At 41.9% G+C, this 144,179-nt stretch overlaps 1 pseudogene; it reads right to left on the bottom strand.

The window, feature by feature from the left end:
• Nucleotides 1-27,062: 27,062 nt before the first annotated feature.
• Nucleotides 27,063-141,042, bottom strand: LOC141128570 (legumain-like; annotated as a pseudogene).
• Between the last annotated feature and the right edge of the window lie 3,137 nt (nucleotides 141,043-144,179).

Raw genomic sequence — 144,179 nt, 5'->3', positions numbered from 1 at the left:
GGAAAAAAGCATATAAGGAACAAGGCAAATATCGATATCGCTTGTAATTCTTTGCATATTTCTTATCAGTGTCAGATATAATACATTGGTGTCAGGAATTCCTCCATCACCGATCATCTTTGGTGTGGAATGATACAGACACTGGAAGTTTAGTCTCCCCGACTCACTCCAGATGTTTCACCGCCATGTTTAATGACCTCGGCCAACAATATATTAATGTTTAATACTTTGTACCATCAGACACTCTACACATGTCCAGGTTCTGATATATTAAAGGTACATAGGATTTTATTATAACTATTATGGGCCTTCATCATACTACACAAAAATCTTCATCTAAATAGAGTATTAGTTTGCCCTGTTAATGTGAAAGGGCTCTTAACTAGGACAATATTCTTCTAGTCTCTAAAACTGATATAGGAAATTAAATGGTAAGGAATGCAGCATTATATTCTCCAGATTTTTTTTCCCCCCAAATATCAATGTACAGCCCAGGGTGTATGGAATATACCTAGGACATACAGGAAACGTCTGTGTTATTCAGTACAAACCAGGGCACAGTGTATACACAATAAAGAATAGTGGAAGGAAGACTTTTCTATTCATATACTGTATATAACACCCAAAAAGGTCATCACAATCTGTAAAGCTAAACATATTCTAAGAAAATCCCTTACAGAAACAATGGTTATCCTACACCCAGAGCAGGTGAGGGGAAACATTTAGGCTTGGATGGTAGGAACCAATAAAGGTCCCCATCACAGATGTGGAATTTATGCCATGTATCTCTTTCCATTGAGTGTTTCTGGAAATCCACCAGAATTCTGGCAAATTAACAAAGGAGCCTCAAATTCTCCAATACAGACCCAGGTAACAACCACAAAACACGCACACTCTAATCTCCCACCTCCGCCACCAGATGTCAAGGATGCACACCCATGGTAACCTAATACCTGGAGCAAGATCCTTGATATGGTGGAGGTGGAAAGCTTATTAAAGGGAATACAAAACCAGCTCCCAAAGTTATCACAGCCTGCAATACCACTGGTCAAAGATAGAGGCCCTCACCTGAATCTATCTGGCTTTACCCACACAGGCTGATATATATCTTGCATACAATCTGAGGAATCTCAGACGTGAACTGGATTTACTTGGCTGCTCCACAGCCCTTAGAATTCACCGAAATGTTCTGTGATATAGAATGCTTACATTATTACTTCTCTCACTGTCAACACACACAGATCCCTGTCTGAGCATACAGACACTGCCTGGTATTACACACCACTTGTACATTAAAGAAGTGGTACTGCTTGCGGTTCTGAAAGTCATCTTCTCTATGCCTGGGTGGCCCTGATTGCAGCATGGGTGCAATCAATGGCCTTCCAGGATCAGAGGACATTTAGCCAATGGGTAGAAAGCCATCTTCACATCATTCCACTTATCTTCTGTTTGTGGAAAGTGAATAAACTGATTTATTATAGCCCCAACTTATATTAACTATAGCATAAATAAGGACTACAAGGCATGTCAGTTTTTTATTGCCATCTGTGTCCTAATTGGTGAGATAGGTCAAAGATGGAAGTTTGTGGACAATGCAAGACATGAGCTGCTTCCCATCATTACTAATGTGTGTGTATATGTATGTACATGTAAAGTACTGGGCTATCAACTTATTTCGGATGGCACATCCAACCTGTTACATGACTTCTGGGGATGAGCAGCTAATGGACCTCTGGCTCCCTCTCCTCAGTCAGCTCCCAATAATCCATTCCTCACAAGGTAGATGATCCCGGCAGCCTCACCCCTGGGCAAGCAGAGAAACCATATCTTGAGACCAAATATGGTCTCCACAATTTCCCCGCTTCTCTGCAAGGCCTTGTTGTACCTGAGCTCTTGCTTGCCCTGGAGGGGCCTGATTGCAGCCATCAGCCACGTCAGCTGTGGGAAACCTGTATCCCCTAGAAAAGAAAACATAACAGATAATTGTCATGAATTACTGGGACCTTAGAGCCCACCAAACAAAATGGTCTTTAGCTAGGTGTGGACCTAAGGGATAGCCCTTTTAAATCTTTGGATACATATCTCAATTTTCATTCTACCAAGTCACCATTAACTGTCTGGTAATATGTTATTTCCACTTCATTGTTAGCACATGTTCAGGGGGGGCCTGATTGCACCTATGCCACAATTAATGTCCCCCAGGATATTAAGGAATTAAGTCTGCCGATAGCCACCATCAAGTCCATTCACTCGTCTGCAGTTTGTGGGACGTGGATATATTTTGGTTCAAGAATGGCTTCAAACACCCTGGACACAGTGGGTTGACATAGGCCATAGCTAATGCCAGAGGAGGTTTGGAAAGAGCCAAGTTCCAAGATGTAGAAGGTATCTAGCAACTCCCCGTCCCTGGAACTGCATGGCTCGGGGCAGTAGATGGTGCAATCTTGTCCTCTGAGGCTTCAGACAAAGTCTACGATGGATATCAGAATCCTGCATTCTTTCTAAATGAGCACAATGTGAAAAGTGCTGTGGTTGATGAAAGTGGAGCAGAGGTGCAACAATGTGAACCTCTTCTTCTACCTCAACTGATCGGGCTCCTACCAGTACAACATCCTCATAGCTGTAAGGATCCAGCTCATGGTGAATGCAGCTGCACACACATGCAATAAGCACAGCAATTTATGTATCCTATTCTGTAAAATGGGTGTTTTTTTTTTTTTTTTATTGCTTCCTCTTGCTTGACTTATCTATTGGAGCAATGTTTTGTGGTACAGTCTTGCACATTGAATGCCAAGGAATTATTACCTCTCCCTGTAGAACACCCTATATTATATCAAACAAGGATTCTGATTGGACTGTGCAAGTGACCAATGAAACCACCATTCTTTCCTATCCTGGCTATATAAAAGGGCATGATGTGGTTCCTTAGTCGAGGTGTCACGGTGATCACTGTTTACCGATATCTGAACTTTTGTTATTATCCAATTCAGATAGTTGTATTCTACCAACCCTGCCATCACCTGAGATATCAACTCTTGGGTCAGCATTTTAAAGTACTGCTGCTGTAAATTTCAAGCTCACCTGTATGACAGAAGTGGGAGATGTTTTAGATCCCACAAGGTCTTGGATCAGGCATGATGACTTTAGTCAGTTAAAGAGTAATGTTCCATCTTACAACCATTTCTTCGTCTTTTCTTTAGTGAGCAGCAGGTGGCTTCATATGTTGTCATAGGTTGCATGTTGGTGTATACTGAGTACATGGAAACCAAATAATTCCATTTATCTACAAGAATATCCAAATTTTATTGACCTGTACACCTGTGTCTGTCTCCTAAATTAATAGGTGATAAGGGGTCTGTCATTACCACCTCAGCTGCAATAGTTAAGTGAGGTTGTGATGTGATCTGTAAGAAGACACAAGGCAGCACTTGATGAAGCTCCCATAATGGACATCATTTGCTCTTTATGCCATATGTATTACCGTACTCCTAGTAAGTTTTCTGAAAGCATTTCTGCTTTTTATGGCAAATGAACATATTTCACAATGTCTATGGCAGATCACTTATTGGGGGCATTGAGGGGTTACATGTCCCAGAACATTTGCCTGGCTTCAAGAGAGAACTTCCTTCCATTTTCCTTGAGCTAAGATAAGATCCTTTTTGACTTGCCGCCAAGCAAAGTCCCTATACATTGGGTCACGACATTCTGCTTTATGTTAAGGAAATTGTAAATTCAGTATAAAATTGTATTCCATTTTGTATGCTTTGCCTATGTATTGCACACACAGCACTAATAATGTTTTCATTACATGTTTGCATTCTTTCGAGTCCTGATTAGAATTAGCCTGCCTGTTGTTACCATAAAAGAAGAATTGTAATATTAATGTGATACCTACGTAATTATGTGTAAAAAACCTTCAATTGCATCAAATAAAACATCTGAAAGAAGACACAAGGCAGCTCTTGATGAAGCTCGAGGAATGGACATCATTTGCTCTTGTATGCCATATGTATTACTCTACTCCTAGTTAGGTTTTCTGAAAGCATTTCTGCTTTCTTTGGCAAATGAACAAGCAAAGTCTCCTATACATTGGGTCACAACCCTCTGCTTTACAAGGCAAGGACCCAATACTAGCGCAGTGTACACCATGACGCCAAAGGCCCACACATCAATGCTTGGGTGCCGCAGCAATTGTTCCCCTTTGGTTTAGGCTGTGCAGTTCAGGAGATGTGTATGGAATGAACCATGACTAAAGGATTTGTCAACCTTGGGTCCTTACCATTAGATTAAAGACACAGACCGCGTGACATGGGTTTTAAACGGCCACAGCAGCCCAATTTATTAACAAAATAATAAATAACATAACGTGAAAAAACACGTAACACATGCCCGTAAGAACAAAAATAATATCCAACAGCAAGAGGTCTTTGGGTGTATTAAAAAGGCACACTTTATGACTTTAATGGTCTATATCCTCAGCTGTACCCCAACTGGCTCGAGGACGCTCGGACATCACACCAACTTCCATATTCCCCTCCCCCAGGGGACTTATCTCCTGGGAGAACCACCGCTAACCAAAGGTAAGCAACCATCCTTAGATGGGCCCCACTAATCCTGTGACCATGCAAAATTTTCACTGACCCCCCAAAGACCCCTTGAACCGCCGACTGCTGTGACAAAATTGAACAGTACACCTTAACATGAAATTATTTTTATTAATTATTATTATATTATTGTTTTTTTTTTGTTTTGTTTTTGAAAAGCAAAACGTGGAACAACAAAAAACATTTACCCACCATCCCTAAATACCAACACTCCCCCAACCTGTCCAGCATGCTAACCCCTAACACCAGGGCGGGAGGATGTCTCCTCTCCAACTTCTCTGAGTGATGAAGAATCCACCCCCTACACCGGGCCCCAAACCTCTGGACCCTGCCCCTTCTGCCTTCTACCTCCAATCAGGTAAGAGATGACTTTGTGCCCCCACCACTGACCTGACTGACCGTTACCTGACCCCTGTTCCTCCCATAGTCATGCAGCCCCTGCGTCCATTCTCTCCTATGGGTCTCACTAGACATAGATGGTGATTGTGTACATTGGAGCCTGGTGAGTCCAAAATCTGCCACTTTGATCGCATTACATTCTCAAAGTCCATCAGCAGAAGATTGTCCCAATAAACCATGGGACTGCAGGCCACAAAACCCCCACCACCCATAAACACCATTAATAGTAATAATAAAGAAGACATTGTACACAGGAAATGGCATGGAATAGGCACAGTACCTTTATTGATTTACCAATTACAACAAATAATTACAAGAAGATTTTAATTCAAATAACAGAACAAACAGATTCACCAATTTCTTTGCTCAGTTATTGGAACTCGAGCATATATAGAGAAAAACAAAGCCACCCCCTGGATCCGGGGTGGCAGAAAAAAAAACATAGAAATTATTGCTACAAACAGGAGGGCAGGACCTCCTTTTTGCTTGAAGGTCCAAAGAGGTACATTCGTGAAAGCCCATCTATCTCGTTCAAATTTTTTGTCCTTCTTGATTAAAATTTTGTTTATTGAATGTTTCCAGACTCTGAATGTGGTTTCACATTCCGAATATTTCTAATGCGTCCAGGGCAGGACTTAAGTTGGTGGGGGCCCCTGGGCTTGAGTCACTTTCGGGCCCTACCTTCTACACATTACTTTAAATAGAACAAAATTGCATTACATCAACAACAGAATCCAGAGGCTGATCATTTAAAACAACAACAGGCAAGGTAGAGAAAGCAAGAGAAAGGTGATCAGGTTATGACTTCATGCATGTCATCTCATTTTAAAGATATTAACATAGTGCTATTTAGAAGTGGCATCTTCTGGATTTCTTTGCAGCAAAGTCTTTGATCAAATCAGTAAAATCCAGTTTACGTAGAAGGTCACTCTCAATTGACAAGGTGACTCTCAATTGGTCATTATAGGACTGAAAACGGTGATCAAGTTCAGCCAGCAGCCTATCCATCATAACTAGAAACACACCAGATGAGAACCGTTCTCTGCCTGATAAGTGAACCTCAGGTGTTGCAAACTCATCCACATGAGTCTTGCGTTTTCTTTGTCTTTGTGTGTCTTGTTTGTATGTTGCTGACACGGTGGGAGACATCGCTTTTGCTTGGTCTTCAAACACATCAAATTCATCTCTCAAACCAACAATATATTCCCGCAGTGACCTCACCAAATCAACAGCATTGCACAGGTGCAGGTCCACAGCTTGAAGTGCAACACAAAGCTTTGTAGAACATAATTCCACATGCAAAGAAAAGCAATCTCAAGCCTGTTCATTTTTTTTATGCAGTGACCAAGCATCATTTTGTGTTTTTGGGTTCTGTTTGCTGTCTTCTGCAATGTTCATCAGTGACTCTTGAATATTGTCATAATTCCTGCACCGTGCCGTGGTGGCCTGTGCATGGGCAGCCCACCTGGTGTCAGAGAGAGATTTTAGTGTCTCAATGCGGCGGTTTTCATAAGGCTGCAAACCTACAGTTACCACCTTCCATCTAGCTGTGGAGCAGGAGTTGAACAAAGTCTGAATGAAGTTAAAAAAATCATCCGTCTTTGTGCAGCAGTTTACACTATTAACTCCAGCCTGATTAAGCGCGCGCACGGCACCCACTCTACTAGTGGATTAATGTCTGTGATGTGAGCTTGCAGCCCGTTGAACACTCCTGACATGTTTGCGGCATTATCATAGCACTGTCCACGGCAGTTACTGATATCTATGTCCATCTCATGTAAAACTGTGAACATTGCATCACAGAGTGCCTTCCCTGAGCGGCTAGATATAGGGAGAAATTTTAAGAATCGCTCTTCTACGAGGCCCTCTGGTGAAACATACCTTATGATAAATGTAAGCTGATCAATGTGCGTCATATCGGGAGTTGAATCAATGCAAATGGAAAAGTACTTTGTGACTTTCACTTCAGCAATGATTTCAGAAAGCACTCTATTGCTCATTAGCTCGATAAATTTGTTGCATGTTTTTGATGGAAGATATGAGGGGGTTCCTACCCCAGCATTGCCATATATCTGTATGTGTGATTTTCAAGAATGGGTCGAATTCACTGATCAGTTCCAGGATTCCCATGTAATTCCCATTGTCGGCTCGACCAAATATTTCACTGGAGCCTCGGAAAGCCGATCCCCGCTCTGACAGAAATTTTACAACTGCAACCACTCTTTGCAAAACTTCACTCCAATAATTGCATTGCGACTCGAACTGCTTTTTAAGCTGAGAATCTATAACTCCGTCAGCTGCTGCTCTGTTGATGTAATTAAACAGAGCCTTTCTATGACTGTCATTATTCTGGTGCTTGGCAATGCGTCTGGTAGCATGTTTCCAGTCATTATAGCCAGACTCAAAAAGGGATTGACCATCACTATCGCCAAAAAGGCGGCAAGCAAAACAAAACACACAACCGGTGGATGGTGAGTGGAGCAAACCATTCTCTGGGCAAGTACTCATCAATCAAATGCTTGCGTTTTGAAATGAGTTTTAGAAAATAGTCTCTTCTGATGTTTGTAGTGGCGTTCAGAAGCCTTGACGTTAGCATCCTTATTTTAAATTGACTCCGGACCTTTTAGCGCCCAATAAGCACGCACAATTTCACCAATTTTACTCCAGCGAGCAGGATCAGTGGATAAAGAATCTGTAGTTGGACATTGTTCGGTCGCTGTTTCTGACTGAAGAGATGATTCATTGATGGGCTGCCCTGCTCGTGAATTCAAATCGTCTCCAACCGTTTCTTCCAGCGGGTTCGGGTTGTTGTTCTCTGGATTCTCCGCTTGCACATCAGGCTGTGGTGTCATGGGTGTAAAAAATCCAGCAATCCTTTTCATTTTACTGAGAACTTCCTTTTTGCGTTGCTGCCTTTCATTCTTTAGTTTTCTTTTAAGCGCGCCACTCTGATACCATTTGTCCGCCATTACATCACTGTCTAATGCAGACAGGTTTTCCCAATGGCAGTAACTACGTGTCTGACAATAACCAATCAGCAAACCTCAAGATAAGAGAAAAGGATAGATGGCGCAAGGAACAATTCTATATAGTCCTTAAATAGTCCCAAATATTATGTATAAGAACAGTCATTGATGGCTGCAACCTGGAGAGCGAAGCACAGCTCTATAAAACAGAAATAGAAAAGGACAAGGTGCGCCAGACTCAGTATTAAAGAAATTCTGTTTAATTGGACAAGACAAAACCGCTACTCACAGAAGTAGATAATATATAATCGGGGGATACTACTGCTGTGCTGGTATTCGTCCTGGGTCCATGATGTAAGCGATCATTCTCAGAGGCACCACAGGAGGATGATGAGAAGCGGTGGTGGTGGTAACTCTTCACGCTCTGTATGTCTCCAGGGTGGGCAGTGTAGGCGCTGCATACCGTGCAGTATCGATAGCGTCCATGAACCGGAAGACAGAGGCCCGAAGTGCGTTCCAAGGTGGAACACAAACACCGCGGAGCGGAAGTGACGTTGTGGCCAACGAGATGACGCATTTCACAGCATCCGCTGTTTCATCCGATATAGCTGACCATTCACAAGGACAGATATATATATATATATATATATATATATATATATATATATATATATATATATACATATATATATATATATATACATATACACACATGCTTAAGGGAAGTGGCCGGAAAGTGGAAACAACCATATACACAATAAACAATGTAATAAATAAAAACGAACCAGGAGATTAATAAAAGCAATAAAAATGGATAAGATAATTAAATTCTAACGAATATGAAGATATTTAAAACGTAAACGGGCGGGGCCCCCGGGCTTGAGCCCAGTCCAGCCCTATGGTAAGTCCGGCCCTGCATGCTTCCTAACCAAATTCAGGAAGGATAATACTTGTTGGATTTCTAGATCTAATTTCTCAATTTGCAATTTATAGTCAGCAATGAGTAGTAACAGCATTTTTTGGTACAGCTGTTTAAATTATCCTTACATTTTTTCTTGAACTCACTAGAGATATTTGAAATGTTGGGAAAAATCTGTATCCTTAATCCCTTAGGGTTATAACCCCCCTAATGTATCTATCAAAGTGATTAGTTAAACCAGAAAGGAAAAAAAAACAACCCAATAAAACTAGGACGAGACAATGAGACCCAATACTTAACTGTAGCGGTTGGTTACCACTAGTTACTAACATCCACCAAATCGCCCTGCTGCCAGACCCCAATATATCACCTCTGAGACAATGAGCAGTCATTTGCATAGTTTTGTTGCATTTATTGTGGGATACAACTTGGTTGGGGTAAAGGAAGGTATGGGATGCCCATAGCACGTATTGAATTGTCATGCACTTCTAACATTCACAGTCTATTTCCTCTGCATATCTCCACTGCAGACTATCGCTCCTCTAACTCCTGCAGAGTACCGCTCCACTCTTCTTGTACAAATCCTCTACTGCAAAACTGTTATGCCCCGTACACACGGTGTGATAGGACCTTGTTGTCGGAAATTCCGACCGTGTGTGGGCTCCATCACACATTTTCCATCGGATTTTCCGACACACACAGTTTGAGAGCAGGCTATAAAATTTTCCGACAACAAAATCCGTTGTCGGAATTTCCGATCGTGTGTACACAAATCCGACGCACAAAGTGCCACGCATGCTCAGAATAAATAAAGAGATGACAGCTATTGGCTACTGCCCCGTTTATAGTCCCGACGTACGTGTTTTACGTCACCGCGTTCAGAATGATCGGATTTTCCGACAACTATGTGTGACCGTGTGTATGCAAGACAAGTTTGAGCCAACATCCGTCGGAAAAAATCCTAGGATTTTGTTGTCGGAATGTCCGACCTTGTGTACGGGGCATTAGACTCCTGTTGCTTCACTTCCAGTAAGACAAGAAAGGATCACTCTGAATAACCCCAGTTTGCTGGCTGTACTTTATTACTGTAATAAAGTCTCTGAATGGTGTTTGAGCAAATCAATAAGCCAGAGGCATACAATACCTCTCTCCGGTGGCTCAGTGAATTTGGTAGCTACACAGTCTCTTGGATGATATTACCAGAGTGCTTTACCAGGCCAGAGATACTCGGTACCTCTCCCCGACGGCCTAGCACACTGTAATAAGCGGACTACTGTTCCCAGCCAGTCCATAAACTGCAAATGCTGAGTTCCCCGGCCACAGCATTCTGCACTCTTCTCAACAATCCTCTTTTGGCTTCTTCCACACTGACCATCTCCAAAGTGCAAGTCCTGTGTTCCCTGGTCACAGGACTCTGTTCTATTCTCAACAGTCCTTCTTTGATTTCTTCCTCACTGACCTTCTCCAAAGTGCAAGTCGTGTGTTCCCCAATCACAGCAGACTGACACTAACTCCATGGCAAAAGGTCTTCATTCAGGAATCCATCCTAGCGACTCCTTCGCGCTCGGTGCGCCCCCCCCCCCATGTGGGGACGTCCTGCGGCAGCTACATAATACTCCATTCTCCTTTTCCTGCATCATCAGAACTCCCTTAGGAGCATGTGACCTCAGCTTATATGGGAGGCCTTCCCCCTGCCAACACGAAATGGGAATTGGTCAGAGCTCCTCACATGAGCTGCCTGCCACTCAAACCTCAGGTCCAACCTCTGTTCCAGAACAATCTTCCTAAAAGCAGGGGAGGCGCCTCTGAGTCAGAGCACAGGTGATCACACCCACTACTATATTAAACACTCCCAGCCTCAAATCAAAACAAACAGGCCTAACCTAAAGTACAGGCCTGTTTAAATTTTCCTACACTGATATCTTAAACCCAGAAATATCCTATTCTAGCACCTACCTAAAGGTAGAGGGTGCTACATAACATTGACAGAACGTCACACAGCTACAAAGGGACACTGAATCCCCACATGAGTATTTGTCCCCCTAAATACAGAACAAAATGTATCTATCCCAAATACAGCTATCTGCCCTATAATTGTACAAAACAAAATCCACAAAGGAAGTGTTGAATGGAGAGTGCCAGGGATTTATGATACCAAAGAGAGAGTACCAAATAAGTAGCATAAAAACAAGTATTTTATTGGAAGTACAAACAACAAAAAGATGAAAAAAATATGATACAGCATTAAAAAATGTATCTGTGCAATTCCAAGAAGCCCTGACGTGTTTCGAACTTGATGGTCTCCCTCAGGGGTTTGCCCTTGGATTACAGATCAGGAAGTTTTCTGGAGTATAAAGATATAATGGGTATAGGCAACTGGAAATACAAACATGCTCAGAAAAACCTCCTACATACAAAATAGGTCATATTCTAATAGACTTCCATGACTTGTGAAATATAACATACAATGCGGGTTGTATGATGTAGAAGATCCCCAGGGAAGGAGGGACTGAAGGAACAAGGAAGGGGGGGTCTGAGTCCAGGCTGCCAGGCACATGTCTCCCAAGGGGGGAAAAAAGACAAAATTAGTCACTAGGCATAAATATGGCAAAATGTTACCCAACATATGAAACTTATCTTATCTCTTGCACAGGGAAACAGAACATACATTAGCTGAATACACAAGGCATATACTTAAATGATACCTGAATGCAAAATGGGAGCTTGAGCTTCTAGTGCAAGATCCATCTTAACCCTTCTTACTCCATCTCAACTTTTACTTCACAACCAAAAGAGTCACATACCTAAAATAACAAGCATATGCTTATTATACGTCCCACCAACTCACTGCACTGGGAGATGATTCCTTAAACCTCAAATTATTTAAAGTATCTGAAAATCATAACTTTTTAAAGATCATAACATTTTTGGTACAAAATTACATCTGGCATTGACGGAAGATTTCCAGCTGGTGCCACCTCCTGTACATAGACCTAGTCGCTGCTGGTATGGAAAGCGATCTTGTGGATTGCGATGATGTTTTGGATGGCTGTTGAGACTAAGAGGCATTCCGTATTCCATTAGGAAGTTGTTTCATAGCCAGCAACTCATCTGTTGGAAAGAGAGAGAAAAATGATAATGAGTATCTTAGACCCAAAAATGATGAAGCTAAAAACCTCCTCAAGTTAAAAGCTTGTGTAAATCTAAAACACTGAGTTTTTTGGATTAATAATCATCACTCAAAAACTGGAAGTTAGGTGTGCTTAGAGAACTTCAAAGAATTCTGCTCAATGTTTTGAAAAATGTTCTGCAGCTAAGCGATGGTGTTTATTCTTGGATATCACACTTCTATCTCAGTTTAGAAGTAGAGATCCTTTAGACATCTGCTCTCTTTCATGATGTTTAACTCTAAACTAAATCTGCAGAGGGTCCCTGGAGCATTGACTATAACCTGTAAAAATGCCTGCAGGTAGCCAGTTTAGTACACTTTATAGTTTGCCCTCCTCCAGCCGTGCAAGGTTTAAGTTCCCCCTTGTTTCACTGTGTCACCACAGAAACTTGACCTGCTACTTATTTTTATTAAGATTAGCTCCACTAATTTAGAAGCACACCTCATTATGTAAAAGTATTCATTTACATGAATTAAGCTGCAAAATTTACCTGAACCCCGATGTTTGGCCAGGAGAACCTTTCCATACGCTTCTGTCCTGAGCTCTTTAATGGGGTTGAAGTTGCCAGTCATTTCCATCAAGCTTAGGTTTTCATAGGTTTTAGAGATCAACTCAAGAAGATTTGCTGTGTTCATGGTCACCTCCTGGATGCTAGAAGCCATTCTGAAATTTACAATAACAGGAAATACAAATTAATTTCAGCTTAGTGGTGTTTCCCACTTTCTTCAATTTAAGCCTGCATTTTGCCATAAGAAGCTCATGGTCTGAGCCACAGTCAGCACCAGGTCTTGTTTTGAAGACTGTATAGAGCTTCTCAATCTTTGGCTCCAGAGAATATAATCGATCCGATTTCTGTATTGACCATCCAGTGATGTCCATGTGTAGAGTCACCTCTCTGGTTATTGGAACCGAGTGTTTGTTATTACCAGTATGTTCTCTTGACAAAACTCTATTAACCTTTGTCCTGTTTCATTTTGTACTTCAAGGCCATATTTACCTGTTGTTCCGGATATGCTTTGACTTCCTACTTTAGCATTCCAGTCTTCCATTATGAGAAGGATATCTTTTTTTTGAAGTTAGTTATAAAAGGTGTTGTAGATCTTCATAAAAGTGGTCAGTCGGCTTTTCCAGCAGGTTGGTGCTTAAACTTGGACTACTGTGATGTTGAGTGGTTTGCCTTGGATACGGACTGAGATCATCCTGTCGTTTTTGGGATTGAGCTTTCCTCACTCTTTTGTTGACTATGAGGGCTACACCATTTCCGCTGAGAGATTATTGTCCACAGTAGTAGATATAGTAGTCGTCTGAGTTGAATTCGCCCATTCCAGTCCATTTTAGTTCACTAATTTCCAAGATATTAATGTTCAATCTTGCCATCTCTTTGACCACATCCAGCTTACCTTGATTCATTAATCTTACATTCTAGGTTTTTCTCAGACTTTCCTTTTGCTCCTACCATCCACAGATGATTGTCTTTTGGCCCAGCCATTTCATTAGTTCTGGAGCTACTTGTAATTGCTCTCCGCTCTTCCCCAGTAGCACATTGGAAACCTTTTGGTCTGGAGGACTCATCTTCCAGTGTCATATCTGTTAACCTCATGAACAGAAACAAAAGGCTTTCTTGGCAAGGATACTGGAGTGGGTGGCCATTTTCTTCTTCAGTAGATCACATTTTGTCAGAATTCTCCTCTGCGACCTGTCCGTCTACACAGAAGGTCTGTTTGGGGAGGAATAAATGATTGTTCTCCAGGTTTGCTGAAAGGCATCTTCTTCCATTTCTGTTAATTAGTAAGCTGTAGGGATGGGCGAACGGTTTGGTCCGAGCAGGAGTTCGGGCCAAACATTTCCCTGTTCGTTCGTTCGTCCGAACATCCAAATTTGCAGGGTGTTCGCCACGATTGATCGTTTTTTCAGGAGCAGTGATTTTAATGATGCTTAAAGTGAACAAATAAAAATTGAAAAAAAAAAAATGAAATATAGTCCCTGGAGATTCCCTTAGTCTGCCTGTAAAGTGGCACATCTGTGGGTTGTATAGAACATGCCATAGCAATAATAACATTACTAAAGAAAAAAATTTAATTTGAACTTGCTCGCGGCTGTAATGTATTGCTGGCTCCCAGCAATACAGGTTAAAAAAAACAAAAAAAAACAAAACTGTGCGGTCCCCCCTGCCCAAATCCATGCAGGCCCTTCAGGTCTGGTATGGATTTTAAGGGGAACCCCATGCCAAAAAAAAAAATTGGCGTGCTGTCCTCCCCCAAAATCCATACCAGACTTTTATCCAAGCATGCAGACTGGAGGTCAGGATGGGGACGGACAAGTGAATGCCCCCCTCCTGAACTGTACTAGGCCACATGCCTACATCATACCCCTACCCAATCACCAAAAAAGTATCAAAAAATAAAAACCACGAGACAATTTTTGACAAACCCTTTATTAAAAATAAGTGTCCCGTGATGTAAATCCACCATCAATCACTCTGCCCGACAGACATGAAAAATAGGAAAAAAATAAAAACGCTCCTCCTCCATTGGAGGCTACCCACCGTATGCGTTGTCTTCGCTTTGATTCTTTTTTAGTCAAGGGCGGTGCCACAGGATGACATAATTGAGTGACCCCTCCCCCTTCTGACATGTAATGTCATATGTACATTGCAGGACACTTTTTTTTCTCTTTTAATAAAGGATATGTCAAACTGTCTCTTGGTGTCTCTTGGACACTTTTTTTTTTTTTTGGTGAATGGCACCCGCATACCCTGACAACCATGGGCCAGGGTTGTTGGGAAGAGGTCCTTGTCCCCATCAACATGGGGACAAGGTGCTTTGGGGAGTTGGGTGCAGAGCTCCCTACCTCAAAGCACCCACCCCCCATGTTGAAGGCATGTGGCCTGGTGCGGTTCATAAGGGGGAGGGGGCACTTTCTCATCCCGCCCCCCCCCCCCGTTCTGCCAGGCTGCATGCTCAGAAAAGGGTTTGATATGGATTTTGGGGGGATCCTACGCCAATTTTGGCATGGAGTAACCCTTTAAACCCCTGCAGACCTGAAGGGCCTGGTATGGACTGGGGGGGGGAGACACAACATTTTTTAAATTTATTGTTACCATCTATATTGCCAGGAGTCGGCAATACATTACAGCTGCGAGCAAGCTTAAATGACATTTTTTTTCTTTTATAAGTCATTATTGCTGCGGCATGTTCTATACATTGCACAGATGTGCCACTTTACAGGCAGACTAAGGGGCGCACCCCCCACCCCCGCCCCCCCTCCAGGCATGATGTTTAAAGGCATATTTCATTTTTATTGTTTCACTTTAAGCATCCTTAAAATCACTGCTCCTGAAAAAAAAACAATTGTTTTGAAACCTTTTTTTTTTGCATTGATACATGTCCCCTAGGGCAGTACCTGGGTCCCAATACACTTTTTATGGCAATAACGTGCATATAACCCTTTAAAATTAGGACTTTTGATTTTTCATGTTTGTGTCCCACAAACTTTAACAGCGTTCGCATGTTCGCTAGAATTTTTTGCCTGTTCAAGGTGTTCTGGTATAAACCGAACTGAACTGTACAGCTCATCCCTACTGACTATATACAAATATTTACAATATTATGACAAGGGTAACCAGCTAGGGCATGGAACAGGAGGCAGGCAGATAGGTACAGGGTGCAGGATGGATCAGCATAACAGGACACACAAGCGCAAGGATCTGGCAGCACGAGGCAATCAAAATAGTGACGCACTGGGGAAAGGGAAGAGCAGCCTTAAATAGCCACCTGGCAGCTGAACACAGGTGTGGCTGATCATTAAAGCTTGCTGGTGGACACTGGAACTTCAGCAAACAGCCCAGAGCAGCACAGTGCCACCAGCAGGTGAACTCAATCCTAACACTACTTGGATGGACTTGGCTGTGTAATTGAAGGCTGGGTTTTGTATTGAAGAATTGTGACGTTGAAGGCAAATAAACAGACATAGTGTAGAGATTAGGTTTGAGGCAGCAGCTTCATAGAGGGCATATCACAGAGAAGATTAATAATCACCCATGACCCCTTCTACTGTCCTCTGCTGGAAGACTTGATTTTGCCAGCTGTGTCCGTGCAGATCTTAGCAGACATTATCCATAGGTTCACCAGAGTGTACAACTGTCTCATGGAGTATTCATACAGGGGGATGTGCCAGTTGAAGCACTGGTTCTTGAAGTGTGTGCTGCATGGTAACCTGATACGACAAATATTTTCATCCTGAACAATGAGAATCTCTTCTGCCAACTCATCAGATTATGTCACCACAGAAACAATCATCTTCACTGATTTCTTGATCAAGGCTTTTGCCTCCTGTATGGCCTCTATCCTGGCCAGCTAGGAACTTCCTCTTGAGGATGACCATGGGCACCTCTGGGCTGGGGATCAGGTCTATATTGTGTATTGACTCCAAGGTCATGCGAGGGGCCACTGTTTAGCACAACCCTGGAACTGGCTCACCTTCCTCTTGGAAATAGTCTTGTTCCCATAATGAATCACATGACTGGTATTGGTGTGTTGCGTGACCAGTAAAAACTGTTTGTGTAGTGTCTCCTTGGACAAGATTCTCCATGTTTTGAGTTCTCCATCCAGCTGATGCTGTAAAGATTGTTGTGGTATATGTCTCGAGCTGCCGTCAGGAAGTTGTCAGGAGTGACAAACTCTTTTATGTAGTCCTTCAGCACTCCTGCATACACATCTGTCCTGCTAAGCCGGTTTATAATGATGTCTTTGGTTGGATTCTCTTCATTATTTGCAATATTTTTGTACATCACCACAATCTGCTCATCAAGGATTCCGTTCTTTTTGAGGATCTGATTAGCGTGGCACACGTCAGCCTGATGTCTGTAGTTGTACCAGCCATTGGAACCGGCCACCAGGACCCACCCAGTGCTCCCCCCCCATCTTCTTGTCATTGATGGGCATAGATGTGACCAGGACAGTGAGGTTGAGGATTAGTGTCACTGGTACCATCTTGAATAAAGTAACAGGACCCTGCTCCCCTCCAACCTTCTGCAGTCTGGGTGTTTTCACAAAAAATTAACTAAGCCCTGGTTCACATTGGTGCGTTTTTCAAAATTGTGCATTTTGAGTGCAATTTTTGCATTCTGATTTCATTGCCATTCTCTTGTAATTTCAGTGCAACTTTATGTGATTTCGGTGTGACTTCGGCCAATTAACATGTAGTTTTTGATTTTGTCTTTATCCAATGAAAACAAAGCTGATTTTGACATTCCTTTTGCTGCTAGAGTTCCTTTCACTTTATTTTTCCTTCTGGATAGATTTTTTTTCTAAAGTACTCCACCAACTCGTGTGCGTTGTTTTACCAATAATCTCATTGTCTTCTATTGCTAATTTGCAATAATAAGCATTCACTTATTACATGACTATCTAAAATAAAATAGACTGATAATACCAACTGTAGTTTCAAATGTTTACCTACATATTTTCCTAGTAAACTTTACAAAAACATTTACATTAAAATAAATTGAAGTTTAGCGTTTTTATTTTCTAAAAAATTCTCAAAAAAACATGGGCAATATTGCCTTCATTTTTGAAAATAGTTTTTTCCCCTCCAAATAAATTTAAAACTGGTGATAGGTATTGCTAGTGGACCTTGCACTGGTGCTGGGGGAAGGTCCATTGTATTCCGAGGATGGGCCACGGAATTCGGGACACTGTGTGGTGGCACATAGGGAGTATGTTGAAAACGGGTTAGATAAGGGTGAGTGGAGGTAATTGGGGATGGGATAGGGTACAACCTATGTGTCTGTGGCATGTTGCCATATTCATCATAATAGGGGTGTGGTCTGGGTGGCAAATAAGGTGTAGTTGGAGGGGGTGGAAGCTGGTATGGATAATTAATGTGTTTGGTATGAGGAAGGAGTGGCCACCTGCATACCTTCTGCAGCTTTCTGGGACACGGTTTTAAGAAACAATTGTGCCGCTGACAAGACTGTAATGTGCATAGCAGCTTTATTTTCTGGTTCAATTTGTTTAAATGTGCCATGTAGCAAATTTGCTCAGCCCAAAGCGTTGACATCATCACATCGGCAATTGAATCAGTGATCGAGCCCCTGACGACCTCATCTGTGGTGCTTTTTTTTTTTTTTTTTTTATATGATTTAAAGGGACAGTGCTGCATATGTTGGAGGAATTCTGTTATACCTCATATCTGGGTATAATGTGAGCAGTTTCCTGATTATTTAATTTTGAATGTGAAATCAGATTATAGTGCTTTGATTTTTTAATCTGATAATGTGATTGGAGCACAGGCTGTTACATGTTGATGATAATGTGATAACATCCTCAAACTTTGGAGCCTTAAAGTAGGGATGAGCCGGACACCCCCCTGTTCGGTTTACAGCAGAACTCCCGAACAGGAAAATGTTCTAACCCAAACAACGAACCCCATTGAAGCCTATTGGAGCCGAACAGGAAAAATCAAAAGTGCCCATTTTGAAGGCTTATATGCAAGTAATTTACCATAAAAGGGGTATGTGGGTCCAGGTACTGCCCTGGGGAACATGTATCAATAAAAAAAGATTTTTTTTTCAGGAGCAGTGATTTTAATGATGCTTAAAGGGCAACAATGAAAAATTCCTTTAAATATCGTGCCCCCTTAATGTGCCTGTAAAGTGGTGCATTTGTAGCATTTACAGAACATGCTATAGCAAAACGGACATATCTAAAGAAAAAAATTGATCCCGTGCAGTAGCAAAAGATCTTCAGGACATCGTCCAAGTAATGGAATATTGTTATTCCTCTTGTGGCAATTACCATTACTAGAACATTTGTAAAAGTCCTTGGCGTCAAGCTGAGTCCAAAGGGGAGGCATCTGAACTGAAAGTGGTTGCCCGTGTAGAAAAACCTTAGAAAGCATTGATGAACCTCGGCCACTGGGATATGGAAATACACATTTTTCGAGGTCCACTGAGACCATCCAGTCGCCCCGACTAATTACTGCTGAAATAGTCTTGAGAGACTCCATCTGGAATGGCTGTGGCTTCAGAGAGGAGTTCAGGGTTCTTAAATCTAAGACAGGGCGCCATTTTCCTCATACTTTCTGGATGAGAAAAAAAAAGATGGGAATATACTCCCCGACCCTGCTCTTACTCTGGCACCGGTACAATAGCGTGAAGAGCTGGTAACTCTGATGTATGCCACCAGTGATGCCCGCTTTTCTGCTGAAGTGTGATTTTCCGTCAAAATAAAGAGCCTTCTTGGAGGAGAACTTTGGAACTGAAGACGAAGGCCATTTCGAACTACTTCCAGAACTCAGTAATCTTTTATCCTCTCCACCCGGACACCACTCTAGATGGTCAGTTTTGCGGTCCCTGGGTGGGCCGCCCTTCAAAAAGACTTTGCTGTGGATTTTGGAGCTTGAGGGGCCTTTGAGTTGGAGTTATCGGTAAAGGTGTCACGAGATCGGCATGAAAATCGTGAAAACTCTCTACCTGGCTAATAGGACCTGGCCTCCTTGAACTGATACCAGTGTCCTCTATTCATCCGAAACGACTGCGGACAAAGCTTCCGATCCTGGGGGAGAAGACCAGACTTCCCTCCAGTCATCCGGCGAATTGCCTCTTCTAGCATTTTAACAAAAAGAGTGTTCCCTGAGAAAGGGATGGAACATAAAGCTTGTTTTGAGGCAGAATCTGCAGGCCAATGTTTGAGCCAAAGAGCCTGCCTAGCCATGACTGAGTGGGCCATGATGCGGGAGATGAATCTGACCAAGTCCACCGATGTCTTTGCTATTAATTCAGCTGAAAATTTCAAGCCCTAACGGCCTTGCAGGTGGCCCCACAGTGGTGAAGGTTTTCTTCAGTTCTGAGTCAGCCTTCCACTCCATTGCATCTTTAAAAGACATTGTTCCTTCCAATGGTAAGGTGATATGCCTTGCAAGACGCTGTAAAGATGCATCCACTATCAAATAATGACCAAGGTTGATACCTAATTTCAAAAACTTAAACAGATGCTTGTGTGTATGGATATCTGAAGCGTTTCGCAGACTAGATTGCTGCTTCTTCGGGGCTACTCACCATGCATCAAAATGTCCTGACATTGATCGAGAAAGTACCGCAACATCAAGGAGAGAGGATGGGTCACATCCAGAGACAAAGAGGTGATGTCAGAATCGCTAATATGATCTTGTGGACGTCAGACCATATATACGATTTAGAAAGTTGTACCACTGATAATCTGGTAAATATCCTCCCAAGGGAATAGAGGACAAACCATAGAACGCTATGGTCAGAGTGTCAAAACCCCACGATCCGAGGCCGGTACTGGCTCATCACAATCCTGTGCGTCCTAGCTAGATGCTGGATGGGGCTCCTCTTCCACCTATGGTATGTTTTGTGCGGTCCTCCACTGCTACCGTGATGTGCTAGTCGCAGAAATCTTTGAGGGGAGGCTGCAATTGGGATGTGCAAGTATGCGTCTCTTAAATCGATCAATGCCATGAAGCAATTGGGGGTGAGTAGACTCTTCACCGAAAAAATAATGTCCATCTGGAACCTCTTGTATCTTATGGACCTGTTCAGGATCTTCAGATTTAGGATCAGATGGAATTTTCCTGACGGTTTCTTGACCAAAAATGTGTGGGAATAAAACCCCTCCCCCACGTGTTCCCTTTTGAACCTGGGTGATATCTCCCTGTTGTATCGGCTCTCTCAGAAGGAACGTCATGGCCTTGGGAGATCTTTTATGTAAAAGCGATTCGGGGGGGAGTCTGAAAAAATTCCAGATGTTAGCCCTGTCTGATTAGGTCTAGCACAAAACGGACTTGTTGTTTTTTTCCATCCAGGAAAAAAAGCTTGTAGCCTTCCGCCTACTGGAAGGTGATAGTCATTGTTTCTTTGCAACCTGTTCAGGGGGTCCAAAGAGCACTCTCCCTCTGGGGATACCAGGATCCTTTTTGACCCTGTTCTTTTTCTTTTGGGGCTGCTGAAAAGGATGAAATTTTTTCCTTGGTGGTACAGTCTTTTTTCAGAAAAGCCTTCTTTTTGTCTGCCATTCTGTCCAAGACAGTTTCCAAATCTGGCCCAAACGGTAAATCTCCTGTAAAGGGAATCCCACAAAGCTTCACTTTCGAAGCTGAAACCCCCGGCCCAGGTTTTTTAGCCATAGGGCCCACCTGGCTGAATTGATAAGGGCGGAAGACCTACCCGACCATTCTAATGAACGCCGCTGAGGCGTCGGCCATGTACTTGACCACCTTTAGGAGTGTAGGAAAGGACTCTAGTAAATCTATTCTAGAGAAGCCTGCTACCACGTGCCCCCTAAGCTGTTCTGCCCAGCACTCAAGGTTTCTGGCTACAACAGTACAAGCCATTGCCAGCTTCAGATTGAACAAGGATGAATCCCATGCCTTCCTCAGATTGGGGTCTGCCCTTTTGTCTATGGCATATTTAAGTACTCCCATGTCTTCAAATGCGAGATCAGTGCGCCTTGAAAATTGGGGAAAAGGCCGCGTCAGTTTTTGGTCTTTTATTCCAAACGAAAGTCTCATCTTCTTCGAAAGGAAACCTCCTTTTTACTGACCTGGAGATAAACTGGCCCTTTTCTGGGTCTTTCCAATCTTTCTTCACTGTTTCACTCAGTACCTTTTATGGACCAGGAATACCCTATGTTTGGCCTACTCTAGCCCCTGATACATCTTATCGTGCATTTTTTTCCTCCTGTATGTCCAGGGTGGTATAAACTGCTTTAAGCAAGTCATCCACTTCTTCCAAAGTCACTTCATACCTGGATCCCCTTATCTCTTCTTCTCCCTCCTCCTCATCTGAACCCACTGTTGAGGGGGGTATACTCTCTCTCTTCTCCTGTGACTCACTTTCCCTCGTTCCTTGAAGTAGAGGGAAGAGGATTGGGAAGGGAGCTCTGGTCTTGGCTGGACCCCTGACCCTGCTTCTTCAAGAGGGAACAAACTGTCCCCAAAGTCTCCGCTAGCTCCTTCCTTACGGAAGAGAAGACTCCTCCTTTACTAGTCCTGCAATGCAAGACCTGGGTTTTTACAGGAGGTGCATTTCCACCCTGAAGAAGCGCTCTCTGATTTGACAGTGGCTTTGGCCTACAAGACTAAAGCAAAAAAAAACCCTCTTAGTTAAGGCAAGGTCTGACCTTGTCACTGCCACCACACCAAAAAAGAAAAGGACAGCAAGAGCAATAACCTCCATCGTAATCTGCCCCACAGAGCCTCCCTTTTGCTGAGCTGTTAATAAAACATCCACTTTTAACAGTCAGCTGCAGGTTCCTCCAACAAAAAAACATACCTAGAGTGAAGGAAAAGAAGGCATCACTGTACCTCTTCTGTGAAAGAAAGGTTGAAAGAAAGAAAAACCTGAAGGTACTGCCAAAAACCCTCTCCTTGGAGAGAACACTACCCCTCTAGTTCCCCAGCAGTGTTTCCACAATGGCGAAGGAAACACTAAAACTGATGGCATGGTGGAAGCAGCTGTATTTAAAGGGGTGTTATCAAGGCAGTTTTTCCTGTGAAGAGGTGGAGCTGCGCTCTCTCTCCAAGGTACTGCCCTGAAAGGCAAAGGGAGAAAAATGTATTTTGAAAGTGCTGGCCGTATGTTGTAATAATAATATTCTATCATTCAAAAAGGCAATGAAAGTGTTAAGTGACTCGAGAACGTCATCCCATAGGAGTAGGATGTCATTTATATACCTTTTCCAAAGTATGAGCTCAGACCTCTGCTCATTATAGACAACATCCTCCTCTCATTTGTCCATGAAGGTTTGCCATACTGGTGGTAAGTTTGGCCCCCCATGGTAACACCCCTGCACTGTAGAAAGTATGAACTATTATGCCAAAAGTAATTATGACTCATAGCATAATCTAAAAGGGACATGACAAATTCTTGTTGAGCCACATGTAGGGTGGCATTACTCAAGAAGCAGTCAACTGCCTTCCTCCCATGTCTATGCAAAGTTATTGTATAGAGCGAAGCCACATCAGCTGTGGCTAAAATGTACCCTTCTTTCAACGGTATATATTAATGACCTGGGTTGTATCCTTCAAAAAGGCATGAGTCTTTACCACATAGAAAAGGGGACTGTGAGACTTTAAATGAGGCAATTGACTTGTGGAGGCAGAGTATATAGTAATTATTTTTTATTTGTAATAATAGTAAAAAAGTATTTTCATATGTATACATGCACAATGGCATAAACATAATGGATACATATACATTAGCTTGGCAGCACATAAAAGATAGTAAATGTTAATATATATACTACAAGAGGTTTCATATTAGCAGGCATTAGTACATCATATGCGAAAGGGCTGCTATATAAGATAGGTACACATTGATAATTGCATAGTACTCAATGAATCTTAGATGTATAAAAAGTATATATGGGCCAGTGAATAAGTAATGAGCCAGACTTGTCTGAGCACCCCATGGAAACTCGACGCGTTTCATGGCTATATGCCATTCATCAGGAGTTGGGTACAGAAGTAAACTGTAAATATAAATAAATATGTAATATTAGTAAATATGTTCTACCCCTTTAAAGGGAGAAAAGACCTCATGGGGCGAAAGAGATCTGTACTCACAGGTCGGCTATAGCACTGTGCTTGGCTGGCATTGAGGAGCATGGGACCCCAAATGGTTGTCTGTTCTGGAGCTGAGGCCAGGAACCCCACCCCAGCCAAGAAAACCTCCACATAGCATTCCCGATTGCTGCAACACATTCCACGTGTAGGTATGATTAATATGGTGTTCTGAAAGAAAATGTATGAAAATGAGAAAAATTATGTGTAAAAACAGTGAAAAAGGTGAGAAAATGTGAAAAGTGAAAAAACATGATGAGTTTGAGAGAAAAAAAAAAAAAATTGATATGTGTATATTATGAGTGTTGTGTATGTATAAAAATACACATATACACCATAGTGAGTGGGTATGTTGCATGAGTCAAAAGAAAAGAAGGGAGAAAAAAAGGGGAAAGGGCTGAAAAAAGGAGAAAATGTGCACAAATTACGTGTGTTTGTATCCAGTGAATGGGCTGTGTGTATTACCTCCTGGTGTCAAACACACAGTGAAATGGTAGACAATCAAGCTCACCTGCTTAAGTAATCCAGGTGTGGGGTGGGTCCCCAACCAACGTCATGCACACCATCGAATGAGAGGAGGAGTTGGCAGTGAAATCCACCACCGGCACAGGCGCCAAAGTGGAGCAACGCCAAATCCCCATCTTCAACGTGAGATGGACCAAGGATGTCCCTGTATTGCGGCATCAAAAGATGCCACAAACAGGTCGTAACATGATGCCGATGTGCAGGAGGGCCCCCCCCCCCGCCAATATCTCAAAGGAGACTCAGGAGGGAAGCACTGCTGTGCATCGCAGCTCCGCAATCAAGACAAGAAAAGGGCGCCCCCATCCCTGATCCAAGCCAGACTCAGTGTGAATGGAGTCATATAGAACAACAGATGCCCAATAGAGAAACATTTTGGTATAAATAAATTGTAATTGGAGAAAATGGGCATGGTGTACCACAAGTGGCTGTAAGACGGTATCTATATATCGAACCACCCTGGAAGTCGCTGAGTCTATGCCACTGACAGTCGGCCTTCCAGGGGGGTCGGTCTTAGGCCTCATACACACGATATGAAAATCAGAAGGGAAAATTCGTAAGACAAGCTGTTTGCGAATTTTCGGATCGTTGGTACGGGACTTTCGACAGCCAATTTCACTTTTTTTGTCAGACAAAAGCTGGATGTGCAGGCTATAAAATTTTTGTTGGATGTGAATTTTCGGATGGTCAGTACAGAAATCGTCACATAAAAGTAGAAAGTACAAACACGCATGCTCGTAATCAAGGAACGACTGGGAAGAGTTCGGTCTTGTAAACTACTGTTCGTAATCTAAAATTAATATTCGTGACGCGGCAATTAATGAAATGTCGAAATGCATCGCACATTCTCATCTTCTTGAATGGGATAATAATGAAGCTGCTTTACTGGTGATTCTGATGTAGTTATGCCAAATGTATTTTAAAAGGCATTTGTTTTGTACGATCTGAAAATCACGAATCAACACTCGCCAAAGTTCTACTAACATGAAATTAGCATAAGTGGACCAAAGGGTGGCGCTTGAGAAATGAACTTCCTCTTTATACTCTCATAGTACGTCACTATGTTCGTGTTTGTCAAACAACAATTTGGGGATAGTTCGTATGCTAGACGTACAACAATCAAACCGTGTGTACAGGGCTTAACTCTTGTAAATTTTCAGAAGGTAAAACATGGTAGGTACCCTTGAAGCCACTGGGACTGAAAAGGCCCTGACTTTTTTGGTTAGTAAACCTTTCCTATATCCACCTTCAACAATTAGGGAAAGCTCCTTCTTATACTTGATTGTGGGATTACATCAACTACTCCAAACACCCACAACCAAGCCATCTGGTTATTTTGTACAATTTGGAGCCATGTAAGGTGCCACACTTGCCTCTAATCACTTGACCTTAGCAAATCCGAAGTCTATGACAGGGGTCTTCAAACTTACGGCCCTCCAGTTGTTCAGGAACTACAATCCCCATCATGCATAGTCATGTCTGTGAATGTCAGTGTTTTACAAAGCCTCATGGGATGTGCAGTTCCGCAACATCTGGAGGGCCGTAGTTTGAGGATCCCTGGTCTATGAGCTTGATGGAATGGCAGTCCCGGTCAAAAACTAAAGCCCCATACACACTATCAGATTTTCTGCTTAGCTTTCCCTCAGATTTACCAAAACCTTATAATATGAGGTTGAACCTTAGGAGTTTCAATATGTATGCAATCAGGCAGGCCCTTGCACTACATGGTTTTGGTAAATCTGAAGGAAAACCTCAGCATTAAATCTGATAGTGTGTATTGGGCTTAAAACGCTATCTGGCTTCAAATCTATGTGTACCAGTCCTTTCTCTGTTATGAATTCAAGAGCATTGGAGATCTGCTCAGCACACCTCTTTACTGTGTCTTCTGGTATTCTCACCTAAAAAAATTAAATAAAGGAGAAATTCAGATTGCTTATCCAGAAACAAGAAATTCAGAATATATATTCAGAAATACATTACTGTATATGTATAGCCATAACTTTGTTTTAGACTAGGGATAGATGCTTTATGTATGTACTCAGAAACAAGTACGAGAAGTCAGAAAAAAAAGGCAAATGTATATATTTCAACATAGACACCTCCTACTAATGTCAGCTAAGAGAGTTTCCTTCCACTTCCTGTTGCATCTCTGGGAGAGGAAGTGGAGGAAATTTTTTCCAAAAGGATACAGACAGCATATATTAAATTTTACAGGCGTTTTAACGCTTCTTAACTCTAAACTTAAAAAAAAAAAAAATCTTATTATACTTATATTTGGTATAATCATGGAAAGCAGATCACCAAGAGGTGCCAGTTTTTGGACAAATACAAAGTGGTCAGTGGTGAAGGCGGGGCCACAATATCCGATGATGTTTGGATGAATTGAAAGTAAAAATGAAATACTAAACTCCTGGAGTAAAGCCCGCTGGCTGGTTCCGTTGTTATCCATGACCTTCAATGCCATTCTTTGACCTGTGCAAAAGAATAGAAAATTGTACCATACTTACCGTAATTTTCTTTTCCTGGTGCCTATCCATGGCAGCATACCTGTGACCAGCTCCTCCCTCAGGACCAGTGAATATTATAAAAGGAAACGATTATTGCACTCCCAGCATTCTACGTAATATAGCATACTGAGGGTGGGATTGTATGTTGCCATGGCTAGGCACCAGGAAAAGAATATTTCGGTAAGTATGTTACAATTTTCAGTTTTTTTTAGGAGTCTCCAGAAATGGCGTTCTCCATATGTGCAGCCATCGGGTGGGAAGTTTCACCTGTGGACGGACCGGGAAGAGATGCATTAGTTGTTTCTTCTTGAGGAGGAGAGGCTGGCCATTGCGATGGCATTGTTGCCACTAACTCAGCCAGAGACTCTTTGACTGCTTTCTTAAGTAGGTCCGCCACCTGCAGTCCTTCGGACTTTGTCTGCTGCATAGTCACTGGGACAATTTCGGAAGACCAGTTTGTCTGGTAGTGGGGTGGCCCCCCAGGCCCGACATGGAGTACCAGCCTCAGTGCACTCTTTTTTTTTTTTTTTTTACATGCGTAAACTTACCTCTACGTAGGCCCTTACCTTACTTTAAGATGGCCATGGGCATCTCTGGGCTGGGGATCAGGTCCATATTGAGTACCAGCTCCAGGATCATGCGAGCGGCCACTGTTTTAGCAATATTCAAGAAACTGGCTCACCTTCATCTTGGAAATAGTACGGTTTCCATAATGCATCACATGACTGGTATTGGTGTGTTACTTGACCAGTAAAAACAGTCTGTGTAGTGTCTCCTTGGACAGATCCTCCATGTCCGAGTCCTCCATCCAGCTGAAACTGTAAAGATTGCCTAGGTATGTGTCTTGCTTCTTGTCATTATAACAGGCATAAGACTCGTGAGGGTTTTGGCGGCTGTGGTGGCATAAACGTCAATGTTGCTGGGTAGGTGATTCATCATGGAGCCCAATTCACAGGCCTCGATGTATAGAACCATATTTTCAATATTAATAGACCACAGCAATGCAGACTTTATTTTGCCAGACAACAAAACATTTATATTTTGCATAGTCCAGAATGGTATCCTTCCAACAGAAGCTCCAAACGCCCACACATTAAGACTGCCATCCACAACCAGACCATCTGAAGGGTCAGCTTCGCACATTTTCTGGAGCCATGTAGGACACTGTGCCACACCACCTAATCACTGTCCCTTTCACCTTAGCAAGGCCAAAGTCTGTGAGATTGAGGGAATGGCAGTCCAGTTAAAACACTAAAACAATATCTCGCTTCAAATCCATGTGCACCAGTCCTTTGGTAATGATGTAATAAATTCCATTATTAGGCCATATTTGTTCAAAGCATATACCTGCTATTATTCTTCTTCTTATTAAGAGTGTTGATCAGGGATTTTACTTTACTGCTCCTTTTATTTCAGAGTAAGTTTACAATTCCTGACCTCTTGGAAAAACTCTATCTTGCAGAACAAATTTTCATGGATATACATAAATATTTGTAGAGGAAATTAAAATGGTGGTCAGATTATTTTACTGACCCGTTTTCTTGTCGTTTGCCAAGAATACTTTTCCAAATCCCTTCACAATGAGGAAGTACTCCTGTAAGTCTATCTTCTGTAGTCCTTGTGAATAGTAGTAGACATTCTATCTAGAATATGGTACACATCATGAGCGATGGAGGCCATAGTGTCATGGAGAGCACAAAAAAAAAAAATACATTTGTTAAATGAGGCAGAAAACAAATCTTTGAAGAGAAACTATAGAAATGTGTCAAATATAAATACTATTAAGTAATTGAAGTATCAACACATCGTGGTAATGTGGATACTGGTGGTAGAAAATACTCAGTGCCACGTCCTTACGTTTTATATATAAAGGAAGAAAAACTTGGGCTTTGGACTTTTATGGCAAAATAAACACTATAGTAATATGATTAAAAATCCAATTTATTGAGGATTATTTAAAAATATAAAAAGGACAAAGACAGAAATAAGTTCATACCCATACATTTACAATTTATACACTCCATACAAAGGAAGCTCATAGTATATTACTATAGTGTTTATTGTGCCAAGAAAGTCCAAAGCCCAAGTTTTTCTTCCTTTATATAAAATATGAATACTATTTACCCTCAGTTATTTACATGTAACAATGAAATGCTCAATATACCCCCACATTTACATATATATATATATATGTCTCAGGAATAAGGTTTGTCCACTAAATTTAAAACTTAAAACACAACAGAAATGAAACACATTTAAAGGACCTGAATATGGAAACCCATTTATAAACAAGAAAATTATCATGCAATGGTTTAACTTGATCAATTACAAAAATGAATAAAAAAGCCAATACATAAATAAGTGGCAGTATATATCCGATGGTTACCAGTTCAGTTGTGTGTGGGGGGCCCTCTTTGTAACTTGGAGTCAAAAGACTAATATTTTGCTCAAGAGTTCTTTGGGAAGGGAATTTACGAACCTTTGACCAGTATTGACAGAAAGGTGTATTTGCTGCCAAAAGCATATTGGTGACCCCAATATTTCTGGCAGATACTGCCATGAAAACACTAAACGTACCATAAAGAATAGTCTATAAGAGATACTCTGCTTTCTTTTTGCCAACCAGCTATGCCAACTTTCCAGTTTTGTTACATAAAGTCAGGAGGATGAACGCAGAGCTCAGCCAGGTAGATAATGTATTTTTTTTTTTATATCAGAAGTATCATGTAAAATATGGTAAATAGTTGCCTCACCTTTTGTACCCAGTACAGGACAGTACAGGACAGCAGAGGCCATGATATCGGAAGATATTAGTGACTTTTCCCACACAACACAACTAGAATAATCGCTGATCACTGAAAACTTTATTAAAGAAAGAAACATTGATAGTGACAGAACAAGACTTGCACTGGCTATACAGGAAACTACGAGGACAGAAATGTAGGAATCATCATTTCAGATAGTACAGTGTGTGTCCAAACAAAGCTATTTTCTCTGTTTGAATGAGTGTAACCCGTCAGGTTTTTATTAACCATTTCAGCTCTGGAAAATTTACCCCCCCTTCCTGTCCAGGCCATTTTTTTTGTGATGTGGCAATGCGTTACTTTAACTGACAATTGCGCGATCATGCGGCGCTGTACCCAAATACAATTGATGTCCTCTTTTTTTTTTTTTTTTTTTCCCCCCTCCCACAAATAGAGCTTTCTTTTGGTGGTATTTAATCACCACCAAAAAATGATTAAAGGATAGAGAAAGGGAGGAGAGAAAAAAGAAACACAATACCTTTACAATATACTTAAAAATAATGTAATTTATTAAATTACACCTACTCCTCCACACTGACATCCACCCATCAAGACATTTTGATAGTTGCATAACTCCTCCAGTGTTGTCAGTTCAAATTAGAAATTTAGAAGATCACTGGATTTCTGGCAGAATCAGCAGGTATTTTTCTGCACAGCGAAAATTCAAGAGCCCCACCCAGTGCACAGGAGGAGTAGCTACTTTATATATGTAACAGTTGCATCCCCCATGTACCAGGCAGGGGTCTTCATCAACCCCTGGGGATAGTCCAGACTTCTAAAAAAAAATCTAAATCTAAAAAAAAATATAAAGAAATATTGTTGGATCAAAATAAAGAAAATTATCTGTGAACAGCAAACAAACATGAATATGGAATTTAAATAATGACTGAATATCCTGCAGTAAATAATGATATATGAAATGCTAAACATTTACATAGTAAAAAAGTTACAGACACTGACTACTTTAGTGTTTTGTGTAAATTAGAAAACTGCCATAATAAGACAACAAAGGAATAGAGACCTAAATCATACAAAAATAAACTATCCTTTCCTGGATTTACTCTTCTAGATTGATAAAAACAGAACTCTGGTTCCTACAAGTTACTGCAATAAACAGGTAATAATTGTTTTTGGCAAATGTCATATTCAAATTAATCAGTAAATCATTTAAAATATTTACATCACAAAATGATAAGAACATACCCAACAAGAGTCCCCCTATTACCATTGTAAGCTAGAAGACCTTTTATATCAACCTCCTTGTTTCTAGTTTCGCTTTCATACTCCTAAGGGCCCTTTCACACGGACGTGTCAGTGTACGGGCTCCGCTTTGCTCAGCAGAGGATCGCTACGTTGATCCCCGCTGAGCAGGCAGATGACAGGTCGGTCTCTGCACACTGTGTAGGGACCGACCTGTCAGAGCGCCGCTCTCCTCTATGGGGGATCGGATGAAGACGGACCGTAGAGTCCATCCAGACGGATGGAAAAAAAAAGGGTTTCTATCCGTCACACTTTAGCGGATCGGAGCGGGTCGGATGTCAGTGGACATGTCGCTGCTGACATCCGTCACACCATAGACCTGTATGGAGCGTTTGTTCAGGTCCGCCTAAAAAACTGAGAGGCGGACCTAAACGGTGTGAAAGGGGCCTAACTGCAAGGCTGAGCCCCACCACTCTGGGAATGCATGAAAAAAAACAAAAGTTATACCATTGCCATACCTCCCAACTTTCTGAGATGAAAGTGAAGAACACATGGCACAAAGTATGTAGGCATAGAATGTGCCCGTTCCATGTTTGCAATAGTTTAAAGGCTGGATGAGAGATGTATTCTGCCAGAACATTATTGGTAGAGATCTGTACAGCAGAAGAGGGACAACTGAAGAGGACAGAGGGATTTAGTTCACTGTTAAGGGTTTTCCTCCGTTACGCTTTTCGGATCTGAGCGGGTCGGATGTCAGCGGACATGTCACCGCTGACATCCGACGCTCCGTAGGTATACATGTATGTCCGTTTTTCATCCGAAAACGGAAGGATGAAAAACGGACATACGGATCCTTAGTGTGAAAGAGGCTTTAGTGTGACACGGCCCTCAAAGTTTGGACTGTGGAGATGACTACAAAATACATACAGAATATGATCAAATTATTTCCTCAAAGTCACATACCTCAGAAAAGTTAATCCTATGTGATGTTTGAGACGAGGCATCACTCACCAATTCTTGGTTACCCAATGTCTACCTCTGTACCAATATGTAAGGAAAATGTGTCATCAAACATAAATTGGTGCCTCTGACATGTTGTCCTTCTGTGGCTCTGGAATGATCTCAGACTGAGATCCAGAGGGGTTTGTTATCAGAAGGTAAGACAAGGCGCTGATAAAGAACTCGCTCTAGGCACCTGAATAACACCTTCCTTGCCAAGGGTGCTGGCCCAGTATGTAGAATGCATATGAGCAAAAAAAAGATCCGGATAGCCGCACTCCAAAAATAGTCGTTTCCTTTATTGAGTATACAGTCCGTACAAAAACAGATTAAAATTGCAAACTGCTAACGCGTTTCACACCGCTCTCACTGGTGCTTAATCATAGCTAATGCAAACCTAAAATGACATGAGATAGAGATATATATATATATATATATATATATATATATATATATATATATATATACACACACATATACAAAAAATGAAGATCCAATCGGGGGCAAGCTAACTCATTCACATGCAAAGATCCATCTTCAATTAGGTTGATGAAGCAGATGATGCTACAACTCTGAGTAGTATATTAACCCTTTATGCATGGATATATCAGACCTTCATGTTGAATTTCATGATTAAAAAAAGATTTTTATATTATATTTTTTAATCAATAAAATAGAATAAAGAGGTGACATACTTGTTCAGTTGCAAACATTTTGTCTTTATTAGAGCGATTTTTTTGAGGGAGGTAGCAAGGTCAAATTTCCAGGGTCACGTCCCCGCTCTTTGCCAGCCACGGCTTATTGCACCATGTGCATAGTTGGTAAACATGCAGGACTCTGATATCTGGTGCAGATTCTTTTAGAAATGAGAAAAATGAAGAATTATGTACCCCCATCAGCAGCATACAGGAAAGGTGTGGCCAGGTTGCTGGGCAGTTTCCAAACCACCTCTGATATGTCAGCATATTTATGCATTTTCTAGATGCCAGTTCTTGCCTTGTATCACAAAATATCCACTTTACACGAATGAAGACGAGTGGAGGACATGAAGATGGCTTTTTGCTGTATTGAACCCCAAGCAGGACCACTCCTGTAAAATGTGAGGAAAGGATAAGTGACATTTTCATCCTGACAATCACTTCTCAGTGCAGGCTAGCTTGAGTTTTAGTAAAAAGACGTGAGCAACGCTACAAAAAACAAATGTGGAAAATAAATGAAAAAAAAAAAAAAAAAGGTCCGTGATGGACACAAACATGTATAAAAAAAAAACAGGCACCATAAATATCAAAAAGAATTGAAAGTGATGGAAGAACAAATGAATAGTCCCAATAATAAAAGCTTAATATATGGAAATATTATAAAGCCCGTGAATAAAACATCCAGTGATATTCAGTAGAGGTGAAAATGAGGTATGTCAATCCCACAGATATCACCATGTGAAGAGATCCACCACCGTATAAATTGCACGCTTACCAGAGGGCAAGCTAGCATAAGCTTGTAGAACAACCTGATGCCCAATCGGTGGTACCGTCACAACACGACTTCCCAATATGAAACCAGAGACAGACAGGATGACTCCGTCCAGTAAGGCAGTCAGCAGGAGGGACTGTGTCCTTAGTCTGACCAGTCCTTGGTCATGTAGCAAGAGTCCTTACAAACACAAATACTTGTATCCAAAGTCAGGGTTTTGCAGCCATGTTCCTAGATGCCTCCTCACATGGAGACACAAACTCTCTACCTATTGTATTTGTGCATATCTCACATTATTTGAGCTGCAGCTTTTCTTCACATTATTTACTATTTGATTTTAGTGCAGTCATTTTTTTCTGGTTCATATAAAGCTTGAGTTTTAGTTTTAGTGTTTTGCAGATCAGGGGTGAGGTTAACTATTTTTGGCCTATGACATTTTTTACAAAGGCAGAAGTATTTGTACCTATTTGGCTTCTATGTATGAAGGTACAAAACATTCTCTGGCCAGCAGCCCCCACAGCCACTCGATTACTTACCTGAGCCCCATCATGATCCACTAATGGGCACAAGAGCCTTGGCTGTATTGTGTACTCTTCATCCTGATTTGCTGAGACAGCAGTGGCTGCTTTTGGCTAAAACTGTATAGAGGGGGGAGAGGGGGGCAGGGGCAGAGCTTTCACTGTGTATAGAGGGGGAGAGGGGCAGAGCTTTCACTGTGTATAGAGGGGGGAGGAAGGCAGGGGCAGAGCTTTCACTATGTATGTAGACAGACATGCACAGTAGTGGCTCATGGGCAAGGCTTGGGTGCTCCCAGAACAAGATGCGTGCTCGAAGGGCCCAAAACAAAATGGACTCATTCCTGCATCAAATAACTCATTGTTGATGTGGGAATACTATTGTAATGACTAGTGTGGTCCGCTTGTGTGGAGGGGGTGAAGCCTTTACAGCTTGGTGTACACCATGAATGTTGCTGGCTAGAGACAACCGCTCTAATTTCCCTGGGATGAGCTGATCTAGGCTTGTGTCCAACCAAGGTGGACATCCAATGATTCAAAATCTTTTTCTCCCTGTCGAGCTGAAAATGTATCCAACCATGTATGTCTGTATGTATGAATCAAAGAGTTACAAGAGGCACCAACACAAAATGGAACTGTGGGAGCCTAAAGTAGTGCAGTGCCACGTCCTAATATTAGTAGAATAAATAGAGGAAGTTGAAAAAATTTACTTTTCAGGCACCAATTATAGAAAAATAAACAATATTTTATTAACAATTAATACATCACAATAAAAAACATTTAAAATACTGCAAACTAATTGCAATAACAGCTAAACCTCTCCAATATGGACTATAAATGTCAGAAATCATGCCATGTATGACTTAAATAGATAATATTGCTATAAACTTATGGGCTCTACATGTTTCGCAAAAACTCGCTTCTTCTGGAGCTTGATAAGCGCTCTAAGGAGAGAAAGAGGCAATAAATAATTGTAACGGTTATGTAATCATCTAACTATAGCATAGATATGCAGAAAAAAGGTCTCAACAAATGCATGAAAAACTGCACAAGAGGGGAAAATAAGATCCCAAAATGTATCAACAAAATACATAAATATATAAGGCAACCACACAACACAAGCACACCTACTAGTGTGCAAATGGAAGCACAATCATGTAAACTAGGCATACCTGTGTAAAAATCAGTAGCGGCTGGGATCTCTAGATGTTAACTCATAATGTGCTGAACAGTAAGGGTGGCATCTATAAACATGTATTTACAAATATAGAAGGGAAGTATTAAAAATAACTTCACACAATAAGTGTAATGTTGGTCTCGTCTGATATTTTTTTTTTTAACAATCCGGTTTTCTTTATTGAAGGATAAAACACAGAACACAGAAAATGCAGCTCAACCAGACTAACATGATATGACATAGTATCATCAAACATTTATATATTCATCAAGTAACAGTTTAGGGTTCCAAACGGAGTGAAGATAAACGGTGATAGACATGACCGGTGCATTATTAGGGGGGAATGAGGTAATGGGGGCCTAGAAATTAAATACACAGCCTCCTTTTTATACACTACAAGGGGTGACAGGTGTATATAGGGGAGAATAAACCAGGAGCCGTACCCGAGAGGCAGCATCACTAGGGGCGGGCAGGTCCCCCACCATCTACAGCGAAGTCCACGTATCCCACACCTTTTCAAACTTCCAGTGTCATCCGCGACTGATGTAGGTTAATTTGTACAGTGGCAATGCAGCGTCAATCATAGATAGCCTGGAGGACACTGTAGGGATAGCAGTGGAGGACCATTTACAGATGATCTTTTTTTTGGCGTAATACAGTAAATACGAAATCGGCAGTTTACTGTGATGAGACCTTTGATCATCATCAGGGATTGCCAGGAGGGCCAGCTCTGGTGACATGGGGAGCGACAAGTCTAGTTTAATGTTGATCATGTCAAACACCTCCCGCTAGAAGACCCATATCTTGGGGCAGTCCCAGAGCATATGAAGGAAATTACCCATATGGACTAAACATCACGGGCAATGGGGGTCCCTAGTTGGATAGATTTTGTGGAGCCTGGCTGGCGTATAATATACCTTGTGTAATAGCTTCACTTGAATCAACTTGTCCCGTGACGAGAGAACCAACTTTGGGCACTGCTCAAAAGAGTCCTTCCTGTCCAGGAAAGGAATATCGGCCTTCCAGAGGTCGCACAGCTTGTCAATCTTGGGGGGAATCAGTCCTAAGTAGGGTCCCATATAATACAGAGAGCGGCTTCCGGAGTCCCTCCTGTGATAGGACCTTCTCGACAGGGTCTAGCTGGAGTATAGGCCTATAAGGGAACTGGCCTCTAGCAGCATGCTGCATACCTGGAGATACCTAAAAAAACATCCATCCTCTCGTCTAATATTTATAGTAGTATATTTAGAGGATGTTAGGACCAAACCAATACATTTTAGACCAGCATAAAACCCAGGAAGCTAAACATCATGGGAAGATGACACCTGCTAACACTGCAGCAGCATAGAGAAGCAAACACAGGGCTTCAAATCCACATAGTCTGCAAAAGCGCGACCAGTCAATATAATAAAGAACGTTTATCACCAAGTATTTAGGTGAATAAAAGAAGCGACATACCAAGCCAGATACACTAAAGACATGTGGATGGATCTTGGATGGGAACCGCTCGTGGGGTGGATGCTATAATATAAGGCTGTAGTCAGCAGCCTTATAGACACATCCCAGTCAGGTGTGTGAAAGACTTTCGCATCAACTGACTCGGCCAAATGGGGATGCGCGTGAAACTCTGCCCGGCCGGGCAGAGATCCCCATCCCCATGCGCACACCGTATGGATGGAATCAAAACAAAATCGATCGGTGCGAGCGTCCCAACAAGGACCAAAGGGCAATGGGCTCCCCCCAGAGGAACCGCCAGGAATATCAGTGCACAAATGTGTACAATAGGCATGGATGGAAAAAAAAGAAAAAAAGAAAACTGCGCTAGAAACCTAAACGTGAAGCTGCAGCTATAAGTGAACTACACCAATAATAAAGCAAATGTATAAAAAGCCGCGCATAAAAATGATCAATCAAATATTAAATTGTGAAGTAGTCCTTGCGATTAAATGTCCGACACCAAATAAGGTGAACAAAAATTAAATGGTGAAACAAATTTTCTGAAAATGTTGTTTTCAATAATCAATAGCTGGTGGTAGAAGTTCAGGTAACGCACTTCCTGTTAGATGAAATGCTTACCAGATAGCCACCTGTTTTATTTGGCTTGCTATGAACCCAGCCTGGGCCTTTGGGGAACCTTTCCGGATTCGTCCTGGACAAATTTCGCTCACAGACCGAATCGGATCCACGAAGGTTGTACCCAAAAATTTTTTAGGATAACATAGCGTAATACTGACACAAATACGTAGTATTGAAGAAAAGTTTTTAGGTAAATATAAATGTGACACTCCACCAGTGATAAATCATATAAATCATACACCATCCAGTGCCCATAGGCACAAACGAAATAGTGAAGTGAGTGACATCAATCATGCAAAACAGAAAAAAAATCTCCTATATGGAGAGCTGGTGCAGAAATCCATCCAAAAAAGCCTCTTACCAGAGATAAAACCAAAGAGGCATGTGATTGACCACCAGATGACAGATGGAAAAAAAGGAAGGAATCTGAGGCCGCTTACCAGAGTTAATATAAAAATGGGCATATAACTGATCAGCAGAAGATAAGTGAAAGGAATACCAAGGTGCAGCAAACTGCATGAAAGTCCTGCTTACCAGACAGATGGCAGATTGATTTGTTCACAGAACCGGCTTCCTGGCATAGGGCTGCGGGGGATCCATTAGGCCATCCGTAACTCGAGCTCCGCAGTGCACATTCCCTGGATCTGCCGCGTCTGGCTGTTCTGCCGCATCCCCAGCAGCCTCTACAGGGCAGGTCTCCTCCACCTCCTGCTCAGCCTCAGTAGTTAATGTGGGCGTTGCTGCCTCAGCCTCCTCCTCAGTCTCCTCAGTCTCCCCCTCCGACTGGATGACACTGCACGTTGATGACGTGGAGGACTGCTCCTCCGCCCTCTGCCTTCGGCGGCGCTGGGCCTGGAGACGATCTTGATGAACCAGCAGCTTTCTTATCTCATCCTCCCCTACAGCTGCTAAGAGCTCCTTCTCATGGGGGAGGAGAGGTACCTGCTTTCCTCTGCGCCCCAACTGCCTGCGCTTACGCGCTATGGAACAGCAATCAGCCGCCTTTCCGTACGTCAACTCCAGAGGGCGCTTCGACCACGTTTACGCCGTGCGTGGATGGGAAAAAGCCAGTGCTGCTAGAAAAGCAACTAGCCAGGGGTAACACTGAGGGGAGCACCATGCCCAGGGCCTAATGCTGCAAAGCCGCCACACTAGGGAACACATTAACCCCTTGATCGCCCCCTAGTGTTAACCCCTTCACTGCCAGTGAAATTTTTACAGTAATCAGTGCACTTTTAATCGCACTGATCGCTGTATTAAGGCCACTGGTCCCAAAAATGTGTCAAAATTGTCCGTGTCCACCATAATGCCGCAGTCATGATAAAAATCGCAGATCGCTGCCATTACTAGTAAAAAAAAAAATATCAAAAATGCTATAAATATATCCCCTATTTTGTAGACGCTATAACTTTTGCGCAAACCAATCAATATACACTTATTGCAATTTTTTTTTTTTACCAAAAATATGTAGAAGAATACGTATCGGCCTAAACTGAGGAAAAAAATTGTCTTTTTTATATATTTTTTGGTGATATTTATTATAGCAAAAAGGAAAAAAATATATATATTTTTTTTTTCAAAATTGTCGCTCTTTTTTTGTTTATAGCACAAAAAATAAAAACCGCAGAGGTGATCAAATACCACCAAAAGAAAGCTCTATTTGTGGGAAAAAAAGGATGTCAATTTTGTTTGGGAGCCACATCACACGACCGCGCAATTGTCAGTTAAAGTGACGCAGTGCCGAATCGCAAAAAGTGCTCTGGTCTTTGGCCAGCCAAATGGTCCGGGGCTGAAGTGGTTAAAAGAAAAAAAATAAATCTTCAGTTCGTTCACGTTTTGGTTTTGTAATCGCATTATAGTTTCTAATAAAAACATTTTTGCAAACTTTTATTTCTCAATTGCTATGTCTACGTAAGTTCAATAGTTTGGAATGCCCAAAACTGTGTGTTACAAAGGCCTGAAGTGAACCTCACAAAGTTCAGGAGTTCAGTGCAGTAGTTTGTGAGGCACATTGAAGCCTGAACTAAGCCTATTGGAGGAATACATTTCAAGAATGCAGTTGACCAATACAGCAAATAAAATAGTAGACAACAAGATCGATGGAAACAACAAAACATGTTTATTTTCATTAAGAAAATATAAATTACATTTTTTTTTATATTACTTACTTTTCTGCAGAAGAAAAAAACAATAAATAACAAACAATGGCCAGTAAAGTAGGCCATGATAACTAAGTATAGAAAATAACTGTAAAAACTTGTCTCCAAAACTATGACCTGTAAACATAGGTCAAAAATATTATTTTTTGGTAATGTGCCACAACATCATAAAGTGCAAAATTGGCAAACAAATGGAAAGAGCGTTCTGTAATCTCCGATATCCTGGTACACTGGGTAAGGTGGGCAAGGCTGGCCACTAGAAAAATCTGGGGGGAGCTGGGGGATGTTTCTGGAGGAGTGGGGATAGGCATGGTGGTGGTGGTGGGAAGAAGTAGTGTGGCGTTGAGATGCTGAAGAAAGTTGATATGAAGGAGGGGGACCTGGCATAGGTGAAAAATGTGGAGAAGGTGTAATGAGGGAAGGCAAGGGAAGACCACTTATTTCTGCTGCTTGACACGCTGCAACAAACGCAGAAATCTCGTTATGCACTGCCATCTCATTTTCTTCCCTTTAGAGATTTTAATTGGTACCACAAATGGCGGCAGTACACAGCCCTCCCATCTCTGGGATCAGCAAATGGATTCTGCTCCAATATTGATCTGCTCTGTTGGCGTACTTCCCCCAGGAGTTCCATAAGCCGATTATCAACTCAGGATATAGATTCCACCTCTGCCGCTTGCCTTCTATGGCCTTTCCCCTGATTACTATCTCCTCTTATCTCTTGTGATCCAGAAGCCTAGAGAGAAAAAAAAAAAAAAAACATTTTTGCAACAGACAATGTTTATAAAGAAATAGGATTACTGGTAGTTGGATATAGACAGACATACCTGAGGATATTGCATCTGATAATTTGCTGGCATCTCCGATTCCCCTGACATGGCTGGTGGAGTGGTTAACGGAGTTGTCTGTCACTGTGTAGTCTCTGAGGTGGATGGAATTGAAGCTTCCTCCTCATTGACTTCTTCCTCATTAGACATTGGCTCGGGGTTCATGCTGCCTGTGGTCCTATAGAAAAAATAGAACAACACTCACATGTATCCCAGAACAATCATCAATAATCTATCTATTACATAATAATAACCACTTGAAACCCATGCTATAGCCGAAAGACAGCTACAGCGCAGGGTTAATATGCTGGGAGGGCGTACATGGACATCCTCCCATGCTTGCGCTGTCCGCGTGCCCCCTGCAATGGGCGGGCAGCGTGCTCTGTGATCACAGACACCTTGTAACTCGGCTGATCATAGATCAGAATCGTGACAAGCTGTCAGCCAATGACAGCTGATCACATGATGTAAACAGAAGCCAAAATGTGCTTATTTTTTCACACTGACAGCGTCAGGAGAAAAAACAAGCAGATTACCACCTTGTGTAAAAGTGACATCAGTCCCACACACTGACAGCCCACGCTCTGAAATAAGACCATCCAGAACTGGCTCTATCGGATAGATCCTTTGTAATCAGTTAGATCTCAAAGATGGGTCCAAATGAAGGACCAGTGACAAAAATTGGATTGTTGGCCCTTCCAGGTCTCTGATCGTTGAGGAGTTATGATTCTTTAATAAGTTGTATAAAATATCTTTGTCCGTATTACTCCACCATCCGATCACAAAGTACAGCCTTATCCTCTGTTGTGGGGTTTATTTGGCCCATATTATGTCACACTGTTCATCTGTCAACAGACGCTCTGAAATATGACCATCCAGATCTGGCTCTTTTGGATGGATCCTTTGTATCAGTTCCCACCGATATCTGTCCACAAAGTGCTTCTTTTCCAATTTATTGGTTCCCTTATTTTTACAATTTTGGCCTTTTGGTCCTCTTGCAGTTTGATTGTGGTGTGAAAAAAAACAAACATATTAAATGGTGTTGAGTCCCCCCAAAAGCTATTTCAAACCTTCATCAGAGCACACAGCCTGCCAAGCCACGAAAGGGGGGAGGAGGAGTGAGCACCCCTCAACCATACTAGGACACATGACCACAAAATGGGTGGGGTGCATTGGGTCAGGGGGTGGCTCTACTCCCCCACACACTGTCCCCGTATTGATGGGCTCAAGGGCCTTTTCTCCATAACCCTGGCCAGTGTTTGGGGGGTCTGCAGGCAGAGGGCTTTTCAGCATATTGAAGCCCCCTTTAAAAGGAGGCCCCTATATCTTGTCCCCCCATGTGGAGTATGGGGAACCGCTAATCACTCCCCTTAAAGTTGAAAAACCAACAAATTAAAAACCCATATTTTCCACAAAATGCACTTTTCGTAACGAATTTCCCCAAATCAAACAAAATTACCACCAATGTGTCTCCATCATCAATCCCACCAGCCGCTGGACACCAAAAATTAGATTCCAAAACATAAGCTCCACTTCCAGCAAAGGCTACCCACCAACTGTCTGCTTCTTCATCTGTCATTTGTGAAATAGGTAAGGGGTGGGGCAAACTGGTTATGTCACCAAGGGGCCATGCCGCCCTTGTGACAGCACCAACCGGTGCATGCCTTTCCAGGTCTGCAGTTGCAACAGGCATCGGGATTGACAATGGATCTACAGGGGGTAAAGAGATGTTTGCAAGTTTAAAGTAAATAAAGGACTTAAACTGTGTGTAGCACCCTCTACCTAGGTAGGTGCTAGAGGTTAGGATTTGGTGAGAGAAGTTAAAATTTAGCCAGGCCTAGCTATAAGTTAGCCCTGTTTATTTTGGGTTGAGAGGGCCGGTAGTGGCCCAGAGCAGCAGCTGGTGACTCACAGACAGCATCACCTCACTGTCGCTTCCCTCTTTCTTCTAGAGGATTCTAGAAGGGAGGATGGGCTGTCTGGTGTGTCTAAGGGACCCCTGACCAATCCCCAACTAGGATTGGCAGGCCTCTTCGAAATACCCAGGGTCAGTCCAGCTGGGGAGGAGTTGTCGGGTGGAAAAACTGGAGATGGAGCACTAGGTTGTCGGGGACGCTCTCCAGTCTGGGGGGGGCTGACCTTGGGCCTTGGGTTCGGGTGCAGAACAGAGCCCCTCTGAAAAGACAAGAAGGATCTGGAAAGGAGGCACAGAGACGACAATAGGAGCTAGTGCTGCCGGCACGTCTTCAGGAGGGAACCACCAGTCCCAGCCAAGAGGGCTGGTGAGTGATAGCCACAGTTGAGAGGACTGGGCGCAGAGCCAGCAGTAAGGACTGTGATGTCACGGGCAGTGGAGTTGGGCTGGCAGGGCCTGGAGAGGACTAGCTGGGAGCAGAAGTCTGCTATTAGAACAGCTAGCACACAAGACTTTCTATTTCTGCTACATTTTAGTGGCCCACGGTTGCTGAGGCCTGGCTGAGCCATACCTAACCATGTGCTAGCTATTCCTGAAGTAAAGTTTTGTGCTGGAGAGAGAGAGAGAAACAGTCTGCAAGCAAGAGTTGTTCTGGAGTTGTACAGGGTATAGAGCAGTTCAAATTGATCGCAAATCGATCTGCCAATTTATCTCTAGGCATCCCATATACTCCCTTACTCATCCAAGTTCAAATCACCTCGATAAATTAACAAAAACAATCACATGGACTTTTCATTGTCTCAGGAGTGTCTGAGAGGTGAATACCGGGCCACAACATTCAGCAGCCCCTACGGTGGTCCCGCTACATGTGTGTTTGGTGTTTTTTTTAGATGTGCCCAGTTTTTTAGGCCAAAATGTACCCTATTAACCATTGGCATGGGGGGGTGATCTGGGGGCCCCATTGTTAAAGGAGGTCTCCAGATGTCGGTAAACCTCACAATCACTGTTTGTGGTTCTGGGGAAGTGGCCATTGTCCCCATCAGCATTGGGGATAAGGTGCCTTGGGGGTGCAGAACCCCACCCCCACATGCTGATGGCTGGCTCAGGAGTGGGGGGGCACTCTCTATTCCATGGCCTGCTAGGCTGAGCACTGAGATCAGGATCTGGTAGGGGTTTTGTATGGGGCCCCCCATGCCATTGTTTTATGCTACATTTTATGCTGGGGTTTCCCTTAAAACCCATACAAGCTCCAAAAGGCCTGGTATGCATTGAGGTGGTGGGGGAGGGGTAAGAGCCATGTGGTCTGCTTGTTTTGTGGTTATATTGCCAGAATTGGCTTGCAGCCATGGAAAATTATTCAAATGTCATTATTGCTGCAGCAGGTTCGAGACTCGGGACAAATGCAACACAAGCAGACGAAGGGGACCCCCCCCCAGACAATCTTTTGAATATAAAATTTCACTTTTCTGTTTTCACTTTAAACATCCTTGGCACCGACCCTTGAAGGGGTTTGCCATTCTGAGAGCCGGGGCTGCTGGCAGTATTATATGCATCCACTCTGTGCCAAGGCCCAGCTACCAGGAGGCTGCATATTTGCATGCGCTCTGCGACAACTGGTTTCAATCGCAGCTCCTTTAAAAACGAGCTTAGATCATATGTACTTATGCAGAAAGTCTAATGTGCAGAGAAAGAGTGTGTGTAAAGGATTAGTACACACAACAGCCTCCCCCCCCCAATAAATAAAGCTAACTAGCACATCCCCCCCTGACCCCCCCCCCCCCATGCATTACCTTGCATATCAGCAGTTGCTCTTCTCGTTAAGGGAGAGACCCGGCCATGTTAGAGGCTGAGCAGCAGTACACTTCCTGGGGGCGTGTGCATGCCCTTTCATGAGGCATTTCAAGGTCATAAACCGGTCCGGGCGAATCCGCGAAGGCTAATTCACAGCCGTGAAGTAGCGTTCTTGCGGCGCTATTTTTTTTTTTCAACTATTTATTTCAACATTCGTATAAACATTTGTTACATTAATATACTTGGGCAAAAATATAAAAAGGCATGGAAATGCTCCAGCATTTGACAATATAGTTAGAAGGGCCCTGCTCAAAAGAGCTTACAATCTACAAGGGTAGGTCATTAAAAAAATAGACACATTAAAATTCACATTATAAAAGCAGGGATACCAATCAAGCGAATAACTATAACAAACATTTGAGGATCAGGACTGATCACCCCAAACCCCTAAAAAAAAAAAAAAAAGTGCAGGATTATAAGCAAAAACAGATAAGATTATTACAAACTCAAAAAACGCAGCACACAAGCAAAATCAACACATACTTATGTTTGGAATTAGCATGAAGCTTTTCATCTAAGAATTAGAAGTAACTAGAACAAGATAAAGTCTTCTGAGGCACACAAAAACATGGTCAGAATGGACAAAAGACACAATTTTGGAAACCATACCCACAAACACACTTTTGAGGGCCCGACCCCCCCCCCCCCCCCGTAGTCACGTTACACATCTCTGAGACCATGTAGGATTTGCTTCCACACCTTACTCTAATAGCTGTCGCTCTGATTTTAGTGAGGCCAAATTCCCTTATCTTAACACATTGGCAGTTTTGGTCAAACACAAGAACAATTTCTGGCTTGAGATCCATGTGTACAAGTCCTTTCTCCAATATGAATCCCAAGGCACTGGAGAGCTGCACAGCACACCTCTTTACTGCGTCTTCTGGATTTCCCACCTAGAAAAAAATTCAAAAACATAATAGATGTTAAATACAGGGGGGAATATAAGGCTTCTATGGATTCTATTGTTGAATATGCCCCCCTCCCCTCCAGGGAACTCTGTCTTAATTGCAGTGGTCACCATGACAATTAGAAAAAAAAGTGATGGGAAATTCAAAATATATTCGTTTTAACACTTTTTTTAAGGATTAAAAAAAAATTGCCATACTGACACCTTTAGTGTGCTTACATTTGGAAAAATCATGGAGAACAGATCTCCAACAGGTGCCAAATCCTGTGCAAAGACAAAGTAGTCAATGGTGGAGAAGAAGAAGCCATAACATCCAATGATATTTTGATGAGAAGACAGTAAGAATGAAATACTGAATTCATGGAGGAAAGACAGCTGACTGGTTTTGTCCTTATCTATGATCTTCAATGCCATTCTTTGACCTGTTAAAAAAAATGTATAACTTCGATCAAGAACTAGAAATGTTCAACTGGTAATTTCTGTATGTTTTACTTGAAAATATCCAACATTTTAATAAGATCCGCTCCTCCCAAATTGAGAATGTATCATGCTTCATTTAAAGCTAAACCTCAGCATTACCAACACTCAGCTGTACAGGAACCTCTCCAGATAGAGCCCACCTCATTTCTTGACTAGAGGACATCCAGCATCATATGATCCCCAGTCTGACTGTTCCCAACCCCTTCCTTTTATTCATTGGACTCACATGTGATCAAAATCTAGGGTGGTCTGCATACAAATATAATCTATCTAGGAATGCCCACTATTCCAGACAATTATGTACCCATCAAGACCTTGATATTTGCATAACTCCTCCCAAGAAACAGCCTAATACTTAGGTCTCTAAATCATTTTTCCAACATGAATATTTGAAACATTTTCTGTTCATAGAGATGTAATAAATGTATGTATTGGGCCATAATTGCTCACTGCATTCACCTGGTATTCTTTATTATGAGTGTTGCACAGTGATTCAACTTTACTGCTCTTTTTATTTTAGAGTAACCCTATAATTTGTGACCTCTTGAAGAAAGCCTATATTTTGCAGATCACATTTGCACGCATATACATATTCATAGAGGAAACTGAAATGGGGGCTAGATTAATTCACTCACCTGTATTCTTGTCAGTCACCAAGAATACGTTTCCATATCTGCCTTTTCCAAGCTCCTCCTCCATGAGGAAGTACTCTTCTAAGTCGATCTGCTATAGTCCTTCTGAATAGGAGACCATTCTATCTAGAAGACCTTCCACATCATGGTCAACGAAGGCCATAGTGTCCTGGAGAGCAAAAAATTAAAATTTGTTACATTAATAAGCAAAAATTAAAACCTCTGAAAAGAAACTTTATAAATGTGTCAAATAGGAATATGGTTACCTGCAGTTATAAATCTATAAAAATGAAATGCCTAAAAAACCTTCATATCTCTATGTATATGATTATATGATTTGGGAATACATGTTGGACACAAATTTTGGAGATTGAACACAACAGATATGTATTTAGTACAGCAAAAGGACCTTGAGCAAGTACCAAAAACAAAGGAAAAGCCAAGACATAAAATACATAAATGGCAGGATATATCCAATAGTTTCTATTGTTTCAAGTGTGTGTGTGTGTGTGTGTGTGTGTGTGTGTGTGTGGGGGGGGGGCTCTCGAGAACTCATTTTATCTTGAAGTGTCCTTTAGGAAAGGAACATAACAAACATGTGCTGTATCTGCTGCCAGAAGCAACTTGGTGACCCTCATATTTTTGGCAGATCCTGTCATTAAAAGACTAAACATACCATAAGGATGACCTACAAAAGATACTCTGCTTTCTTGTTGCCAACCAGCTATGCAGAGTTTTGTTACATAAAGTCAGGAGGATGAACACAGAGCTCAGCCACATAAGAAGTGTAATTTTAATCAGAGCTATCATGTAAAATATGGAAATGATTGCCTTACCCTTTGTACTCAGTATAAGACACTTACATAGTTACATAGTAGGTGAGGTTGAAAAAAGTCCATCAACTCCAACCCATGTGTGTGATTATATGTCAGTATTATGTTGTATATCTCTGTATGTTGTGGTCGTTCAGGTGCTTATCTAATAGTTTTTTTAAACGATTGATGCCCCCCGCTGAGACCACCAGCTGTGGAAGGGAATTCCACATCCTTGCCGCTCTTACAGTAAAGAACCCTCTACGTAGTTTAACCACTTAAGGACCGCCTAACGCCGATTTACGTCGGCAAGGCGGCACGGGCAGGCAAAATCACGTACATGTACGTGATTTGCCTCTCGCGGGTGGGGGGTCCGATCGGACCCCCCCCCGGTGCCCGAAGCGGTCCCGTTCTGTTCCCCGGCGATCCGAGATGAGGGGGAGGCCATCCGTTCGTGGCCCCCCCCTCGCGATCGCCGCCGGCCAATGGGAACACTCCTTTGCTGCTGTATGCTAAACAGCAGCAAAGGAAATGATGTCATCTCCCCTCGGCTCGGTAGTTTCCGTTCCAGCGCCGAGGGGAGAAGACATCAATGTGAGTGCACAACACACACACACACAGTAGAACATGCCAGGCATACAAAACACCCCGATCCCCCCCCCGATCGCCCCCCGACCCCCCCCCCGATCGCCCCCCCCCCCTGTCACAAACTGACACCAGCAGGTTTTTTTTTTTTTTTTTTTTTTTTTTTCTGATTACTGCATAGTGTCAGTTTGTGACAGTTACAGTGTTGGGACAGTTAGTATTACCCCCCTTTAGGTCTAGGGTACCCCCCTAACCCCCCCTAATAAAGTTTTAACCCCTTGATCACCCCCTGTCACCAGTGTTGCTAAGCGATCATTTTTCTGATCGCTGTATTAGTGTCGCTGGTGACGCTAGTTAGTGAGGTAAATATTTAGGTTCGCCGTCAGCGTTTTATAGTGACAGGGACCCCCATATACTACCTAATAAATGTTTTAACCCCTTGATTGCCCCCTAGTTAACCCTTTCACCACTGATCACCGTATAACCGTTACGGGTGACGCAGGTTAGTTCGTTTATTTTTTATAGTGTCAGGGCACCCGCCATTTATTACCTAATAAAGGTTTAGCCCCCTGATCGCCCGGCGGTGATATGCGTCGCCCCAGGCAGCGTCAGATTAGCGCCAGTACCGCTAACACCCACGCACGCAGCATGCGCCTCCCTTAGTGGTATAGTATCTGATCGGATCAATATCTGATCTAATCAGATCTATACTAGCGTCCCCAGCAGTTTAGGGTTCCCAAAAACACAGTGTTAGCGGGATCAGCCCAGATACCCGCTAGCACCTGCGTTTTGCCCCTCCGCCCAGCCCACCCAAGTGCAGTATCGATCGATCACTGTCACTTACAAAACACTAAACGCATAACTGCAGCGTTCACAGAGTCAGGCCTGATCCCTGCGATCGCTAACAGTTTTTTTGGTAGCATTTTGGTGAACTGGCAAGCAAGCACCAGGCAGCGTCAGGTTAGCGCCAGTACCGCTAACACCCACGCACGCACCGTACACCTCCCTTAGTGGTATAGTATCTGATCGGATCAATATCTGATCCGATCAGATCTATACTAGCGTCCCCAGCAGTTTAGGGTTCCCAAAAACGCAGTGTTAGCGGGATCAGCCCAGATACCTGCTAGCACCTGCGTTGTGCCCCTCCGCCCGGCCCAGCCCAGCCCACCCAAGTGCAGTATCGATCGATCACTGACACTTACAAGGCACTAAACGCATAACTGCAGCGTTCGCAGAGTCAGGCCTGATCCCTGCGATCGCTAACAGTTTTTTTGGTAGCATTTTGGTGAACTAGCAAGCACCTGCCCCAGGCAGCGTCAGGTTAGCGCCAGTACCACTAACACCCACGCACGCAGCATACGCCTCCTTTAGTGGTATAGTATCTGAACGGATCAATATCTGATCCGATCAGATCAGATCTATACTAGCGTCCCCAGCAGTTTAGGGTTCCCAAAAACGCAGTGTTAGCGGGATCAACCCAGATACCTGCTAGCACCTGCGTTTTGCCCCTCCGCCCGGCCCAGTCCAGCCCACCCAAGTGCAGTATCGATCGATCACTGTCACTTACAAAACACTAAACGCATAACTGCAGCGTTCGCAGAGTCAGGCCTGATCCCTGCGATCGCTAACAGTTTTTTTGGAAGCTTTTTATTGAACTGGCAAGCACCAGCGGCCTAGTACACCCCGGTCGTAGTCAAACCAGCGCTGCAGTAACACTTGGTGACGTGGCGAGTCCCATAAGTGCAGTTCAAGCTGGTGAGGTGACAAGCACAAGTAGTGTCCCGCTGCCACCAAAAAGACAAACACAGGCCCGTCGTGCCCATAGTGCCCTTCCTGCTGCATTCGCCAATCCTAATTGGGAACCCACCACTTCTGCAGCGCCCGTACTTCCCCCATTCACATCCCCCAACGAAATGCAGTCGGCTGCATGAGAGGCATTTTTATGTGCTCCCGAGTACCCCTACCCAACGAACCCCCCCCAAAAAGATGTTGTGTCTGCAGCAAACGCGGATATAGGCGTGACACCCGCTATTATTGTCCCTTCTGTCCTGACAATCCTGGTCTTTGCATTGGTGAATGTTTTGAACGCTACCATACACTAGTTGAGTATTAGCGTAGGGTACAGCATTGCACAGACTAGGCACACTTTCACAGGGTCTCCCAAGATGCCATCGCATTTTGAGAGACCCGAACCTGGAACCGGTTACAGTTATAAAAGTTAGTTACAAAAAAAGTGTAAAAAAAAAAAAAATATATATAAAATAAAAAAAAATAGTTGTCGTTTTATTGTTCTCTCTCTCTATTCTCTCTCTCTATTGTTCTGCTCTTTTTTTACTGTATTCTATTCTGCAGTGTTTTATTGTTATTGTTATTGTTATTATGTTTTATCATGTTTGTTTTTCAGGTATGTAATTATTTATACTTTATTGTTTACTGTGCTTTATTGTTAACCATTTTTTTGTCTTCAGGTATGCCATTCACAACTTTGAGTGGTTATACCAGAATGATGCCTGCAGGTTTAGGTATCATCTTGGTATCATTCTTTTCAGCCAGCGGTCGGCTTTCATGTAAAAGCAATCCTAGCGGCTAATTAGCCTCTAGACTGCCTTTACAAGCCGTGGGAGGGAATGCCCCCCCCCCCCCACCGTCTTCCGTGTTTTTCTCTGGCTCTCCTGTCTCAACAGGGAACCTGAGAATGCAGCCGGTGATTCAGCCAGCTGACCATAGAGCTGATCAGAGACAAGAGTGGCTCCAAACATCTCTATGGCCTAAGAAACCGGAAGCTACGAGCATTTTATGACTTAGATTTCGCCGGATGTAAATAGCGCCATTGGGAAATTGGGGAAGCATTTTATCACACCGATCTTGGTGTGGTCAGATGCTTTGAGGGCAGAGGAGAGATCTAGGGTCTAATAGACCCCAATTTTTTCAAAAAAGAGTACCTGTCACTACCTATTGCTATCATAGGGGATATTTACATTCCCCGAGATAACAATAAAAATGATTAAAAAAAAAAAAAAATGAAAGGAACAGTTTAAAAATAAGATAAAAAAGCAAAAAAATAATAAAGAAAAAAAAAAAAAAAAAAAAAAAGCACCCCTGTCGCCCCCTGCTCTTGCGCTAAGGCGAACGCAAGCGGCGGTCTGTCGTCAAACGTAAACAGCAATTGCACCATGCATGTGAGGTATCGCCGCGAAGGTCAGATCGAGGGCAGTAATTTTTGCAGTAGACCTCCTCTGTAGATCTAAAGTGGTAACCTGTAAAGGCTTTTAAAGGCTTTTAAAAATGTATTTATTTTGTTGCCACTGCACGTTTGTGCGCAATTGTAAAGCATGTCATGTTTGGTATCCATGTACTCGGTCTAAGATCATCTTTTTTATTTCATCAAACATTTGGGCAATATAGTGTGTTTTAGTGCATTAAAATTTAAAAAAGTGTGTTTTTTCCCCAAAAAATGCGTTTGAAAAATCGCTGCGCAAATACTGTGTGAAAAAAAAAAATGAAACACCCACCATTTTAATCTGTAGGGCATTTGCTTTAAAAAAATATATAATGTTTGGGGGTTCAAAGTAATTTTCTTGCAAAAAAAAAAAAACTTTTTCATGTAAAAAATAAGTGTCAGAAAGGGCTTTGACTTCAAGTGGTTAGAAGAGTGGGTGATGTGTGACATAAGCTTCTAAATGTTGTGCATAAAATGCCAGGACAGTTCAAAACCCCCCCAAATGACCCCATTTTGGAAAGTAGACACCCCAAGCTATTTGCTGAGAGGCATGTCGAGTCCATGGAATATTTTATATTGCGACACAAGTTGCGGGAAAGAGACAAATTTTTTTTTTTTTTTTTTTTTTTTTGCACAAAGTTGTCACTAAATGATATATTGCTCAAACATGCCATGGGAATATGTGAAATTACACCCCAAAATACATTCTGCTGCTTCTCCTGAGTACGGGGATACCATATGTGTGAGACTTTTTGGGAGCCTAGCCGTGTACGGGACCCCGAAAACCAAGCACCGCCTTCAGGCTTTCTAAGGGGCGTGAATTTTTGATTTCACTCTTCACTGCCTATCACAGTTTCGGAGGCCATGGAATGCCCAGGTGGCACAAAACCCCCCCAAATGACCCCATTTTGGAAAGTAGACACCCCAAGCTATTTGCTGAGAGGTATAGTGAGTATTTTGCAGACCTCACTTTTTGTCACAAAGTTTTGAAATTTGAAAAAAGAAAAAAAAAAAAAGTTTTTTCTTGTCTTTCTTCATTTTCAAAAACAAATGAGAGCTGCAAAATACTCACCATGCCTCTCAGCAAATAGCTTGGGGTGTCTACTTTCCAAAATGGGGTCATTTGGGGGGGGTTTGTGCCACCTGGGCATTCCATGGCCTCCGAAACGGTGTTAGGCAGTGAAGAGTAAAATCAAAAATTCACGCCCTTAAAAACGCTGAAGGCGGTGATTGGTTTTCGGGGCCCCGTACGCGGCTAGGCTCCCAAAAAGTCCCACACATGTGGTATCCCCATACTCAGGAGAAGCAGCTAAATGTATTTTGGGGTGCAATTCCACATAGGCCCATGGCCTGTGTGAGCAATATATCATTTAGTGACAACTTTGTGCAAAAAAAAAAAAAAAAAAAAAAAAAGTGTCACTTTCCCGCAACTTGTGTCAAAATATAAAATATTCCATGGACTCAATATGCCTCTCAGCAAATAGCTTGGGGTGTCTACTTTCCAAAATGGGGTCATTTGGGGGGGGGTTGTGCCACCTGGGCATTCCATGGCCTCCGAAACTGTGATAGGCAGTGAAGAGTGAAATCAAAAAGTTACACCCTTAGAAATCCTGAAGGCGGTGATTGGTTTTCGGGGTCCCATACGCGGCTAGGCTCCCAAAAAGTCCCACACATGTGGTATCCCCATACTCAGGAGAAGCAGCTGAATGTATTTTGGGGTGCAATTCCACATAGGCCCATGGCCTGTGTGAGCAATATATCATTTAGTGACAACTTTTTGTAAATATTTTTTTTTTTTTTTTTTTTGTCATTATTCAATCACTTGGGACAAAAAAAATAAATATTCAATGGGTTCAACATGCCTATCAGCAATTTCCTTGGGGTGTCTACTTTCCAAAATGGGGTCATTTGGGGGGGTTTTGTACTGCCCTGCCATTTTAGCACCTCAAGAAATGACATAGGCAGTCATAAACTAAAAGCTGTGTAAATTCCAGAAAATGTACCCTAGTTTGTAGACGCTATAACTTTTGCGCAAACCAATAAATATACGCTTATTGACATTTTTTTTACCAAAGACATGTGGCCGAATACATTTTGGCCTAAATGTATGACTAAAATTGAGTTTATTGGATTTTTTTTATAACAAAAAGTAGAAAATATCATTTTTTTTCAAAATTTTCGGTCTTTTTCCGTTTATAGCGCAAAAAATAAAAACTGCAGAAGTGATCAAATACCATCAAAAGAAAGCTCTATTTGTGGGAAGAAAAGGACGCAAATTTCGTTTGGGTACAGCATTGCATAACCGCGCAATTAGCAGTTAAAGCGACGCAGTGCCAAATTGGAAAAAGACCTCTGGTCCTTAGGCAGCATAATGGTCCGGGGCTCAAGTGGTTAAGGTTGAACCTCTTTTCTTCTAATTTTAATGAGTGCCCATGTGTCTTGTTAAACTCCCTTTTGCAAAAAAAGTTTTATCCCTATTGTGGGGTCACCAGTACGGTATTTGTGAATTGAAATCATATCCCCTCTCAAGCGTCTCTTCTCCAGAGAGAATAAGTTCAGTGCTCGCAACCTTTCCTCATAACTAATGTCTTCCAGACCCTTTATTAGCTTTGCTGCCCTTCCTTGTGCTTGCTTTATTTCCAGTACATCCTTCCTGAGGACTGGTGCCCAGAACTGGACAGCATACTCCAGGTGCGGCCGGACCAGAGTCTTGTAGGGCAGGAGAATTATCTTTTTATCTCTGGAGTTAATCCCTTTTTTAATGCATGCCAATACTTTGTTTGCTTTGCTAACAGCAGCTTGGCATTGCATGCCATTGCTGAGCCTATCATCTACTAGGACCCCCAGGTCCTTTTCCATCCTAGATTCCCCCAGAGGTTCTCCCCCCAGTGTATAGATTGCATTCATATTTTTGCCGCCCAAATGCATTATTTTTACATTTTTTTTACTTTAAACGGTTGAATTTATTGCCCTGCTTAGCTTAGTATTGTCTGCAATGTAGAGATTGAACTGTTTATCCCATCCTCCAGGTCGTTTATAAACAAATTAAATAGGATTGGTCCCAGCACAGAACCCTGGGGAACCCCACTACCCAACCCTGACCATTCTGAGTACTCCCCATTTATCACCACCCTCTGAACACGCCCCGTAGCCAGTTTTCAATCCATGTACTCACCCTATGGTCCATGCCAACGCACCTTATTTTGTACAATAAACGTTTATGGGGAACTGTGTCAAATGCTTTTGCAAAAATCAAATACACCACGTCTACGGGCCTTCCTTTATCTAGATGGCAACTCACCTCCTCATAGAAGGTTAATAGATTGGTTTGGCAAGAACGATTCTTCATGAATCCATGCTGATTACTGCTAATGATACTGTTGTCATTACTAAAATCTTGTATATAGTCCCTTATCATCCCCTCCAAGAGCTTCCTTGCAAATACATTTTTGGTAACAAGCACTAACTCACTTTTGAGTTCAATTTTGTAATCCTTAGCAATCTCAGCTAAATCTCAGACAAAAAAGTTTGGCAAAAGTGGACTGCAAGCCTGAGTCCCTCTTATCAGTTCTTTTTTTATGCTAGAAAATCTATGGTCTAGTTCAGATGGCATGCGGTCTACACAAAATATCATCTTGGTTCTGAAGTCATCTTTGGAACTGACATCTTCACGAGAAAAACTAGCTTCAGCCACATAGTCTTCCATGTACTTTTGTTTTTTTCTTTGCAAAAACACTTCCTCACCTTCAGTGTTGACACTAGCCAATAAGATTTCAGTTTTCTGATGCAGCTCTGAGGCTTTTTCAGTTGTGCGCGTGGATTTAAAGTACTACAAACTGCCTCCTTTAAGGTCAACTGCTTTAGCCAAATTTAGATTCTCTTTTCGGATAAAACGTAGTGGATATGGCTAATTGTTCTCTTTGATTTCTTGCCTCATCTGCCATTACTGAATAAAGACCAGAAGCCTTCAATTCCCTGACTATCTTACTAATAACTTCCTCAGAGCAGCACTGAATAATTCCATTCTGAGATGGAGAAGTATAGGTAGTGATTGCAGGTGGTGTATATTTTTGATAAAGGGGTCAAATTTAGAAAGCAAATCTAAACATTCCCTTAAATTTCCCTTATTCTGACAATTTTCCGACTCATCATGACCCCCTAAATGAAATGCCTTGTTTACTAAGGAACGTACAAGTCGTCTAAGATGATCTCTCCTTTCTTGAATTTGAACCTCACTACCTGTTTGGATCTTCTCCGGCACATTACCACGGATTATACTATCTTTGTAAGCAGACCATGCCAGCATACTAGACTTATGAGCTGAAGATTTTTCATGTTCCTTAAATGAATCTAGAGTTCTTTTCCCCACACTCTGCACCCTCCATTTCCCTGCACTCTGCACCCCCTGCACCCTCCATTTCCCTGCACCCTGCACCCTCCATTTCCCTGTACCCTCCATTTTCCCGCACTCTGCACCCTCCATTTCCCTGCCCTCTGCACCCTCCATTTCCCCGCACTCTGCACCCCCGAATCCTTTATTTCCCTGCACTCTACATGCCCTGCATCCTCCTGACACACCACATTTAGCACTTTTCCCATCTCTGGGATTTAGAGTGAATCTTCACCTGGAGGAGAATGTATGTGAACACAGTGGGGAGATTCATGCTGGCTGGCTTTCTTGTGTTAAGAAAAACTATCCAATAGACTTCTCTTCTACAGAGGATTTTAAATGCATCTCCCCTTACTGGCATCAAAATTCTTTCCACCGCTTGGATGCCCAAATCAGATACATCCTTTTGGTGTATGCCATTCCAATGTCTCGCTATGTTCGTATTGTGATTTTTTTTTTTTCAATTTCATAGAAATGGTCATAAAGGCGTGTTGGTTGTCTGACCAACATATTGCATTTGACACGACTTGCAGGTAATGACATACACCAAATATCTTGTATTGCAATTAATGGATGTTGTAATCTTAGATGTTTTACTAACTGCTGTGGCCTGAATGGTATCGCCTTTCAAAATATGAGTGCAACATGGGCATTTATTTGAACCGCACAAAAAGTGCCTTTAAATTGTAGCCAGTGGGTCTGTAATTTACTACTACTAAAAAGACTAGGTGACAAAGTTCCACCCAAAGTGGGTGCCCTACGTGACACTGTCATAACTCCTTTTGAAAGGATTTGTGCAAAAATGGGGTCATTAGACAAAACAAGTAAATATTTAAGAACTATACTTCTTATCTTGTTGAACTCGGGACTAATTGAAGTGGGAAAACCTGGAGTTTGGATGGAAGAACAAGATTTGCTTCTATTTGCATTTTCCTTGTCAAAAGAAGTTTATTGAGTATACAATGTTATAAAGATACATAAAGTAAGTTTACACGGATCTATAAAGTAAGCTCATTGTTTTACAGGAGGGTTTATATAGGTAAATATCATGAAATTTCAAATATTAAACATTGGGTTCACGTAAACCTAAATTAAAGATATATATCATTTCCTTAGTTACTTTTGTAGGTATTTAAATGATTTATACCTACTATACATATTGTTTACAAGTAGAGTGTATATAGGTCAAATAAATTCTGATAATGAGCTTTAATCGTAAGGTGGAGAAAAGGAAAGAGAAAGAAGAAAAAGGGTTGAAAGGTAGAGGTATGGTCCACAAGGTTGTCCCGCTCGTCAGTTTATTATTCTTTTTAGTTCTCTTTGAAGCCTTAGAATGGGTGTCTCTGTAAGTCATTTAATCTGTTACCATGGCAACAGGACAGAGTCATTGAAGTTTGACAGGAACTGTTGTTTTATCCAAGGATGCCAAAGTTTTTCAAATTTTGGAATTTGATTTTGATCGATGGCTACCATCTTAGCATGGGACATTGTATTATTCATTCTGTGAATTGTTTCTGCTAGTACCAATGTAGGAGATTTCCATGCCTTGGCCACTGTTTGTTTTGCAGCCGTTATTAGTTGGATCATAAGTTTGAATTGAGAGAGTGTTAACCATTCCGGTTTTAGATTAAGTAAAGTTAAATATGGATCTGGTTGTATTATTTTTTTAAATATTTTAGATGCAATCACGAAGACTTCCTTCCAGAAGGTTTGGATTACTGGGCACGTCCACCATATGTGTAAATATGTGCCTATTTCTGGGCATCCTCGAAAACAAAGAGCTGAGGTATTAGGTGAATATTTTGCCACTCTAGCGGGTACAAGGTACCAGCGAGTTAGGACTTTATAATTTGTCTCCAGTGCTAAGATGTTGGGTGAAGATGACTTAGATGTGAGCCATATGTTAGACCAGTCCGTGTCTTCTAAAGTTCGTCCCAGGTCCTCCTCCCACCTCTGAACATAAGAGGGTCTATTAAGATTTGCTACTCCATATAATTGATTATAAAGTGATGAAATTGTACCTTTAGCAAATGGATCTTTTGTACAGATTGATTCAAAAATTGATAATTGGGATAATGGTGTATCCCCCTTTAGGAATGGTGTATAGAAATTTTTGATTTGGAGATATCTAAATATCTCAGAGTTTGGTAGATCATATTTTTCTCTAAGCGATGGGAATGAAAGGAATGATTTAGATGCTATGAAGTCATTTAGTGTCTGAATGCCTGATGTTGTCCAAGCCTTAAAAGAATTTGGGTAGATCCATGCCGGATAAAAGGCCGGATTTCTGATAAAAGAAAGGAGAGGATTGTGTGGAGATTGTAACTGATATTTGGTTTTTAGTTTATCCCAGAGAGATAAGAAGTGTTTAGTTATGGGATTATGAATTTTAAAGCGGTCTTTAGGATCAAGCCATAATAAATTTGATATTAATAGAGGGTCATTTTCTGAAGTCTCTATAAATACCCATAATGGGATTTCCTGTTTTGCATGGTATTTGGACAGACTGGCCAAATGTGCCGCTCTGTAGTAGTTAGTAAAATTAGGGTATCCCAGGCCTCCTTTATTTTTGGGAAGATGTAGTGTGTGTATAGGTATACGTGGTTTAGAAGAGCCCCATATAAACGAAGTTGCTCTTTTTTGTACTATTCTCAAAAAATAGGAAGGAATTGGAATAGGGAGGACTCTGAATAGATAAAGCAATTTGGGTACAATAGTCATTTTGATTGCATTAATCTTCCCCATCCAGGATAAAGGAAGTTGCGACCACTGTTTTATTAGATTTGTGATCTGTCTTAATACAGGAGGATAATTGGTTGAGAATAAGTCAGAATGAGAGGCTGTTAAATGAATTCCAAGATATGGGATTGATTTTTCTGCCCATGTGAATGGGAGTGCAGCCCTAGCCGGGATCAATTCCATGTTTGTGAGTGAAATATTAAGCACTAGGCATTTCTTAGGATTAATCATAAGGCCGGATAGGGCTGCAAATCCATCAAGAGCTGGTATTAAGTTAGGACCAGAGACCTGTGGTGATGATAGAAAAAGTAATATATCGTCTGCAAATATACATAATTTGTGTGTAATACCTCCTACTTCAATGCCAGTTATAGTTTGGTTTGTTCTGATATATTGGGCCATGGGTTCGAGTATAAGGGCAAATAATAAGGGAGATAATGGGCAACCCTGTCGGGTACCTCTTTCGATATTAAAGGCTTCAGATTTGTATCCAGCATATTTTATATAGGCTTTGGGTTTATTATATAATGCTTTGATCCATGTTAAAAAGTGGGGTCCAAAACCCCATTTTTGTAATGAATATTGCATATATTGCCAGGATACTGTGTCAAATGCCCTCTTAATATCGAGAGATAGAAAACATAAAGGGATTTTCCGTTTTTTAGCAATATGTGCCAATAACACTGCCCTGCGTATATTATCGCCTGCCTGTCTATTTGGCATGAAGCCTACTTGATCTCTATGTATTAATTTTCCTATAATGCTATTGAGGCGTTTTGCTATTATTTTTGCTAATAATTTAATATCGAGGTTTAACAGAGAGATAGGCCGATAATTCACACAGGAAGTATCATCAGAAAGGGGTTTTGGGATCATACAAACAATTGCCATTAGTGTTTCTTGCCGAAAAGAATGTCCATCTAGAAGTTTGTTAAAAGTTTCAGTGAGAATGGGAGAGAGTATTTCTGAGAATGTTTTATAGTATAAAGCCGAGTAGCCGTCTGGGCCTGGTCTTTTGTTAAGTTTTAGGTCTTTTATGGCGTTAGCAACTTCATCTATAGTTATAGGCTCATCCAAACTGCTTTTTTGATTCTGAGATAACTCAGGTAAGGTTATTTTTGAGAAGAAGGATTCAGCCTCTGTAGGATTAAATTCATTGTTTGTCTTGTATAAAGTTGCGAGATGTGAGTGAAATTTATGGACTATTTTAACTGGATTACAAGTGTAAACATTTTTTGATAATTTCAAACGTATTGGTTTGAAAGATTTGTTAGTTGAATTTAATGCCCGAGCCAAATATGTACTTGGTTTGTTTGTATTCATGTAGAAATTGTGTTTGGAGCGTTTGAGGGATTTATCAACTGACTCAGTGAGAAATAGATCGTATTCCAATCTAGATTTTTCCAGATGAGATTTTGTACTCTGAGATGGATTATCTTGGAATGATATGTAGGCTGCATTAAAATTGAGTTCTAGTTTTTTTGCTAGATTTTTGCGTTCCCGTTTAAATAGTGCCATTTGTCTTTGTATTGTACCACGCAAGACAGGCTTATGAGCTTCCCACAGTGTTATTGGGGAGATGTCTGTTGTATTATTAATTGATATGTATTCCTTTAAAGCTTGTTCAATGGCCATCTGATGTAGTGGGTGTTTGAGCATTATGTCCGGTAAGTACCACGTTGGGTCATGCGCTTTTGGTATGGCTGAGGCTATAGTAGTGTATACTGCATTATGGTCAGACCACGGAATCGGAATTATATCTGATGCAATAATTTCTGGTATCATTCCTATTGTTAGAAAAATATGATCTATTCTGGTGAAGGTTTGATGAGGGTGCGAGAAATAAGTGAATTTCTTTTTCATTGGGTTACTTTCTCTCCATGAATCTACCAGATTGTATTTGGAAAGAAGTTGAGAAAAAGGTAATCTAGAGGTTATTTTGGATGGTGTAAAAGGTGATTTATCTAGAAATGGGAGTAGGACCTGGTTCGAATCCCCACACATTATCACTGTTCCTATTTTGTGTGTATTAATCACTTGTAATATATGTGAGAGGAATGGTGTAGGTTGTTTGTTAGGAGCGTAGTAGGAAATCACCGTGATTGCTGTATCCATTATATAACCCATGAGTATCAGGTATCTACCTTCTGGGTCTTTAATTTCTGATGATAAGGTGAATGGTGTGGATCGGTGAAATGCAATTAGAGTTCCCCTTTGCTTGGTACAGGCAGAAGCCGTGTAAATTTGTTGATAAAAAGGAGAAATATATTTTGGAGTAGAATCTTTGGTGAAGTGTGTTTCTTGGAGGCATACTATGTGAGCCTTCTTGTTATGGAAAGTACGGAAGGCTTTGGTCCTTTTTTGAGGGACATTTATTCCCTGAACATTCAGGGAAAGTATATTCAGTGGTGCCATGGCAACAGATCAAATAGTTTTGACTTCCTTTTTGTTATGCAGAGCTGACTGCGCAGATCAACCTGTGTGGACTGAAGAGATGAATAGATAGAAAAGAAACCAGTGAATTCTGGAGTAAAGAGTAAACAAAAAACATATGAGATTAGATGATACATTGTATAAATTATTTTTTGCAAGTAATCACAATTTACCCGTGAAAGAGAATAAATATCTCTCTCAGGGGAATAAGTGCCTTCGTCACACTCCCACATAATATGGTTGGGAGAATGAGGAGGGCTAATGGGGGTACACGGATCTTCCGCTTACAGGAGAGAAGTGCTATGTCAAAAGACATCAAATTGATGTTTCATTAGTTGGAGTGCAGAATATAGTTTTTGTTGAAATTATTTATTCCAGGGTGGTTGTATATGGTTAGTCTTGCCCTAGGCTAAATAATTCAGTTAGAAAGGTACTGTTAATAACTTTGGTATTGATGAAGATAGTTTGAATTATTTTGGGATTTTAACCCTTTTAGAGTAAACAATTACATATTTTATTCATATGTAACTGTTTAGATATGTTAACTCATAAAATTGAGGTTGTATTGCTTCAGATTAGAATAAACAAAAACATAATTCTAGGAACTAGAGTTAGGTAATAATATATTTGTTTTAAGAAAAAGAAAAAAAAAAAAAAAAAAAAAGCTTCCATTACTTCTGGATTATTGAACATATTTGTCCTAAAAAGTAATAAATCTATTGTTATTACCTGATAATATATAACTGAACAAGAATTTCCTTATTTCACTTATATATTCTAAGGCTATATGAATCAGAAGTAATAAGAAATATAACTGGAATGTAACATGATCCCACACAGTGTGTGACTATCAGAATGCAGTTACATTCAGTTATAAATACAGGTTTTTTATAGAGAACCATCTCTTAGTATAATAAATGAAGAGATATCAGGAATTAGGATGTCAGTCCATTGAATCTTCTTGGTCCATGGATAATGTGGCATAACGGCCTCTTTTGTGAGAATGATGATTCCCATTTTGTTCTGGAATTTTCTGGGTGCTGCCTGAAGGTGAAGATGACGCCATTCTTCTGCGTGTGGGAGTGTTGCTGCTTGTGGGTTCTGTCAGATTTAATTTTAAAAGGGTTTGTTGTAGTTCATCTGCTGATCTGCTTCTGTAAATTGTACCTTGGTAGTTAAATCTGACTGAAAAGGGGAAGCCCCATTGATACATAATGTTGTGGCGTTGCAGTTCCATTAGTTGGGGTTTCATGGATCGTCTTTTAGTAATAGTAAGTTGGGATAGGTCAGCAAAAATTTGATAATTGTGTCCTTGAAAATTAAGTTCCTTTTTTTCTCTTGCAGCAATTAGTATTTGTTCTTTCGTTCTGTAATAATGAAATTTTGTGATTATATCACGTGGGGGTCCATCTTTCTTTTTGGCTGTGAGGGCTCTGTGTACTCTGTCCAGTTCTAAACGTTCAATAGGGATATCTGGCTTTAGTTCTTGTAATAGAGCAGTAATAGTAGATTGCAGGTCTGTCACAGTTTCAGGTATTCCCCTTATGCGCAAGTTTGAACGTCTGGCTCTATTTTCGTAATCTTCGAGCTTAGTTTGAAGTATTAAATTCTCTTTTTTTAATTGTTCCAATTCTGTTATATTTTCTTGGGTTGTAATTTCAATTTCATCCATTTTTATTTCTAAGGCTGCGGTGCGGTTTCCCAGCTCTCTTATTTCTTTGGTTAGGCTTTTTGTTATTTGGTCTGAGGTTTGTTTTAACCACTTGCCGACCGCCTAACGTATATATACGTCGGCAGAATGGCACGGGCAGGCAGAATCACGTACCTGTACGTGATCTGCCTCCCGCGGGCGGGGGGTCCCATCGGACCCCCCCCCGGTGCCATCGGCGGTCGGCATCTGACTGGGAGCGTCGGGAGGCGAGGGGGAGACCATCCGATCGTGGCCCCCCCCTCGCGATCGCTCCCAGCCAATGGGAATCCTCCTCTGCCTGTGTGTAGTTTCACACAGGCAGAGGATGTGATGTCATCTCTCCTCGGTCTGGCAGTTTCCGTCCCAGCGCCGAGGAGAGAAGACATGTAAGTCTACACAACACAAACACACACAGTAGAACATGCCAGGCATACTTTACACCCCCGATCCCCCCCCGATCGCCCCCCGATCCCCCCCCAATCACCCCCCCCCCCTGTCACAAACTGACATTAGCAGTATTTTTTTTTTTTTTTTTTTTTCTGATTACTGCATAGTGTCAGTTTGTGACAGTTACAGTGTTAGGGCAGTGAATATTACCCCCCTTTAGGTCTAGGATACCCCCCTAACCCCCCCTAATAAAGTTTTAACCCCTTGATCACCCCCTGTCACCAGTGTCACTAAGCGATCATTTTTCTGATCGCTGTATTAGTGTCGCTGGTGACGCTAGTTAGTGAGGTAAATATTTAGGTTCGCCGTCAGCGTTTTATAGCGACATGGACCCCCATATACTATCTAATAAAGGTTTTAACCCCTTGATTGCCCTCTAGTTAACCCTTTCACCACTGATCACCGTATAACTGTTACGGGTGACGCTGGTTAGTTTGTTTATTTTTTATAGTGTCAGGGCACCCGCCGTTTATTACCGAATAAAGGTTTAGCCCCCCGATCGCCTGGCGGTGATATGCGTCGCCCCAGGCAGCGTCAGATTAGCGCCAGTACCGCTAACACCCACGCACGCAGCATACGCCTCCCTTAGTGGTATAGTATCTGTACGGATCAATATCTGATCCGATCAGATCTATACTAGCGTCCCCAGCAGTTTAGGGTTCCCGAAAACGCAGTGTTAGCGGGATCAGCCCAGATACCCGCTAGCACCTGCGTTTTGCCCCTCTGCCCGGCCCACCCAAGTGCAGTATCGATCGATCACTGTCACTTACAAAACACTAAACGCATAACTGCAGCGTTCGCAGAGTCAGGCCTGATCCCTGCGATCGCTAACAGTTTTTTTGGTAGCGTTTTGGTGAACTGGCAAGCACCAGCCCCAGGCAGCGTCAGATTAGCGCCAGTACCGCTAACACCCACGCACGCACCGTACACCTCCCTTAGTGGTATAGTATCTGATCGGATCAATATCTGATCCGATCAGATCTATACTAGCGTCCCCAGCAGTTTAGGGTTCCCACAAACGCAGTGTTAGCGGGATCAGCCCAGATACCTGCTAGCACCTGCGTTTTGCCCCTCCGCCCGGCCCAGCCCACCCAAGTGCAGTATCGATCGATCACTGACACTTACAAAACACTAAACGCATAACTGCAACGTTCGCAGAGTCAGGCCTGATTCCTGCGATCGCTAACAGTTTTTCTGGTAGCGTTTTGGTGAACTGGCAAGCACCAGCCCCAGGCAGCGTCAGGTTAGTGCCAGTAGCGCTAACACCCACGCACGCAGCATACGCCTCCCTTAGTGGTATAGTATCTGATCGGATCAATATCTGATCCGATCAGATCTATACTAGCGTCCCCAGCAGTTTAGGGTTCCCACAAACGCAGTGTTAGCTGGATCAGCCCAGATACCTGCTAGCACCTGCGTTTTGCCCCTCCGCCTGGCCCAGCCCAGCCCACCCAAGTGCAGTATCGATCGATCACTGACACTTACAAAACACTAAACGCATAACTGCAGCGTTCGCAGAGTCAGGCCTGATCCCTGCGATCGCTAACAGTTTTTTTGGTAGCGTTTTGGTGAACTGGCAAGCACCAGCGGCCTAGTACACCCCGGTCGTAGTCAAACCAGCACTGCAGTAACACTTGGTGACGTGGCGAGTCCCATAAGTGCAGTTCAAGCTGGTGAGGTGACAAGCACAAGTAGTGTCCCGCTGCCACCAAGAAGACAAACACAGGCCCGTCGTGCCCATAATGCCCTTCCTGCTGCATTCGCCAATCCTAATTGGGAACCCACCGCTTCTGCAGCGCCCGTACTTCCCCCATTCACATCCCCAACCAAATGCAGTCGGCTGCATGAGAGGCATTTTCTTTATGTCCTCCCGAGTACCCCTACCCAACGAACCCCCAAAAAAGATGTTGTGTCTGCAGCAAGCGCGGATATAGACGTGACACCCGCTATTGTTGTCCCTCCTGTCCTGACAATCCTGGTCTTTGCATTGGTGAATATTTTGAACGCTACCATGCACTAGTTGAGTATTAGCGTAGGGTACAGCACTGCACAGACTAGGCACACTTTCACAGGGTCTCCCAAGATGCCATCGCATTTTGAGAGACCCGAACCTGGAACCGGTTACAGTTATAAAAGTTAGTTACAAAAAAAAGTGTAAAAAAAAAAAAAAAAAAAACACATACAAAAATATAAAATAAAAAAAAAATAGTTGTCGTTTTATTGTTCTTTCTCTCTCTATTCTCTCTCTCTATTGTTCTGCTCTTTTTTACTGTATTCTATTCTGCAATGTTTTATTGTTATTATGTTTTATCATGTTTGCTTTTCAGGTATGCAATTTTTTATACTTTACCGTTTACTGTGCTTTATTGTTAACCATTTTTTTGTCTTCAGGTACGCCATTCACGAATTTGAGTGGTTATACCAGAATGATGCCTGCAGGTTTAGGTATCATCTTGGTATCATTCTTTTCAGCCAGCGGTCGGCTTTCATGTAAAAGCAATCCTAGCGGCTAATTAGCCTCTAGACTGCTTTTACAAGCAGTGGGAGGGAATGCCCCTCCCCCCACCAACGTCTTCCGTGTTTTTCTCTGGCTCTCCTGTCTCAACAGGGAACCTGAAAATGCAGCCGGTGATTCAGCCAGCTGACCATAGAGCTGATCAGAGACCAGAGTGGCTCCAAACATCTCTATGGCCTAAGAAACCGGAAGCTACGAGCATTTTATGACTTAGATTTCGCCGGATGTAAACAGCGCCATTGGGAAATTGGGAAAGCATTTTATCACACCGATCTTGGTGTGGTCAGATGCTTTGAGGGCAGAGGAGAAATCTAGGGTCTAATAGACCCCAATTTTTGCAAAAAAGAGTACCTGTCACTACCTATTGCTATGATAGGGGATATTTACATTCCCTGAGATAACAATAAAAATGATTAAAAAAAAAAAAAAATGAAAGGAACAGTTTAAAAATAAGATAAAAAAATAATAATAATAAAGAAAAAAAAAAAAAAAAAAAAAAAAGCACCCCTGTCCCCCCTGCTCTCGCGCTAAGGCGAACGCAAGCGTCGGTCTGGCGTCAAATGTAAACAGCAATTGCACCATGCATGTGAGGTATCGCCGCGAAGGTCAGATCGAGGGCAGTAAGTTTAGCAGTAGACCTCCTCTGTAAATCTAAAGTGGTAACCTGTAAAGGCTTTTAAAGGCTTTTAAAAATGTATTTAGTTTGTCGCCACTGCACGTTTGTGCGCAATTTTAAAGCATGTCATGTTTGGTATCCATGTACTCGGCCTAAGATCATCTTTTTTATTTCATCAAACATTTGGGCAATATAGTGTGTTTTAGTGCATTAAAATGTAAAAAAGTGTGTTTTTTCCCCAAAAAATGCGTTTGAAAAATCGCTGCGCAAATACTGTGTGAAAAAAAAAAATGAAACACCCACCATTTTAATCTGTAGGGCATTTGCTTTAAAAAAAATATATAATGTTTGGGGGTTCAAAGTAATTTTCTTGCAAAAAAAAATTATTTTTTTATGTAAACAATAAGTGTCAGAAAGGGCTTTGTCTTCAAGTGGTTAGAAGTGTGGGTGATGTGTGACATAAGCTTCTAGATGTTGTGCATAAAATGCCAGGACAGTTCAAAACCCCCCCAAATGACCCCATTTTGGAAACTAGACACCCCAAGCTATTTGCTGAGAGTCATGTTGAGTCCATGGAATAATTTATATTGTGACACAAGTTGCGGGAAAGAGACAATTTTTTATTTTTTTTATTTTTTTTTGCACAAAGTTGTCACTAAATGATATATTGCTCAAACATGCCATGGGAATATGTGAAATTACACCCCAAAATACATTCTGCTGCTTCTCCTGAGTATGGGGATACCACATGTGTGGGACTTTTTGGGAGCCTAGCCGCGTACGGGACCCCGAAAACCAAGCACCGCCTTCAGGCTTTCTAAGGCCGTAAATTTTTGATTTCACTCTTCACTGCCTATCACAGTTTCGGAGGCCATGGAATGCCCAGGTGGCAAAAAAACCCCCCAAATGACCCCATTTTGGAAAGTAGACACCCCAAGCTATTTGATGAGAGGTATAGTGAGTATTTTGCAGACCTCACTTTTTGTCACAAAGTTTTGAAAATTGAAAAAAGAAAAAAAAAAATTTTTTTTCTCGTCTTTCTTTATTTTCAAAAACAAATGAGAGCTGCAAAATACTCACCATGCCTCTCAGCAAATAGCTTGGGGTGTCTACTTTCCAAAATGGGGTCATTTGGGGGGGGTTTGTGCCACCTGGGCATTCCATGGCCTCCGAAACTGTGATAGGCAGTGAGGAGTAAAATCAAAAATGTACGCCCTTAGAAATCCTAAAGGCAGTGATTGGTTTTCGGGGTCCCGTACGCGGCTAGGCTCCCAAAAAGTCCCACACATGTGGTATCCCCATACTCAGGAGAAGCAGCTAAATGTATTTTGGGGTGCAATTCCACATATGCCCATGGCCTGTGTGAGCAATATATCATTTAGTGACAACTTTGTGCAAAAAAAAAAAAAAATTTGTCACTTTCCCGCAACTTGTGTCAAAATATAAAACATTCCATGGACTCAACATGCCTCAAAGCAAATAGCTTGGGGTGTCTACTTTCCAAAATGGGGTCATTTGGGGGGGTTTTATGTCATCTGGGCATTTTATGGCCTTCAAAACTGTGATAGGTAGTGAGGAGTAAAATCAAAAATGTACGCCCTTAGAAATCCTGAAGGCGGTGATTGGTTTTCGGGGCCCCGTACGCGGCTAGGCTCCCAAAAAGTCTCACACATGTGGTATCCCCATACTCAGGAGAAGCAGCTAAATGTATTTTGGGGTGCAATTCCACATATGCCCATGGCCTGTGTGAGCAATATATCATTTAGTGACAACTTTTTGTAATTTTTTTTTTTTTTTTTTTTTTTGTCATTGTTCAATCACTTGGGACAAAAAAAATGAATATTCAATGGGCTCAACATGCCTCTCAGCAAATTCCTTGGGGTGTCTACTTTCCAAAATGGGGTCATTTGTGGGGGTTTTGTACTGCCCTGCCATTTTAGCACCTCAAGAAACGACATAGGCAGTCATAAATTAAAGGCTGTGTAAATTCCAGAAAATGTACCCTAGTTTGTAGACGCTATAACTTTTGCGCAAACCAATAAATATACACTTATTGACATTTTTTTTACCAAAGACATGTGGCCGAATACATTTTGGCCTAAATGTATGACTAAAATTGAGTTTATTGGATTTTTTTTAGAACAAAAAGTAGAAAATATCATTTTTTTTTCAAAATTTTCGGTCTTTTTCCGTGTATAGCGCAAAAAATAAAAACGGCAGAGGTGATCAAATACTATCAAAAGAAAGCTCTATTTGTGGGAAGAAAAGGACGCAAATTTCGTTTGGGTACAGCATTGCATGACCGTGCAATTAGCAGTTAAAGCGACGCAGTGCCGAATTGTAAAAAGTGCTCTGGTCAGGAAGGGGGTAAAACCTTCCGGGGCTGAAGTGGTTAAAGCCTTATGAAGCATCTTTTCAAATTGTAATAATATTACTGGGGATACTGAGGAGGCTTGTGGAGAAGTTTGTGAGAGGATTTGTTCTGTATCTGACTCAAATGGAGAGTCTTGCTGTGACATTTTCTGTCTGTGAGAGCGCCCTGATGCTGTATCTTGTGAGGTGACTGGAGCTGCTTCAGCTGCAGTGAGTGCCTGTGAGCTCTTTGTGAGGTGATTTTTATTTCTGCCACGGTTTCCTCCCAGTACCATATTTCCTGCCCAAACTTTCACAGTTTGTTCCCTGGGGCAAAAAAGTTCAAATGGATACCTTTTGGGCCTGCAGGCTCCGCTTTGTCCTTCTGTTCTCTCCTCAGCGGTGTGGAGCTCTAACAATGCATGTCTGCTCCGCTAGGCTCCGCCTCCTGCCCCTCCTATTTGCATTTTCATTCCCTCTCTTAACATTCTTCTTGTCTCCCTTCCTATGTTCATACAATAGCTTTTCACGGGATGTTTTGGTGGCGATATTCATAGCTCTATATAAAATAGATTTGGGATAGCCTCTATTGACAAATCGTTTAAACATATTTAATGCTTCTCTTTGGTTATCACTTTCTTCACTGCAAATGCGTTCTAGTCGCAGAAACTGTCCCACTGGGATGCTTCTCGGTGTGTGTGTGTTGGGATGGCTAGAATCTGCTTGTAAAAGCATATTCGCTGCAATTGACTTCCTAAAAAAGACTGTACATCAAGAAAGCCAATTGACTCAAAATTGCAACAGCCTGTAAATCTAAGATTTAAGTCATTATCATTTAGATAGGATAGCCGCCCTTCTAAATTGTCGGCTTCATTAGACACTATGAATAATAAGTCGTCTATGTAGCGACAGTGGAATAAAGTGTCTGTTCGTCGGGGAATGTCATGTCCAAAAATGCGGGTCCTCTCCCACCATCCCATGTAGATGTTAGGGAGGGGGAAAATTTAGCTCCCATAGAGGCACCGCACTTCTGTAGATAACGGTCTCCATTGAACATGAAGTAGTTGTGAGTAAGCAGGTACTCTAAACTCAACACAATAAGCTCTTGATGGACCAAAGAGTATTCGCTATATTTAGCTAGAAAATCAGAAACTGCCCGTAAACCAAAAGAATGAGGAATGGATGAGTATAAACTGCAAACATCGCAGGTTATCCATTTTAAACTACTATTCCACTCCTAAATCCTTAAGTTTGGTTAAAAGCTGCTTCGTATCCCTGAGATATCCAGGAAGGAGCAGATAGTTGATGAGATGGAAATGCATCTCTGTGACGTGTTCAAGTGGGAGGCCGATGTTACCTCAGACTAGACTAGAGATCCTTTTAATTGAATCATCATCCTCTTGTGTTAAAGTAGACTCTGGAGTTTCCTTCCAGCTTCCACTCAGGTATTTCAAGACTGAAGTTTTACTTCTTTTGATGTGATCAATTGCCAAAAGCACAATAAACATTCTTTGTATCCCAGCGGGAACCTTTTTCCATGCTTCTGGAGGATTAACCTCCTGGAAATTATTTTGCCAGTCAACATATTGTTTGTATCCTTTGTCAAGCATGGCCACCCTCTAAGGAAACTCTCCTGTGAGTAGGCAGTAGATGACGACACCAAATGCCCGCATGTCAAGGCTGCCATCTACAGCCAGTCCATCTGAAATGGTCACGTTACACATCTCTGGGACCATGTAGGATTTGCTTCCACACCTTGCTCTAATAGCTGTCGCTCTGATTTTAGTGAGGCCAAATTCCGTTATCTTAACACATTGGCAGTTTTGGTCAAACACAAGAACAATTTCTGGCTTGAGATCCATGTGTACAAGTCCTTTCTCCGATATGAATTCCAGAGCACTGGAGATCTGCACAGCACACCTCTTTACTGCGTCTTCTGGATTTCCCACCTAGAAAAAAATTCAAAAACATAATAGATGTTAAATACAGGGGGGAATAAAAGGCTTCTATGGATTCTATTGTTGAATATGCCCCCCTCCCCTCCAGGGAACTTAACTCTGTCTTAATTGCAGTGGTCACCAGGACAATTAGAAAAAAAAGTGATGGGAAATTCAAATAATATTCGTTTTAACACTTTTTTTTTAAGGATTAAAACAATAAATGGCCATACCGACACCTTTAGTGTACTTACATTTGGAAAAATCATGGAGAACAAATCTCCAACAGGTGCCAAATCCTGTGCAAAGACAAAGTAGTCAATGGTGGAGAAAAATCCATAACATCCAATGATATTTTGATGAGAAGACTGAATGAAATACTGAATTCATGGAGGAAAGACAGCTGACTGATTCTGTCCTTATCCATGATCTTCATTGCCATTCTTTGACCTGTTAAAAAAAAATGTATAACTTCGATCAAGAACTAGAAATGTTCAACTGGTAATTTCTGCATGTTTTACTTGAAAATATCCAACATTTTAATAAGATCCGCTCCTCCCAAATTGAGAATGTATCATGCTTCATTTAAAGCTAAACCTCAGCATTACCAACACTCAGCTGTACAGGAACCTCTCCAGATAGAGCCCACCTCATTCCTTGACTAGATGACATCCAGCATCATATCATCCCCAGCCTGACTATTCCTAACCCCTTCCTTTTATTCATTGGACTCACGTGATCAAAATCTAGGGTGGTCTGCATACAAATATAATCTATCTAGGAATGCCCACTCTTCCAGGCAGTTATGTACCCATCAAGACCTTGATGGGTACATAACTCCTCCCAAGAAACAGCCCGATACTTAGGTCTCTAAATCATTTTTCCAACATGAATATTTGAAACATTTTCTGTTCATAGAGATGTAATAAATGTATGTATTGGGCCATAATTGCTCACTGCATTCACCCGGTATTCTTTATTACGAGTGTTGCACAGTGATTCTACTTTTCTGCTCTTTTTATTTTAGAGTAACCCTATAATTTGTGACCTCTTGAAGAAAGCCTATATTTTGCAGATCACATTTGCACGCATATACGTATTCATAGAGGAAACTGAAATGGGGGCTAGATTAATTCACTCACCTGTTTTCTTGTCATTCACCAAGAATACATTTCCATATCTGCCTTTTCCAAGCTCCTCATTCATGAGGAAGTACTCTTCTAAGTCTTTATGCTGTAGTCCTTCTGAATAGAAGGAGAACATTCTATCTAGAAGACCTTCCAAATCATGGTCAACGGAGGCCATAGTGTCCCGGAGAGCAAAAAATTAAAACTTGTTACAATAATAAGCAAAGTAAGAAAGAGAGCACTCACATCGCCAATAAAAAAATAAAAAATTTGCTGCACTCAAAACTAAATAAAATAAAAGAAGCAGCTAACACAATATTGTTGGATACAATAGCAAAAACTGACAGGTATGGGTGTAGCGCTAAATCAAAATGACAATAAAGCAAATGTATAGAATATACAGTCAAATGAAATATTGCAATCCATCCAAAGACTTCCAATTAGAAAGAAAGGAGAACCGTCACCGACACCCAATAAGACTGCCTCTTAACGCCTGTGTGTAAGATATGCACATTGAGCAAACATCTGAAGAGCCAGTTCCACAATTCTTAATCATCCGCTGGGTCCTCTCATTGGACTAGGAATACTGATTCACAGACCCCCAGAGACTAGGATGGCTGAATTTTTCCAACCCCGACCGGGAGATGAACTCCACAGACACACTCAGTGGTTACATATGAGGGGATGAAAAAATATTCTCGCGCAAACATCAGTAAAATATGACAATTTATTTGACAAAAGATTAGGTATACTACTCACATTAGGTAAATAAAAATAGGCATGAGCAAAAAGGAAAGCATCCAGTGCTTCCTACCCACAAGATGGCGCCACTCCTCTATTCACAATGCGTCACTCGTCCCTCGTTGGCCCGACGTTTCGTCACGAGTGTGCGCCCTCAGGGGAGTGGTGACGGTGTGTGACGCTGTAATTTATAGGAGTGGGCCAGTCTGCAAGGCCGGATGTCGTGTGCGTTCCATTAGGCGGAAGTGATCAGTCTCCAACCAATGACGCGCCAGAACACATAACGTGATATATGGGACGGAGGTAGGAATCTCCCGACCCATACTCCGCTCACCCGGAAGTTATATGCGTTCCACCCAACAGACGCAAAGAACCTCCGTCTATTGGACAGCATTAGTAACAGGAAATATGTGCACTCTATCAGGCGGAAGCAGTGATCTCCCTGCCCATGAGACGCACCAAAACACATTGTATAAAATATATGGGACGGGAGTGATATGACCCCCGCCCATACAACCGCCCACCCGGAGGTAACATGCATACCCCCGGGTGGAAGTGAGTAACCTCAGCCCAATGGACATCACTTCACAAAAAGGGGGTTTACGAGCTATTAAGAAACATTATGAGATCAAAACAAGAGAAGTAAAAAACTCTTCTCACACATCGGAACATGCCCGACATAGAAAACAATATTAAAACTAGAAAAGCTACAATTTCTGGGGAAATTGTGAAAAGTGTTCTTGCCTCTACATCTGGAGTGGGCGGAGTAACTGGGGGGAGTGGTTGGAGTAAGGCTCGGTTCACACTAGGGGCGGCACGACTTGCAGGTCGCCTCACCGAGGCGACCTGCACACGACTGCCACGGCGACTTGCAATACGACTTCTGTATAGAAGTCTATGCAAGTCGCCTCAAATCGCCCCAAAAGAAGTACAGGAACCTTTTTCTAAGTCGGAGCGACTTGTGTCGCTCCTATTAGAACGGTTCCATTGTACAGAACGGGAGGCGACTTGTCAGGCGACTAGGTCGCCTGACAAGTTGCCCCTGTGTGTACCGGGGCTTACTGTGGAAAGGTTGAACTGGGCAGATGGGCAGAGTAACTGTGTGGAGTATTTGTAGTAAAGATAGTAAACATTACACTAACCAATTGATTGATCAAATTTAAAAAGTGCACAAGTGCTAATGATGTAGAAGGTAGAAATATCGGTAAAAGACTTTGTCGGACAAAGACTTAAGGGTTACCAGGATTTATTCCGCCCCAGCCAAAGCGTAGCACCTGACGGACTCTCGTCCCAAAATCAAGTGTGTCAAAAAGAGTTTACACAGTGTACATATAATTTCAATATATTGCATTACAAGCGAACTGGCAGTATATTTCCGTTATACATTGTATTAACATTTTGAACAGTCAACTTTTTGGATACAAGGCAATTCATTAAAGCATATACTTTAAACCCTTACACATTTTCAGTTTCTCTGCAGTTTTGCTTCTTGCTGTTTCTTTATCTGTCTTACTAATCAGCAAGCAGGCTATAGCACAGGAAGGAGAGGGTGAGTGTGATGAGGACAGATGTCTGTGATGGATGAGGGGGAGTAAGTGAGTTCAGTGTCTAACAAGTACACCGAACATGAAATATAAAGAATGATTTTTAGCTAATTGTAAATGGTCCCACATAACTATGGCCACATAAACTGACCCTCATTGCCACTTTATTATCTGTTTGATGACCACTGTCTCACAACCACTGTTTCCTGGCATCACTCATGCCCAGTTTATGCAGGCTCTAAGCGTGTTCACAACCACTGCTCAAAACACAATACACAGGATCATGATAGCTGTAATAACTGTGCAGTACTCCTGACTGGAGACACTGCTGCACCCTGGAGATGTAAATGTGATCCAACAGTGTGTTTTTTTTCTGTGGTGGCTGCCCAGACCAGTTGGGTATATCCTCTTGAGTGAAGAAGGTCAGATATTGGCTTCTTTTCTCTGCACAGAAAATCTTCATTGAAATCTCCACAGAGTATTATAGGTTGGAAATCCATTATTTCCAAAGATTCCAAGAGACCCAGCAGGTTAGTAAGGAATTGGCCAATACTGTAATCCGGTGGCCTGTAAACAACAGCGATCAAAGCTTGTACAGGGGACTCCAGTTTGACAACCAAGAACTCCAAGTCAGTCACATTGTGATGATACTGCTTTTCATAGGCCTTGAAATGGTTTCTGACATACAAGGCGACACCTTCACACTTTTACTTGCAATGTCAGGAAGGTTCGTGTACGAGAGGTGTCTGTTGCGTTTGAACAGGTTGTAGCCCTCCAGCTGGAGACTTTCAGCAACAGAAGAGCCTGAGAGATGAGTTTCAGTGAAACATAAAACATCTCCAAGTGTCAACTCATGGTGAGATTTGATATCTTCAATGTGAGCTGGTAATCCTTCCGTGTTGTGATGGATAATTGTTAATGTTTGCTGTTTGTCTGTTGTCTGTAGAAACTTTAAGAGGGGCATAACACTTTCCAGTGATGCATTCTTCATAGAATCCAGGGAGGCTGTGATTTCAGGATCAGCAAAGATCTTCTTCTCATCAAAGTCGGTTATGTACAGTCCTTGCAGTGTAGTCGTTCTACTCAGAGCAACATAGGCCATTCCCGGTTGGAAGACCCGTTTCAATGAGACCACTGCCGACTGTATCGACATCCCCTGACACTTATGAATCGTACATCCAAAAGCCAACTTAAGGGGGAACTGCCTGCGAACAACTCCTTTCTGTCTCAGGTTTTCCTCTACCCTTTCTATGTACACCAAGTTGTCAGCATCACAAGACGACTTGTTACGGTATCTCCTGTCCTGCATTTGGATTGTCCAGCACAAGCCCAAGCTTGTTTACCGTAGTAGCACCATTCTCAGTCTGGATGATTATTCTTGCAATCTTGCCAAATGTCCCGTTAACAAGCCCATCTTCTACATCAATGTTTCTTGTGATCATGATACGGGCACCTTCAGCTGCTTGCAGTGTGTCAATCAGATTGTCTTTGTATCCTTTGAAAGGTTGGTGTTGCCTCAGCATCACTCCTGTCTTAGGGTCTTTTCTGTAATCTTCGGCATCTATGTTGGTGACGTTTGAATGGAGAACAGACACAGTTGCAGCATTATGTTTGTGAACCTCTTTGTTGGTGGCAAATATGTGTAGCACGTCATTAGGGCAGTGGGTGGGATCTGTCAAAGCCTGAGCAAGCAGAGCTTTGTCATCATTGCTTAAGGTGACAGTCTTCTGCTTGACTCTGATTCTATTCAAAAGCTCAGCAAATGAAATGTCATCCTTCTGTCGCATGATCTGTCAGCGTGATCATCTGAAAGTTGTCTTTCCAGACATCATTGGTATTTTTCTCAAACACGCAGAGTGGCTTACTTTTTCCCAGCGGGGGGACCTGGTAAAAGTTTCCTACTGCTAGTACTGACATACCACCAAAAGGTTTCTTACTGCCTTTGATTTGCTGTAATCTCCAGTTGATGTAGGCAAACAGGGGCTTTGATATCATTGACACCTCGTCAATAACAATGATCTCCGCATTTGACAGCTGTGCCCTCACTTCATCTATTAGATTTCCAAGTCCTTGGTAGGGTGGCTTCAACCTTCTTGGCAACTTCAGCAGAGAATGCAAAGTGTTGCCTGAAATGTTGAAAGCTGCTGTTTCTGTAAATGCAGTTAGTAAAACGCTGGGCATGGATATGTCTGCTTCCTCACATAGTCTGGTAAGTTTACAGAGTATCGCCTCAGCATAGATGCACTTTATCAGGTGTGATTTGCCTGTCCCTGCACCACCAGTGACAAAGTAATAGAATGGGTCAGGATTTAGGCCACGCACACGGTTAGTGCACCAGTCACAAACTGAGTAGAATGTCTGAGCTTGTGTCCGGTTAAGGTTTCTGTACATTTTCCGAAGGAAATCAGGGCACATTTGTGGGGCCTTCACAGTACGCGCTATTCCACCTGTTTGTTTGTGACGTGTATACTCCGGAACATCATCTTGTTCATTCTCATGAAGTGGCTCCCCTTCTTTGCATTCCTCTATACATTCCAACCTATCCAACTCAGCTTCTGGGGCAAAGGTGTTCCAAGCATCTTCAACAGGGCCATTTTTTACAAAGTCATCCAAGACTTGTTCCACAATTTTGTTGTGTTGTTCGAACTTCTTTTGGTTGCTGGTAACAATTGCAGACACTGCTCGGATTGCTTCTTCTCCTGGTAAGCTCACACAGGCGCCTTTGTAAAAATCCTGGTGTGTTGGGAACCTTACAGTTTTCAGTGATGACTCTGAACGGTGGGGGAGGTAGAGTTTAAGCAGTCTGCCGTAGTAGTTCTCAGGGTCCTTCTTCTCTGAGAAGAGTGCGTACCTGATGATTGCAGGCTTCCCTCTCGTGCGTTTTTGAATCATTCCCATTTCATTCAATAGGCTGACATGCTTGCTGTCTTCCTTTTGCTTGCCATCTTCCTTCTGCTTGCCATAGACAACCCTGTAATGGGATGCAAAGTCTGCCAGACACATGGACTCAAACTCTGGTGTTTCGGGTCAGGCTCTGTATTTGTCGACAAAACTCGTCATCCACACATTAAGAGAATCGGCTGGTTTGTTCTGCAATGCACTGAGCGGGAGACTCATTTTCAGTGCGTTGTCACCAGTTGGCAGAAAAACAACCTCACGTGAGCAAGACTTCATTTTCAGGCTGAACGTAGGGGCCACAGACTCCTGGGCGCTGACCTCTCTGTGTTTTGAATAAGCCTGAAGAACCTCTTTCATTTCTTCTCGTTCTGTCGCTGTTTCTGGGCTCATTTCTTTGACTATTGTTTTGAGATAGTCAGTCAGCTCCCGTTCTGGCTTGGATATGTAGGACAACATGTACATGATGCAACCATACTCATCAAGAATGTACTGGATGTCCATGTTGGCGTTCCAGGCCGCCAGCAAATGTGGATTGTAGTTGTTCACCCAGCAGTCCTTGACATCACGCTTCATTAGAATCACGCTTGAGGAGGTCAATGCCTGAATGTACGAGTTGTACTGATTCAAAGTCATATCACACTGTGCCAGTAGCTGTGACATGTCTTCAAGCTGCACTTTTGGGTTATTAAGCAAATCCCAGACTGGTTTCAGTTTGTTTTTGGCTGCTTGTGGTTTCATTGCACAATCTCCTTGTTCTTCTGGCATCGGGTAAGTTATCCTCGTTTTTCTAATAGGTGGCTTTGGAAATCCAAATCTGCATACTCTGTTACCTTTCTTGCATGATTTTGAATGAGATCTGCTGTGCATTTGAAGTTCTGTTACAAATCTGTGAAGTAAGGCCTGTTTGGCTTCATCAGGCAGCTGGCATGAGATGTTATGATCTATAAAGGCACACACCTTGTCATCACTGTCTTGTCCAAATATAGGAGCTCCTGCTACCCAACAGAGACAATGTATATGAGGGCTCCCTCTCGCCTGAAATTCAACCCGGTAAAAGTAATCGATAACTTCACCGATTGGCTGTGCAGGACCCAACAGCAGCTCTCGCATCAGAGCATCAACCCGTTTGTCAAACATGCGCATGGTGGTCACTGGGTTGCCTCGAAGAATGTCACACTTTTCAGCCCAGTCTAGCCCCACAAAATCCACCTTTTGACCTTGTTGTGCCTTTATTGCCGTTATTACCTCTGGCCATCTGAATTCTGCAGCAGAGAAGGTAAGAAAAAATGTTGGCTTACCCAATTGTCTGACCATGGCTAGCAAATTCTTCAGATTTTTATCCCAGTAAGCTGGACTCCCTCTCAGTGGTTGCATGAACCTTGTGGCATCTCGGTTTCGCACCAACCTCTCAACCTCACACTTGTCCTGTAGCAGCTTGTTGGATATTTTCCGTCCATCCCTGGTATTGGGTTTTCCTTTCCTTAACTGGTGGACATGCTGCTTTTGGCCATGTGTGTTTCTGTGACAAACTGCGCAAATAAGAGGTAGCTTGTGTCTCTTGCAAAACGAGTATCAACACAAAAAAGCCTTGCATTGAAATACAAGCTCGGGGACAGTTTGACTTGTCTTGCCTGGTCCAATGTATTTTGTCCAGTAGGGAACTGAACAGGGAAAGCCATTGCCTCAAGCCTAGGAACTTTAAAGAAGCTGACAGGTGTGTTTCCTTGTGCAGGTGCAATGCTGAATATTCCATCACCGTGTGTCAGTGCTTCCTCTCCAAGGTCAGATGGCTGCAAACAACTGTCTAGGCCAATTCCAGGTCTTGGTGTATCCTTCTCATCCTCTGCATTGGGAGGTTGTTGGTCATGGCCTTCCTGTTGCTCAGAAGCAGCCGGTAAACATGCAGACTGTACCTCTGATGGATCACAATTTTCGATGCCTTCAAGTATCTCCATCATTTCAGTTTCACATGCAGACTGTACCTCTGATGTATCACAATTTTCGATGCCTTCAAGTATCTCTATCATTTCAGTTTCGTCACAACTGTCGAGTTCCATCCCATCATCATCATCATTATCATTATCATCATCATCAGCGATTGTCTCATCCACTCTAATTGAAATGTCACTGTAGTCGGGGTGTGTGTCAATGAGTTTTGACAGACCTGCTACTACATTTCCCATGTTGACATTATGAAACAGCTGGTGGCCTTTGTAAGTCAGACGTCTTTTCAGCTTCACTCTGTGTAACTGGGATGTGCTGTGCGATCTTTGCAGAGTATTGACCGTGGTTTCCACCTCGGATGGCACACACACTACAGCGCCATGTATAGCTGCCTGTCGACCTTTGGGAAGTGTGATGATCTTGGCAAATGGCAGTATGTTGGCCAAAAGTTGTCTTTCCAGCACATTCAAATCGCAGAGCTCTGGGGGAATGGGCGCCAGCTCCATGTTGTTAGCCACAGCGATGGATGATTTGTGTCCCGCTTTTAAATGTGAATCACAGTTGTGACAAATCCATTCTTTGCTCCTTTCATCTGGTACGGTGCATTGTTCAGGTCCTTGATAGTGATTGTTGCACACATGGACATATTTCCCTGTCAAACAGGCAGCAACAATGTGTAGATTCTTCTTGTAATTGCTGTGAATGCAATGTTTCACTTGGTTAGGGAAAAGGGTGCGATGACACATCGTGCACACAAATGTTGGCCCAGCTTTAATGCATTCATGGAAAGTGGATATAGCTGTCTGCATTAGGCTGTTGTCCACTGGTTGACTGCATTCCCGCATGACACGAGTCCATCGTCTGTATTTCATTCTTATTTTGAAGGCACATTGCATCTTATGGGTTATGCGAAAATCCGCTTGAGTGTGACGCTTCATTTTCATGTAACTCATGCAATGTTGCAAGTGACGTTTTCTGAAAGCAGGATCATTATGATATTTTCTGGTGATGTATTGCTTCAGCTTCAAGTTGAAATCTGCATTTGTCGCATATTTTCTGGTGATGTATTGCTTCTGCTTCAAGTTGAAATTGGCATCTGTTGCATATTTGCGAATGATATATTGCTTCTGCTTCAACTTAAAATCAGCATCTGCTCTGTATCGGCTGGTTATGTATGTCCTTTTCTTATTGGTGACAGACATCTTTGTAGCCTTGAAATCACGCCTTCTTTCATTTCTGTGTCTTGTCTTCAGTTTTTGTCGTCTCTGTGCATTTAATTTGGACAATGCCTTACTGTCCTTCTATATGCCCTGTGAGGATTTCGCATCAAGTGACCGTGGAGAATGCTTGCTGGCTGGGAATCCAGTGTGTGTTGCATCTTTGGTCATCTGTGTCACTTTGTTCTCCACATGCTTTGCATTATGTGGTTTGTCAGATTGCACCAGTGGGGACAGCAAACCATCTGACGGACGTCTTGCACGATGAAATGAGACTGGCATGAAGTCATACTGCAGTCCATCAATAGGGCCTCTGGTGTCTGTAAGGAGCAATTCATACAACTTATAAATCCTTGCCCCCATATCACTCAAATGTGTAAAAGTGATCATAACAGCTTTTCCTTTTCCAGTCGCAGGAAGTCCATCCTTATTTCGACTATGAGAATCAAACAGTCCATATCTCCCAGACTTGTCTCTGAACAATGCAATGCAATATGGCACTACTATAAAAAGTGCATGTGTAACATCTGCATTGAGGCACTGAAGTCTTGTGGAGAGGTCAACAAACCAACCTTGGTTGTCACCGTCTACCGTGTCTCTCATACATCCCGATAACACTGGAGATTTAACAACGTTATACTCATATTTGTCAGTGTTGAGTCTGAGGGGCACTTCTTCCATTGTCAAGTGCTGATGCTGATAGACATTTCTTTGTTTTAGCTGTTTTATTGTTGAGCCATACAAGCTGTTGCCCTTCTTCAGTATTTGATCAAGATCACCCTTCCTCACATCAAGCTCACTGTGGTATGCCAAAAATGTCAGAGCCATGCATGTACACTGTTTGTTCCTTAACCTTCCAAAGCCATGATGACCCTGATGAAATGATGCCTGCACAGAAATCTCACTTGGTACACATGGTTCTTGCATGCCATGGTTTTCAGAAGTGCCCATCACACTGTCACTGTGCTCTTGAACTTGACACCGAGTTGAACATGAAAATGACACCACAGGTTCACTATGTACCTCCTGGGCACATTCACTGTCACAAACCTCCATATCCACTATGCTGCTGTGGGGCTCCGGATCCAGTTTAGTCCAGCGTATCTTTGCAGCTTTAGATCTCTTTCCTTAAGATGGCATGATATTTGTGGAAGGAGCTATAATTCCCCTCAGAGCTTTGTTTGAAGAGCTATAATTTACCTTAGAGTTGTGTGGGAGGAGCTATAATTTACCTCAGAGCTGTGTGGGAGGAGCAATAATGCTATAATTTCCCTCAGAGCTTTGTGGGAGGAGATACAATTCCCCTCAGAGCTGTGTGGGAGGAGCTATAATTCCCCTCAGAGCTGTGTGGGAGGAGCTATAATTCCCCTCAGAGCTGTGTGGGAGGAGCTACATTTCCCATCAGAGTTGTGTGGGAGAAGCTATAATTCCCCTCAGAGCTGTGTGGGAGGAGCTACACTTCCCATCAGAGTTGTGTGGGAGGAGCTATAATTCCCCTCAGAGCTGTGTGGGAGGAGCTACATTTCCCATCAGAGTTGTGTGGGAGAAGCTATAATTCCCCTCAGAGCTGTGTGTGAAGAGCTCTAATTCTCCTCAGAGCTGTGTGGGAGGAGCTATAATGCTAAGCTATAATTCCCCTTAGAGCTGTGTGGGAGGAGCTATAATTCCCCTCACAGCGGTGTGGGAGAAACTATAATTCCCCTCACAGCGGTGTGGGAGAAACTATAATTCCCCTCAGAGTTGTGTGGGAGGAGCTATAATTCGCCTCAAAGCTGTGTGGGAGGAGCTATAATGCTATAATTGTCCTTAGAGCTGTGTGAGAGGAGCTATAATTCCCCTCAGAGCTTTGTGATTTTTTTTTTTTCCAAAAATGATTTTTTTTTTGTTTTTGGTGTTTTTAATTTTTTTTTTATGATTTTATTTTTCCAAAAATGATTTTGTTTTTTTGTTAATTTTTTTTTAAATTTTTTTTTTTTTTATTTTTCGAAAAAAAAAAAATATTTCAAAATATATAGTAGTAGTAGTAGTAGTAGTATAGTAATAGCACACCAATCGGGAACAATCCGCACGTTTCGGTATATTACTGTCTATGTAGTTCAAAAGCTGTGGGAGGAGTTAGGGTGGTATGATCATGGGGTTGTCAGTTTTTGTCACCTCCCACTCTAGTTTTGAACATTTCGCCATTCATTCCTATGGGACCAATTTCGCCGCAAAAACGACGATATTTCGTGGACCATTCGGCGAAACGTTCTACAAAGTAATAGCACACCATTCGGGAACAATCCGCACGTTTCAGTATATTACTTGTCTATGTAGTTTAAAAACTGTGGGAGGAGTTAGGGTGGTAAATTATCAGCATTATCAAGCCTCGCAGATGAAGGTATGACCACATGCAGTTGGGGGGTCTCAGCATCTTGTGTTTACAACCACTGTTTCCTAGCAACACTCATGTCCTGTTTATGCTTCACACCCACTGCTCAATACACAATACAAAGGATCATGTAACAACTGGGCAGTAATTCAAACGGTCGTATTTTAAAAACTAAATCCTACAGCGAAGATCTTTATATTGTGAGAATCACAAGACCCAGACCTAGATTTTGATGTATAGTATGTCTCTGAAATATTAAAATTGAAGGCACGGTCGCAGTTTAGATATTGCCCTTCAAATTTGAAGGGGCTAGAGTGTAGTTTCAATGAATGTCAATGGACGGCATGAGTTGCAAACAAATGGTCATATTATGAAAACTATCAGGACTATGGCTTAGCCGTGGACATGTTTAGTGGCAGCAGGGATAGCTGAACGTTTTGATATAAGATTTGTGTAGGTGGGCTTGAAAATGAGGGAGTGGCGGCAGTTTAGAAATCATGTTCTGATTTTTCAGCTTTTGTCACCTCCCACTCTAGTTTTGAACATTTCCCCATTCATTCCTATGGGACCAATTTCGCCGCAAAAATGACGATATTTCGTGAACCATTCGACGAAACGTTCCACAAAGTAATAGCACACCATTCGGGAACAATCCGCACGTTTCGGTATATTACTTGTCTATGTAGTGTAAAAACTGTGGGAGGGGTTAGGGTGGTAAATGTGGCTATAATAATAATATATATGTGAGATAACAGTAAGTGGTCTTGCTATGCAAGAACACTTAATAAGGCTTCTAAAAATAAAATTCCAAACAAAATTTTAAAAATCACAAAAAATATTTTCGAAATGGGTTAATCAATTGGATACAAAACCCAAATGAAATAATTATATATAAAAATTAAATCTTTTTTTAGGAAAATAAAATGCATAAGGAATGTTTATATGGGAAGGGGGGTTATGAATGTATCTAGACATCAAGGAGTGGCGACCCCTTGTGGCAACAAGCAGTATACAAGCAAAAAAATATAAAATATATCGTATGAAATAACACAAAACAAAAAATACACTAATGAAAAAAAAAAAATCATACACCAAGTCGCTAAGTAACCCTAAGAAGTACACCGGAAGGACAAAACCAACGCGTCAACAAATGGCAAAAAAAATCTAACCATTGTTGATAAATGCGTTGATGTCTCACTCGATGCTCATACCAAAGAGAGCATATGTTTGAGCTTGATAGATCCATTTCGTTTCTAAACGTGAAACCTCTCTAACCATATGGCTACCTCTCCAATGTCCACAAAATGTATCTATGCCCAAAAAACTAGTGCCATTTGGATTGCAATCATGCTTCAAAGCATAATGTTTGGATAAACTATGCTTCGGAAAGCCGCGTTTGATATTAGCCACATGCTCACTGAGTCTAATATGGAGCATGCGCTTTGTTCGTCCAATATATTGCATACCGCATGGATACTAAATCACGTAAACCACAAATTTTGTGATGCACATGATGGAAGGTTTGATTGGAAAGGTCTCCTGGGTAGAGGTTGATTGGAAGGAATCCGTTCTTCTACTTCTATTGATGTTCAACTTACAAATAGAACATCTCCTACATGGATAAAACCCTCCCATGGTTTGGAAAAAAGACACCTTTTTTGGAGGGTCAACTATATTTGGAGCCACCTGTAGCCTCAATGGAGGGACTCCCTGATAGACTACTTGTGGTCGCTCGGGTATAATAGGGCACAAAATCTGATCACCTCGTAGGACTCTCCAATGTTTCTGTATGATTTTTTTTATATCATAATTCTGTTTGGAATAGCCAGTAACAAAGGAAAATTTGAAAGAGTCATCCTGTGTTTTTGGCCTAACCACCAGCAAAGCTTCCCTATTCTTTGTTCGAGCTAGATCAAGTGCAACATCTAATTGATTTGCACTATAACCTTTTTCAAGGAACCGATCCCTGAGGATAGAGGCTTCTCTGTCAAAATCATCCAGGTTAGTGCAGTTCCGCCTCAACCTCAGGAACTGGCTTTTGGGGATCGATTCCAACCAAGCCTTATGATGGCAACTCTTGGTGTAAATAAAACCATTACGGTCCGTCTCTTTGAAATAGGTTGATGTCACAATCCGTTCTTCAATCACCCTAATTCTGAGATCCAAGAAATGGATTTCAACACTGCTTGCTTCCTGTGTTAAAAAATGCCCCTATCATTGATATTCAAGCCGGTAATGAACTCATTAAGGGATTCTAAACTACCATCCCATAGGAGGAGGATATATGTCTTTTCCAGAGTACCAGCTCAGATCTGGACTCATGATAGATGAGCTCCTCCCACTTGGCCATAAAAAGGTTGGCCATGCTTGGGGCAAATTTAGCCCCCATGGCCACCCCTCTGTTCTGTAAAAAATAGGAGCCATTACGCCAAAAATAATTACACTCCATGGCATAATCAAGGAGATTCAAAATGAAACGTCTTTGGCGAACATAAAGAGTGTCCTGCCTTAAATAGTAATTCACTGATTCCCTCCCGTGTTGATGTGAAATCACGGTATATAAGGAGGAAATGTCCGCAGTAGCAAGTATATAAGTGTCCTTCCATTCAAAATGTTGAAAAAGATTAATTTACCTGGGTAGAATCTCTCAAATAAGAAGGTATCTTAGTGACCAGAGGTTGTAGAAAGTGATCAATATATTTGCCCACCCTGGAAGTAACCGAATCGATGCCACTAACGATTGGCCTTCCAGGGGCAAACAGGATCCTTGTGCACCTTCAGTAGGTAGTATATTATTGCGACCCTAAGAGCTACCGGAATGAGAGAGGCTTTTTATTTTTTAGAAATAACCCTCTTCTGAAAGCCTTCCTCTTCTAATGCAACAAATTCTTTCTTGTAACTAGCAGTGGGATTCCCTTTTAAGGGCAAATAAGTACTATGATCTGACAATAGTCTTAACATCTCTGTGTTATAGGCCTCCTTATCAAGAATGACCCCCCCCCCTTTGTCTGCTGGACGCACCACTATGTCGTCCCGGTCCTTAAGCATTTTCAATCCTTTTTTCAAAATGTATTCCCTCCTATTTTTATTAATTTGCAGTGATTGTAGATCTTTATTAACAAGATCCTTAAAAACAGTAATGGCCGGTGCCACAGGGCCTGGAGGATTAAACAATGAAGCATTGGTAAGTCTAGAATTTCTCATATCCACAGAAACTGCAACATTAGAGTGGTGGGAATTAGACTTTATATGGCGTTGCATGCTAATTTTGCGTACAAATTTCTGAACATCTATGAATGTCTCAAACTTGTTCAAGGACCTGGAAGGAGCAAAATTGAGACCATGATTAAGGACATAGAGAAACAAATTTGTAAGAGAAAGCCTAAGCTGCCTCTATAGAAATGGGATTTTTAAGGAGACCATCGCATCTGTATCGTAAGGTAAGCACAAAATTGTTGAAGTTTAGGTAAAAAATTTTGATTTATTAATACAAAAAATATAATATATAATATCATATAAAAAATTGCAAGATTTACATAATACATAATTAGTGATTGATACAGGGATATACTGTTACACAGGATGCTTGGATATTCAAAAGGCCAACATGTTTCGCAGTTTCCTGCTTCTTCAAGGGCGTCGCATGCATCTGTAGATTCATCTAGGTTGCATAAAACAACATTAGAACCATAATTTATTCAATACATAATCAAAATATACTTCCCTAAAACCATATAAGTGCTTACCCACTCAGGAATTGTCGGTGCTTAATACAACACATGCACAGCAGAGATTCACACCCATGAACCGGATAGTTATAATAGCCATCCGAGATCATTACCCCGTGGAAGCCAGATCCGTAAGGGTTGGATAGTGGAGTGTTGGACCACGCACTGACCAAAATATCAGACAGGTGTTACCTGTACCATTGATCTAGAAACAAAAAAATATTTTTGGAATATAACCATCCATTAACTATGGATACGTCATTAGTAGATTACTATTTCTGCTGACAACTTGGGCAATTGTGTCATTAATTGCACTGTGGTCATAGGTGGTTATTGGTGTGGGTCAAAGATGACACCGCATGAGCCACATATAATACTTAATAAGACCATGGTTACTAGGTGGAGTTTAATTATATCTATTATGGTTTTAATAAGATATAGCACAGTGAAAATCTGTGTCCACAGTAAAATATTGTATACAATCCCGATAATGGGTCAGGGTTATATCCAAGCTGACACAGCGCCAGAGCTTTAACAGAGTAGCCTATATATAACATGGGGGTACATAGAGTATATTGCAGTGTGCAGCTATAATTAATAAATAAACCGACTGTGCTATATCACAAACATTACTAATGGAGGCAATAGGTCTAAGGTGGCAGTAGCCACCCTACCCTGTCAGGCATAGAGATGGCCAGGCAAAATATCCACCATAAAGTATAGTGATGCTTGGTTCTTTAGAGAAAAAAGTTTTACCAGTTAGCTGTACGGGATCCTGAAAGGTCACGGCTTAACACCCGCTGTGTGATGCGCTTGCTGTCACAGGTGGATGACGGTGAGGGTATTCACACCGTCTCCCTAAATAGGCGTGATCCCTCCGGAAGTACAGGGTCCGTAATGACCCCTGACTTTACTTCCGGAGCGGGAGCCCCTGCATATCGCATGCGCGAGGAGGCCTAGAGCCGCTCACATCGCGCTCATGCCCACAATGCACGGAGAGACGTGCGAAGGGAACAAGGGACGGAAAACCGATTTCCCTACCCTCCAGCAGGGGCGCCCGAACAACACCACTAATATCCTGATCCCGGGAGGCTAAGCAACTGAGTTCAGAGTGTGACATGCCATACCTGTCATTGCAGCACCGACAATTACAACAAACGAAAAAGATTTTTTTATTATATGCACAGAGATACTACAAACATAAACTTTTTACAGAAAAGAATAACTAAGTGTTGCCAATGGATTTTACATCAATATATAAAGGCATCCATTAATGATGCTATATATATGCAACATAGTAATACACCCTAAAAAAGGGGGGGGGGAGAAAAAGGGGGGGGGGGATAGTGGAAAAATGGGAAAGGGATGTGAGGAGAATAAAGAGAAAAAGCGCAAGAAGAGAAGAGAACAGGAAACAGGGGATAAGAGTTGCCCCTTAGATCTTCTGAAATATTATAGCCCCTGAGGGGGATAAATACATCAAATTGAATGTACGATGGTATAACCACTAATGGCTAGCTGACCTTCTAGGTAGACCATGAATATTAACATTAATGTCATGAAGATCCTGCCAGTAATCAGCGATCCAGACGCAGGGGGACACGGCCGCGGGTTCCACTGCGCATGCGTGCGCGTTCACGGGTGCTGTCACGCACGGGCACACGCGCGCGCACTCCCGCTGGTGCCAGGCGGGCTATTTAAACCGGCCTGTCACACTCTATCCCCGCTGTCTGCTCTACAGCGTTGCGTGTGCCTTAACCTGATCTGACCTGTGTACTCTATTTGACCCGGCTTCCTGTTAGACCATCCTGCTTTCCATCTGCACCAGACCCTCTTGGCTTGCCTGACCATCCCTCTGTGTTGTCCCTGGTACCTCTGCTGATCGACCGATACCGACCTCCGGCTTGTTTGACCATCCCTCAGTCTGATACCTGTATCCAGTCTACTACCTGCTGCCTTGTTCCTGGTTCCAGTCCAGCGTTCCAGGCTACTACCTGCTGCCTTGTTCCTGGTTCCAGTCCAGCGTTCCAGGCTACTGCCTGCTGCCTTGTTCCTGGTTCCAGTCCAGCGTTCCAGGCTACTACCTGCTGCTTTGTTCCTGGTTCCAGTCCAGCGTTCCAGGCTACTACCTGCTGCTTTGTTCCTGGTTCCAGTCCAGCGTTCCAGGCTACTACCTGCTGCTTTGTTCCTGGTTCCAGTCCAGCGTTCCAGGCTACTACCTGCTGCTTTGTTCCTGGTTCCAGTCCAGCGTTCCAGGCTACTACCTGCTGCTTTGTTCCTGGTTCCAGTCCAGCGTTCCAGGCTACTACCTGCTGCTTTGTTCCTGGTTCCAGTCCAGCGTTCCAGGCTACTACCTGCTGCTTTGTTCCTGGTTCCAGTCCAGCGTTCCAGGCTACTACCTGCTGCTTTGTTCCTGGTTCCAGTCCTGCTTACTTACCTGCTTACTTACCTGCTTCCTTACCTGCTGTGGCTCTGGGTCCTCTCTGCATTCCAGCTTCCTCTTCAGCTTCTGGATCCAGGGGGTGCCACCACTCCTGAACTTCCGGTGACTGTCGATCCTGCCAGGCACCCATACCACTCCTCACTCCTGGCCTTCTGTCTCCATTCCAGAGGAACAGGAGTGGGAGCTGTAAGGGAGGTCCTTCTCTGCACTTCGGGCTCAAAACCTACCAGGTACGTGACAATTAATCAAGCTTAATTATAACCCGCGGATGGAAAGAGGGGGGGGGGATATAGATCAAATATTCTCCTATATGATTAAAGAAATGTTTTAAATGATAGGGCAGTGTTTAATCCCGGTGGATAGGTGGCTCTTTGATTAAAGATCCATCTGGCTTCTTGTTGGAGTCTCTTATCAAAGTCTCCTCCTCTCTCGGATTCGATTACGGGGTGGTGGTGCGATGTTGGTCTATTGAGTGAGGTGGACCCACATCCCAAAATTCAGGGAGAAATGGAAATTTGATCCTCTTACGGGACTTTGAAGGGGACACCTACTCATGAGTAATAGAGTATAATAAGGAGTATAGTAGGTATAGGTTTGATTGCAAAAGTTTAGGTGTTTATTAGGGTAAGGATTCGGGTAAATTTAGGGTACAACAGATGAGTTGGCATAAAGTACAGGATACAAGTTACAAACATGAAACATGGCAATACAACATGCAGAAGATCCACAATCATAGGACTCCAGGTGTGTATGAAGCACACACACACAGAGTACCCGACGCAATTCGAGAAAAACTCTTCCTCAGGGGTGTCTGATAGGGATCAGCAAGCACAGAGGTATGTCTATAAATCAAAAAGACAGTAATGAACAAACTATACAGTAATGTGTCGGTAACATCATAGGATAATGTAGCTATACTACTACAAAAGTATAACATATTGTACATAGTAAGAAGCATTTGAGGTACTGACCATATTATGTTGATTGGGAGGCATGTATTACTGCATTGTATCCAAAGAAGCACTCAAAAGGAAGGGGGGGTTTTGTTGGGGGGATAAAAAGACACACCACTGGACTTCAGTGGACCGCTTGCCCCCAGTCCACGTCCGGCCCGTGACACCCAAACCCGGCGGGGCGGCCTGAGAGAGCTCCCCAACAAAGGGCGCCACAGAGCCACCGTGGAGAAGAGTAATCCTAGGTATGCTCCAATCTGTAAGGGGCCGAAAGGGTAAGAGGGGAATGTTACAACCAGGTGGAGAAGAATGTCCCAGGGAGGGGAGGATTATAAAAATGCCCCTGATGTGGGACAGAACAAGTGTATATGTGAGATATGTATGCAAAAAAGGAGAATAATAATGTACCTGGAGAGGGCCGAGAAAAGGCCCATGCAGGCAGGAGACTGCGGGTCTCCAAAGGGAGGGGTTTTTTTCTTATGGTCCGGCCCGGTGAGCAAGGGCGATAATCCTGTATGATGCTCCAGACTGTGTGCATCCAGTTCCCTATAAGGTTTGCAGGGCCCCAGGGGGGTAGCGGCAGTAATAACAGTCTGGGGGCAATGGAGGTGGGTGTTCCAACAGGGGGTCCGGGCCAGGAGGTCCAACCTGCATTATTAAAGGCATGAATGAGGGAAGGAGGAGGATGAAAAGGAGGTGCGTCTGCCTGGAGGGATCCGTGGCAATACAAAAAACAGCTGGTTACCTTGTGGGTGTAGCAGCGGCGTGCAGCAATGTAGGGCGGAAGGCCGTAAGATGGTGGAGTGAGAGCCGTGTCAGAAATAGTATGGCCGCACCCGTGATTGGTCACGGGTGCAGCCAATGGTGGACAAGGGAACGCCCCCCCGAGCCTGGGGCGCACGCGCCGGTCCCCTGGAGATCGCGGCCGGGGAGTGTCCAAGAACCCGGACGCGGTGACGTCAGACCCTGGCGTGATGACGTAGGTCGCACGGTGGCGGGGAGTCGAGACCCGCGCCGAAGACCCGGCGCAGTTATCGGAGGAAAACGGATTGAGCTTTCGATCTGAGTCCTCCGGTTAGTAGAGGGCCGCCTGCAGCGGGCACTGTCGCACCAGGCGGCCCCCCTGCGCCGAGTGGGGAGCAGACTGCCGCCCTGCCAGGGCGGCCCGGGATAGAGAGGAGAGAGAGGGCGAGCTAGGAGGCCAGTGGGTGGAATGTGAGGATACCTGCCAGGAGGAATACACAGAGAGGGGGAGAGGGGGACAGGGCCAAGACACTGGAAGGGGGGGGACAGATCAAGGGGGATAATAATAAAATAAAATTGTGCATGAATAATTATACACGGATATGTATTAACATGCCCAGAAAGACGTATGTACAATATAATATACATATATACAGTTATGTACATATTTGATAAGAATGCATATATACATAATATTTACAGCCCATGAGGTAGTGGACACATGGAGGGGGAAAAAAATAATACCTGGCCAGTGAGGCCTAGGGGGGAGGAGAAAGATTATCTTAGGGGGGGATTTCGTCAGGTTCCCATTCTGAGCCTCCTGACGAAAAACCCTCCAGGAAGGGTCTGAAGGAAATGCATGTGTTGAGTCCTGGAGGTTGGGTGGCTTTCAATCTAAAAATCCACCTCTGTTCCAATTGTAGAATAATTTTGTTGGCATCACCTCCCCGCATACCAAAGTGTACACGGTCGAGGATGATGAAGTGGAATTTGGGGCAGATGCCCTCATGTACGGTTGTAACATGGCGACCCAGGGGTAGATTGGGGTTGCGGGTTTGCATGGCTGTGATGTGTCTATAAGCCCTGCGCCAGAACTCCTGTATGGTCTTCCCAATATAAAAACATGTGCACTCACATGTGAGTAGGTATACTACCCCACATGTTTTGCAATTGGCATAATGCCTAGGCCTAAAGGGTTTGCCATTGGGTAAAATTACATTCTTGGAGGTGTTGAGAAATCTACAATAGTTGCAGCCCCCACATCGAAAAGTGCCTTTGTTTTTGCAGGGGTCATGTCTGCCTCCGCCTTTAAATTCACTACAGACAAGCTGGTCTCGAAGAGATCCGGCCCGTCTGTAAGTGAACATGGGTGTTGGGGGTACAAAGGGGCCAATAGTGGGGTCCATGGTGAGCATGTGCCAGTATTTAGATATGACTCTCTTGATGGCCAAATGCTAGTTGGAGAATCTCGTGATGATGGAAATGGGTTTGGATTTAAGTTTTTTGGTCGAGGGATTGTATAATATGTCACTACGTGTTCTAGTACATACCCTCTTGTAAGCTTTTTTGAGGCATGAGTTAGAGTATCCCCTTGCCCGTAGGCGTATTTGTAAGATCTTGGCCTCTTTTATGAAGGTTGCGTCATCGGTACAGTTCCTTCTGGTGCGAAGGTATTGACTGTACGGTATGGAGGCAATGAGTGATTGGGGGTGGAAGCTGCTGGCATGGTGTATAGAGTTGCCTGCAGAGGATTTTCTGAAAAGGCTCGTGCTGAGGGATCCATCACTATCCTTGTAGATGGTGACGTTCAGGAAGGTGATGGACTCCTGATCCCAGGACATAGTAAACAACAAATTGAAGTCATTGTTGTTGAGTGAATCAAGAAAGGTGGGCAGTAATGATGTTGGACCGTTCCACACAAGGAGGACATCATCAATGTAGCGATACCACAGGACGATGTGCTCCATGTGTGAGGCAAGTTGCGGAGATTTGTGTACCATGTGTTCCCACTCCCCCAGGTACAGATTGGCGTACAATGGGGCACAGGAGGTCCCCATCACAACGCCCTGCACCTGGAGGTAATGGGACCCATTGAATGTAAAGTAATTATGGGTGAGGATGAATTCCAATGCAGCCAGTAGGAAGTCATTGGTTTTGTTGTTGTATTGACTGTTTAGGGAAAGGACGTGTTGAACACATGAAAGGCCTTTTTGTCGGGATCGAAATGTATAGGGCCTCCACGTCCACTGCCACAAGTACTGACTCGGGAGGGACGCAGAGGCCGTAAATGTTTTGTAGGAGATGTGGCGTGTCCCGGATGTAACTGGGGAGTCTAAGAACATGGGGGCGCAAGTATCCATCTACAAATTGGCTGAGTCTCTCAGTGAGGGAGCCATTGCCTGAGATGATCGGTCTTCCTGGTGGGCAGGTGAGACTCAGGTATCACCTCCAATGCAAAGAATGATATGTAAGTAGGATCGTAGCTATCATTTAATCCGACATGCTTACATATTGGGGTATATAATAGACCCGCATCGAGATAGTAGAGGTGATCCTGAATCCGTTTTGCAAATGGGCGTTTCGTCTTACCAATATAGAGTGCGCCACATAGGCACATTGCAAGGTAGACAACCCCAATAGTGCTACAATCAGCATAAGTTTTTGATTTGTAATATCCTCCTCTCGGTAGGGGGCAGCCAGTGCCCTCCCTGAGCCATGGGCATTGGTCACAATTACCACACTTAAAGGTCTCCTTTCCACCCGCCGCTCCAATAAGGGGAGCGGCGGGTGCAAAGTGACTATGCACAAGACTGTCCCTGATGGATCGAGATCTCCTATAAGTGACTTCTGGTTTGTTTGCCACATATTTAGATACGATTGGGTCCTCTGATAGAACGTGCCAATTATTTTCCATTATTTGCGGAAAGATATTTCGGTGAGCACTAAATGTTTAACAAATTTAGTGGTAAGTTTGGTTTCTGGTTTCTTTGTTCTAAAGATTAGTGATTCCCGTGTATATGCTTTTGCCCTTTGATATGCTTTTTTAAGGACCTTCTTACTAAACCCTCTGATGAGACGTTCATATAATGCTTTATCTTCCTGGTTAAAGTTCTCGTCCCTAGCACAGTTTCTGCGCAATCTTAAATACTGGCTGAATGGTATACTTCGTACTAAGGGACGGGGATGTGCACTAGAGTAGTGCAGAATTGTGTTACCGGCTGTCTCTTTCCTATATAGATTGCTGTATAAAATCCATCACTGTTTACGAAAAGACGTAGATCTAGAAAGGCAATGCTTTTTGTATCTGATTGAATTGTGAATTTAAGATTGAAGTTGTTGGATATATATGTCATGAATTCCAAAAGTTCCAGGGCAGATCCTGTCCAGATGAGCAGTACATCATCGATAAACCTTCGCCACAGTAAAATGTGGCGAAGGTGTATCGCGGCGCCGTCATCTGAAAACAGTGCTCGCTCCCACCCCCCCAGGTACAGGTTGGCATACGATGGGGCACATGCGGTCCCCATCGCTACCCCCTGTACCTGGAGGTAGGTGGAGCCGTTAAAGAGGAACATATTGGTAGTAAGAATATGTTCAGTAAAGTGTCGTGATAAACTGACATAGTTTCCAATCATTCTTGTCTTGTTCTCTAAGGAATGCTGCAACAGTTTTAACTCCTTTTGTATGTGGGATACTAGAATATAAAGCTTCAATATCTATTGCAGCTAAAATAGTTCCTGGGGGCACTGTGAGTCCTTCAATCACTTTTAAAAGATCTAGGGTATCCTTCAGATATGAAGGTAATGCCATCACGTGCGGACGTAAATGGCTATCGACATATCTGCTGGCAGTCTCTGTATGACTGCCAATTCCCGATACTATTGGCCGCCCTGGTGGGTTTTGTAAGCTTTTGTGAACCTTTGGAATTGAGTAGAAAGTGGGTGTGATGGGCCATTTAACATCAAGAAACTCAAGCAGGTCCTTCTCTATAAGGGCTTGCTGATGTGCCTGAGTAATGATCATTTTGTATTGAGCTCTGGCTTCAATGAGTTTATCAGCAGGGACCAGTTGATACCATTCTTGATTACTTAAAATTTTGCTACACATTTCAATGTATGTAGCAGTGTCCATAACGACCACATTGCCACCCTTATCGGATGGTTTAACTACAATCTGGTCATTATGGACAATGCCATCCCAGGCCAAACGTTGGGCTTGTGACAAATTGTTGTCTACCTGGCGTGGAAATGAAAAACTTTCTATCTGCTTTTTAGTTTGTTTCAAAAAAGCCCTCGTTCCCTTTGCACGTCTCTCCGTGCGTTGTGGGCGTGAGCGCGATGTGAGCCACTCTAGGCCTCCTCGCGCATGCGATATGCAGGGGCTCCCACTCCGGAAGTAAAGTCAGGGGTCATTACGGACCCTGTACTTCCGGAGAGATCACGCCTATTTAGGGAGACGGCGTGAGTACCCTCACCGTCATCCACCTGTGACAGCAAGCGCATCACACAGCGGGTGCGAGCTTCCCCGCTGTTTAAGCCGTGACCTTTCAGGATCCCGTACAGCTAACTGGTAAATCTTTTTTCTCTATAGAACCAAGCATCACTATACTTTATGGTGGATATTTTGCCTGGCCATCTCTATGCCTGACAGGGCAGGGTGGCTACTGCCACCTTAGACCTATTGCCTCCATTAGTAATGTTTGTGATATAGCACGGTCGGTTTATTTATTAATTATAGCTGCACACTGCAATATACTCTATGTACCCCCATGTTATATATAGGCTACTCCTGTTAAAGCTCTGGCGCTGTGTCGGCTTGGATATAACCCTGACCCATTATCAGGATTGTATACAATATTTTACTGTGGACACAGATTTTCACTGTGCTCTATCTTATTAAAACCATAATAGATATAATTAAACTCCACCTAGTAACCATGGTCTTATTAAGTATTATATGTGGCTCATGCAGTGTCATTTTGACCCACACCAATAACCACCTATGACCACGGTGCAATTATTGACACAATTGCCCAAGTTGTCAGCAGAAAAAGTAATCTACTAATGACGTATCCATAGTTAATGGATGGTTATATTCCAAAAATATTTTTTTGTTTCTAGATCAATGGTACAGGTAACTCCTGTCTGATATTTTGGTCAGTGCGTGGTCCAACACTCCACTATCCAACCCTTAAGGATCTGGCTTCCACGGGGTAATGATCTCGGATGGCTATAACTAGCCGGTTCATGGGTGTGAATCTCTGTTGTGCATGTGTTGTATTAAGGACCGACAATTCCTGAGTGGGTAAGCACTTATATGGTTTTAGGGAAGTATATTTTGATTATGTATTAAATAAATTATGGTTCTAATGTTGTTTTATGCAACCTAGATGAATCTACAGATGCATGCGACGCCCTTGAAGAAGCAGGAAACTGCGAAACATGTTGGCCTTTTGCATATCCAAGCATCCTGTGTAACAGTATATCCCTGAATCAATCACTAATTATGTATTATGTGAATCTTGCATTTTTTATATGATATTATATATTATATTTTTTGTATTAATAAATAATTTTTTGTATTAAAAAAAGTTTAACTAAACTTCAACAATTTTGTGCTCACCTTACGATACAGATGCAATGGTCTTCTTAAAAATCCCATTTCTATAGAGGCAGCTTAGGCTTTCTCTTACAAATTTGTTTCTCTATACATTATCAGGGATTGGCGACACATATCTGTATCTGGAAATAATCCACCATTACCCATTTTCCCATGATTAAGGACATGTTTTTCTTCATTGGAGAGAGAGGCTTTACTAAGATTAAAAAAGGCCTAGATCTTTCAAACCCGCCTCCTTTTTTGCACGGATCCTCCTCCCCCCTCTGGAGGCCCTTTTGGGTCTATACCTAGATCCACCCCCCATTTGACCATCCCTAACTGAATAATTGGATGCAGGAGTATGGCTTGGGTCCCGCCACCAATCATTCCTAATTGGTGTCCTTGGGGAATGACTATATTGTGGATAGTAATCCCTACCCCAATCATCATGGTGTTCTGTGATGTATCTATCATTCATACGGGGACTGTCTCTACCACCAAGAGGACCAAAGCGGTTTTGAACAGTAGTAGGGAAAGGGATGTGAGGTACATGTTGTTCCCCTCTCCTTTTATCACCCCCCCCCCCCCCCGGACCCACCCTTAAAGGAGGATCTCTGGGGCTGAGATAGACCAGAGGATGGGAGAGATGTAGGGACCTGAGTTGAATTAGAACTCTGATTTTGGGTAGATAACATACGTATGTTGGTTGTATCACCTGCCCCGGTATTAGCTTTAGTAACGCTTTTTGCCTGCCATTTAAACACTTTGTTGTTCTGATAGTCCACCACATCCCTAAGAAATTTATTTTTCCTTTTATTCCTCTGCTCAAGCTCCTCCTTCTCGAGATGCTTTCTCAAGAGTTCGGATTTCTTAGCATATTCCTCAGTGCCTTTAAATGGGTTCAGTTTTTTTTTTTAAGGGTACAAACCTCTGCATCTACCTTTTTAACAGTTTCTGCTTTTTCTTATCAAGCAGGAACCGGATGAGTTTTAAACCTGTATCATAAAAAAAACTGGAACCATTCCTCAGTGTCTAAAACATCTCGGGGTGAGATCCCATCTCAAACTACGAGGGACCATTTTATCAGTAAGATGCTGATTAAAAAAAGCCACATGCCATTTGGTATGGAGCTCAGTGGTCACCAAATTCTTAAGTCTCATAAAGAGGCCACTGATATCATCATTAGAGCTTGTAGTCTCACAGAAAATGCCTTCAGTGTTAATGGCAAAGGCAGCCCTAAAATCCAAATATATCCATTTCACAGATACAATGTTCAAGCTGCAACACAATATAACCAAATTTAAAAAAAATTTGCTGCGCTCAAAACTAAATAAAATAAAAGAAGCAGCTAACGCAATATTGTTGGATACAATAGCAAAAACTGACAGGTATAGGTGTAGCGCTAAATCAAAATGACAATAAAGCAAATGTATAGAATATACCGTCCATAAATGAAATATTGCAATCCATCCAAAGACTTCCAATTAGAAAGAAAGAAGGAGAACCGTCACCGACACCCAATAAGACTGCCTCTTACCGCCAGTGTGTAAGATATGCACATTGAGCAAACATCTGAAGAGCCAGTTCCACAATTCTTAATTATCCGCTGGACGCTTTCCTTTTTGCTCATGCCTATTTTTATTTACCTAATGTGAGTTGTATACCTAATCTTTTGTCAAATAAATCATCATATTTTACGGATGTTTGCGCATTGAGAATATTTTTTCATCCCCTCATATGTAACCACTGAGTGTGTCTGTGGAGTTCATCTCCCAGTCGGGGTTGGAAAAATACAGCCATCCTAGTCTCTGGGGGTCTGTGAATCAGGATTCCGAGTCCAATGAGAGGACCCAGCGGATGATTAGGAATTGTGGAACTGGCTCTTCAGATGTTTGCTCAATGTGCATATCTTACACACAGGCGGTAAGAGGCAGTCTTATTGGGTGTCGGTGACGGTTCTCCTTCTTTCTTTCTAATTGGAAGTCTTTGGATGGATTGCAATATTTCATTTATGGACGGTATATTCTATACATTTGCTTTATTGTCATTTATTTTAGCGCTACACCTATAACTGTCACTCGCATAGCCACATCCGTAAATTAGAGGGGAGCAAAAAAAGGAAAGGAATACTTGCTAAGTATCCCTAGGTCGGACTTTAAAGGCATAAGAAACAATAGTGAGGTATAGAAAAATAACAATGTTTATTGAAAAAATATATAACTTGATTAGAGCATTCAAAAGTTAAAAATATATAATGATACAAAGTATACAGTGAGCCCTTGCGTGTCAACGTTTCACCATTAGGCTTCCTCAGGACACATTCAAGGTTTCAAAGATAGCAAGGAAGAAAACGGATCTCACTGTCTGAAATAGAGCATACTTGTTTTAAAAATTCTGATAATTATGACACACACATTAAAAAGCACTTATCTGTCCCAAAAAGAGAAGTCGAGGCACAAATGGGCACTGAAAACCAAGAGACGAAAAAACAAAAGAAAACAACAAAAATACCTTGCAGGGGAATAAGCCTCATACATAAGTATCCAGATAACATAGGTATTCAAAGGTATAGTCCAGGGGGGCTAATTCCAGTAGTCTGTATACAGGTAATTGGAAAAGGCCAAATCTGGCAATCAGTACAAAATCACATAGTCATGTAAGTGTCCTAGTGCCCCATGAGGAATATTAAAAAAAAAAAGTACCTGCTAACATAAGTAGATCAAGGACAATAACCAAGTAGTTCCCAAACAGGGGTGAGACAAGGCCATAAGGGATAATTCAGGACCGGTAGCCAAAATGGAAGTAGAGCATCAAAGCCAAGCTGCCTTAATGGCTACACCACAAAAAATCCTGTACCTAAACAGGTGGTATGGTCCCTATAGGGTGATCTATAATGGAGGGAACAAAACAAAAAAGCAAAACCTGCTTAGTTGTAAAATCCACAGAATATAAAAGAACTTATATAGAATTAGAGGGGGGGAGCAAGGTTGCTTACTTCAGAAATGGACAAATATCGGATGGCCCCTGGGAGAGAGCCTTCCGCTGGTCACAAAGTTAATCTGTGAATGAAGCCTATTTATAACCCCTAGGAAATTTGCGCCAAAGGAGGGGAAACACAAACAGCAGAAAATGGCAGCGATGACGTTGTACAGCGGCGCGGAGTAAAAAACAGCGCCAAAAGACGGACACGTTCCGTCGCAGCCATGACGTCATCCTTACGGACCAACGCAAAATGTGCGGGTCACGCCCAGCACAACTCGCGTATCCAAGTGTGCACGCTCCCCTAAAGGGAACAACGTCAATAAATGACACAACAAGGAAGGGGAAAGAGACACCCATAGCCCAATACGAATACGGACAAATGTCAACAATGCAAAACGTATAAGCATGACAGCAAATGGCTAAAAGTTACCCAGACAAGAGCAAAAAAAAAAACAAAAGCAAAAACAAGAAACAAACACAAAGTATAAAATAAATTGAAGGCTCATATATCACACAATCAAAAAAAAAAAAAAATCATCAATAATTACAATATATTGTTCAAAGATATATAGTTCATCATTAACAATATAACATGTATTTGTATTATAATCAAAAAAATGACATACATTACTTTATTCATAAAACATCTTATTAACCCTATATGGGATTTGTGTCAAACCAAAATCACTGTAAGAGAACAAACAATAAGATTATATTATATAACACAGTATACAAAAAGTTTTCAAAAGGAAAAACAATGGGAAAATTTATTCAGATGACAAAAACAATCACATAAAGATATTGGGAACCAGGAAAGGCAAATATCTAGATATTAGGAGAATTGGAGGGTATTAGGTACCAGATAATAGTTATAAAAAAAGTTTAAAGCTTAGCATGTCATTTAAACCTGGATAAGTAGTAGCCCACAAATTGTATACCCACTGAGTCTCCCTTTTGAAGGACCCTTTGGTCAAAGTTGCCCCCTCAAGGATCCTCATAGACATGATCGAGGGCGTCAAATTTTAAAACCTGAGAATCATATTTATGTCTAAAAGCCACATGGTGGCCGATGGTGGTAGTCAAAAGGCCATTCGTGGCATAATAAACATGGTCCTTCATCCTCTTCCAGAATGGTCTTATTGTTTTGCCAACGTAGAAAGCTCCACAAAAGATAATGTATATCACTCCCCTGGTCTGACATGAAATGTGGTAAAAAGGAGGGGGGGAAGGGGGTTGGAAAACCCCCGGGACTTTTAAGGTGCTTATACATTAGGGTAGGTGTGGTAGGAAAGCATGTATAACTTTATCCATAAAAATGATCTTTATTACAATTAAAACAGATATGTAACAAAACAGTTTTCATTTAAAAAGTTTTTAGATATCACAAGATGCCACATCAGTTAGTGGGCAAATAATCAAAAGAGTACCAATTGACTGAAAAGCCACTCTACATGTTTCGCTCAGTTCGGAGCTTCCTCAGGAGTTTTGGCAATAAAGTAAAATGAGGTACACTGTAGATAGTAAAGAAAACAAGAATAAGCTGAATTTCATCACAAATAATCATAAATCAAAAACAAATGATATAATGGTATTGGTAGTCTTACCAGGCTGCCGCACATAAAAGGCAAAATTGTGTTCAGAGAGAACAAGCCAATGATTGGCATCAGTGATAGGAAGTATATTCAACTACGTCTCCCATGCCAAGAGTTCCCATCATTTTTGGCCACAGAGGGATGTAAAGTTTGTATAATCTTACTGCAAAGAAAAAGAAATTATAAAATAAATACAGGGTTCAAATTTGGAAGGGCAACCATGCTGATCATTGTGGAGAAATGAAGAGTACCTTTGATAGAATCAAAAATTCCTGTACCAGAGGCACAAAAGCCTCATGGACAATTTACAAAACAATGTTGATCAGCATCCACTAGGGGGCCCTGCTTCATCATCTGGGAGTCATGTGTATGAATTTCCAGCTGGTGAAGTTTAAAGATGATCCTAAGGAGCATATAAAATAAAAATCCGTGAGCAATGCACCCCTGGATATAGCCTCTGTATAGATTGAATACGGCTATGGAGGGGCACTTACCGGCTAGATGAAAGGAGGCAATCACCAGGTTTTGGGGAGAGATACAAAGTCTCCCCTGTAGTGAGGAGGCTGCAGCAGAGTGTGGCAGTATAGAGAACTGCACTTATACTTCCTCCATCACGGTGGCGTCTGATGTCACCGCCGTGATGCGGATAAGTAGTGAGGAGGCCAGGGAGGAACACATGAATGGGAGGGAAGGAGGGGGAGGAGAGCAGCAGCATCTGGAAGCGTGACGCTGATTGTGTCAGTAGCTGCCGGTGCGCATGCGCCAACCCGGAATGAGCACGCAATGTGTCAAAGCAGATGAAGCCACAGAGGCCATCTTGAAAGGGGGATAAAGAAATTAAATAATTATAAGCAGTGTGATGGAACTGTCAGGTATTGTGGACTGAAACTGACAACAACATAGTCAGACCTTAAAACCACAAAGGTAATTGAATTAGTGGGTACAGCTGTACATGTTCAATCTCAAGGGTCACGTTTGCAACCAATGAGTAATGGATAAATAATGAATCCAAACCGTTCATGGATTGGAGGGGCAGCCTGGGAAGGACATAATGTCAAACAAATGGAAAAATTGGAAAAAACACATGCAAATAAATACAATATAATTGAGATACAACACAGAAAAAAGAAAAAAAATATATATATAAAAATGTACATGGTGATGATTTATAGAAATGGTTTATAACTGAATGCGTCGTTGAGGCCTGGATATTTCAGAGCTGATAGCTCATGTATCCAGCGTGCCTCCTTTTGAAGAAGCACCTTATCATAGTTCCCCCCTCTATCGCTGGGTGGGATGTGTTCAAGGGCAAAAAAATGCATATAGCTGCTATCAAAGTTGTGTTGTAGACCAATGTGTCGACTTATGGGGGTTTCCATATGTTTCTTATGTATCAATGAGACATAGTCTCTTATTCGGCAAAAGAAAGGTCGCTTGGTTTTTCCAATCTAGAACATTTGGCATTTGTGTAGCGCTGGTAGATTTACAATCTACCGCAGGTTAGGTAAATTGTGTTAGGAAGGTTAAAAGTTCGCCTCTGTTCCAGCTTGGCTGACGTTGTGTGTGTGCTTCCGTGCTGACCGGTGGGTGTCGCTGTTGCTACTGGTCAGTGTTGGAAAGGCAACGTGTCGAAGTGTATAGATGCTCCTCTGTCTCGGAGACAAGCTCGGTGGAGGTGGTCCTCCGAGTTGCATTCTGGGAAGAGGGTATTTATGGGACAGACGCCATGTTCTAGGGTCGTTTTACAGCCACCTGCTGGCCCTCCTGGCCGACAGGTATGCATTAGGGAGCTACCTCGTGGTCCTCCGATTGGGAGGCCCACGATACAGCGGCGCAGGGGTGGGTCCAGAGGCTTGTCTGGGGCCTACCACCGCGGCCGAGGAATGGTCCTGAGCTGTCGGTCCTGTGTGACGAAGCTGGATAGCCGAGGAGATCCCAGGGGAGGACCCGTCTTGGAGAGATCACGCAGCGTGCTGGTCTATAGAGGGGCCTGGTGACTCGGTTGAAGGACGTATCCAAAAGAAGTAACTATACAGCATAGTGTTGCCGGTTCGGCTTAAAGGTTCAGGCACTGTGACTGACTTTCACTGCAGAAAAATCTGATACATCCTGTGGCAGAGGATCGTACAGATTTACCCCCCCCCAAACAAGTCTGTGGCAGAGACTTTTGATTCGTGCTGGCTGCTAGACCGGTGAGAGAGGCCTATCCAGACAAGCAAGGAGTGTGTCCCACAAGGGGAGCGCATTCCACCTAATTATCTGAATTCTACCAAAACATTTGCCGCTAAGATTCTACAAGAAAATATTTGAGTTTCTCCTAAAAGTTTCCTTTTCCGCCTCTTTCCTGCTACTTCCTAAAGTTTGTCTGTTCAATAAAGCATTGAAAACGTACTCCAGTGTTGGTGCATGTGTCGTCCAGAAGTAAACTCAACGGAACCCTAGACCCGGTGTCGGTGAAACAGAGGGAAGCAAAGTGAAGGTAACAGACCCGCTTAAACCAGCAGCTCCACCGTGAGTTAGTGCTACATTTGCATTGCATAATATAAACAATGCCCACTGATTGGCATGTGACCAAAAAGTTAGGTCTGAAAAGGCGACCATTAGGGAGCAGAATACTGCGTGCTGCATGTATGAATCTGCAGAAGTTGCATCGATGGCGTGGTCTACTGCCTTTAAGGGATTCATTGCACATTTTTGTTGAAATATCGTAATGGCTATGCACCAAGGTGTCTCTAAGAGATCGAGACCGCCTGAAAGTAATTTCAGGGTATGATTTCAAATGTTTGGCGAACTTTTCATCTCCCATTAAGAGGTACCAATATTTTCTCATGATGTCTCGCACTTGTCGGTGCTGCCCTGAGAACCTAGTGATGAGGCGGACACCTGGATTTGTCCTGTTGGATTTGGAATTATGTATAAGTGTAGCTCTATCCTGGTTCTTAGCCTTAAGGTAGGCTTTCTTAAGGCATTTGTTGCTGTAGCCGCGCTTGAGCAGGCGCGACCGGAGAAGCTTAGCCTCTCTTTTAAAATCAGGGTTGGTACTACAATTTCGTTTGATCCTTAAGTACTGCCCATAGGGCACATTGGTTATGAGGGAAGGAGGGTGAGAGCTGGTGGCGTGAAGCAAGGAATTGCCTGCCGATGGTTTGCGGTATAGAGTTGTATCTATACTGCCGTCCTGGTTGACTTGAATTTGAACATCCAAGAACGTAAGATTGGGTTGACTAAGTTCAAATGTGAACTTCAAGTTGTAATTGTTAATCTTGAGACTGTCAAGAAATGAAAGGAGAGTATCCTTAGTGCCCAGCCAGATGAAGAAGATGTCATCTATGAATCTTCTCCATATGGGGATCTGTTCAATGTGAATCTGCATGTCGTCCCTAAAGAAAAGTTTGCGCTCCCACCCCCCCCAGATCCAGGTTGGCATAGGAGGGGGCACATTTGGTCCCCATAGCCACCCCCTGTATCTGGAGGTAGTGGAAGCCAGCGAACATGAAAATGTTGTTAGATAGGATGAATAAAAGCAGGTCCAGAATGAACCTGTTGTACTGCTTGGGTATCTCTGGATTTTCAGAAATAAAACCCTCCACAATATCCACCCCTAAACGGTGGGGGATGGAATTGTAGAGAGCTTCCACGTTGAGGGCCACCAACCATGCATCCCCGGAGATGGAAATTCCATCAAGGATGCGGAGGAGGTCCTTAGTGTCCTGAAGATAGGTCACCAATCCCTCAACGTGGGATCTCCAGAAGTCATCAACTAACTCACTGGCTGTCTCAGTGAGGCAGCCATTTCCGGAAACAATGGGACGGCCAGGAGATTTGGTTGTGCTCTTATGGATCTTGGGTAATGCATATAGGGTTGGCGTGGGAGGGGAAGTTACATTTAAGTATTCCCAAGTTTGTTTATTAATAAGGCCTTTGTGGTAGGCTGAACTGATCAAATGTTGATAACGGGTGATTGTTAGGGCAAGGTGATTAGGTGAAACCTTCCGGTACCATTCGCGATTTTGGACGATGGCCATCACCATAGCTTCATACTGGCAGTTTTCCATAACCACTAGGTTTCCACCCTTATCCAAGGGTTTAATTATGATTTTTTTGTTTTGCTCTAAAGATTTGAGGGCCTTTGTTTGGGAGGAGGTCAAATTTGACTGAGACATGTTTTTCCATTTTGTGTCCATAATTTCCTTGGTGACCTGACTTGTGAAAACCCATACATTGGGATTACCCTGTAGAGCTGGAAAGTTACGCGATCTAGGTTTGTATTCTTTGCATTTTTGTTTGTATTCTTTCTGTTTGGAAATGGTTAAGAAGGGGAGATCCGATGGAGGTGGGGGTGCCGTATGGAGTGATTACGGCCATTGGGAAGGGAGATTAAGGACTCCTCAATCAACAGGTGACAAAAGTCACAAGTCCCACAGCGAAACAGTCCTACTTGATCCTGTTGTTCTCAGATTTATGGTAATGACTATGTACTAGACGATCCTTAATGGATCCTGAACGTCGAAACGCTATTTAGGGATTTGGTAAGTATGGGATCTGCTAATAAGATATGCCAGTGTTTCTGAATAATGGATCGTATCCTTTGATGTTGCTCAGAGTAGGTTGTAATAAATCTCACTGTATTGGAATCAGTATTTTTGGTCCTGGGAATAAAACTACATTCCTTGGTCTGCCTTGGGCTTTTTTAAAAGCCCTTTTTAAGCAGGTCCTAATATATATCCCCTGGCCAATAACCGTTCATACAAAAGATCAGCTTCATGCTTGAAACAGACATCGTTGGCGCAATTTCGCCTCAAATGTAGGTACTGGCCAAAGGGGATACTTTGGACCAATATACGTGGGTGTGTGCTTGACGCATGTAAAATCGTATTCCCAGCAGTGGGTTTATGATACAATGATGTGTTAATAGTACCGTCAATACCAATACTGATGGTAACGTCGAGATATGCTATTGTGTTCAATGCTGGACTGCATTGTAAATTTGAGATTATAGCGGTTTGTGCTTAGCATTCTCATAAATTGAGGCAATGCTTCTACCGGTCCCGCCCATAGCATCAGAACATCATCTATGTAGCGGAACCATGGCAAGTATGGTATTCCTGCGCTACCATGCAAAATTGGAAAATGATATGAGGGGGACAAGCAGCTTGCACTGAGAAGGGTCCAACCTGGCCCTAAATGATAGCTAAAATTGAAAAGGGGGGATGGTGCTGCGCTAATCCTAGTGTAAACGTATCAAAATAATACAAAATACTAATGGAGTGGCATAATGCCTAATGCAAAGAGTAAATGATAAATAATGGATCATGCGTTGCTAAAATATATGCTGCGTACATATGCTAAAAGAGGATAAAAGCTACATGTGAATAAAGTAAATTCACGACTGATGCAAACACTTCACCTGTGGTGTAAAGAGCAATGAAGGTTTATTTGGAAGGTGCAAACACATATAAGAGAATAAATAAAATAAATAAAAATAAAGTGAACCGCACTCAAGTACAAGGTTACTCAGGGTGTCCTGAGGGATCACAGTAAGGTATGTATGCAAAGTGACAACACATTAAAAATAAAAATCGGGATGGAGCAATAAACCACACTCAGGTGCAAAGTTACTATGGGTGTCCTGAGAGATCACACTACAAGTGATAAATAGAATCAAAAAGGTGCACAATGCAAACTCTACATGGATAATCTAAACATATGGATATAAGTGAAACAAATCCTTCACCTACAGTGCAAACCACTATAGAAATACATTTGAAACATAAACGCATATAAATAAAAATAACATAAACCGCACTCCAGTGCAGTGTAAATATAAATGTCCTAAGAAATCCTATTATGAGTGATATTAAAGTGTCCAGTGTCAGCAATCCGTGCTCACAATATAAAATTGTTCAACATCCAAAAAAAGCGAGAAAGTGACTGTGCAGCAACAGTTAATTATAGAGCTTCTTAAACGTGCTTAATGGGAATCGTGAAGGCAGCAGCTAGATTCTAGCATTGCTTTCCTCAGATGGGTGAGAAATGTGGAGTGACAACACCAATCTTCTTCATGCAGCAATCCTATAATGGAGGGCAATGGCCCCTTACCTCACTGCGCTGAGGTTACAGCATGAATCAATCGGTGTATTTGATGTCTCCTATGGGGATCAGTCCTGGGTCTCAAGCTGTCCTTCAATATGCCTCATATATTGCAGGGGGCATAGCGACCAAAAGGAAAACAAAGGTGCCACATAGTGTAGTAATTTTATAAAGTAAAAGGCTTTATTAAAAAATCACATAGGGTACTCACACAGTGGTGCAACAGGGAATGAGTTGTATCCTAATGAGCGGCGAGCTCGTATATTGTTACAGTGGAGGGTGCCTGTCCCTACGCGTGGCATCACGGGTCACGTGGCTTCTTCAGGGGATGATAGAGGGCACCCATCCTTGTCCTTAAATAAATCAGGTAGATGCAATGTACGGCGGCCATTTTTTCGAAGTACAATGGAAAATAGCCATAGCGGCCATTTTCCCGGGGCTACATGGGCGCGGCCATTTTGTTGGTTATCTACAACAGACTGGGATAGTGGCAGCGCAGCTGGTCAGTCAGGACTCTGTGCCTGCGGTGCTTAAATGTTGGAATTTATTTTATTAATGCTCAGACCTCAATCGGAGAGCTGCATAACTTTACTGGTATACTTAAGCACTCTCACTACACCTCCTTTTACAGAGCCGATATTATAAGAATATCATACACGGCATGCAGAGGGAGGGGAGAATGTAAGTGTGCAATGTGGAGGTCAGCTAGTCCTTGAATATGGTGATGGGAAAACTGATGGTTGGCTAAGGGAGTATCCCCTCCACTGTAATAGATACAGTACCTGACCGCGAGATTGTGTTTCCAGCGCGATACCATCGCGCTGGTTCTCGGCGACAGGGTACTGTGAATGTCGCGCTGGCTCGCTCATCGGGAAAGGAAAACTTTGTTTTCCTTCCGCGATGAGTGACAGGCAGCGCTGACAGCTGTCTGGTATGAATCCTGAGGCGGGAACACCGCGCCAAATTTTCAATGAAAAAACCGGCGTGGGTTCCCCCCTCGGAGGCATACCAGGCCCTTAGGTCTGGCATGGATTGTAAGGGGAACCCCCTATGCCGAAAAATCGGCGTGGGGGTCCCCCCCAAATCCATACCAGACCCTTATCCGAGCACGCAGCCCGGCCGGCCAGGAAAGGGGGTGGGGACGAGCGGGCGGCCCCCCCCCCCTCCTGAGCCGTACCAGGCCGCATGCCCTCAACATGGGGGGGTGGGTGCCTTGGGGGAGGGGGGCGCCCTGCGGCCCCCCCACCCCAAAGCACCTTGTCCCCATGTTGATGAGGACAAGGGCCTCTTCCCGACAACCCTGGCCGTTGGTTGTCGGGGTCTGCGGGCGGGGGGCTTATCGGAATCCGGGAGCCCCCTTAATAAGGGGGCCCCCAGATCCCGGCCCCCCACCCTGTGTGAATGAGTTTGGGGTACATGGTACCCCTACCCATTCACCTAGGGAAAAGTGTCAATGTAAAAAAAAACACACTACACAGGTTTTAAGAATAATTTATTAGTCAGCTCCGGGGGTCTTCTTCCGACTTCGGGGGGTCCCCTTCCGACTTCTCCCGGTGTTCGGCCTCTTCTCCCGGGCCCCACCGCTATCTTCTTCCAGCTCTATTGCCAGCGAGGGGCCCGGTCTGCTGCCGCTGTCTTGTCGCCGCTGTCTCGCCGCCGCTGTCTCGCCGCCGCTGTCTTGCCGCTTCTTCTCTTCTTTTCTTCTTCCCCGATGTTGACACGACGCTCTCTCCGACTCGAATGCTGTGTGCGAGCTGCGGAGCCATTTATATAGGCGGTAACCCCGCCCCCTTACGACGTCATGGTCCCAGCATGCGCAGGGACTCTGGCGTCATAAGGGGGCGTGACCCCAGAGTCCCTGCGCATGCTGGGACCATGACGTCGTAAGGGGGCGGGGTTACCGCCTATATAAATGGCTCCGCAGCTCGCACACAGCATTCGAGTCGGAGAGAGCGTCGTGTCAACATCGGGGAAGAAGAAAAGAAGAGAAGAAGCGGCAAGACAGCGGCGGCGAGACAGCGGCGGCGAGACAGCGGCGACAAGACAGCGGCAGCAGACCGGGCCCCTCGCTGGCAATAGAGCTGGAAGAAGATAGCGGTGGGGCCCGGGAGAAGAGGCCGAACACCGGGAGAAGAGGCCGAACACCGGGAGAAGTCGGAAGGGGACCCCCCGAAGTCGGAAGAAGACCCCCGGAGCTGACTAATAAATTATTCTTAAAACCTGTGTAGTGTGTTTTTTTTTACATTGACACTTTTCCCTAGGTGAATGGGTAGGGGTACCATGTACCCCAAACTCATTCACACAGGGTGGGGGGCCGGGATCTGGGGGCCCCCTTATTAAGGGGGGCTCCCGGATTCCGATAAGCCCCCCGCCCGCAGACCCCGACAACCAACGGCCAGGGTTGTCGGGAAGAGGCCCTTGTCCTCATCAACATGGGGACAAGGTGCTTTGGGGTGGGGGGGCCGCAGGGCGCCCCCCTCCCCCAAGGCACCCACCCCCCCATGTTGAGGGCATGCGGCCTGGTACGGCTCAGGGGGGGGGGGCCGCTCGCTCGTCCCCACCCCCTTTCCTGGCCGGCCGGGCTGCGTGCTCGGATAAGGGTCTGGTATGGATTTGGGGGGGACCCCCACGCCGATTTTTCGGCATAGGGGGTTCCCCTTACAATCTATGCCAGACCTAAGGGCCTGGTATGCCCCCGAGGGGGGAACCCACGCCGGTTTTTTCATTTAAAATTTGGCGCGGTGTTCCCGCCTCAGGATTCATACCAGACAGCTGTCAGCACTGCCTGTCACTCATCGCGGAAGGAAAACAAAGTTTTCCTTCCGCGATGAGTGAGCCATCTCGGCGCTGGCCCCTGCGACGGGGCTCGTAGGTGTCAAATCTCGCCGAGAAGTGCGGCGAGATTGACACAATATCGCGGTCACCTACTGTACACTCATACATAATAAATATACAAAAAACATCCTAAACTTTAATCAACATCTACTAAAAATTTTTAATAATTAAACTAAGAGTACTCCAATATTTAAAAAGACTATGGAATAAGTCTGAGTGATCAGCGAATCCTGAGAAGGCAATAAAAGCAATTAATCTATAAAACACTTGATATATAAAACAATAGGTTTCCATATATTAAAATAGAATATATTAAAATGCCCATAAAGTTAAAATAGGTGAAAATATTAAAATATAACTAACAATAAAATTATACAAAAATAAAAAATAGAATTGTATAAATTAAACTAGATCCTAGGGGGGCAGTAATAATATGACACTAAAAACCGGTATCAACACCACAAAGTAGCTAAGACTAAGGGAGGAGTAGACAGGAAGAAAGTAAATGGAATCAGGAGGATATCGGTCAAATCTGATGTACTGCATGTATGCGTGTATACGGCTAAAAATCACTTAGAAAGCAATTCAGATCGAATTCTATATTGAGGCCGCGGGGTGCAAATGTGTCTAAGGTGAATATCCACCTGGATTTCGCCTGGCTTAGGGTTCTCACCTTATGACCGCCTCGCCAGTGTCTGACATAAGGTTCGATCCCCCAAAATTTGAGATGGGTAGGATCTTTATTATGGCATACTAAGAAATGCTTGGAGACACTATGCTTATCATAGCCATTGAGGATATTCTTCACATGTTCTTTAATTCTTATTCTAAGTGGTCTTTTTGTCCGGCCAATGTACTGGAGCCCACAGCTGCATTCCAGGGCATAAACCGCTCCTTCAGTATTGCAGCTGATGAAATTGTTTATCTTGTAGATTACTCCAGTGCTTGTTGATGTAAACTCAAATTTTCTTTCATTGGGTCTTCTTGTTTTAGAGCACGCAGAACACCTTCTGCACGGAAAGAAGCCCTTTCCAGTGAAGAAGGAAAAGGTCCTTTTGGGCGAATCTATAACATTTTTTACTACCTTATCTCGAATGGTAGGTGCTCTTTTATATATAAAGTGCGGGTGTAGGGATAGAGATCCTTGTAATTGTTTGTCTGCAAGGAGGATATGCCAGTGATTTTTAATAATTTTTTCCACTTTTTTGTGTTGTGCGCTGAAGTCTAAGATTAAAGGTGCTCCCTGTAATGGCTTTTTGCGTTTATTAGCATCTTTAATTAATTAGTTGATTCCGATCCATCGCAGCAACCTCCTTGACTTTCTCTTCAATAAATTGAATCTCGATGTTAGTTTATCTGCTTGATCTAAAAATGTATTCAGCTGTGTGCAATTACGTCTTAGTCGTACCAGTTGGCCCTTTGGTACATTGTAGAGCCAGTTCTTATGATGGCAGCTTTCGATAGGCAGGTAACTGTTTCTGTCTACATCCTTAAAGAGCGTTTGTGAGCTAAAACCAGCTTCATCTTGTAAGATCTCTAGGTCGAGGAAGGTTACCTTAGTGTTGCTGATGTCCCAGGTCAATGTAATATTTTTATTGTTCCTATTAAGTTCCTCCAAAAAACACGTAAGTCGATTTATATCTCCTTTCCATAGAATAAAAACATCATCTATATATCTTTTATAGACCACGAGTTCACCTGGTGCGTTTTTAAAAACACTATCCTCCTCCCATTCGGCCATGAATAGTCCCGCTATGCTAGGGGCAAATTTAGCCCCCATAGCGACTCCAGTGTGTTGTTGATAGTATCTATTATTGTACCAAAAATAGGTGTTCTTTAAATTAAAATCGATGCACTTAATAAGAAACTTCCTCTGTATACAGGGTAGTTGGGTGTATTTCCTCAGGCCCCATTTTGCTGCTTCGCATGCTAAATGATGCGGTATGATGGTATATAGCGAGGCAACATCTGCAGTGGCCATAATCCATGGACCTTCTTCTTTTGGGATATTTTCTAATATCTGCAGCATCTGCTTCGTGTCCCTCAGATATGCTTGTGTGTTTTGTACCGCAGGTTGCAAAAATACATCAATATATTGGCCTAATCGTGATGTGAGGGAGTCTATACCATTTACTATTGGTCTCGGCGGTGGATTAGTGTTATTTTTATGCATCTTGGGTAAGGTATATATAATGGGTGTACGGCATGACTCTGGGATTAAAAACTTAGCCTCCTTTTTATTCAATATGTTTTTCTTTACTCCTAGACTTATGATCTGTTCCAGTGCTTTCCTGCACTCATATACGGGATTACTCAAAAGTCTCGTGTAGGTGTTCTCATCGTCAAGCATCTCTATCATGGTTTGATGGTATTGTTCCTTTGAGAGTACAACAATTCCCCCACCTTTGTCGGCTGGGCGGATTACCAAGTCTTTCCTCTTTACTAGTTTTCGAATGCCACTTTTTATGTAATCCGGATCTTCCTTCTTCTTTATTTTCAGTTCTTTGCTATCTTCTAAAACCACTTTTTTAAAAACTTCAATATATTTGTTATCCTTTATGGGTGGGTTAAAAACAGATTTATTCCTCAATGTGCTATGTGTGACGCCATTCTCTTCAATAATCGGATATTTTGATCGAGTAGGGTTACTCATAATGTATTTCTGGATGTTCAATTTTCTTATAAATTTCTGAATTCCAACATACATCTGGAATTTATCCAGATTCTTCATAGGTACATATTTAAGGCCTTTATCCAACACTGCGATCTCTTCATGTGTTAATTCCTGTCCACTTAGATTGAAAATTCCTTCTCCTTTTACTCTCTTTTTCTTTTGTGCTCTCTTTCCTGATCTCCGTCCTCTCTTCTTCCTGGACTTTTTCTGGAATTTCTCATCTCGTCTAGTAATCTGGGTCAGTGATCTTTCCTGCCCCTGTCTAAAAAAGGCCTATTGTATGCTTGGTCTCCATATTGTGCCGGATGGTTTCTCTCTTGTCTTTCCTCTTCCCATCTCTGTGCGAGTGGAGCATAGTAATTATATGTTGGTATTGGGCTTTGTTCATTGTAGTGTTGGTTCCTATGTTGTGGGCCTCTTCTTTCTCCATAGTCATATTCATACATCGGACTCCTTCCTCTAGGCCTATGGTGTTCGTATGGTGGTTCCTTATTATCCCTATAATCATAGGATGGTCTTCTCTGATTTCTAGGTCCTTGGGGTGGTCCCCTATTCTCTCTCTGGTCATAAGGTTGTTTATGCCAGTTGTTATATGGCTTTCTGTTATTCTTCCAGTACGGTTTTTTTACCTCCCATTTTGTGGGGTGCGATTCAGTTGAGGTCTTCTATCCCCTCGATATGGTGTAGCTGGTTGGTAATATGTATTTCTTCCATCAGAGTTTTGGTGTCTCGGGGTGGTTGTTATATATCCATCTCTCGGATCATAATTCCTCCCATATTGGGTATTCTCTGGGTCCATGGTTTGGTGGGGATCTACCCTCACGGTCTTTTCTGGTATAGAGTAAGTGGAAGCAATATCTCCTCTGCTTACTATGTTCTGCCATTTGAATACCTGATCGTTTTTAAAATCTTTTGTGTCTCTGATATACTTTTTACTCTTCCTCTGTTGGACCTCTTTGTCCTTTTTCATGAGGTCTTTATTCAACTGTGTAGTCAAGGTTTTAAATTCTGTTGTTTCTTTGTACCCTTCAAGTTCTTCTTTGAGTTGGGAAATATTTTGGTCTATCATTTTCACTTTTCTTTTTTCCTTTCTAATAGGAATCTTAATAGTTCCAATCCTTTGTCATTAATTAACTTAAACCATTCTTCATTTGATTCTTGGTCTGTAAGACCATCATTGGGGGGCACATCCCATCTTAGTCTCCTCGGGACTAGGCTTTCTTTCAGTTAAGTCTCAAAGGTGCATGTATCCCACCAGAGACTTACCTTTTTCTCCATGTTATGTCCTAGCTTCCTCATAAGGCTCTCTAAATCTAGATTTTTTGAAACATTGGGGTTAGGTGTGTTGAACACTTCCTCAAGATTAACTTTTCTTTTTTCCATAAACGAAAAGACATCCATGGTTGCAGCGGGAATGAGTAAGGTTGATAAATGAACAATGGCAAGTATGGTATTCCTGCGCTGAGCATATGTACGCAGCATATATTTTAGCAACGCATGATCCATTATTTATCATTTACTCTTTGCATTAGGCATTATGCCACTCCATTAGTATTTTGTATTATTTTGATACGTTTACACTATGTAGCGGAACCACCGTAGGACATGTTTCTCACTGGAGAACAGATCGCGTTCCCACCCCCCCAGGGGTTTTATTTCGCAGTCTACCAGCTTTAATTCCTGCATATAATATTCTACCATTAATTCCATCATTTTTTTTTTTAGAACATTCCTGAAGATTCTGTTCCCACCATACCTTAAGGTCAGGGTCAAGTGCCCATATATTAGAAAACACTTGCACTCTTAGGCCTTTAGGGTTCAGATCCTCAGCAATGTATTGCTCAAAATATCTAATATGCCAGAAAAGACTAGATTTCCGTTCAGAAGTTTGTAGGAGCTTCCGGTACACAATTTCCATTTCTACATGTTTACCTTTTGTCACAGAACATGTTTGTTTAATACACAACATGAAACCTTCCCAATTGTTTCCTATGAAGTCTGCCATTGCAAAAAACAGCCTCAATAAATACATCCCTTTTTCAGGCACCCTTAATCATTTTCAAGGCATTTTTTGTGCAGATTGGAATATACTTGTAAGAGGAGCCTAATGCCGCGTACACACGGTCGGACTTTACGGCGGACTTTGCCCGGCGGATTTTTCGACGTACTTTCCGACGGACTTTGTGAATGAACGGACTTGCCTACACACAATCCACCAAAGTCCGTCGAATTCGTACGTGATGACGTACGACCGGACTAAAACAAGGAAGTTCATAGCCAGTAGCCAATAGCTGCCCTAGCGTGCCTTTTTGTCCGTCGAACTAGCATACAGACGAGCGGACTTTTCGACCGGACTCGATTTCAACGGATAAATTTTAAACAAGTTTAAAATCTAAGTCCGTCCAACTTTTGAGAAAACAAAGTCCGCTGGAGCCCACACACATCGAATTGTCCGACGAAATCCAGTCCGCCGGGCAAAGTCCGCCGTAAAGTCCGCTCGTGTGTACGCGGCATTAGAGAAATTATACAACTTGGCCACCCAAACACATTTGTTTCCCTTTGTATTACATCACACAAATGACAGCCTGAATTTTGTTTACATATCCTGTATTACTAACAAATTTTTCATCAGGGTGATCATGGCAAGCCTCCAATGTCTATCCTGTCTTCTGTATACATTGTATTACATATTATCCTGTCCTGAACCTCAACCCATTGCCCATTTCCTCAGTTATTCATATATATATATATATATATATATATATATATATATATATATATATATATATATATATAGCTTTTTATATATTTATTACATACACCTCATACATATCTGGAGAATTACTATCAAAACGTTCATTAAATAATAAAGATCCATTGATTGGTTAGATGAAAGTGACCTTGCCTTAATGTGGTGGGGATTCAGCAGTGATGGAATCAGACTCGTTTCTCTGAATATTCTGTTCCTCTGCAGATGAACACCAGACAACATCACCAAATCTCCAGCTAGGCTGAAATAGATGAGTATACCGGAATCTCTGGAAGTAGAGTCACTGATCAGAGGAGGGAGAGGCCTACTTTATACAAGGGAGATGGGCGGGGAAGGCAGAGAATGAAGGGTTTTCATTGTCTGAATTCTAATGGAAATGTTGTGTAAATAACCCTGCATTGTTGGTGACAATTTGCATATAAACAGGTTTTCAAGCGAATAGGTGATAGGATTAAACACCCTGACACCCAAACACTTTAAAACTTTACTGAGTTTTAAAATGAAACTTTCCACCATATTCACTATAAAATGGCAAATTATTTTTTTTTTATATACATTTTTAATCTAATTCTAGTTTGGTTAATATTCCATCATGTATTCGCTACTCAGATATTTATTGAGAAACAATTTAACATTGGCTTTAGGTTCTTGCTCTTTATTTTTATACCATTATGTTTTATTTCCAGTATTATTGTACACCAATAGGTTTAGTTTAAAGGGGGCTTTATTGAAAAAAAAATAACTGACTATAACATGAAATCAGTATAAAAATACATTTCTAGATTTCGGGAAGGAAGATTCTTCTCACTGACCACAAATATAAGGAACATTCTTTCCATGGACCATCACACTAATGTACACAGAGCTTTAGATAGTTATTAGAAAGGGTTCTCTGGGATTTGAAAGTTATTTTAAGGGTTCCTCCATTTTGAAGAGTTTGAGAAAGAAAGGTTTGGACAATCCGTGTCTATCCCCCCCCCAAAAAAAAGTCTCAAACTCAAATTACCTGAGGGCCGCATGACAAATTTTCATATCCCATGGGGGCCGCATGCAAACTTTCAAACTTCAAAAACAATAAACTATATACAGTTGTAGTTGCTGCTTGCTACCAGTCACTGCTTACTGCCAGATGCTTGGCTGTGTTTGCTCTGTGTTAGACGAGCCAAGTTTGCTCTAAGTGAGTTAGCAGTTGAGACCCTAACAACAGCCTGAAGGTGGGCATCAGTTAGCCTAGACCTGGTTCTAGATTTATTAAAGCTCATAGTGGAGAATAATTTTTAGCACAGGTATGTACTTCCAAATAAGCACATGACACGTTTGAACAGTTTGGACAGCTCTGGAAAAGTAGCTGGTAACTCTCTCAAAAATTCTCTCTCAAAAACTGAGCTATCATTTCTGTGTTTCCCTGTGCATCTCTGAACTTGGCTTTGAGGTCAGTACTGTATTGCAGATCTATAAGTTCCATTTGCAGCACATGTGGAGCACTGTTCACATCAAAGGAAAATGGGTCTGCAGACATCTGGAAAGTTGCATTTTGGATAGCGAAGTCAGAAAACCGCTGATCAAATTCCTGTTGAAGGTTCTCCATGGCAGCGGGGCGATGGGCGGATCCTTCCTCCGATCTATTCTCTCTCTGGGCTGCAGCAGCGTGCAGCAGAGAGGAGACGGAGACAAAGCTCTTCGGCGCCTCCCCCTCTGCGGTGCAAACCCGTCCAGTCTCGGCGGGCCATTTATAACCAGTCCGAGGGCCGGTACTTTGAGACCACTGATTTACAGTATATTGATATTTGTTCACCACGCAGTTGTTTCCTTGCAAATACATTTTTGGTAACAAGCACTTCCTCACTTTTGAGTTCAATTTTGTAATCCTTAGCAATCTCAGCTAAATCCTCAGACAAAAAAGTTTGGCAAAAGTGGACTGCAAGCCTGAGTCCCTCTCATCAGTTTTTTTTTTGGATGCTAGAAAATCTATGGTCTAGTTCAGATAGCATGCGGTCTACACAAAATATCATCTTGGTTCTGAAGTCATCTTTGGAACTGACATCTTCACGAGAAAAACTAGCTTCAGTCACATAGTCTTCCATGTACTTTTTGTTTTTTTCTTTGCGCAAACACTTCCTCACCTTCAGTGTTGACACTAGCCAATAAGATTTCAGCTTTCTGATGCAGCTCTGAGGCTTTTTCAGTTGTGTGCGTGGATTTAAAGTACTACAAACTGCCTCCTTTAAGGTCAACTGCTTTAGCCAAATTTAGATTCTCTTTTCGGGTAAAACGTAGTGGATATGGCTAATTGTTCTCTTTGATTTCTTGCCTCATCTGCCATTACTGAATAAAGACCAGAAGCCTTCAATTCCCTGACTATCTTACTGATAACTTCCTCAGAGCAGCACTGAATAATTCCATTCTGAGATGGAGAAGTATAGGTAGTGTTTGCAGGTGGTGTATATTTTTGATGAAGGGGTCAAATTTAGAAAGCAAATTTAAACATTCCCTTAAATTTCCCTTATTCTGACAATTTTCCGACTCATCATGACCCCCTAAATGAAATGCCTTGTTTACTAAGGAACGTACAAGTAATTTAAGATAATCTCTCCTTTCTTGAATTTGAACCTCACTACCTGTTTGGATCTTCTCCAGCACATTACCACAGATTATACTATGTTTGTAAGCAGACCATGCCAGCATACTAGACTTATGAGCTGAAGATTTTTCATGTTCCTTAAATGAATCTAGAGCTCTCTTCCCCACACTCTGCACCCTCCATTTCCCTGCACTCTGCACCCCCTGCACCCTTCATTTCCCTGCACTCTGCACCCCCTGCACCCTCCATTTCCCTGCACCCCCTGCACCCTCCATTTCCCTGCACCCCCTGCACCCTCCATTTCCCTGCACCCACCGTTTCCCTGCACCCTCCGTTTCCCTGCACCCTCCGTTTCCCTGTACCCTCCGTTTCCCTGCACCCTCCGTTTCCCTGCACCCTCCGTTTCCCTGCACCCTCCGTTTCCCTGCACCCTCCCTTTCCCTGCACACCCTCCCTTTCCCTGCACCCCTGGCACCCTCCCTTTCCCTGCACCCTCCCTTTCCCTGCACCCTCCCTTTCCCTGCACCCTCCCTTTCCCTGCACCCTCCCTTTCCCTGCACCCTCCCTTTCCCTGCACCTTCCCTTTCCCTGCACCTTCCCTTTCCCTGCACCCTCCCTTTCCCTTTCCCTGCACCCTCCCTTTCCCTTTCCCTGCACCCTCCCTTTCCCTGCACTCTGCACCCTCCCTTTCCCTGCACTCTGCACCCTCCCTTTCCCTGCACTCTGCACCCTCCCTTTCCCTGCACTCTGCACCCTCCCTTTCCCTGCACTCTACATGCCCTGCATCCTCCTGACACTCCACGTTTAGCACTTTTCCCATCTCTGGGATTTAGAGTGAATCTTCACCTGGAGGAGTATGTATGTGAACATAGTGGTGTTTTCAAACGGTCTGAAGGAACAGACAAAAGGCCTAAGCCTGACACCAGAGCAGTGATGCTGCAAGAAGACAGGAGGACTAATACCAGTTTGTTTTTGTGTTTTGAAGTAATGTTGAAAACCCCTGCATGGAAAATCTTGGTGTAAAGGACATTTCAGTATAATAAAAGTAGGAGAAGCAAGCCCTGAGCTGCTGATCTGGAGAGTGGACTGTGTCATTGATGCTAAACCCACAGTGCTAATCTTCAGAATGGGCACCAAAAGTGGGGTCTCTCTCATCCTTGCTGAAAAAAGGGGGGTTCTGATGTAATGAACTGTTGGCCCTATGCTACATGGGGCCACTGAAAAGCACAAGTGTGTGCAAGGATGGAGTGTCGGCAGTTGAGAAATCAGTCTTTTTACCACTGTAAGGTGGTCATTCTTTCCAATCACCACCAATGTAAGGGGTATCCTTCCCCCATTCCCCATGATGTATTCTTCAGCCTTCCCATGATGAATTAAATTTCAGAAGGGGTTCCTTAAGACTTGAAAATGATTTCCCCTGGGGTAGAAAGGTTGATGACAGTTGATATAGTATACAGAAAAGGGCGACACAGGCAATTGCACAGGGCCCCAGAATGCACACCACGTCTATGTACATGCAGGCCTGTACCTACAAATATGTAATCTGTGGCCATAATATGACTAATTGTTCAGAGACTACACTGTTGGTGTTTATGGTGTTTCCCATCACCATCCCGTGGCCTAAGCGTGATATAATGGTGAAATATGGGGTGAGATTCCTCATCCTGCTATCATTCATCATTGCATTAATATATAGATAAAGGAAAAAAACCTTCACATACAAAAGACAATTAAGGTAAAAACAATTTTATTGAAATGTTAAATTCTTTACAAGGAAAAATCTTACAAGAAAATCATTGTAGAGCTTCGGGGAACACCGGAGGTCCATCACTGTTATCCTCTCACTCCTCAGAGGTGAGGACTTCTCAAGACCCTAAACCTTCGGATGAATCAGAGGAAGGCGAAAATCCCCCTCAGTCAGATGGGCTCCAAAGGGGAAAAAATTTCTTCCTGACCCCCTAAGGCCATCGGATAGTCTCTGAATCATCAGTCTAGGGTGACCAGTTCATCTCCCTGTAAAATGCTTGACTTTCTATACTGTTTAAGACAATATAAGTCAGAATATACATTCTATTTCTCATCAACATGAAGAGTCCCCAGGTGTGCCGTGGAAAAATGACCCCCAATATAGGCAGCTATCTAATGTCTCAACTACTGCTGGCCACTCGGTTAAGCGTCATTATTACAGCGGTGCTGGTCACTTTCTGCTGCCACAGGCACTCAGGAAGCTGTGCGGGTGAAGAATATTATTAATATCTAATATTCTTGTATCTCAGAGACGCTTCTAGATGAATAGCATTGATAGTCAAACTGACTTAAAACAAAGTGTGAGTTTATTGTCACACAATTGGCATCATAAATACAATGTAAAAAATATAATAGTTCAGTTCAGTGTAGGTAAAAATATATGAAATAGAATAAAAAGTTATAAAGCTGTAATAAGCTTATGAAAGCATGTGTGCTTCATGGCTGCTGTCTGTCTCCATGCTGTCTTGTGTGCCGTCCAAGAAGAAACAGGAACTGACGTTCTTAGTCTTCTGGCAGCATTCAGCTGTGCCAACTTGTCAAAGTGTCTTGTGATCATGTCAGTGTCATCTATCCTAGTGTCTATGTGTGTGTCTGTGTGTCCTTCAATATGAAAGCATTGGCTTTATATGTTACATATGAACTTGTGAACGTCATAACCTCACACCAACTTAGAACCTAATGCCGCGTACACACGAGCGGACTTTACGGCGGACTTTGCCCGGCGGACTGGATTTCGTTGGACAATTCGATGTGTGTGGGCTCCAGCGGACTTTGTTTTCTAAAAAGTTGGACGGAATTAGATTTGAAACTTGTTTAAAATTTATCCGACGGACTCTTCTTTCTAGCGGACAAACCGGTCTTCTGTGTGCTAGTCCGACGAACTCAAACTGACGCATGCTCTGAAGCAATTACAAGACGGAAGCGCTCAGTCTGGTAAAACTAGCCTTCGTCTTGAAGCTAGCACATTCCTCTTCTGTGATCTTTTAATACAGCCTTTTTTTAGGATTGATAATGCGAGAGGAATGAAGTTGTTTTTCTGCTTTATATTCACACAGAGTTCTCACAAACTTCTTTCTTCATGATTTATCCTCCTGCCATGACTAATATAATATTTTGTAACAGCCAGATCTCCATAACTTTTAAATTTTAAAATAGATTTTTTTTTTTTTGTTTTTTTTTTTTGTTTTTCAACACTTTAGCTATTTTACAATGTGTGTTAAATGCTAACCACATTTTTGGTGTGTATTTTCAAGTTACCACAATTAACATTCATATTTTGTGTTGTTTTAAAGAACCTTAATGAGGTTGCTGTCCCTTGTTCATTAGACATAGGGGGGTGTATTTAACAAAGGCAAAATCATTTTTCACTCCAATTGCTAATTATACATATAATTCCACATAAAGAGCATTTTGAAGTGCGTTCACTGTGGATCCGAGGGGCACATGCAAGGAAGCCCAAACCAAAACAATTAATTTTTATTTGACATGATTTTCGGAAAAAATCAGCAGAGCTTCCCCCGAGCTTGTTTTTGACAAAAGGCTTAAATCATTTAAGAATATCAAGTGAAACGTTCACTTGAGAAATTGCACACCAAGTGCACTTGTTGGAAGTGCAGTCGCAGAAAAACTGAGGGGAAGAGCTTAAATTCGGGGAAGCTCTGCTGATTTATTCCTAAAATCATGTAAAATCAAAATAAATTCTTTTTATTTGACAAAAACACACATAGGGGTTGATTTCCTAAAGGTAAAAAGCCTGTGCATTTTGGAAATTGCATTTGCCCTCTGCAAGAGCAGTTGCTCCCAAGCTTTATTAAATGTGAAGCAGCTCTGCTGACTTCCATCATCCAATCATGTGCAAGCAAAAATGTTTTTTTTTTTTCTTTTACTTGCACAGGATTGGGTACTCTTTGCAAAGTCAAGCTTTTAAATAATTTCTTAAGCTCTGGAGCAATTGCACTTGCAGAGGGCAACTGCCCTCTGCAAAGTGCACAGACTATTTGCTTTTCTCAAATCAACACCATAGTCTTTTCGACCTGTACCTGCCTACTCCCAAACAAAATGGCGTTTTTTAATCAAAAGACATAGTCAAGAATGTAAGGTAAACCAAAAAGTATTTTTTTTATAAACAAAAAAATTAGGAAGGCAACACTGGACACACTTTTAGAATCTGGGAAGCCTTTCGTCCCCCAGGACACACATCAAGTTTGAGGACAAGAAAATTGATTTCTTGCGACTAGGGAGCACAGGGAGCACAGTCAGAACAGACAGAAACCAGGCAATCACTTTCGACTCTTCCGTGTAGCCTTCCCTCCACGCTTCTCTGCAGCCTTCCCTCCACGCTTCTCTGCAGCCTTCCTCGGAGGTTGTGCCTCTGGTGGTGTACTTGGGGCAGGAGGAGGAGGAGGAGTAGGAGTGGCTTCATCTGCTAGATATGTGGTAGCAGTAAGCTCCCCTCTCAAGCCCTTCTGGTAAGCCTGGAAAAATAGACCCTCACAGAGGAGGCGTTGGCCCTTTTCCAACTCCTGTAATCTGCAGGCTATATAGGTGCCATACGCCTCCTCTGCATTGGGAGGTTTGCTCAGGATCCGGCTTGCTTCCCGTATGAGGTCTAGGGATTCCTGCTCTGTTGGTGGCATTCTCCTGGGCCTTTTGTGGAGAATGCGGAGGGGAGGCACCTGGCACTCCGTGCGGCTTCTACTTGGCCCAGCCACAGCCTCCTCCTCTCTCCCACTGGGCAAGGCCTCCTCCTCTCTCCCACTGGGCAAGGCCTCCTCCTCTCTCCCACTGGGCAAGGCCTCCTCCTGGCTGAGGTCATCCTGTGTAAAAAAAAGGGACATAGTTGTAATTTTCTGTTATGCAATCACACAATTTTCAGCTCCTAACTTTCAAAGATAATTACACAAAATAGTAAAGGCTATCTATTTGACCACACCATTATTTCAGATGATCAACAAGATCTGAAGTTACGTATATATTTGGCCACTACTGTCTAGTGATATGTCTACATATTACTCTTTGTGCAGAAGTGATTTTTGATGAAGCACTTTCAAAATTAACACCTTAACATCATTAATAACATTTACACAATCCCAAAATCTTCAAAAAAAGTATACCTAGCTGAAGCTGGGCGCATCCACTTCATCTATGGTGAAAAGGCCCAGTTCATCCTGGGACTCCTCAGCTGGGGTGGAGGTGGAGGGAAGGCTTGAGGGAAGGGTGGGGGGGAAGGGTGGAAAGGGATTGCCTGGCTTCGGTCTGCTCATCCAGGAATCGCAGTTTGTGGTAATACCACAACTTGGGTACATAAACTTGGTCAGCTGCTGCCCCAGATCTCAGCGACTCCTGGATTTTTCTGTGTTCCCGCTTATACATATTACGCAAGATACCTATTTTCCTGTCCACAAACTTGAGGTCTGCCTGGGGGAGTCGAGTCTTCACAAACTCTAAAAGTGTGCCCAGTGTTGCCTTCCTAACATCACGATTATAATATTGGGGGTGTTTGACCTCCCAGAGGTTTTTCTTCTGCTCATATAGATCAATGAAATGGGTCAAAAACTCTTCCTCTTTAAAGGGATTCATTATTTCTGCAAGACAAGACACAAGATCAAAACTTAAATGTCAGTCCCAAATCTCAGGATTAGTTTGTGTTGTAATCTAGGGGACACACACGGGGACACACACAAACACACACTTTAATCTTACCTTCGTTTGTGCCGCTCGCTACTTCCGCACGGACATACGTAGGCCATCGTAATAGCTTTATATACACTGCGCATGTGTCATGCTCCGCCTGCCTCGCCCGCCCCTGACGTTCGTAAGTACGATTTGGCCCCGCCCCTTCACTCTTCGTTGCGCAGTGGGAGTAGATAGCAAAAGATGGCGGAGCGATTAAGTGGAAGTAGCGCGGAGGAAAGCCCGGAGCCCCAAACATCCACATCCCGGAGGAGATATAAGGCCACCAACATGGATTTTGGAGAGATGGTGGAGATGGTGTCCATATTAAGAAGGGAGGACTACGATGGCAAAAAAGGACCGTACACACGACCCAATATGAGGAAGGACAAAATAATGTCCTCAGTTGTCACCGCTCTGGAAGAGAAATTTGGTACAAAACGTTCGAAAGAACAATTGCGGAAGCGGTGGTCTGACATCAAAAGTCGTGAGCCAGAACAATATTGGCGAATAAAGAAGCTGCTGAAAAAAAGTAAGTACTTGTGTTTTACTATTGAGATACAGAACTTGCATGCTGATCCTTATTTTTGGCGGTTTTTCTGCATCGTTCGTAAATACCGTTCTTTGGAATAGATCGGATACTTTATAAAGTGACGTTATTTTTTCACCAAATACGATGGGACAGGGTTGGACATACATTTATGGCTTGATAATTTGTCGAATTCACACAATGAGTTGATGTGGTGTAGATGTGTTTGAAAATATAATGCTTCATCAAAAATGATTCAGTGTAATGTAGGGACAGGACACAGCAGCTGTTTCCACATCTGGACTCAGGAGCACTATAGTTAGTGGGAATGATTTAGCAGTCCCACTATTGTTCTTCGATCGTATTTTTTTAAAAATTTACTTTGAATTTTATTCCGTACGTTTTTTGGCTCTGCGTAACTTCTGCATACTTTCAGCTATTAAAACCATTCAACTATTAAAATGTTCGTCTCTTTTAGCTGATGTGTGGTCATTTTCAAATTTTTTACTACCATTTATACTTCATTAAATAATAAGTTTTTTTTCACTTTTTTCAACATTGAATTCAATGGGAGCATGCTTGAAATCCTCAAATTCTTCTTCCACTCCCAAAAGTTTCAGCTCCTTCATACTTTCACCTAGAGACACCAAACAAACTTTACAATGTTCACTAAATATTCATCTATCTGGCTATATCCTTTCAGTTTGATATTTTTATAATTTTTGGAGAAAAAGCTTTTTGTTTAGAGGTCATTTCGTGAAATTTTAGACATTAATCAGAGTGTACTGTGTTTGTTTTGTTGCCATGGTTACCAAAGCTTCTGTTATACACAGGGGGGGGGGGGATGGCTGGAGCATCTCAGCTCTGATTACAGAGCCCGGGGGGAGGGGACAGACACACCATGTACTGATTTATAATATAGGAATATGATGGGGCAGTTTTGATGGCGGTCATTTTAGCCATTTAGCTATTCAGCATTCCCACGCATTTTGCTAAGGAAATGCATTTTCTAGTGTACTATGTGACCATCACTAAATTTTTGAGGGGTAATACACATAGGAGATCATTGAGGTGTCAGCATCTGTGAAAATTGCCAAAAAATATGCATTCTTTATAATTGTTGTTCAGAGGTAATGTTCATCATGTCTTCAACATTTATTATGATGCAAAATTGGCAAAAAATATTAACCAACGTTTTACTTTATTTATTAAAACCTAAAAGATCAGTGTGTTTTAACTATACCTTTTTTTCAAATCTCATAGGGGAGAAAAGACTCAGACAACAGTCCAAGGATCTCAGGACCCCCCCAAGTCACCAGCCTGAGGCCGAACCTACCCCAAGCCCCAGCCCAAGACCACGCCCACCCGACGACCTTGAGGAAGGAGAGGTGGAGGAAGTGTGCGAGGTTTCAAGCCCACCAAGTGAGTGACTGACACCCCAGCTTGAGTTTTACTGTATTTTGGCGTGCATATTGTAAACCTTGTTTTTATTCACTCGTTTTAGGTGAGTTTCTGGTTGTGGAAGGCCAAGCGGCAGAGCACTTCACCACAGACAGTGCGCAAAGATTAATTGGCCAGATTATGCTGTGGAATGGCCACATAGATCAAATGCGTGAACAAATTCACAGCATGAAACTTCGCCTGGACTCCATGCAACAGGAAATGAAGAACATGATTGATGTTTTGGGCCGAATATAATCACGTTTGGCCTAAAAACATCAATCATGTTCTTCATTTCCTTGGGAAGTTATTTTGTTATTAAAATTTTTTTTACAATTTTGGGGGTATACCCAAATTTACAATGTGTGATGCACACGGTGTGTCATCATGTGCTATCTTCCATCATGGGTTAGCAATGTACTTGTTTTGTGTTTGCAAACCCTTCATCCTGAAAATTCTTTGGTGGTGAGAGGAACCAAAAATGGGATTGCACACACAAAACACATACATTGCTCTCCCATGATAGGAGATAGCACATGTTGACTTGACCCTTTAGTAAAGCTCAATTTTGAGCATCTTATAAATGACCAATTTCTGCAAGGGTGACATTACATGCACCGTTCTAGAAATATTGAACTTTGTAAGTTCATTTATTGTAAAGTTTTGTTTCTAAAAACACTGTTGTGTATGTAAATCTTGTTAGATAAAGGTCTATATATTTGTGAAAAAATGGCTTGAATAATTTAGTAAAATATAATTTTTTTACACAACGTAAAATATTTTTGTAAAAAAAAAAAGAACAAAAAAAAATAAAAAATATGGTAAAAAATGCACCTTTCAATGTGCACCAAGTAAAATTTTTTACCCTATACAATGTGTGTGGCTGTTTCTTGAAGTCAAAATTTGCGGTTTGTTTTTGTGGGCCTGATTAACTAAAGCTAAATGCACTTGACACTACTACAAGTGCACTAGGAGACAGACATAACTTAAAGGTAAACAACAATAAAAACAAGATATTTAGATAAACCAATTTTCTTTTTTCTTTTTGAAACAAACTTACAGCTGTTGCTGAATAGCAATGGCCCCCCGACCATTAAAATAATTCACATAACGGTCACGCACTTGACGTGCGGTTCGGGGGGCCAAGCCAATACGGCCAATTTCTAGGCCTGTGAAAGTGCTACTAGCCTCTTCCAGTCTGGGCTCAGGCCCAACAGAGGATAGATATGTAGCTGAATGTCTCCTTAAAAAGTTATGCAAGATGCAGCAAGCAAGGATGACGTGGTTGATTTTATAGTCCGCCAAATTAATAGCCGTAAGGAAGATACGGAACCGGCTGGCCAGAATACCAAAGGCATTCTCCACAACCCTTCTTGCTCTGGCCAGCCGATAATTAAATACCCTCCTCTCAGGGGTGAGTGTCCTTTGGGGGAACGGCCTCATCAAGTTCTCACAGAGAGCAAATGCTTCATCAGCAATAAAAACTGAGGGGAGTCCATCCACATTATCGTCATCAGGTGGCAATTCCAGGCCACCGGTCTGGAGACGATAGCACAGCTCGGTCTGTGCAAAGACTCCTCCATCAGACATCCGGCCATTCTTCCCCACATCCACAAACATAAACTCCAAATGTGCCGAGACCACCGCCATCAAAACTACACTATGGAACCCCTTGTAGTTAAAGAAATAAGACCCCGAATGCGGTGGTGGCACAATCCGGACATGCTTCCCGTCAATCGCCCCTACACAGTTGGGAAAGTCCCAACGGTCAGCGAACTGGGAGGCCACAGTCTGCCATTCCTGTGGACTTGTAGGAAACTGTGGAGTGCAAAAAAAATAAGATAAGGACTTTAATAACAAAAATTGTATATCAGATTACACCAAAACATTAGTAAACAACAGCAGTCAAATATTATGAATATGTGTGTTTGTAATTGAAATGTTGAAAAACATAAGGCACACTTATAAGATTACTCACCCCCTATGATGGCCCATTGATACATTTGAATGTGGGGGGAGGGGTTCTAATTAGGTTAACAAACACACCTGACTGGCTGAAACATTTGTGGGGTGGGGGAGGGGTTCTAATTAGGTTAACAAACACACCTGACTGGCTGAAACATTTGTGGGGTGGGGGAGGGGTTCTAATTAGGTTAACAAACACACCTGACTGGCTCAAACATTTGTGGGGTGGGGGAGGGGTTCTAATTAGGTTAACAAACACACCTGACTGGCTGAAACATTTGTGGGGTGGGGGAGGGGTTCTAATTAGGTTAACAAACACACCTGACTGGCTCAAACATTTGTGGGGTGGGGGAGGGGTTCTAATTAGGTTAACAAACACACCTGACTGGCTCAAACATTTGTGGGGTGGGGGAGGGACAAACAAGACAATGGAGCAGACAATATACATTGTTCAATGGACTATAGGCTAGAGATAAAAATGGACCCAGCATTGCATGGTGGGGAGGTTAATGAAATAAATTATGCATGTATAGGGCAATAAATGATTAAAATAGGCATGCACAAAGATAAAGGGGACATTCACAGCAGATTGAAAGCATGGCAATTAGGTAAAGAGGACAGTTCTACAATACATCCAAAAACAGTTAATACATATCATGTAATGTTAAAGGATAAAACTTACCTTCATATATTCCTTCTGCAGGACCTGAATAATAGCAGAACAGGTCTCTGGGATTATGATCCCCAGAGCCTGGGGGGAGATGCCTGTCGAGAACTTTAAGTCCTGAAGACTTCTCCCTGTCGCCAAGTAACGTAACGTGGCAACTAGCCTCTGCTCCGCACTGATGGCTTGCCTCATGCAGGTATCCTGCCTGCTGATATAGGGGGTCAGCATAGCCAGCAGACGCTCAAAGATGGGGTCCGTCATCCTGAGAAAATTCCTGAAATCATCAGGATTATTCTCACGGAGCTCACGGAGCAAAGGCATGTGACAGAACTGGTCACGCTGGCGCAACCAATTCTTGGTCCATGAACTCCTCCTCGCCCTGTTCATGGACTGGACTCGGGTCAAAGTATTAACCCCAACACCAAGTCCCCACACAGCACGAACTCGAGAACGAGAACGTCCACTCGACATGGCTTCAAAACGGTCGGCTGCTCAAACAAACAAACTTATAACAAACGCACTGAAGAACAGCAAGGCCTATGAAGAACGACCTGAAAATCAGGAACGAGCGGAGCAGAACGGCCTGCAAGGCAGGTTACGAACTGACCAACACGCACTGAAAAGCAGATACAAACCTCACAAGCACAAACTGAACCGCAGAAAACGAACAAAATAAGCTGAAGTGTGAAAAGCGCGAATCGTCTCTAACCAAACTTCTACTAACACGAGATAAACACGAGATTAGCAGAAGGAGCCCAAAGGGTGCCGGAGTGGGGCTTGGACTTCCTTTTTCTAGTCCCGTCGTACGTGCTATACGTCACCACGTTCAAAACCAGCGGACTTTTGCAGTGACCGTGTGTGGCCAAGTCCGTCCGTTTTTAAGTCCGGCGCAAGGAGCAAACAAAGTCCGACGAAAAGTCCGCCGGGCAAAGTCCGCCGTAAAGTCCGCTCGTGTGTACGCGGCATAAGTATGGCACATATTCATTTCTGCTAACTTCAGCAATATGCTATCCAAGAGAAGATTCTAACTCAGAGTCATATATGGCATAGGATTGACAAGCCCACATGTAACACTCCATACTTGAAGTAATGGGCTGATCATGTAATGTCATATAACCAAACATCTATATAATATTAACACATTTTACCAACTTTACATTAAGTAACTATATACTAGTACTTAAGTTAGTTAACTTAACAGGATATAATCCACAATGTATATTCCTTTAGCTACGTGGACACGTGTCTATTTTTGTCTTCTCATGACATTCTACACCAAGATACCTTATATGTCATACTCAAATTGGCTACACAAGATAAATCCAGCAATGCTCAGCTTTAGATGAAGAATCATGTTAAATCTATTGATCAAGGTCATTCACACATACTCTATTTATTATGATTAATCATAAAACCAAATATGTTTTGCAAGCTTGCCATGAATATAATATAACACCTATAAGTGCCGAATTATGAATTTGGAATAATATTCTAACAATCCCCCCTGAATTATGATTAATCATATCAAATTATTCTAATACATTCAAAACATCATTCATGTCACATTTACACATCCTTGTATCAAATGATCGAACACAATATTCCTCAGAACTGAAGCAGCTAGAAATAACTCTCCTTCTAATCGCTTTTCTTTTTACTTTAACTTCTCTTAGATCTATCTATGCAAAATCTTAAAATAATGATATAGAATTTAAAAATGTATAACATAATGATGACTCATATCTATAATTACTATTATTAATAATAATAACAATTATTATTATTATTATTATTATTATTATTATTATTATTATTATTATTATTATTATTATTAAAATAAATTATGCAATAATATATTTCCATATTTGTGCTCAAATAATATTTTAGCTCTTTGGAAATATACTTTACACTCTAAAACTTGTCATAACTTTCCATAGTTCTATTAAGAGTGATATGTTTCTTAAGTTATGAACAAAAGATGTTCTATAAACTAGAATGAGTGTGCAGTTGTTACCTACAAATATTCAATATATGAATAAGGAAAAATAAATAAAAATAATAACGATAATCCTAACTTAATATGAACATTAATATCAGAATAATTGGATTATCAAAAATGTATATGTGGACAAATGTTTGAGTCCCAAATTGTTTATCTATAGTAGATAGATAAAGTTTCTTCTGATTAATTTTTTCCTTCATGAAATGTCTTTTAAAGTTTCTTCTTCAAGTTCTGTTAGGTTAGAAAAATCTTGTTGAATAAGATAAAACAGTCATAAATCTGAAGTATAAATCTTTTGTCCAACATTCTTTCCTAGAGGATTCATTCTTTAACTTTCCTGATATTCTCAAAGAAATGCAGTATCATTAATCAGGCATAAAATATTTTCATTAAATTCTTGTAACTTTTTTCCAACAAATGTTAAAACATTATGAGACAATAACTTTGTGAATTTGTTAAACTATATGTAAAATAACACTATCTTATATTTTCCTTCAAAGAGAACTTCTTTATGACAATGTACTGTCCTTATCCTGTCTAACATGGCCTAAACTATAAATGATATGTACTGTGAAGTTTAGGTATGTCAGGACGCAACACCTCCTTTTGGTCATGATACAAATCTCTGTTTTCACAAACAAAATAAAAGTTTTGTATCACCCAGAGATGACAAAGGACTATGCCTTTGTTCTCACCTCTAAAAGATTAGAAATGTGCGTAACTGTATTCTGTGTTGAAGCTCTTATTCTAGTGTTAGACTGTTCTGTAGTAACACATACTGGCTCTATGTCCTTCTCTGTTCTTATGCTGGAAACCTGAGATAAAGACTTCTCAGATAGAGCTGTATAAACATGTGCTGGTGTACATTCCTGAAGATGTCTTCCTTTTACATCTATCTGAATGTGTTTGAATGATAAAGCTCTGAACCATAGAGGATATGTTTTACGACATTCTTTAAAACTATCTTCCTCAAAAATATCTTTTAGTGAGCAGTCAGGTGTCTGTACAATGATTTTGTTTGATTTCACTATGCTCTCTGTAGCTTTAATTGCATAGTAAACACTTAGCAGTTGCTTTACACCTGACTCAAAAGTTTTTTCCAAAAATGATAAAACTCTGGAGAAATAGGCAATTATTTTCTCCTTACCTTCTAGTAATTGAGACAATGTTACTGAGATGGCATTCTCGGATACATGAGTTTTCAAAACAAAAGATGCTTCAGAACAAACCTCTATTGAACTTAATGCTGGAGCATTCTGCAAATCTTTTTTCAACATTTCAAAGGCATTTTTCTCATTTGGACCCCACTGGTCAACTATATTACCTTTTATTTCTCAAAAGATTATATAGTGGATTAACTTTTTCTGCGTAACAGTGTACAAACTCTTTGCAATGATTTATTTTATGCAAAAATTGACGCAATGCCTTATGAGTTGTTGGAGTTGGGATTGCAGTGATATCTCTAACTGTTTCTTGCAACAATTGTCTCTTTCCTTGACTAATTTGCATGTGAAGGTATTTCACTTGACTTTTCATCAGCTGAACTTTTGTCGTGTTTAATTTTAAACCTTCAGCTTGTAACATCATAAACAACTCAGACAAAAGAACCATATGTTCATCGATATTCTGAGTACTCAGCAGAATCGTATCCACATGCTGACAAATGCAGTCTGGCCTAGAAAATTTTGAAAGTATTTTTGCTATAGATTCATGAACTATACCATCACCACTACCTAGGCCAGGTATTAATCGAGTGAACGTATAAGTCTCTTTTCTGAATGTGAATGCGAGTTTGTACTGGCTGCTATTCGTTAAAGGAAAGGAAAAATGGCTATTCATAATTTCTAATACAGAGAACACTTTGTCCTCAGCATTCAAATTTAACTTTAAGTTAGATTTATCAGGAAGAACTTGGTTATTTGTGATATGTTTATTCAATGTCCTTAAGTCAACTGATAAAGAATATGAATTATCAGTATTTTTGATAGGCCAAATACAGTTATTTACCACTGATTTAGCTTTCTTTACAATTCCAAGTTGTACAAACTCTTGAATAATGGCAGAAAGTGGACCAATTGATTCTAGTGGTAACTCATACTGATTAAAGGGTTCTGGATCTTTTCCCTCAATATTCAATTCAGTATTTTTCAAAGTTCCAATGTCATTTTTGAACTTTGACCACAAACTTGGAAAACGTTGTACCACTTCCTTTTAAAGCACAATTACCATCAACATCAGGCCATTTTTGTTCTGTAGACATATTGGTAATGGAACCAACTTTACTGTATACAGAGGGATCAATAAGCACTGATTTGGGCCTAGATGGATCTTTCCAAATACTTTTATTAGCCAAATCGATCACCCATTTTTGTTCATTGATTACATCAATGCCGAGTATATTCTCTGCTTTGTGACATACCCAAATGTTAATGTTAGTTTTTACTAATCCAGGTACTTCAAATGTTACATTAGATACCTGTCTAGCAGTGGAATTACCTGTATTATTAAAACCCACTATATTACACATAGGAGAATTTGGTTTCACAGGTATGTTTTCTTTGGTAAGGCTAATCTCAGATCCACTGTCAATGAGACAATTAATATTTTTACCATTCAGCAAACATTGTATATATGGCCTACCATTCTCATCCAAAATAATTGGTGCTACATATTGTAATGGCAGAGAAATTGAATCCCAATGTGATTCTATTTTTGGCAATGGCAATAAACCCTCTCTTTCAGTGACAGTGTTGTCTGAACTGCTGTTAACAGTCAAATTACTGATCTGTTTGACTTCAGTGGCATAAGACAATTCAGTCAAAATTTTATCTTGACATGAAAAAACAGGTTGTACAAAAGCTGATTTTTCATTCTCTATATCTTTAGTTTTTATTTGTGAATCTCTCTTAAATTTACAGCAATGTTTTCTCATATGGCCAGATCTATGACAGTAAAGACACGTGATAGGGTCTCCTTGCCTCACTTGCCTGCACCTGTCCTTGTCATTCCTGCCAAGACCTGTCGTTTCTGACATGTCTGCAACCTGACTATTTTTGTCACATTGAATTATAGCTATCTCGTTTGTGAGATTGCTTTGATTTAATTGTCTCCTAATTTTATCAATGAAGCTTACTACATCATTTAAATTTTGACGTTCCTGTGCTATGGCTACTGAAGTTGGGTCAAGGTATTTACATTTTTTTTATGAAAGCTGTTTTTAAACCTGAGTCATTGTCATCATCTACTCCAAATATCATAAACCTTGCAAAATTTTACTTTAAAATCAATTGGATTTTCTTCTGCAGTAGTCTGTAAAAGATCTAACATTTCTATGGTCGGTATTTTCTCACCGGTCATACATAGCAATAATTGTCGCAGTCTGTCGCGTCATTTTGTTTTTCCTGACCTTCGTGATCAATAACAGGTGTGTTAATTCATTTAGCGAAATTAACAGGAACCCACAACTGAAATATGTAATTGCGTTGATCATTTGACAGATTAAAACGATCCGCAAACATTTCAAATAAATCCCAATTGGAAAATACAGTTGCCTCAGTGTCATAAATAGGAAAATCTTTTAAAACTTTCATAAGTTGGTCATGTATTTGCAACTTTAGTTTTGCAGTTCTACATAATAAGTTTTTATGTTTCATTTCTTTTTCATCAGTAGCGTCAACATTCTCCATATCCGAACTTTCCGGAATATAAGAGGATTGTTGCTCACATTTCTGATCAGTCTTTTTGTCATCTGTAGTTATTACAGCAATCTGTTTGTTATTTTGTAACTCTGGCAAAATCATTTTTTTAGATTCTAATTGCTCTTCAAGATTCTCTATGTAATTACAAAAAATCTCACAGTTTGGACAACTAAGAGAATCTTGGGACACATTTTCATATATATATATATATATATATATATATATATATATATATATATATATATATATATATATATATATATATATATATATTACACTGTGAGTGCAGCCAACTGACTCGCCTGCCTACTCTATCTAACTTAAATCAAATGACACTGTCTCTCTCTCAACGCCGGAACACACTACACAGGGCCGACGTGCAGGCGGCCTTATATAGTGTGGGGCGTGTACTAAACCTCCTGAGCCATAATTGGCCAAAGCCACCTTGGCTTTGGGCAATTACGGCTCTCTGTACAGACGCCGCTGTGATTGGCCAAGCATGCGGGTCATAGTGCATGCTTGGCCAATCAACATCCAGCAATGCACTGCGATGCCGCAGTGAATTATGGGCCATGACGCGCCACTCAAATTTGGCGCAAACGGCCCAAAACGTTCGAAATTCGACGAACGGTTGAACATGCGATGTTCCAGTCGAACATGGGTTCGACTCGAATTCGAAGCTCATCCCTAGTTATGACTAGTTAGAATAGAGGGGCTGCCAGTGAATTACAGGATTGTGGTAACAACCACATTAACAATTCAATACCGCATTTTATTTAATTTTAAAATAACAATGAGAACAGAGAGGTTTTGGATTCTAGACCATGGCTCTATGCTATGTTCCTCCAATAATTAATCTCACTATGTTCTAAAACAAGCCAGTGACAACAGGCACTGGATCTGCTGTAAGCACTGACTATCACTATTTATTAAGGAGAATGCAGCATGGATTTACAGTTAAATGTAAAGGAATGCTTGCAAGTACCACCTAACATAGATAAAATTAAATTGAGGCTACACCGCAACAGATACGTTTTCATATAAGCAGAGTGGTAGCAGAGAACATGTTTTCACAGGTACACGCAAATATTCATGGGTTATATCCTTCCACCAGCTGCCTTCTGGGACACACAGAGGTCCCACAAGATGGCATGACCATTTATAAAGTTCAGCACCAAATGCGCATTAGGAAACAGGCTGTGAAGCTGCAAGGCTTGACTTCCTGTTTACATTACAACAGATGTCGGTGCCTGCACTTGAATTCAATAGACCAGTGGTCCCCAACCTTTTTGGCACCGAGGACCGGTTTTGTGGAAGAATATTTTTCCAAGGCCCAGTAGGAGGGGGGAGGAATCGTGATGTGTTGCGTTAGCGGTTCAATCATCCTGATACCATAATATCAGGACGATTGAAGCGCATTATTCATATTATTACAATATAATACAATGATTATATAGTTAAGCTCACCGTAATGTAGAATCTGTGGGAGCCCTGAGCTTGTTTCCCTGCAACTAGACGGTGTTTATGGTGTCAGGATGACTGAAGCACGTTATTTCGATTACATTGGAATGTAAAATGAAATAGTTCAACTCACCATAATGCAGAATCGGTGGGAGCCCTGAGCTTGTTTTACTGCAACTAGGCGGTCCTATCTTGGGGTGATAGGAGACAGTGACACTCAAAGTGTGTTGATTATGTCCAATCTACTCTGTAATCTCGTTTTGGTTGCTGTCACTGCAGAAAACCCAGCTTCACAAAGATAGGATGTTGGAAATGGCAGCAGGCTTTTCAGTGCTTTTGTGGCAATTGCAGGATATTCTGCCTTGACTTTAATCCAGAACGTATGGAGGTTTGAAGTCGTCTCAAACACACTTTTAAGGCCACCATCATTTGCGATCTCAAGCAGTTGATCCTCTTCTAGCATGGACAGAGTGGATTCACCTGGCATATTCACAAATGGGTCACAGATCCATTCCTTCCCAGTTCGGGGGTCTTTTGTGGTTGGGAAGTAATGCTCAAATTCTTTTGAAAGCTGAGAGAGGTGATCATGCACCAGCTGGGTGAAAGAAGGTTCTGTCTCAGTCTCTTTCAAAAGTTCTGATAATGTTGGAAACATGTCAAAAATCCCATTGTTCACTCGTCACCCCCATAATTCCAGCTTGACTTTGAATGCAGCCACTTTATCTGCCGACTTGAACTCAGTTCTCATTCTCCCCTAAAGTGACAGATTGAGTTTGTTGAGCAGGTTAAATATGTCACACAAGTAAGCAAGTTTTGTGACCCATTCTGTGACACTGAAATGTGCTGCAAGTGGTGACTGTTTTTCAGAAAGAAATCTCTGGAGCGGCTCTCCTAACTCATACAGTCTGCTCAGTGATCTACCTTTAGAAAGCCATCTCAATTCTGTGCATACGAGAAGACGTGTGTGCTCTGCATCCATCTCCTCACAGAGCTGTTCAAACAAACGTGAGTTAAGAACACGTACTTTAATGTGGTTCATCATTTTAATCACAGCCTGTAAAACGTTGTTCAGGTGACATTTTTCGGCTAGCCAGCATTTGTCTATGGAGGACACAGTGAGTAAAACCAGAAAGCCGTCCAGTCATGACAGCAGCTCCGTCCGTGCATATACCAACACAAAATGACCAATTCAGTTTTCTTGACATATAATCATTTAAAGACTTGAACAATTTTGCAGCTGTGGTGTGGGTTGGCAAGAAGAGTGCACATAGCATATCCTCATGGACAACATACCACACAAAAACAAGCATTGTTGCCAACATCAGTAGACTTGTCAACCTGTATGACATATCATGGTGACTCCTTAATTCTCTCTATCAATTGTGCTTCAATATCCACTGCAATTTCATTAATTCGTCTAGCTACAGTGCTAGCCGAAAGAGGAACACGTTGCACCTTTTCAACCGCAACCTCTCCTAAAATTTTATGGCAAGTGTCCTTTGCAGCAGGCAGGATCAACTGTTCTCCGATTTGTAAAGGGTTTCTTAGATTTAGCAATATGGTTAGCCACTAAGAATGAGGCTCTCAATGCAGACACGTTTATCAAAGAGGTGGTCTTCAATAATTGCTTCTGTCCTTCACATTTTTTTTCTTTTGAAAAAACTCAACAGGCTTGTCTTTTAATGAAGGGCGCTTGATCTCCATGTGGCAAAGCAGTTTTGAAGGTTTCATGGCTTCATTGGATAGCCGCTCACCACATATTATACAAAGCGTGTTTGGAGAATGTGAATCACCTGATGCAATGAACCCTTAAGTTAAATAGGACTCTTGGTATTTTCTTTTAAATGCAGCTTTCTTTTTGTTTGCAGTCTTAGAAGAGTCTTCTGTTGTCTCATCATTGGGTCTTTCCCCCTTTTCAAAAAAGCTCTCCAATGACGTTTGTTTTTTTTACAAATTTTGGCTAGTTAGCAAAGCCTGTCACCAGATGTGGATTGCCACTGCTGTGGCCTGTCACCAGATGTGGATTGAAAAAGAAAAGTCAAACTGCATTAGGTAGAAAGAATAAAACATAAACCCATTCAAAATTGACAATGAATAAGCAAGTGAAAACAGCAGCAATTCTCCTGCATAACATAAATACAGTGCGCAAAAATTAGAAACCCTAGAATCGCGCTAAACATATAAAAAGTGTTCTCATGTACCGACCAATTAGGTGAATGGTCATATACCCAGTAGATAAAATCATGTAAATGTGGAGCAAGATAAAATACAGGATATGTACAATTATAAATAGACAACCCCACCTTAATATGTGGGAATGTCAAACTAATAATCTAGTGACGGTGTCACGAACAAAAAATATATAACCACAATTAGTGTCCAAATGAGCCTAAACGGCAGTATTACCCCTTGATTAAGAAGTCCAACCATATATGGTCAAGAATAAAGGAAAAATCTTGCGAGCCATAATAATCCAATGCCCAATGAAGAACAAACTTAAATCAAAGTACCCAGCTGCGAACGCAGATCACATATTCATGACCGTGCACTAAACTTAAATGAAAAAATTGCGCTGCGCTTAGGTATTTGCCATATGTGTCTGTTCACCTAGTGATACCATATACGATAAAAACATAAAAAAATATATAAAAAGTATCTCTCATTCCTCCTTAAGTGTGATGTGCAAATAATTGGGTTATCTCAACCTATAATATACTCTGTGTACATAAAATAAACAAACACACTAATCAAAAGTGAAAAAAAACTATTAATCAATACTCTGCATGAAATAAACAAATGAAAAATTGAAAAAAGACGTGCACTATTTGCAATACTCTACACAAAGTGTAACATGCAATACTATAAATACATCCATATGAGTGACAGGTGATATTTAAATAAAATAGTATAATCCCTAATAGTGAAAAGTCTTCCAAAAAAAACTTTATATAACTGTGATCAGAAAAAGTTCCAAAAAGGAGATTCTGTGCATAAAGTGTTCAAAAGGTAAATAAATATCCGATTAGTCCAACGTGCTGAGTCAAGGTGTCATAAAACATGCTGTGATGTGCCTCAGTGACCCCCAAAGTGGTTGCGCTCACCTTAGAGCGTGTGACACAGTGTTCAGCTGCGTCAAATCACGCTATGGAGCCACCCTTGGGCTCTGTGTAGCTAGTAACAAATGACTTCCAATCAGGCTCTCTATGGCTCCATAGGCATCATATATGTGAAGGATACCGAATGTGGAAAATGGACCATAAGGGTCAGCTTTTTTCCTTGAGGGTGCTGTTATTAAAATTATTAATACTTTAGTAATTTTACCTTTTTATTAATTTTGCTGTCAGGATCTACAGGGGGTGGTGATTCCTGATGAAGCATGGTGTTCTGAATGCGCAAATGCCTATCATGGACAACCAATAACTGGAATGTTTCCGCTTCTGTGATGCATTTGTATGGCGCCCCCCTGAGACAATACTTTGTAGAACCGCCTTTTGCTGCAATTACAGCTGCAAGTCTTTTTGGGATGTCTCTACCAGCTTTGGACATCTAGAGAGTGACAGTTTTGCCCATTCTTCTTTGTTGTTCGGTAGGTGATTCATCGTAAAGCCCGATTCACAGGCCTTAATGTATATAACCATATTTTGTACTTGTTGTCAAGCTCTGTCAGATTGGATGGAGAGCGTCTGTGAACAGCAATTTTACATTTTTGCCACAGATTCTCAATTAGATTTATTTCTGGACTTTGGGTCATTCTAACACTTAAATATGCTTTGATCTGTATTTGGCTCAATCAACTCTGACCAGCTTCCCTGTCCCTGCTGAAGAAAAGCATGCCCACAACATGATGATGGTGTGTTCAGGGTGATGTGCGGTGTTAGTTTTCCCCCACACCCCACACATAGCGTTTTGCTTTTAGGCCAAAAAGTTCAATTTTGGTCTCATCTGACCAGAGCACCTTCTTCCACATGTTTGCTGTGTCCCCCACATGGCTTCTCGCAAACTGCAAACAGGACTTCTTATGGCTTTCTTTCAACAATGGCATTTTTCTTGTTACTTTTCCATAAAGGCCAGATTTGTGGAGATCACGACTAATAGTTGTCCTGTGGACAGATTCTCCCATCTGAGCTGTGGATCTCTGCAGCTCCTCCAGAGTTACCATGGACCTCTTGGCTCTTCTCTGATGAATGCTCTCCTTGCTCAGCCGGTCAGTTTAGGTGGACGGCCATGTCCTGGTAGGTTTGCTGTTGTGCCATACTCTTTGCATTTTCGGATGATGGATTGAACAGTGCTCTGTGAGATGTTCAAAGCTTGGAATATTTTTTTTTTATAACCTAACCCTGCTTTAAACTTCTCCACAACTTCATCCCTGACCTGTCTGGTGTGTTCTTTTGCCTGCATGATGCTGTTTGTTCACTAAGGTTCTCTAACCAACCTCTGAGGGCTGCACAGAACAGCTGTATTTATACTGAGATTAAATTACACATGGGTGGACTTTATTTACTAATTAGGTGACTTCTGAAGGCAATTGGTTCCACTAGAGTTTAGTTAGGGGTATCAAAGTAAAGGGGGCTGAATACAAATGCACGCCACACTTGTTTCAGATATTTATTTCTAAAAAAAAATTGAAAACCATTTATCATTTTCCTTCCACTTTACAATATTGTGCCACTTTTGGTCTAGCACATAAAATCCCAATACAATATTTTTTTGTGTTTTTTTGTAACATGACAAAATGTGGAAGATTTCAAGGGGTATGAATAATTTTTCAAGGCACTGTACATCAGCAGATTTTCCCTGTCACTTTTCAGTTTTTCCTTTTAAGCATTACTTCCCTTTACATCATATAGACATCCATAATAACTCTTCATTACTATAACCTTTCTCCAAAAATAGAGATTTCATATTAAATTGATAATTTGCTCCACCTTCCTGGTGCCAAATGTGAGATCCTTATTTATTTGCCACTAAGCAAAGTCCTTATACATTTGGTCGTGACCTTCTGCTTCTTTACATGTGAAGAACCCAGTCTACACCATGACACCAAAGGCCCACACATCAATGCTTGGGTGCAGCAGCAATTGTTCCCCTTTGTTTTATGCTGCACAGTTCAAGAGATGTGTACGGTATAAACCAAGACATAGATGGTGCTTGAGTACCCTGGAGCCTTGTGAGTCCAAAATGTGCCACTTTGATCACAGAATTCAGAGTCCATCAGCAAAATATTGTCCAGCTTGATGTCCTGATGGACCATTCCTTTGCTGTGAATGAAGTCCAATGCACTTGCTATCTGTGAAACACAGCATTTTACCAAAACATCATTTAAACCAAAAAATTACAAGGAGTCACTAAACACCAATATCGCAAAATGTTACTCAACATAAGAAACCCATATTATGACGCTGTAAAGCTAGCCATGGTAAGTCCTGCTTCTCATCATAATTGGCATAAGAGGACTCGTGAGGGGTGGTGGCGTAAACATCCCTGTTGTTGGGTAGGTGATTCATCGTAAAGCCTGAATCACAGGCCTTAATGTATATAACCATATTTTGTACTTGTTATGTACTGAATGATCTTGCTCAGTTATTCAATGTGGAGGTCATCACTGAGAAAGACCAGCCGACGCAGAGCTCCGTGATCAGTGACATAGATAAAGATATGGTTGTTAGGTTCACTCTTAATCACCTTTCCAGATCCTTTTCCCTTCATCGCCTCTGTGTCACCTCTCAGAACCTCTAGGAAGTTGTCAGGAATTAGAATTATTCATTTTGTTGGATTTTCTTCAATATCTGCAATATTGTACGTCATCACCCCGATCCGCTCATCAGGGATACCGTTCTTCTTGACGATTTGATAAGCTTGGCACACGTCAGCCAGGTGTCTGTAGTTTTACCAGCCAGTGCTTCACCCCCATTACCTAGGTCATTGATGGGCATGAATGTGGCCAGTACAGCGAGGCTGAGGATTGGTGTCACTGGAAGCATCTTGGATGAAGTAACAGGACTCCCCTCACCTCCAGCGGCCTGCAGTCTGGGTGTTATGTCTCTGCCCCGTCCACAATGGTGAGCTTTCCCGGCAGTAGTTTGTGTCTCTACGCCTCCCACAATGGTGAGATTTCTTCTCAGTACTGTGCATCTTACCCTCCTACAAGGACATAATAAAGGTTTTGCTATTATAGCTGGAGCACACATTTATCGTTCTATTCTGAATTTAAAGTAAATGCATTTGAGTGAGTTATGGGGTTGAGGAGACGTCATGTTTTGGCTTGGTACTGGGCACAGAAATGATAAATACAAAGTTTTCCCCAGAGAGGGTGGGACTTTAAAAGCATAGATTGCCAGACAAAATTTAAAAAAAAAAGAAATTTTATTTAAGCAATGTATCAAAAAGATATTTCTAAAAGTTCATCACATAACATTAGTGCAGGATATATTTAAAATTATTAATATCTATGCATATAGCTTTCGAGTGTATGGTATCTCCGAAAAGACATACATATTTTTAACGACAACATAGCTGAATCAATGCTAATATCCATCAAAGGCAACAGATGGTACAAAAAAATGCATCTATAAAGCTACTGTACTCACCCGTCCAAAAAGCGACCAGAGCCTAGATAATATGGCCAAACGGTCAAAAAAGTATGGATAGATAGGTAAAGGTGAGATTAAAAAGATGAGTTCCTGGTTGGTGGGAGAGATGGACACAGAAAACAGCTGAGAGCAAACCGGGACCGCAAATAGCAGGAAGCTGAGAATAAAAAGACACAAAAAAATCTCACAAGAGAGATTTGGTCAAGAGATCAAAAACAGGGCCACCCAAATTGATTTTGCCACATTCAAAGAAAAAAACGTATGTATATACATATATATATATATATATTTTAGAGAGAGAGTAAACTCAAGTAAAAAATATTATAAAATATATCAAAACATATATAGAGATGTACCTCAAAAAAGTGCTGTGTGTACACACATAGGCCGCATAGGATGGAAAGACACTGAGTCAGGAGATTATGATATTGGTCGCTGGTCTCATAGAATATAAAGTGTATATATATGAGGTTTAAGAACTGAAGAGGAGGTCGGAGCGGAGCTTCACAAGCATCCCATAGATACAAATTCAATGTAGCCAAGCAGCACTTAAGCATCTACAATATTGGAGCCGAAAGTGCATAGTAGAGAATAGCATTTACCTGAATCAGTGTTCTCCAATGACATGCCGCTCTGTAGGAACCACAACACTGAATGCGCCATTACTGAAACTGGCTTTAAATACAAGGGCTCGAACGAGCCAACCTCACCTTCATAGCAGGTGTGGGTGATCTTGCCATTTAGAGATTGGGCTACCAATTCTGATTATTTAGGATTTCTTTTACACATGGATATGTATTGATCGTTGTTCATAACAACAATATTACCGCCTTTATCAAAAGGTTTGATAACTAGAGAATGGTTGTTGGATAAGTCTTTTAACGCCTGTTTCTCTTTGAACATCAAGTTGTCCTTATATCCTGACTTGATGGACATTTTCTCAATGTCCTTGGACACACGTTTCAGAAAGGCCACTACATTGGAATTGGAGCTAGATGGTGGGAAATGATCAGATTTCTTCTGGAGTATGGATTGGGATGGTAGGGCTTTTGTGGTCTCTCTGCCACATTTGTATAGCAATTGTTCAATATCAATGCAATCAATTAAATCTTTCTGATCATTCTCCTCCAAAAGGGATGTAAGTTGATCAATAGCTTTATTATCATCTTTGTTAAGTTGTGTTGAATCATTTGCATTTTCGTTGTACATGTTCTTAAGTAACAATTTGCGCGTAAAAAGATAGATTTGATCTCATCAAAGATCTCCATCGAAATTTTCATTGGGACAAAAGCCAAGGCCCTTCATCAAGAGTTGTCTCAAATGTGGGGAGTTGATGTGATGATATATTTACTATGTTTATTTTAGTGTCCTTATCTGTGAACGGATTATCATGTGCTTCTAGGTGGTTGTCTGTGAGTTTATCAATTTGGTTTCCCTTTGTGGTGTTGGGAATGGGACGGTTCTGAAAAGAAGAATTCTGGAAAATAGGTGCGTGAGGAGTAGAGGAAATGACACTCCAATCCAAAACATGACATGCATGTATATGTTCATGTGTGTCTTCAGAAGAAGAGATAGAAGATAGCTCATTCACCACACCCATTTGTGAAAACCTGTCACGATAGATACAAAACACCCGTGAGTGGGAGGATTGTGTGTCGTTAGTTGATTCTTTTACAACATGGACTTTTTGGCCACCTGATCCTGGTTTTTTCTTCATTGTTTCTTTGTCTTTTTGAACATCCATTGGTTCTATGTTTAAAAGAAAACTGTGATTGGGAGGCAGAGACATTAGAAAATGAATGAAACATGTTGCTAAGATTCCCTCCTAGATGCATTACCATATGTCCTTTGTCTATTTTGTATGGAGTGCCACTTGTATGCTTTGCCTTCCCTAAATGCAGTTCTATCTCTTATCATTTTCTTTTCTTCTTTCATAAGGACATCCTTTTTGAAAATATCTAGGCGTTCAATCAATGATGTCTCCTTGTCATTGTATGATAATTGCTTTTTTAGAGGTTTTAGTAACCCATGTATTTGGTCTAGATCCTTGAATAGGTCGTTCATTTGTTTTTTATATGCTGCTATTAATAGCAGCATCATCTCTTTAGAGCATTTGTTTAATGTTTTTTCCCACTCCTTTTTTTTTTAAATCAACATCTCCAAAAGTTGGAAATATTTGTACTCTAAAGGCCAAAGGGATTAATATCTTCCTTTTAATAAGTTTCAAATGATTGTACGTGCCAAAAAAAAGAAAATTCCAAAAGTTTGCCCAATCGAAAAAAAAACAGGGAGGTGAGATCAAATTCCAACCACTCAGATTTGTCCAAAGTTTCTTTTTTTTTTTCTTTTTTTTAAATTGGATTGGACTTTATTGAATTTTGCACCAGAGACTGTTCATTTACATAAGAGTTATTTTGTTTTATTTTGCACTTTATTCAAATAGTGATTCATAGTATGCTGTTGATTTATGGTATTTTTTTTTTAAATAAGGTATTGCACACTATTGTATGGAGATTTGTATACAACCACAACCACTGGGCCAGGGTTGTGGGAAAGAGACCTTTGCCCCAAAGATTTTGATATGGACTTTGGGTCTAAGACCATGACCATATTTGGTCAGTGATGTCACTACCACATGACCCTTTGTTTACATGGCCAGGGATTCTTGACTATGTAAGTGAGTAGGGTGGTGATTGGCTAGTTGTTAACGCCTCAACAATGCCTGCACCTGCTGGTGTCCAAACAACCACTGGCAGCGGGAAAATGTTTAATTGTTGCGATAATACTGCTATTATACATGATGGTCGGCTCATGCAGAATGAGTAAATGTTAGCTTCGTCCGAACATCTGAACACGCAAGGCTTGTTCCAAACTTAAGCTCATCCCTAGCGAATATTTAGCGATTTTCAGTCTGAAGTCAATGAATGTATATCATCCATCAGAAGATACAATGTTCCCCATAAAGTTCTTCCCCTTATTAACAGAGAAGCGCGAACAGCGGACGGTATATATAACATTGCCAATTAAAATTTCCGTCCATATGTTAATAACATTTTAGTCCTGGAACCATACACGTGCCGATACATGTATATCGGTTCATAGCAGCAAGCACATCTCTTACGAGAGCTGAAGACCAAGTGTTATGTTAAATGCACTCATATAGATCTATTTAATATTACATGTATATATCCACTACAACCTATTCTAGCCAATGTCATTCAGTATCAGTAAACAGTGAAGGCACACTGCAACGCGGAAAAGACCCGTAATCCAATTGCTAAATGATATCAGTGACAATCGTAGCAGCCGAGTGATGTTACACACTCATGTACTACAATACAGCCACAGATGTACACTTCAAAATTTTTGCACTACATAAACATATAATCAATATAAATATAAATTACACCTACACTTCTCTCGCAGGTGTGTGTTTGAACCGCTACATATACATAGACCCCAAATGGAAATATGTTTTCATTGAAAGAACTATATATAATACTACATAATAGTGGATCACATAGATATCATTTCGCAATGATTAGTTTTAGTGGCTAATAGGTTAACACAATGGCTAATGTACAATGGCTCATTTAATGGGTGATGAACCTCCCTATCATGGAATACATTAAACTTATTATAGATGTGTGTGTGTGTGTGTGTGTAAATATAAATATATATATAAATATAAATATATATATATATATATATATATATATATATATATATAGATCTAGAGATAGATATAGAGATAGATATATCTCTAGATATATATATATATAGAGAGAGAGAGAGATAGATATAATATATAAAATTAGGTAAAAAAAAAAATGAAATAAATTGAACTCACTAAAATCCAACATTAATATTCAATCTA

The sequence above is a fragment of the Aquarana catesbeiana genome, linkage group LG01 (assembly GCF_042186555.1).
Source record: "Aquarana catesbeiana isolate 2022-GZ linkage group LG01, ASM4218655v1, whole genome shotgun sequence".
In the NCBI taxonomy this organism is placed as follows: domain Eukaryota; kingdom Metazoa; phylum Chordata; class Amphibia; order Anura; family Ranidae; genus Aquarana; species Aquarana catesbeiana.
Note: the sequence above shows the minus strand (reverse complement) of the source record. Positions and strands in the feature narration are given on the sequence as shown.